This window comes from Schistocerca cancellata, chromosome 6 (genome assembly GCF_023864275.1).
Source record: "Schistocerca cancellata isolate TAMUIC-IGC-003103 chromosome 6, iqSchCanc2.1, whole genome shotgun sequence".
Taxonomy (NCBI): Eukaryota; Metazoa; Arthropoda; class Insecta; order Orthoptera; family Acrididae; genus Schistocerca; species Schistocerca cancellata.
The window spans coordinates 21,268,505-21,412,683 of NC_064631.1; the positions used below are offsets into that span (position 1 = coordinate 21,268,505).

The following is a 144,179-nucleotide window of genomic DNA, read 5'->3' on the forward strand; positions in this document are numbered from 1 at the left end:
ATCCCCTACACTTCTCCGTACTCTTACGGATTTATGGACTGCCCTACAGGATTAATGGTGTCAATTCCCTCCAGCAGTACTTCAGACATCAGTCGAGTCCATGCCACGTCTTGTTGCGGCACTTCTGCACCCTCGTGGGGGCCATACAAGGTATTAGGCATTTGTACCAGGTTCTTTTGCTCTTCAGTGTAGTAAGTCAGTCATCGCTTACGCAAAAGGGTCGATATGCGGTAATGCCGAATAAGTATGAAACACACCTAACGTTCAGGCAAGCCGGGTACGACGTAGAAAACGACCGTAGTCTACGCTTAATTGTGACAGTATACGGTAGCCTGCGGTAGTCTTACAACTCCAATAATCAGTAATAGTGCAACTAAAGCAATGTGGACAGGGGAAGGATTACAGTGACGTTGTGAAGCTGCAGGCGGTGTTGGGCTGGTTGCAGCTCGGTGCCCGCCGTGCAGCCTGCCGAGGGCGAGGCGTTTGGGCCCTCGCAGCTAACGAGCGACGCAAAGCCGACCGGCTCACGGAGCGGCGGCACTCCACAGGCCTTTTGTTCTGCGGCTGTCGCCTCGCGACGACAGAGCGGGCAGCACAGTAACAGCCTAGCACAGGGCCGCGCCTCTGCCAGAGACGGCTTCTGGAGGACAGCTGTTGCACAAACCGTCTTCAGCTGAACAAGCGTTACAGGCACTCTGTAGTTCTTAATCTGTATGTGTGATCTTGGAGACTATCACAGCAGCGTTCTTAAATAGTTTGCAAATGATGCTCCCTTTTACCATCTATTACAGTCACGTACAGACAGGAGGTATGTTGACGACTCCATTTTATTATACAAAGGAGATAAAAATGATATCGAAAACTTAGCACAAAAAATGAGCTCTCAACACCCGAAAATTAGATTCACCATGGAATTTGAAGAAAACAACCGTATAGATTACTTAGGTTTAACACTAATAAAGAAAGATGGGAAGCATGAATTTAGCATATTCAGAAAACCTACGTGTACAGATCTAGTTATCAATGAGCGCTCTTGTCACCCACCGCGATACAAATGGGCATATTTCACTTCGATGGTATACAGGCTACAAAGATTGCCACTAAGCCAACACGAAGTAGAAAAGAAGTTAAATATTTTAAAACAAGTGGCCGTAGCGAACGGATATACGGTTAAGCAGGTGATGAATATTTATAGGAAGATAAAGAAGAGGCAAATGGAACAAACAGAAGGAAGTCAAGTAGCAGTTAAGAGGAACAACAAGAAAAAATATGTAGCTCTCATTTACAACGGAAGAATTGCAGACAAAATTGAAAGATGCTTTCGTAAATCCGACGTTAAAATAGGGTTCCGAACAAATAACACGTTAAAATTGAAGCTCCGGCATAGAATTGTAATAGTAGGAATAAATTTCAGGATTAAGGTGTATATAAGATCAAATGTAATGACCGCTGTAAACAATATATAGGGCAGACTGGTAGGAACTTCGAAACCAGATTCAGGGAGCACACCTACTCTCAAAACAAAACAGCTTTTGGGGCGCATATGGCTGCGACAAAGCACTCAGTCACGAATATTGAAAACAATATAAACATGCTGCATAGAGCTCATAAGGGACGGTTTCTTAACATTTTGGAAGAGATCGAAATATACACCCACAAAAATAAAGATCCGGATTTAATCCTCAACGAACAAAGTGAATTCAATCATAACGCCTATTTTAGCATTTATGACGACCTACTAAGATGACAACTGTTGCGTGTGGAGATCCAGGCCGAGGGATGAGAGATGGTACGCGGTGGAGAAGCCGAAAGACGCGTGCAACGACTGGCGTCGTTGACGGGGCCCTCCTGTGCGGCCCTCTTGCCCGCGGCGATGGACATCAGCCGACTGAGCAGACCGCGGCACAACACCAAACTGGCGGGAACCACGGAAGCAGACCGTAGAAGAAAACAAGTTCACACCAGCACCATAGATATATAAATCGCCCTATGCTTTTTAGATCGTATAAAAAGGATAATTTTACTGTTTTTTAATCCTGACAAGTACAGATTTTATCTTTGACATCTACATATTTTAATTAAATATTTTTAATATAAAAAAGATCTACTGAATACAGCATGTGCAAATGGAATGTAACAAATGTACCAGACGCCACCTGTCGGTAATAGTGTTTTAATTAATATAAATGACGTGCACTCTGCCAACCAATTTTATGTGACGTAACATGTGAAAGTTGCTGGATTTGGACGGGTTACTCCTGTAACTGAAATATCAGGTACGTTCTGGTACATTTGATGTTGATTAGATAGGATGAAAAAGATTTGCTTCCGTGAAATAGTAAATTAGTATAATTATTTTAACATATCTGAAGATGGTTCTGAATGAAACGAAACCGGTCATATGAATAATAAAAAAAAAAATTGCAATCAAGACGGATCTTAAGTAAAATTATAAAATCACTGATTGCTGTTATCCCATAAGACATTATGTCTGTTTTTGCAAGACATCGAAAGGTCAAAATGAATTACAAAACGTTGTAGACAAGATACTGCATTGTGCAGGAAGAGGTAATTAACTCTCAACACAAACAGTGACGCTTTCCACATTCTGTCGACTGCACATACAGACCATTGGTGCCCTTAACATGCGGTATTTGAGGATGCCATTCAGGCCAGAGATGGGTCCCATTATTTTGGGGGCATTTCTTTTTCCGTAACTTGGGATCAGACATCCGGATTACTGTGGTCATGAAACAATATTTATTCTATCATTCTCAGAGATCTGCGTTGTCCATTCCTCTGCGTGTTCATAATAAATGTGTGCTTTGGGCACTCGGAACTTCCAAGCCGACAAGAGTCGCTTGTTAAACACGTACGTGTCTGGTTCTGGATCACTACAGAATCTTGACAGGCTGATAAACCACCAGACTTTACTACCATTGAAAATGTCTGGGACTGCACTGCCTGACAAACAAAATGAAGCACCCAGGAGGGGAGGAGGAACGAAATTAAACGTCACGGGTTGTGATACTATTTCATTCATTACAAAATCGAGCAAAATTTACAAAGAACTAGGCAGTAAGAGTTTACTAATCAGTATGCACCACATTTGGGGTGGATACATGATGGTTGGAACTTTAATAGTGGCAACTTTTTATTTACGGCTTGTGCAAAATAGAGAGGTCTTTCAACGTTTTACTGATCTTCAAAGTACTCACCAGCATTGTGTATAACCCGTTGCCAGCGATGTGGATGTCGTAGAATACTCTTAGCAGTGCCAGTTGTGTTGACAGTTCGAGCGGCGCGGTCTACTGCCCGACGAATTAGTAGCAGTTCTGGAGAGAATGTCGTGAAGTGTTGCCTTCAGTTTATAAATCGAATTGATCTCACGAGGGCTTAAGTCAGAGGAGTGCAGTAGGTGGTATAGCACATAGCAGTCCCATCAGTCAAACAAATCAGTAACAGCTGGCATTGTACGTGCTTGAGCATTGTCCTGCAAAATGATGTTCAGGTACTGCAGAAAGTGGCATCACTTCTGTCTCTAAGCTGGTCGTAGATTGTGTTCCAAAAATGAACAGCACTTCTACATGGCTGGCAACGGGTTATACACAATGGTGGTGACTACTTTGAAAGTCACTAAAACATTGAAACGCGTATCTGTTTTGTACGAGCTGTAAATAAATAGTTGCCACTATTAAAGTTCCAACTGTCGTACGTACTGATTCGGTTGAGAGGTTTCATAGAGCCGTTGTATCCTTTCCAGGGGCAAGGTGGTCCACAACTATTGTAACTAGTCCTTGATATCCTGGATTGGAGATAAAGTCCGAGCTAGTCCCACATGTGTTCTTTCGGGGACAGATCTGGAAATCTTGCTGGCCAGCTAGTACATCAACATCAGGCAAGCAATTCATAGAGACACATGCCATGTGCTGATGAGCATTGTCTTGCTGAAAAAGGCGTCACTTTAAGGTCGCGTGGGAGATGACACATGAGGACGCAGGATGTACGTGACATATTGCTGCGCTGTCTCATTTCCTTCAATGATTACCAGCCGTGCCGTAAAATCATACATCATGGCTCCCCATACCATGACGCCTGAGTAACACCGTTGTGTCTCTCTAAATCATTGGAAGATCAGGAACCGCTCCCAGGTGACCACCATTTTGCCGACCCTTGTACCTTCCGCCGTGGAAGTCGAACACGCGGCAGAACAAATGGACGTGGTCAGCCCATAGAGGGCTCTGCTCCGCGGCGGCTATTCCGCTCGGGTGGTCGCCTAGAGGGCTACGGCCCATGCTCCACTCTCCCCTTCGCCTTCATCGTCTTCACCATCGCCTTCGCCATCGCCCTCACCATCTCCGGCGCCGACTCCCGCACCAGGACCTGCAACTCCCCGCCACATTCCAGTCGCTCCCATCCCCCACACCTCCTCCATCGCCGTCAAGCGCCCCAGTGGCACCCCTGCCTCCTCCACTCACAAAAAGGCTCCGCCTCGTCCCCCTTCCCCCACCCATGATGCCATGGATGTCTCCCCACCTGTCTCTGCCCCCTCCTCCTCCTTCTCTACCCCCTCCTCCTACCGCTACCTCCTCTCCTGTCCTGATCCCTCCCTTCTTGAAGCCCGGAACCTCACCCTCTTCCTTCGCCAGAATTTTCCTGGTGCCCCATCTCCCTCCTCACTCCTCGCCGTGATTCGGTGCTCATCTCCTCCCCCAGCCCTACCCTCCACACAGACCTCCTTTCCCGCGTCCCTGTCACCCGCTTTGGCCCTAATGCCTCCCTCACCCCTGCTCCTTCCCCGCCTCTCTGCCGCCAACCCCAACCCAAGCGTCGCCCGCCGACCCTCACCGCCGTGATCATTCGGCTTAGTCTGACGATCACAGAGGAGGAGGTGTTGGCGGAGCTTCAGGCACATTCCCATCTGGTGGTGCGTGCGGTTCGTCGCATACACAACGCTGCTGGCCCCACCCACCTTATGCGCATCTTTTCCGAGCACGCCCCCTCCATAGACTGTCATCTGAAGTAGGGTGCCCTCCTTTTTAACCAATGTTGACCCCTCCCATTCCCCTCCTCAATCCCTCCGCTGCCAAAGGTGCTTGCAGTATAATGCACACCCGACATCTGAGTGCCACGAGGCACCCACCTGCCCGCACTGTAGGCAAGCCCACTTCTTACGGCAGTGCCCCAATCTCCAGTCCCCCCCTTCCTGTAATACCTGTAACCTCCCTCATCCTACATACTCCCAGAAATGTAAGGCCCGATCCCCTCCTACCACTCCTGAACTCACCGTTCCTGTCCACACTTTGGACGCCCCCACCCCTCCCGGCAATTCCTTTCGCCCACCCTCTACCGCTGAGGACATCATCAGATTCCTCACCATCATCCTTCAGAATGTTCATCCTTTTCAGCACCCGCACACCCTCCAACAGATCTCCCTCGCCGCCCGTTCCATTTTCCAACTCAAAATGTACGCCACCGACTCCAACCACCAGGTCCATTTCACCTTCTCCCACCTTGACACCGTCATTTAAATCCCTGTCATGGCGCGACAGCACTGTATCCTTTTCAACAACATCCGCTCCCTTCCTGCCAACAAGAACCTCTTCCTGCACACCCTTGCCACCCACTGCGTGGATGCCTTCCTCCACAATGAAACCTTCCTCCAACCCCACCACACCATCCACACTTCGCCCCACCTCCTCCACCACTCCGAAAATCCCCTCCCGATTGCGCGTGGCGGAGTTGCCATTGGTCACCACCGCCAGATCCCCGTTCGGCTCCAACCTCTCCTTCCCGACCGCACCGAACACCTGATCCTTAGTCTCTTCTTCCCCGGCCTTACCCTTACCTGCGCCACCATCTATGTCCGCCCTAACGCCATATTCCCTTCGACTTCCTCTCCCACAATGACCGTACCTTCTCCTCCTACATGATCGCCACCGACCTCAACATCCATAGTCGATCCGCCGCCGAGTTACGGCGGTGGCATCGGTTCCTCTCGTCCCTTCAAGGCGATCTCCTCCCCATCCCACAGCACACCCGTCCGGAATCCAACTCCACTCCCGATGTTATCCTTTCCTCCCCCAACCTCCTTGGCTGCATAACGGTGGATGTCCTGGAGCCTATTGGTAGCGACCATCTCCCTGTCCTCCTAACTGTTTCAGACGGTCGTCGCCCCCACCCTGACCCTCGTAATGACCCTCCCCCTAAGTACATCTATGACTATTCCCATGCCTACTGGAATGCCTACCGAGATACCCTTTCCACCCAGGTCGATAGCCACCCCTTCACCTACCACCACCCTGATGATGTAACCCATGCTGCCTCCTTTCTCCAGCAGACCTTGTCTGAGGCCGTGGAGGCCCACGTCCCTACTGTCGCCGTCCACCCCCATCGTCCTACCTTACCCCCACAGGCCGTCCTTCTCATCCGTGAATACCGCCGTCTCTACCGTGCCTTCGTCCGCACGCGTGACCTGGACACACTACAACGCCACCGGAAACTCCAGCGACACATTCGTAATTTGCTCGCGACTAAGAAACGCCGACACTGGCGACAGACATGCACCCGTTTAAATGCCACCCTACCTATCAACTCATCCAAGTTCTGGTCAGCCTTCCGTCGCCTTACCGGAACTAAACCCTCCAGTTTGCCGATGACACCGCTTTCCTTGCCCTTGCCCCCACCCTGCAGCGCTCCCAACACCTTCTCCAATCCCATCTTGACTGGTTCACTGCTTGGTGCAACCAGTGCTTGCTCAAGGTCAATCCCTTCAAAACCCAGGCGATCATTGTAGGCAAAACCACCCCTTCCTTCCGCCTCCTTGATTTCTATCTCACTGTCTATGGCCGTCCTATCGCCTGTGGTGTCACCGCCAGACACCACACTTGCTAGGTGGTAGCTTTTAAATCGGCCGCGGTCCGCTAGTATACGACGGACCCGCGTGTCGCCACTGTCAGTGATTGCAGACCGGGCGCCGCCACACGGCAGGTCTAGAGAGACTTCCTAGCACTCGCCCCAGTTGTACAGCCGACTTTGCTAGCGAAGCTACACTGACAAATACGCTCTCATTTGCCGAGACGATAGTTAGCATAGCCTTCAGCTACGTCATTTGCTACGACCTAGCAAGGCGCCATTACCAGTTTATATTGAGATTCTTATTAATGTACAGTCAGACCGATGTACACCAATTAGGGATTAAAGTTAAGTATTCCAGCTGCAACGTACCTTATTGGCTATATTAATTACATTGTCATTTTCCAGACCTCACGCCAGCGTGCGTGAGCTTAAAAGCGTGCATTTCGGCCTCCTCTAGCAACACGGTGTTGGCTCTTCTGCCAACACAATATCGCCCTCACTCCCACCCTTAAGTACCTTGGCGTCACCCTCGACCGTCGCCTCTCCTGGACTCCTCATCTCCGGACAATCCAAGCCAAGGCACACTCCCGACTCCGTCTCCTCAAGCTCCTTTCCGGCCGTACGTGGGGTCTGGACCCGTCCACCATCCTCCACACCTATAAATCCCTCATTCGCCTTATCCTTCGCTACGCCCATCTGGCCTGGATCTCTGCCCCCCCCCCTACCTTTTATAAATCCCTCCAAATCCTTGAACGCCATGCTCTCTGCCTCGCCTATCGCATCCGTCTCCCCTCCCCCACGCGGATCCTGTATGATCTCATCCCCTTCCGCCACCTCCTCCTCTTCCTTTAAAGGATACGGATCCTGTACACCTCCCGCAAACTCGATCCTCCTCATCCGTTTGTCTCACCAATCCTCTCCCACCCCCACCTGCTGCTGCGCCTGTATTCCCACGTCCCACCCGGTCTCCATCTCTCCACCCTCCTTATCCTCTCCCAGGGTGGCTTCCGCCAGCTCCCCCTCCCTGATGATGTCCTCCTCCTCTCCATCTACCCCTCCTATCAACTTTGATCCTCCCCCCCACTTCCTGTGTCCTTTCCTTTAGGCACCCTTCCTCCCTTCTCTACCCTTCCCTACTCTTTCGTTTTCCCCCGTCCCCTCCCTCCTCCCCTCTTCCCCCGGGGTTCCCCTCCCCCTTCCTCCCTTCCCCCTATCTCCTCTACCCTTGGCATCTGCTCTCCCTTCTCCCTCTCCCACCCCCCGTCCTCCTCTCTTGGGAGGTCCCCAGACTCGCACACGGTTAGTGAAGATTCGCGCGCCGGAGATCAACGCCTCGTTTCCTGTGTGTGTCGTCGTTTTGTGCTTCAGTGGTTCAGTGTTATTCGTTTTTGTGCACCTACGTTCACGTGTGACAGTATTCGTCTCTGTCCAAGTGTCTGAACAAATTTTATCGTGGACTCTACGCCCGTGAACGGCTCCATGTATTTTAAAAAGTGTTTGTCTCTGTTTCTATGTCCACCATGTTTTTTTTCTCTCTCGATGTCTTCATTTGTATCTTGTGTGTTCTCTGAGGCCAAAGAGCGGCGTAGCATTCTGCTGCTGGCCTGCCTGTTAACAGGTTTGGAAATAACAATAAAGAAAAAATAACCGTAGTCCAGCCAGTCTGGTACTCGCTCTGGATTTCGTTTCTATCTCGGTGGTACTGCGTTCTGGTCGTTGCTCGTTGTTCACATTTGCCTGGCTCTGGTTCCGAGTGGATTTACGTTTGGTGTTTGGTGTTGTGGTTTCTACAAGCCTCCGTTGTTTATCTCTTCCTTGTTGTGTCGCTCATAGTCGGTCGTGGTCGGTTGTTGTCAGTTGTCGTTGGTCTGTCGTCCGACTCGTCCTGTGTTTACCCGGTGGTGCGTGCTCCACCACCGGCGGCTTCCCCGCCTGGCGGCTCCGATCCGCAGCCCAAGGCGTTCCCGCTGTTGGTTGTGTTTACAACACCGACAATGATCACCCGTGAGTAATGCAGAAGTGCAGAAGCGCGATTCGCCAGTGATCACAGTGCAATACCAATCGTCAGCAGCCCACTCGTCTCGGTCACGGCACCATGCTACAACACGCCGTTCTTTATGTGGTGTTAACAGCACTCTACAAATGGTACCTTAATTACCTAGTCAATTTGATGCTAGTCTCCGTCGAGTGATGCACAATGACACAAAATGTTTCAGGAAATCCATTACTTGTTATCGAATGGTAGGCGCGGTTGTGAAGAGGTTGAAATGTTCCAAAAATGCCTGTTCGTCCTTTGCCAGGAGAGCTTCTGTGGAGTTTGGAAAGTAGGAGACGAGGTCCTGGAGGAAGTGAAGCTATGAGAACGGGTCGTGAGTCGTGCTTGGGTAGCTCATTTGGTAGAGCACTTGCCTGAGAAGGTAAAGGTCCCGAGTTCCTGTCACGGTCCGGCACACAGTTTTAATTTGCCAGGAAGATTCAGGTTGGAATATGTTGATGCACTATACGGCCATACTCCTCCAAGGGGATCAGGTGTGGACCACCTAGCCGGCCGGGGTGGCCAAGCGGTTCTAGGCTCTACAGTCTGGAACCACGCGACCGCTACGGTCGCAGGTTCGAATCTTGCCTCGGGCATGAATGTGTGTCATGTCCTTAGGTTAGTTAGGTTTAAGTAGTTCCACGTTCTAGGGGACTGATGACCTCAGAAGTTAAGTCCCATAGTGTTCAGAGCCATTTGAACCATTTTGTGGACCACCTAAATCTCGACGCTGAGTGTGCCAGCACTTAAGTTGGCACTCAAACCAAAATCAGCATACTGTTACATCCATATATCTAAAAAATTCACGATTCAACCAGTGAGCTAAATTCAAGCCCCACAATGATGCCACTCTCAAACTCTGTTGATTGCTTATAACGCTGTCTCACAGGACTACGTGGCATGTCTTTCACAGCGATCACTCAACATTTGACGCTTTTCACGCCCCTTTTACATCCTACCAGGCCTGGTAGCAACATTAGGCCTATATATAAACAACGCTAATGCTCTCTGGTAGCCCTTCTACCTGTTACGGGCAAATGCAACTCTAATCATTTACGTAGCGACTAATGGTGTGTAATTGTACGAGTTTACATTGATATACGAGAATGCCTTCTAGGTGCGTCACTTTTGTCAGGAAATGTATTTCTAACAGAAGGAGAAACGTTGAAATCGATACACACGCTGTTTGGTATCTCTACGGCATCTAATCCTGAATGATTCCAGCTGGGTATGCTATGAACTGATGCCGTTATGAAGGCCTGAGGTTGTGCCGCATGGAAACAAAATGGCTCTGAGCACTATGGGACTCAACATCTGTGATCATCAGTCCCCTAGACCTTAGAACTACTTAAACCTAACTAACCTAAGGACATCACACACATCCATGCCCGAGACACGATTCGAACCTGCGACCGTAGCAGCCACGCGGTTCCAGACTGAAGCGCCCATAACCGCACAGCCACACCGGCCGGCCACATGCTAACAGCTCGATGCTTCCTGGTGGTAATTAATATTTGACCGCTGTGCTTATCGATAGTGTCAACCCCCTATACCTCTGCCTCAGTGTCATAGGTAATTGTTCACAAGTGAGTACTCGTCTGAGGTCTCACTTTATGGGCCGGAGTGTTGGCCAACGAGAACGAAGGTTCTCCACGTAATAGAAATGCATATGCTCCGATGGTCCCTTCGGCTCACCCAATTGAGCATAGAACAAACGTCGACGTTCGACGGTGACTTGGAGTTGCACCTATCTCAGACAAACTACAGGAAAATAGGCAGAGATGGTACGGACACATCATGTGCAGCAAAGCAGACTCGTTGGCAAGATCAGCTGTGCACCTGGACATAAATGATCGATGACCTCGTGGCAGACCCAAGACACGATGGATGGATCGTATCAAGAAGGATATGGAATTCATCAGTGCTATGTATGAAGATGCCCTTGACAAACCGAAATGGAGGGAGATGTGTCAGCAAGCGGACCCTGTTGACTCGGGATAAACGCTAAGGTACTGGTCTGAGGTATGTGCTATTCCTGGCCGTTCCTGTATGTTGACTGATCTCCCTCCACTAATCAGATCCCGTTACATTCTTTCGTATGTTTCTCCCACCGGCGAGCAGTTTATCTGGGCTACTCGCGGCTGTTGTGTGGACTGATAAGAACTGCCGACGCAGTAATGCAGCCCGCCGCTTAAATTGACTGCGCCGCCAGCACCTGTTAGCCTAATCCAGGGCTCTAAACAACTCCCAGTCTTGTTTATGGCGCGCCTTAGTCGCCTCATTTGCATTTTTATCTCCGGCTCGTCGCACAGTTTGTCATGGCCGGCGTTCCGAGTCTCCCGGCCTCGCGATGTCTTCAGGCTAAGTCCCCGACGCCCATTTATTTACTCCATCTTATCTGGACGCTGTCTGGCCTAATGTTAGATTCACTGTCTGAAGGATTCGGATGAGTACAGCACATCATTTTACACATATGTCATTTAGACTACGAAAATGTGACATGCAACTAGTGCCTTCGGCATATAATTAAAAAGGATCTATATACCGGGTGATCAAAAAGTCAGTATAAATTTAAAACTTAATAAACCACGGAATAATGTAGATAGAGAGTAAAAAATTGACACACAGGCTTGGAATGACATGGGGTTTTGTTAGAACAAAAAAAACACCTTTATTGCTAGAGCCTGACAGATCTCTTGCGCGCGTCGTTTGGTGATGATCGTGTGCTCAGCCGCCACTTTCGTCATGCTTGGCCTCCCAGGGCTCCAGACCTCAGTCCGTGCGATTATTGGCTTTGGGGTTGCCTGAAGTCGCAAGTGTATCGTGTTCGACCGACATCTCTAGGGATGCTGAAAGACAGCATCCGACGCCAATGCCTCACCATAACTTCGGACATGCTTTACAGTGCTGTTCACAACATTATTCCTCGACTACAGCTATTGTTGAGGAATGATGGTGGACATATTGAGCATTTTCTGTAAAGAACATCGTCTTTGCTTTGTCTTACTTTGTTATGCTAATTATTGCTACTCTGATTAGATGAAGCGCCATCTATCAGACATTTTTTGAACGTTTGTATTTTTTTGGTTCTAATAAAACCCCTTCTCATTCCAAGCATGTGTGTCAATTTGTACCTCTCTGTCTACATTATTCTGTGATTTATTCAGTTATCAAATTTATACTGACTTTTTGATCACCCGGTACATTTGTAGAACTAGAAAAAGCTGTTGACAATATTAACAGGAATACTATGTTTAAAATTGTCAGGTTATCACAAATGAAACACAATTAAGGGAAAGTTATATACAGATTGTGTGCGAAGAAGACTGAAGCTAAAAACAGTGGAATGACAGTACTTCAGAAGAGTGTGACACATGATTGTAGACAATCCCCGAAGTGGTTCAGTCTGAGCATAGAGCAAGTACAAAAGGAAACTAGGAATAAATTTTGGGAAAAAACGACCCGTATATGAATAAATAACTATTTCCAGCTTTTGATTACGCCATTGTAGCTCTGACAAATGGCTTGGATGGTCATGTGTGGAGAAATGATTATAAGATGGATACCAATAAATGTAAAGCAAAGGTCGTGGAATACAACTAAACTGAAGCAGGTGGTGATGAGGGAATTAAAGAAAGAAGTTAAACACTATAAATAGTGGATTAGTTTCCTTATTTCAGTAGCAAAATAATTCGAAACTCTGGAAATAGAGAGAATATGAAAAGTAGACTGATTGTAGACTGATGATAGAAATAAAAGCGTTTTGGAAAAAGAGAATTATGATAACACAGAACATAGATTTCAATCTACCAGGTGATTATATTTAAAGTGCAGCTCCTCGCCGAAGTCCACTGTTGGCTGCAATTATCATATGGCAACGATACGTGGTAGATATGCTAATGCATTAATGCGGAACCGAATTACCTTGGAAAAAAATTGTTCCAATTTCGGCCACCTAATGCCAATATGGCACTGTGGATGCAAGCAAGCCGGATAGAAATATTTCCGTATGTAATGGGTCATGGACGGGACGGGAGCAGAAAAGGTGAGACCAGTGGAAAAGCATAATGTTTATTTTATTATTAACTGCCGCTTACGTAATTTGTTCAGTATTAGCAACTGGAGACGTGGACGAGATGCCGCATCCATAAAACGACATGATCAACAGTCGCTCGCAGCATTTCCGGTGGAATCTGACCAACGTGTATACTGGCCTTCAGATCGGGTAGAAACCGAATGCATCCCTCGTAAACGCGTTCTTTTATATATCCCCAGAATCAAAAGTCACATGCATTCAGATCAAATAATATTGCAGGCCATGTGCCTAGAAAAATTCTGGAGATAACACGTTCGTGGAAGGTTTCACAAGCAGACCTGTGACTGGACGGGTGACATGAGGTGTTGCCCCGTCATGCATGGAAACAGTGGTTTCCAAAGCAGGAACCACAGCTGCGTCCTTCCAAAGCAGGGATCTCGTGCTGTACATGGAGGTCTCGATAACAAGCAGAGAGGGCCTCTGGTGTATTCTCTTCAAAGAAGAACGGACAGAGAAGAAAGGTGCTCTTGAAACCTCCTTGAAACCGTTTATTGACGTCGGGCCTCTCAGTGCAGTGCTGCGATTGCTGCTGTTCAGAAAAAAGTTACAATAACAGCGCACGGTTACTCTTCTCGATAACCATACTGCCCACTCACGTTGTGGCTTGCTAAACGACAGGTTGGATGTCATACCGCCATACGAACAGTGTACAGATCCGATACTGCAGCTGGTGGCGAAAACTGGATCTAATTTTTTCCAGCTTAAATCAATCCCACATTAAAACATTAGCATATCTACCAAGTTTCGCTGCCCTCCAATAATGACAGCCCACGATGGACCTTCTGGAACAGCTGTACTTTAACTATAACCACCTGGTATTTTGTTCGGGTTGCACCGACAGCTCGTAAACGATAAAATAAAAAAATCACAGCTCAACCCCAGGAGTCGGCACGTATGTTGTTGGAATCAAACTGTAATATAGAAGGAAGACTAACAGTGTCTGGTACATTTTATTGTTGATGACGTAATATGTTTTAGTACTTGACAACAGTGACGTGTTATCGATTTTATGCTATTTAACCCAACAGGTTTTATATTGTCATGCGAGTTGTTTCAAATGTCTTAAAATACCTGATCATGCTCTGAGGCCTGAAACAAGTTGTAATAAAAAATTGTTGATCATATGTTGGCGGTGAGCTATGACGTTTTTGAATGTAAATTAAGTGACACGAAGTGTATTCTGAAAGTATTTGTCTGAAATGTAGCTCTACACGGAAGTGATACATCGTCGACAAAAAATAAGACAGGAAGACATTTTTTAATTGTAGAGGAATGCTGATGGTTGTGTTGGTAAATCGGGGAAATAATGAAGATATACTGAATTAAATTTCGGAGAAAAGTGCTGTATGGCAGTACGCGACTAAAAGAGCGTGTATTTGGATAGGACACATTCTGCGGCACCCAGGAATAGTTAATAATGGAGGGAATTGTAATGAGTAACATTTATAGAGGTAGACTAAGGCTTGACTACCCTGAGTAAGTTCTAAAGGATGTAAGTTGCTGCAGGTACGCAAAATGTGCAAAATAACACAGGACAGGTTACACGTTTAGAAAGAATGATAGTGCAAAACTATTTATGGTTCAGTCGTAGTGCAGCCACGACCGAAGAAAGGCGCTGCCAAATGACAACAGTGAGCAACGTTCTGATCCCCAGCACCTGCCACTAGGACTCTCGTGTTTTGAGGTGCTTCAGATGTAGCAACCAGGTGAACGTGTTACCAGGATCATCATTGATTCCTTAAAGCTAAAAAGAGTGTTCCCTAATTGCATTATTAAAAATGGCCGGACATGGTGGCCGAGTGGTTCTAGGTGCTTTAGTGTGGAACCGCGTGACTGCTACGGTCGCGGGTTCGAATTCTGCCTCGGGCATGGATGTGTGTGATGTCCTTAGGTTAGTTGGGTTTAATTAGTTCTAAGTTCTAGGGGACGGATGACCTCAGATGTTAAGTCCCATAGTGCTTAGAGCCATTTGAACCAATTGATTAAAAATGACGTACAGATTTTGTCCGGGAAAAATTAGAAGCCGATGATTTTATACCTTGATTGTAGCCTTCAAATATTAATCAAAGTTTTCGAGTAGTCGTCCAGGCTATAAGACGAGTCAGTGCTAAAAACAATCATCCACGAAAGAGGAGCATCGGACACGACTCCTGTATTGTTTACGGCCATAGCGGAAAGGGCAACGCTGAAGACTATCGCATGAGGAACACCGTTGTCCTGAACTCGCAGTTCACAATACATCTTTAGCTCTGAACGTAAAATGCTGTCCAGAATGCAAAGTCGCACTACACTGCCAGAAAACGATCCGTACAGTTTTTGGATGATATTGCATGTCGTGTGCTAGATCTTTTGAATACAAGTGCTGCCTAACCAAAAAAACCTCTTTTAGCGCTGGTTCTAGGTGTATTAGAGTGTCTAGTGTAGGATTACACTTACTGAAGCCACACTTAATGCCACTAGAAACGGTTCTGCTTCAGAAAGTCCATATTAATCGGCTGTTGATCATTCGTTCCAATGTCTTTTCTAGCCAAATGGTTAGTACTACATTTGCGATAACTACTTGCGGTGGTGCGATCCTTACCAGGTTTCAGGAAAAGTTGCATCATTGCTTCCCTCTAAGAATCAGTTAATGTCTCTCTCACACCAGATTCTAGGAGAAAAGAGTGAGTAGGCTACCCTTTTTCTGTCCATTATGTTTTACTGCGACCCAGAAACAACGTGTGCTGTAGCTCCTCTATACAAGAGACACGGTTGAACTCTTTGTGGTTTCTGGAGCTTAAGTCCAACTTTATCCTCTCTGCTAATTCCAGTCGGCGTTGGAATGTGGAACCTGAAGTGGCACTACATGTTATTTGTTGCTAGTATTTCGTCACTATCTGTACTCCGGCTTTCGGTATAATGCTCAGACCATCACAGCGCACGCGTTGCCGGTGCCCTCGGCCCTTCTCATCGGCTACCACAGCTCTGCTGATGGTGTTCAAAAATTTACGGATTATTAGAATTCTTGCCATGACTGTTTTTCGATCTCTGATAATGAGCCCAACTTTCTAGCGAACAACGCTATAGACCTCAACATTGTCAGGAAAAGCACTGTGATGGAAATTTCGCAGTGCCTTACAGCTATCGCTGGTAGTTACTTTCCTAGCGTCATTATGGGACTGACCCTCTGTCAGGTCTCACGGATGACGTTTACGACTGTAGTGAGATATTCTACCACGTCCCGCATTCTGGACTGGAGTCCGAATACAGCTAGGTTGCTGTAAAGGTGGCTGTAGAGATGGCTCTGTGCAACAATCATTTACAATCTGTTTAGTAAGCCCGTGGTCGGATTAATCAGTAGAAAAATGTGTTTCACAACAAACTAAAGCACATAAATATATCATATAGGAACAAAAGAAAAATGCTATTATAATTAATAATACTTCCCGTCACTCGCAGCGTCGATAATTGCATGGTATCTCCGAGGCATGCTTGAAACCAGGTTTACCGCGTATTCAAATGGAAGAGACATTCAAGCGCGTCGAATCTGCATTGACAGCTGTCACAGAGTGAAGATCTTTTTTCCTTGGAACTTTTTCTTATGCAACACATATTCAATATTCAATATGATTAGCGTCAGGCGACGGTGAGGTCCAAGCCAGTACGTCCTGCGTACATTTCTCCTTTTTCCAGTCGCTGCAAAGCCTGCTGTGGTGCGTCGGATCATTCTCCTCCTTCTTCGTACTCGTATATCAACCAATGTTTGGCAATCAGCGTCAAATATCTGTGATGAGCGCGACGCGTGAACTGCGCTCATATCTCTTCTTGCGTATATCAGCCAAGTATTCAAAGTAAACTAACACTTTGTGGACATTGCGGGAAGGCCAAAGATAAACTCTGCTGCGCTGTGAAAGGACTAAGACGATGTCTTTTAGCATCGGTGTGTTATGCCGACCACGCTCACCAGGATGTATGTAGAGAGGGCTTACTTATATGACAGGTGAATCCAAATGGGGAAGTTACCACAACAGTTCAAGGTATCTGATACTTCTCAGAGTAGTGTGTCAGCTAACGTAGGAGATCAAAGTGACAGGTCAGTAGCTGAGAATGCTCCGTTTGCAATACTGAAGAGCGTAGCTTTCCTTGTATTGTCCTGACGGGTTCGTAATGGATTTATTTGTATTTTTATTGAAAATTAAATTCCTCCAGCTGGACTTAAGATTTTTTATTAAAAAAAAGATTTTTTGCTAAAAAAAATCGTAAGTACAGTTGGAGGAACCAACTGTGTCCCACCTTCATCCAGTTTAAATATGGATGTACGGAGATTATTTGTATTTAGTCGGTTTTTAAACCCCGATTGGGCCCTTTATTATAATGTAAGTAATTTAGAATGATTATCAGTCCTTTTAGTTACTGAAAATTAAAAAAAATGTCGCTAAGACGAAGCAAAATAAATATTTGTTGTTTTCAGTTCCAGGAGACCAGTTGTTGTGGTAGCTATGTTGAAAGAGGTCCAGTGTGTCTTGATTGATAAATTGAATGGGTGGTTTTCAGTTGTGTTGTGATAGTAGCAAAGTGGTGGAGTAAGGGGATTGGGGGAGGGGGAAGCAGTGGCGAGGGTTGGGGGGGGGGGGGGGGTAGGGGGACAGGGGCGAGGCCTATCTAGTGGTTGCTCTGGACTGAAACTACGCGGAGGGGATTCACCCTCCATGCCCATACTCTACACCAGCATAAAAACAGAGGGTCTTTCAGTTTATTATAATAATCGTATCTTCTAAAAAAAATTCATTGTTCATTTGACGGATCTTTGTCGTCTGCGAGGGGATCTAGGTAAGTGTCGAATTTCAGTACTCTCTTCACGTTTGGCAGGAAGGTACGTTCCACAAGTGTTTGGCACACTGTAAGTGGTGTACAATGAGGGACAATCAAAAGAAAACCGAACATCCGCCACAATGTGATCATGGAATGGCTCCATCAAAAAGTAATCACCAGCATTCCGACAGTTCGACGGACGGCAAATCCAACAGTGGGAACGTCCCACATCTTTCTCACCAAAGAAACCCGAGGCTGCTGCCACTAGTTCCGGAAAGGTCGAGCAGTGGTTCTCTGCTCGCTGAATACCACAATCAGTGTGCAGCGACGCGCCATAAAATCGTAACGCCGAGGAATATTGTCTGTCGGCCGGAACAATCCTGTCGCACGATAATGCCGGCCTCCACACTGCCAATCGGACGATGGCTACCGCTCGTTGGGTACCACTGACACGTCCTCCGTAAGGACCACATCTTTCAGCGAGCGATTTACACATCTTTGGTGACCTGAAGAAAGATATGCGTGGGCGTTGGTTTCAAGCGACTGGAAAAAAGCCCAGGTGACTCCTGTATACAAGAAGGGTAAAGGAATGGACCTGCAAAATAACAGGCCAATATCGTTAACGTCGGTTTGCTGTGGCTCAAATGCAGCAAATTTCCTGGACAGCGAAAAGCTCATATCCACGAATAGCTTCGCTCATGCCAACTTCAGCTTAGCCCTTTCCTCACACGACGAACTGCGAACTACGGTTGAAGGACAACATAAAGATTCCATATTCCAAGATTTCTGAAAAGCATTTGACACGGTGTTTCACTACAGACATTTAACGACGGTACGAGCATATGGAATAGGTTCGCAATATGCGAGTGGCTCTAAGACTTCTTAACTAATCGAACCCAGTACGTTGTCCTCGACGGCTAGTGCTTGTCAGAGGCAATGATGTCCTGACCAGTGTCCCAGGTATGTGTGATGAGACGACTATTATTCTCTACACACACAAATGATTTGACGGACAGGGTGGTCAGCTATCTGCCGTTGTTTGCTGATGATGGTGTGGTGTAGGGTAGGGTGTCGAAGCCGAGTAGCTGTAGGAGGATACAAGAAGACCTGGACAAAATTTCTAGTTGATGTGATGAAGGGAAGCTAGCTGTAAATGTAGAAAAATGTAAGGAAAAAAAACCTGTAATGTTTAAAAACGGCATTATTTGTGTGCTGCTTGGCAGAGTCACATCGGTTAAGTGACTTGTCGTAGCGTTGCACAGCGATATGAAATGTAACAAGCGCCTAAAGACTGTGGTAGGGAAGGCAAATGGTAGACCTCGTTGTATTAGGAGTTTTAGGAAAGAGTGGTTCATCTGTAAAGAGACTACATACAGGACATCAGTGCAACCGTTTCTCGAGTACTGCTCGAGTGTTTGGGTCCCGCACCAGGTCGGATTCAAGTAAGACTTTGAAGCATTCCACAGGCGGACTGTTAGGTTTCTTACAGGTGGGTTCGAACAACACACAAGTAGTACCCTGATGCTTCGGGGCACTAAATGAGAATCCTTGGAGGGAAGGTGACATTCTCTTAGAGTAGAACTACTGAGAAAATTCAGAGAATCGGCATTTGAAGCTGGCTGCTGAACAATTATATTTCCGCCAACGTAAATTTCGCGTAAGGAACACAAAGAAAAGATACGAAAAATTAGGCCTCATACGGATGCATATAGATAATCATTTTCCTCTCGCTCTATTTGCAATTGGAACAGGAAGAGAAATGACCATTAGTGTTGAAAGTACCCTCTCCTACATAACCACGGTGGGTTGCAGAGTATGTATGTAGATATAGGTGTAGACAGTATACTGTTAGATTTTTATTTTGTTATATTTTTAGTGATTTTTGTTATTGTGAGTTTTTAACCCTTCACTGCGGTTAAGCTAGTCAACTGTAAACGTAATTTGCATGCAAACAGAATCGACAATGTCTGAGGGACACTTACTATCATTTGGATGCACTGGATTATCTCTTAACTGCGCATAAATTTAGCTTAAATTACAAGAGACTTAATTTGAATCCTAAGACATGTAATTCTAACAGGGCTTGTTTGGCACGTCCCCAGGCATTATGTGAGGTGTCAGCATATGCCTAAGATACTACAAGTCGAGTTCCAGTTGCCTGCAGGGACGAGAAGCTACCCATATGATCATGCATATTTTAGAGAAACAATTTCGCATTGCTGATAACATCTTATTAATCTTGAGAGTATAGGTACCACATGAATATATTCATGTAAGGACTCATCAAACGACAAAAGGAAAATAGTGAGCACTATAACAATTGCCGTAAGAAATCAAACAAAATAATTTATCCACTGAATCAAGCAAATATACTTTCAATGACTGGTTATGAGATTTAAAATATAGAACACTGCCTTGCCAACAGCGGGTGGACACATGAAAGCACAATATAAAACTGAATGGTGTATATGGCCAAAGTACGGTACATCTCTGTATGCGGCTGCCTAAAATGAAGAGCGTTCTTGACGTCATCCATGAAGCAAGTGTACTCTTTAAACTGCGTGCAGCAAGGGTGTTTTCATTTCACTCTACGAAACTTAGCTGGTTCTGCCAGTGCACAAATCTCGCCAGTCAGTTGCTGCAGACCTTGTGAATTCCAGTCAATAATAATCTTATAAACAAGTTTAATAATTTCTTACTCTCATGGATGTAGCCATGGTTAACTAGTAATGGTATGCTGTGTGAGGCAGAAAAGGCAGAAAATCTCTCCCACATCCAAGCCCAGCAAATCGAAAGCCTTGCACTTAGCCACACTTGAGGATATCGAGCGTTCTTGTGCAATAATTACTGTGAGCCAATCACTGATCCCCTTACACCGACTTAAACAAAATTCCTGCGCTGCAAGAGAATGGTCTCACGGTCTGAATCTCTGTGTTTTCCATCTAGCCTTCAGATCTTATCTAGCCAAAAGGATTCCTTTTAGCATCTTGCACGATGGAGTTCTTATGGAATGCAGTTCCCCCTCTCCTACGCTCATGGTGTGCAGACACGGGAGGCAGTTATTTCCCTTTCTTAATCTGTGCAAAGATGGCGTTTAGCGCCATACAGATTTATGACACATCGATCCTTCTAGGTGAACTTCCCTGCCAAGAGCCCGATGAAGGCTGCAGAAAATAAAAAGCCTCCATCACCTTATGAAAAAGAAAAGAGAAGAAGAATCAGTTGCCTGTGAAATCATTGGCAGCAGCGAATACTGTCTTTAGTTTTCATACGGCGTTAAAGAGTTGACTATACATCTTACTGCGACGTGCATATTAGATTATAAAAATGGACTACGTGACTGATTGGACATAAACTTACATGCAAGTACTAGCATAAACCAGCAGCGGCAGTTGAGTGTGGGCTGTTTTGTGGGATGTCGTGGGCAGCGCCTTGACTCGATATCGACTTGCACGGCAAGCGAACGATGTCCCAGATACAGTTGTTCAAGTTTTCAAGATGGCCTCGTGTTGCTTTCTGCTATTGCGAAGCTGGCAACGCTGGTGCAGTTCAGAACGTAGTACTCAGAGTAGCTGTGCTCAACAGTAACAAACTTTGTTCGAAATTTCTGCTTGCTGTGCAAAAAGTTAAAAACCATCTCAATCGTAACATACTGTGGACGCGTAACACTAGGCAACTAACAATCACAGCAAAAGTTTATCCCCCGGAGTCACGGATTTAGGGTTCTGTGGTGGCTCACGTTAATGCTATTTCAGGTAAACGTACAGGATGTTTTACACCGTTAAGGACCGAGCGGGGTGGCGCAGTGGTTGGACACTGGACTCGCATTCGGGAGGACGACGGTTCAATCCCGCGTCCGGCCATCCTGATTTAGGTTTTCCGTGACTTCCCTAAATCACTCCAGGCAAATGCCGGGATGGTTCCTCTGAAAGGGCACGGCCGACTTCCTTCCCCATCCTTCCCTAATCTGATGATACCGATGACCACGCTGACTGGTCTCCTTCCCCAAACCAACCAACCACCGTTAAGGATATTCTCAGTACCGAAATTTACACCTAATTTAATCTAATCTAATCACTGAAAGTCTGTCGCTCAAAGAACTTGGCACCCAGTTCGGTATGGAACCCTTACAAAACATCAACTGTCAACAAATGCGAAGCCATCAGTTCTTTTACCGATTAAGGTATTACAGTATCTATACTATCAGATAAAACGAATCCAAACAGCCCTACGTAATGGACAGTTGAACACCAGACGTCTCGAGAGGCGAGCCCGCCAGTGTAAATGAAGGGGAGGAAGCAGTTAGCACCAGAACGAATCGGCGAGGAAAGCTCTGAATGTGGCCTAGTCATTGGACGACACCTGACTATCAAATTCATCACGGACATTTCAATCCTAAATTTGTACAAGTCGACTTCGTGTGTGTAGACGGTGAGGAACAATCGGAGCTAAACAAAGACGAAGGAGATGTCAAGTCCTGACAGGCGGGGACCAACGAGCATTGCATTGGTTGTAAGAAATCGCGTGAGATCAACTGAGGGTATCACTCATGAGTTCATGAGTTCAAAAGTGCTACCGCCAGCGTAGCTAAGATAATGACTAAGTGCAGGAAGTTAGAATGGGGTAAAATGGCAGAGTAACTCTCACAAGCGACACGTTTCTGTCATCAGTGTTAAGCGTGCCTGAGGTGATGTAAAGGACGGTGGAGGACTGGAAACGAGTCGTGGGGCATGATGAATGACGCTACACCCTCTGGCAATCCAGTGGAAGGGTTTGGGTTTGGTGAATACTTGGAGAACGTTGACTGCTGTCGCGTGTAGTGCCAAACAGTGTTACGGTATTGGAGGTATCAATTAAACAACGCCTTCAGTCACAACATTTTCGTGTTTTATTAACAACACGATGCATTTCGGATCCTGTGCGTCCATCATTAGGTGTAATTTGTCTTAATACATGTTTTATTTACTCTCCTGAATGAGATGAAATGCATATTCCTGTCTCGAAAAGGTTTAATGTTAGGTTATGTATTTTTCACGGTAATGAATTTCACAAGTCGAACGAGGAAAATATGTGCAAAATAGTGGAAAATGAACAGTATAATCTTACCACATAATCCAAGGAAATCATGTTTAACGTTTTAGTACCGGAAACCGTTCTTTTCTCCGTCGTTTTAGTACATGTCACTTCATTCAGGATGTACATTTGCGCAGGCATGTTTATAAACACTTCACAGATGTTTTTGTACATGGTGTTGTCGAATATGAATTTATTTGTAGTGCTAAGGATACAGCTATTAAACAATTCACATATGCAACAAATAACTTTAGAATAGGTCTTTAAAAGTACTGAAATAACTATGGCTTGCGAAATCTGTTTGTTCATTTAACATATATTCTGTTTTTTTTTTTTTTATTTTGTGGAGGTATATCTCCAGTTGTTCTAACAGACATAGGGTCTTACCATTGGGTTCGTTATGTAGTATTACCAAATTGTTTTCTAGACTGTTGATGACATGGTTCGTTTCCAACATGTACTGTGCAGTGACTGATTTTTCGAAATTCACGAGCCTGAAAACATTTACATGCTCTTGAAAACGGGTCTTGAAGTTTCTGCCTGTTTTCCCTACATAGCAGACAGGACAACTGGGTCATGATATTTTGAACACTCCGCTGTTGTTGTATGTGTATTTGAGTTTACATTATGGATGAGTAGGTCTCTTAACTTATTATTGGTTGAGAATGCAACTGTTACATTTGTTTTTCGGAAAAGGTTGGCGATTTATTGTGATATGGGGCAGAGGTATCGGATACTGGCGAAGATTTTCTCTTCTTTCATAGTGTGTACATTCGTTGTCTTGCTTTTGTGTATTTGCCTGTTTAAATTGTCAATTGTTTTGGCTTTGTAGCCATTGCTTATTGTAATGCTCTTTATTACATCTGTCTCATCCTTGACAGTGTTTTCTTCTAAATCAAGCGAGTGTACTCTGTGCAGCATGGACCTAAATGCAATCTGTTTCTGTGTGGTGGGATGGCATGATGAGTTGTCCAGTGTTATGTCTGTGTTTGTGCGTTTTCTGTGTATGCTGAACTCATTCAGGAGAAGAAATAAAACGTGTATTAAAACAAAATACACCTGAGGATGGACCCACAGGGTCCGAAATGAAACGTGTAGTTAATAAAACACGAAAAAGCTGTGACTGAAGGCGTTGTTTAATTCGTATATCCAATGTTTACAATACAGTCACGTTTTAAGCCGCAAAATATGGATAAAATTAAACTGTTACGATATTTGCTTGTTTTTCGTGGTTGCGACGTGACGCCTTACTGCACTTTAGAAACGAATGCGGAAGGTCATGAACACATTACTATGTACAGTAGAGGGACCGTTCGGAGGTGATGACTGAATCAGCACTACGAATGCACACTGTCATCAACCTTTGTCTTTCAGGCAATGGTTTGCGGACAATAGTATTCTTGAAATTGACTGGATTGCTCAGAGTCCCCACCTATTGCACGAGTCAAAAAGTTGACGCCGCTCCAGACGCCTGTGTCCAACACCAGTACCTTCTCCGGTTTAGACTCTTGAGCAAGAGTGGGCTGCTGCACATACATTCAGACACCTCATGCAAAGTGTCACCAGCTGACGACCAATACGCTATGAAGTCGAAGGGCGACGGAAACTGTGGTGTCACAGCTAGACACCACACTTCCTATGTGGTAGCCTTTAAATCGGCCGCGGTCCGCTAGTATACGTCGGACCCGCTGTCGCCACTATCAGTGATTGCAGACCGAGCGCCGCCACACGGCAGGTCTAGAGAGACGTCCTAGCACTCGCCCCAGTTGTACAGCCGACTTTGCTAGCGATGGTTCACTGACAAAATACGCTCTCATTTGCCGAGACGATAGTTAGCATAGCCTTCAGCTACGTCATTTGCTACGACCTAGCAAGGCGCCATTATCATTTGCTATTTATCTTGTGATGCATGTACCGTTAGACCGATGTTCACCAATTATGGATTAAAGTTAAGTATTCCAGAAGCTACGTACTTATATTTACTAGACTCAATTCCCTTAACTGTTCCAGACATCACGCCAGCCTGCGTGAGCTTAACGCGTGCCTTTCGGCTACCAATCATAGTGGCTTGGCTGTCTTGCCAAGTCACAACAGAAACGTCCACTTCTTGTTGTCTGGATACTTATCAGAAACTGCAGCGTATCTGAGCATTTTACTTGTATTCAGTTTTCATATGATGCTTGTCAATGGGAACATTGCAAGGTGTAGTATCAGAAGATAAAGCATGCGAATTACTGAGCCGTGTATCGACTCGCGCTACACCTTGCATTGGTTTTCCTTTTCGTCCCCTGACTTGTTTGTTTGATATGTTGTCTGTCATTAAGTGGCTGCTTGGTTGTCTTTTCCCTCTGCTATCGATGTCTGCGTTTTGCTTCCGGGAAACTGCTACGGAGGAAGTGAGATCTTTGACCGGTTGTAACCTCGTGTGGTGGCGCGGAAGTAGGGGCGTTGCGCGCAGAGAGAGTGTGGTGGACACGGGAGGGCAGTGTGGCTCGCCAGCGCGAAGCAGGCGTGGTCGGTTGTACCGAGTCGCCACGTGATGAATGTCGGTTGTGTGTAACGAGCGGGTCGAGTTGACGGAAGAGCTCCCCGCGTGTTTGTTGTATACAGAATCACCCCACGAGTAGTTGCTGTTCATTTCGCCTTGGTAGGACGTTAACAAGTTTCTTTAAATCCTCCGTTTCCTCACTGGAGTTTAAAAGGAGACACCTAACATGAAGGAGCGGTCACTACCCGTCAACGTTGCAGAGAAGACGTGAACTCCGGTGACAGAGCGTGTTGTCGCGTGACCGTGGCGTGTTGGGTACGCTGGCGACGCGTGCGCGGTCGGATGTGTGGATCCTTGCCATCGGAGGTTGTGTACTGCCTGTTCGAGGATAATTGCAAGCTAAGTTCGTGGAAGATTTAATCATTAAGTAATAATTTTGTGTAACCAGCGTCTCTTCTGCCTTGTCGCCTCCGGCGATCGGGTTTCCTGTCCCTGGCATCGGTGTAACCTTTGCTCCTCCTCTCGTTACTGGCCGATGGCAGGTGTAGTTTGGCAGTTTAATTTTTTCGCTATTCTGTCGTGGGTTATGAGTAAATTTATGCTTCTTCTTGGCTGATCATGTGATCGCTCATTCAGGACTGTGTGGTGTAATGTTTCCTTGCACGAGGTTAGCTCTAATTCTGTCAGCAAGTTAAGCCATCGTATAACAAGTTTTCGCTGGCTAAAAGTCGGTGCAGTCACCAGCCTGAGAGTGGCAATTGTGTTTACGGGTGTATTTACATTGGTCAGTATTCTGTCTAGCCTGAGCATCCCGGAGTGGGTGATTTGTGGCTGCCTTACACGGGTCAGTCATATCTGTTATGTTCTAATGATATTCCAGGACTCTTTTGTTTAAAAATTTTTTTAAATTCCTCCAAGTTTGTAAATTCCTTTTATTGCCATTAATCGTGTGTTTGCTGAGACCTGTTTACTTTTTTAATGGCAGTGTTGGTAGCTTCACTGCCTCACCGTACTTTATTAACAAAGTTCTGTATTTACTTTAGTAGCCTGTTTACTAATGTTCTTTAAATATTTTTAAATTGTTGTATTGCTATAAATTACTTGATTCGCGTTAGCGGCGTGTTTAAAAGGCTGTTTATTGCCGTACTGCTAGTTTCTGTAAGATACGAATAAAACATTTGTGAAAATCTCACTCGACAGTAAACTACTAGAAATTTGGCCCCGTTTCCCAACTGTGGTGTGGCTTGTAGTAACCGTAACCACTGTGTGTGTCAATTGCGTTGCGAGCTGTCATACCATTGTTTATTCTCGGGAAACAGCACAGTTATCGACCGTAGGCAGTTGACGGTCCGTCCCAGTTGCGCCAAACACGCGTCTCTGGCGGTGGTGTTGCTCCGAGGCCATTCGTCATATTCGACAAGTTTGCGACCCGACGTCCCGTTCGAGAGAGAGAGAGAGAAAAAAAAAAAGCTGCAGCCCTCCGCTCCGGGAACAACGCGCCATTGTCTTGGCAGCTGGACGTTCGCACAATAACACCAAGTTAGGCGCCATTGTGCGACGAGCTGTAGCCCGAAGTCGGAAAATGAATGAATGAATGAAGCGTGCCGGGCCATATCGTTTGTGATTTCATTTCATTAACTTTGCCCTGAAAGCGCGAACTCTGCGCGGAATGGGAGCTTTTCACTTTGTTGCTCTCCACTGGTGATGCAACGCGGGCGCCAGATCTCTACGTCAGCGATTCAGGATGTGGAATTGTTACGTTTGGGCGTCCAGGAATAGCCACTGCATAACAGATCTTATTCTCTATCTATTCCAGAAACGTGCTACATTATTTTTGCCAGGAAACTGCCTTAATTACTAAATTAATCGTTACATTGTTTGTAACAGACGAGGGGTGGAGCAGAGGTATACATAAGCTCTGATCTATTACCTATCGAGGTACACACGTCCGAAAATAATGAAGATAAAGTAGTGGACTACGTCTTCACAGAGATCAACTGGATTAAGAGAAAATACCTAATCTGGATTCTCTACAAAACCTCCGAAAGATTGTAGGAGACAACTCAGTTTTCGAATCGACATATGAGCACATAATTATTGCCGGTGACACTAATAGAAATGTTCTCTACAACAATTCCTTCGCTTTTGAAATTCCAGCATATTGTTTCTTGAGTGAGGAACTGTTTCTTCTTCAAATGTAACTCTACTTCAGCTTGCGCCTTTCCATCATACCTAGTTAGTCTCGGCCCGGCACACAGTTTTAATCTGCCAGGAAGTTTCATATCAGCGCACACTCCGCTGCAGAGTGAAAATCTCATTCTGGCTTTCAATAAATAGTTTACAATATTACTTCTAGTGTTTTCCCGGGCATAAAGTACGAACTTCACGGTATATTTAATAAATTTACGTTCTCGAATGCATGATAAATATACTCCCTTAGAGGTCATTATAGAGAGAAACAACCCGCGCCTTAACTGACTGATGTAAAACAGCTCATAATTCTCAGAGACGCTGCGGTATGTCCTACCTCTGCAAATCATATTGCTTAGAAGCTGAGGTCAAGTCCCATAGAGCTGAGAGCCACTTGAACCATTTTGGAAGAGGGCATTGTGATAACATCCTTTATGGTCAATGGCTTGACTAGTCCCTGTCTCAAGGCTTCAGGTTACACTTGTGACCATATCAAGCAAGGTGGCAGTTTCCCCTTGAGCATCGAGCGACAGGTTGTTCTTAGTTCCGCTTGCATAGCAGCGCTGAGTGTGTCGAACTTGTGTGTACTCAGTTTTGTGTGCGCATCGGCCGGAGTCAAATCGTTCCTGCCTAGCGGAGGTTGTAGTTCGTTAGTTCCCTGACGGCGGCGTTCTCTGCCCGTGCCGTGTTGTCTGTCGAGTCTCCCAAGAATGTTCTTCTTGGGAATATCTTTGTTTTTTTTTTTTTTTTTTTTTTGAGAGTGCGAGTTCCAGGATCTCTCGCAAGTAGATCGTTTTCTTTCCCTAGTTGATTCTCGGGTGATGTTTACACATCGTGATGCTTCCGTTAGTCCAGCCCTTCTTGCAAATGCAGAGATGGAGTATAAGCCGGTCGGAGTTTATCGACCCGAAGTGGATTCATTTCTTAAGGCGGCGTCGCTTCCTTGAGGAGTTTCCGGCATAACCTGCGGGAACGCAGGTCTGCACAACATCGCTTTCAATGTTACAGTGGCATCCGAACCGTAGAAGTGTGTGTTGAAAAGAATAGTCCTTCACGTGTGAATCTTTGTGGTGACCCGATTCACGTTACGTATGCAGGACAACAAGGACCTGCGTCCTCTGTAATGAGAGTAACTACCTCTGAAATAATTACCTGCGCCATGTTACGGTTTTAAGGTCGTCGTATGACAAAAGCGGTCCGTTAACATTATCTGAATTAGTGTCATCACAAAATGCTGTCAGCACTTCTGCACTTTCAGCGCACGTTGTGAGACACTGTCCCCCCACTCCGCGCCACTTCTCGCCGTTACCAGCACGTTCAGATGCGGCCCCTGACTACGTTAAAGCGCCGGCACCTACAGCGCTATTTAAACGCCGGCGGAATCACGTTGATTGCGGTTCTTGTTTCGCACGGATTGGCGAGGTTGGTTCTGTTGACAATGAAATCAATGATGTCTCCGTCCTCTCCTTCATCCGTAAGGACGTCTGTTCGGTGGGTTCCGATGATTTAACGGAGACGTCGTTTGTTGTTCTGCATTTCCAGTGTTCCGGTGAGATGCAATCTCTTCCATCCACGGAGCAACAGGCTGCTATGGATTCTCTTCCGGGTAGTCATGTGATGCAGTCAGCTTCAGTCTCTGCATAGCTTGTCTGTTTTTATCTGATGGCGACGTTCATGGTTCCTTGTTTTCTTCGCATTCCGTTGACTGGGGTGGGGACGCCTCCCTCCAAGCAGCGGACCTCAATGAGCCTCCTACAACTACGCGCCAAGACGTTATGTTGTCGTGGAGTGGTGCGAAGCAACGTTTTCAACCAGACCGTACAGAGCTGCGCCGAGAAAGACAAAGCATGGCTCTGCACCTTCCTGTGTGGAGCACTTAAACCCTGTACCTTCGTCTCCGCCGCCTGCCGGTGTTGTGGAGAGTGGGACGTGATGCCTAAATTCTTTTCTAGTTCTACTTTCATGTATTAAATAATACAGGCGTATACATTCCTTACCCTAAATGTTAATGGAGTTATCGGTTTGTGTGTTACGACAGTTTATTTATGATTCCCAAGCTGTGTTTGCAGGAAGTATTATTTGATGTGTTTTGTCTCCCTGGGTGTCCTATGTTTTTTAATGTAGCGCCAGAAAGTTCCACTGATATGGCCGTACTTTATAGGGACGGTACTACGTTGACGGTCTTCGAAATGCTCTTCGTTTCTACGACCTCTCCTTAACTTTTCTTTACGCTCCAGCTGGATCTGGTCGTACATATGACCGCTGACGCTTTCGTAAGGGAGATGCCATTTATTTACTTCGTCAAAATCCGCGAAAAATTTTGATGGAGAGGACATACCAAATGTGTCTTACGTCCTGTGGTACTCCCAGTTATGACTATTATCTTGAACGTAATGATGAGGTGGAATCATTGAGTCTATAGAATGTTTGAATCTGCAAATAACCCACAGTAGTGTCTTTTAAACATTTTACAGCTACTTCTAGTAGTCGACTCGAGCGTTTTTGTCTGTTCACCATGTAGCCAACTTTTGTCAGCTGATGTAATTCTTGTCACCTTGACTGACCACTGGGCTGTTTCAATGACTCTTAACTATATCCCGCTATTTGGAAGCTAAATATTTTATATCTGGCGGACTCCTCTCTGGATGATACAACAGCTGCCGTGTGAGGGCAGGCAAGTTGTTCGCGTGCGTTGCCCGTCATCTATAACGTGGTGGGTTACCACTGCCAAACGCCCTGCACTCGTGCAATTTAAGCGCTGGTAAAGACGCTGAAATGAGGACCTGGGAATTTTATTATGCTGTCCTTCGTGGTCAATATGATAGTGCTCGTGACGTCCTTTCAAGAGTTTGAGAGTTCATAGCGTGAAGGCGAAACTCCTACAACATAAAGACTACAGTTAGATTGCCTTCATTTGCGTTCAAAGCCACGTTCGATGCTCTGGGACGAGTTGGTGGCTCTGAATCACCTAATTCGGCTTCGATCGCGATCTCGATGGACGTGCACCACTACTGTTGGTTTTGTAGGTGGACGTGAGTGGTCATCCCGAATGCGTGAACATTCCATGTACTTTTCCAATCCTCACATGGGAATCAACGGTATACCGTCTGCTGATTTTACTTCCTTCCTCGACACTGTTGTTGCGTCAACTCTCCATGATGGCTTTTTGTAGCTTTTCACCGTGTTGCGGTATTTGACGTTGCAGTTCGCTCCCTTTCCCGCAGATCGCCGGGTCTGGATGGGCTTCCCAGAGAATTTTCCGTTCGGGTTTGGTCTCTGTTAAGAGATACGATTGAGAGGTGGCATGTCATTCCAATGCACACAGTGGCCTGCCCCCTCTCATGTTTACAGTAATCATCTTATTGTTAGTAATTCGATTTGGGGATGTATAGCTGAGAAAGGGCATTAAAATGCTAGTATTGAGAACTCGGAATATATAAATGTTTTACTCTCTAATTCCATGTGGTGAAGATTTGCTATTCCTTCCCACGTGGCGTCTCTCGTCGTCTGGGTGGTCTGGAAAGACAGGAGGGTTCTGCTGGTCAAGAAAGGGTTATGCCGGCTGCTGTGAGGGACCGGCTGAATGGGGTGGATGCTGCCCAGACGCCGACATTGTCAAAAGAGCGGGACGACACGCCCACGGTGGGTTGTGAGGGAGCGCCTGGGGTGAGATATTCCGTTTCTTCGCGGAAATTTGGTAAACATATCTTCTGGCGAGCTACGAGCGAGGCATGGGAACGACATTAGTTCCCAGACAGTTTTCGCGGGCAAATTCCCGCGTTTTCTGTAAAAGATTGCCTATGACTGGCTTGCTCAGGGAAAAGCTCCGTGACGTACCAAAATCGGCGCAGAAATTGGCGCCAAGTATCTCCATTTGAGTATTAGAAGTTCTTCAGCAACACAGTGGAATTTTCCGCCGGTTATCAAGTTGCTGACTGGCACGTTTAACCATGGACAATATCGTGGGGGTGGTAATGTACTGGGCCCGGCTTGCCCGGCTTGCCCGGCTTGCCCGGCTTGCCCGGCTTGCCCGGCTTGCCCGGCTTGCCCGGCTTGCCCGGCTTGCCCGGCTTGCCCGGCTTGCCCGGCTTGCCCGGCTTGCCCGGCTTGCCCGGCTTGCCCGGCTTGCCCGGCTTGCCCGGCTTGCCCGGCTTGCCCGGCTTGCCCGGCTTGCCCGGCTTGCCCGGCTTGCCCGGCTGCTCTGTGAGGCAGTCTAGTCTCGCATTTCGGTCTGAGTGGGTTACAAGACTGAGCACACGCTGCTCTTTACAGTCTGCCCTCCGTTGGCTGTCTAATATACTTTTGTTTAATAGTAGCTGTTTTACGAAGTTGCTGAAGTTTTGGCTTCAACATAACTTTCCAAGTACAGTTGGCAATTGAGCTATCAGCATACAAACGGCCTATGTTGGCCGTCTTGAGCAGTTTTGGCTAAAGTTGACTGTATCGGAGTTACTGTGTGACTTCGATTGATAAACTCACTCTACCGTCTGTGTAGTGAGCTTTCTCCATCTCCCTCAAGGGCGCATTTGAACTGCTAGGAAGTCTTTAGTCTGGAACAACCAGGCCAGGATAATTAGTATCGGGCTATACTCGGGACATTATCATCACCACGACAGGATGTCGAAGCCACAAGCCATCGCCTCCGGTATGCCAGGTCGTGTTCTTGCAGTAAAGAAGACAGCCTGGTAATGTATGTATGCAGCACCGGCAGGTTAGGGGATTTTGCTGCGTGATAATCAGAGCACAGCAGAGCGCGCCTGTTTCCATTCCTTCTACCTTGGTTCTGTCTTGGATTTTCACTGTCTGAATTCTCACTATTGTTGCAGCCCAACTAATGTCGGGTTCGCAGGGTGTTTTTGTTAAGATTTGAGTTGCAAGTAATTGGCTCCACATGCCACTTCCTCATAAATGTCACAAGCTAGTTTATGATCAGTTGTCTGTGTATCAACTATACATATTGTAAATGTTTCATGTGGTTCCATTTTGAATTTAGAATAAATCCAATTGTTATCTGGAACAGAACTTTCATTCTGTCGTTAGGTAGAGCAACCCTTTCATCTGTCATGACATTAATTAAACCTTCCACTGTCAAATTAACTTTTATCAAATTAGACAATTGCAGGTGCCAAACTCTTCTCTTTTCCACTTGGAGGGTCGATTACGATCAGATAACAACGGTTAGCATGCAAGACTCCCGTTCCGGAGAACGACGGTTCAAATCACTGTCTGGCTACTCTGATTTTTTCTGTCATTTCTCAATGTCGTTTAAAGCAAATGATGTGATGATTTTTTTGAAAGAAGCATAGTCGATTTTCTTCCCTATTCTTGCTTAATCAGAGCCTGCTCTCCGTCTCTAATGATCTCGATGTCGACGGGACATTAAACACTAATCTTAACTTTTTACTTGTGGTCAAGCAGTATTTGAAGATATCATCTATTGTGGGCTATAGCCGGTCAAAAATAAGTTTCATTTTTTAGGCTGCGATACTATTGTGTACTGTATATACTGTTACGATATGCATACTGGGTTTATTGACGGCATTGCCAGTAATATTCTGCAGACAGAATTTTTCGTGCCTACCGTCATTTATGTGCATGCTGTAATCCATAACCCTATGTTTCGTTTGCGATTCAGCTGTGATTGTATTTAAATTGAGTATCAGTGTAGTTCCTCGGTTGACAAGGAACCCTCGAGTGCGAGGTCACAAAAGGCCACTGATGTTTATGCAGTCGACGCCACACATATCGTCTACTATGCAACTACAGTATTGATTGCTAATGTCAACAGGGGGAGCGTTGGAGGTATTCAATGGTGAGAACAGTATTAGGCTACTGTGTGTAGTTGTACTGCTTACTCAGAGAGTAGCTCACAACAGTGCTTCACTGTTAGTGGCTAGCAATGGTAACAATAATCAAAGCAAACGTTGCGTTATATACAGGGTTATTACAAATGATTGAAGCGATTTCACAGCTCTACAATAACTCTATTATTTGAGATATTTTCACAATGCTTTGCACACACATACAAAAACTCAAAGTTTTTTTAGGCATTCACAAATGTTCGACATGTGCCCCTTTAGTGATTCGACAGACATCAAGCCTATAATCAAGTTCCTCCCACACTCGGCGCAGCATGTCCCCATCAATGAGTTCGAAAGCATCGTTGATGCGAGCTCGCAGTTGAGGCACGTTTCTTGGTAGAGGTGGTTTAAACACTGAATCTTTCACATAACCCCACAGAAGGAAATCGCATGGGGTTAAGTCGGGAGAGCGTGGAGGCCATGACATGAATTGCTGATCATGATCTCCACCACGACCGGTCCATCGGTTTTCCAATCTCCTGTTCAAGAAAATCCGAACATCATGATGGAAGTGCGGTGGAGCACCATCCTGTTGAAAGATGAAGTCGGCGCTGTCGGTCTCCAGTTGTGGCATGAGCCAATTTTCCAGCATGTCCAGATACACGTGTCCTGTAACCTTTTTTTCGCAGAAGAAAAAGGGGCTATAAACTTTAAACCGTGAGATTGCACAAAACACGTTAACTTTTGGTGAATTGCGAATTTTCTGCATGAATGCGTGAGGATTCTCTACCACCCAGATTCGCACATTGTGTCTGTTCACTTCACCATTAAGAAAAAATGTTGCTTCATCACTGAAAACAAGTTTCGCACTGAACGCATCCTCTTCCATGAGCTGTTGCAACCGCGCCGAAAATTCAAAGCGTTTGACTTTGTCATCGGGTGTCAGGGCTTGTAGCAATTGTAAACGGTAAGATTTCTGCTTTAGCCTTTTCCGTAAGATTTTCCAAACCGTCGGCTGTGGTACGTTTAGCTCCCTGCTTGCTTTATTCGTCGACTTCCGCGGGCTACGCGTGAAACTTGCCCGCACGCGTTCAACCGTTTCTTCGCTCACTGCAGGCCGACCCGTTGATTTCCCCTTACAGAGGCATCCAGAAGTTTTAAACTGAGCATACCATCGCCGAATGGAGTTAGCAGCTGGTGGATATTTGTTGAACTTCGTCCTGAACTGTCGTTGCACTGTTATGACTGACTGATGTGAGTGCATTTCAGGCACGACATACGCTTTCTCGGCTCCTGTCGCCATTTTGTCTCACTGTGCTCTCGAGGGCTCTGGCGGCAGAATCCTGAAGTGCGGCTTCAGCCGAACAAAACTTTGAGTTTTTCTACGTATCTGTAGTGTGTCGTGACCTTATGTCAACGAATGGAGCTACAGTGAATTTATGAAATCGCTTCAATCATTTGCAATAGCCCTGTATGTAATAGTTGCCGAAGTTGATATTGCGTCAGAAAAAAAATCCAAGGAATTTCGCAGAGTGAGAAAGCAGTGGCAGATGAAATATTGGCGTTTCTTCAGGCTGAATCCGTGGAAAGTTTGGTGTCGTATACGCACGTGAAATTAGACGTAGTAACAGACAATCGTTGTCGAAGAAGAGGGTAATAAACATAATTACGTACATGGATCATCTGCAACATATTAAAAAACAATTATGAACATATTTCGAATAAGTCCACAGCAGTATGGCCGTGTAGTGCATAACAAAAACTATCGATGTTCAAGTGAAGACAAGGTGGACTTGCTACAAAAACTGGTGTTCGCTCGTTTCAAGGATACTCGATGGAATTTACATAATTTCCATAACAGTTAATTACTGCGTTATGCATATCAAATTACACTCGACATAAATTACAATAATTTCAGGGGAAGCAGTGGTTTAGAATTAGAAGACGTAAGACAATGACATTTCAAACAAAGCGCCGAGTTGACGATGCACAGCAAAATGCGTAATCAGCTAGAAAATTTGTAGATCAGTTAAACAAACGTAGCCCATATTTCAGTAAGGAATTTGTTTTCAGCTCCGTTGAATCTGGATTTGAAGAAGAGATTCATATGAAAGGAGCCCTGCAAATTACAGGCACCAAGAGAGTTGTATCAAGATCGACTGACATCAGTGCCTTAACGCATTCGCATACGAATATGCCGACTGTTAATCTGGATGGCAAATTGGATGGAAACTTACTTACTGTGCGGCAAGAAGTTGGAGGTGCAATGCTCCCTTCGATTCTTTCTCGTGTGCTTGATCTTACAAAGACAGTAGGGAATATTTACGTCACAGCACGCAAGAGGGGGAAAATGGGCGGTAGGAGGACTACAACTTTGGTGTGAGCACTGCATTTGGCCAATAGCTGGTCAAAATAACTTGCTTTTGCTTGATTCCTGCTCTGTGCACGAATATCATACTCCTTTACAGGAAATTATCCTTCACGAAAAGTTTGTGATATTGCAGCTCATACCAAATGGAAACACTGGAAAATTCAGTCTTTCGATGTAAAATGTATTTTCGCACTATCTGCAGCTATGCTTTAATGGATAGCCAGTTTCACGATAAGCTCCGTGACAGATTATTTTGCTTTCAATAGCATGCCATCACATTCCATCAGTTCCCATCACCCCGTTGCACTAAAATGATTATATATGCATTCTTCGAATCCATATGTGGCATACAGCAAATCAGTGCTTAACAGTATTGGTTAAAAACAGTCTTGGTTGCAATTTGCCTACTACCCGAGCCCCCAGTTTATTCTGTTACTCGCTCCTGTGATCGCGAACGCGTTATGCGAATCTTGGTGTCTCTCGGGTCCATCTTGAAAAGATAACCTGAAGATGCCTAAGTAAGTCAAAACGCTTCGTTGAAAAATATAAAAAAACTAAAAAAAACTGAAATTGCAACCAAGACTGTTTTTAACCAATACGATTATATATGCATTCCTTAATACCTAGCTGAGCGTTTTGCACGGTTTTTAACTCCCAAGGAGTTAGCCCTCGATCTTGGTGGTGTGAAACTTTGAGATCACTGTGGCACGCCATTTTCCATTAAGTGTTCATAGTGCAAGTTAATGGTTTGTTTTGGACAATTCTTGAATGTCGACGATATCCATGTTGTGGGTGTAATACATACATCCCATAGAAGGTTGCACCTCCAGGGTACTTATTTTCTGCCATCCTCCTCATGTACATGGGAGACATTAGAAGCAAATATTTTTCCTCTCATAATTGTTAACATAACACTTTCAAATGAGCCTTACTAAAGGTTGAACTTGCGGCCTCTCACTCAAGGGGTTCTCGTGAGAGATTCGGATCAGCTGCAGCTTTTTACTTTGCCTATACCAAAATTAAGCAAGTATTTCCATAGGGAAGCTGGTCCGTGACTGTTCACGGTTGATGTTTAGGTGCGCCTGTATTTAGGTGGTCTGACTTTTTTCGCTTCTGCTTCTAAGGAATATGATTTTCAGAGATAGGACATATTTTGTATGTCTGATGCGCAGCGTCTCTGAGATTTAAGCTGTTTTACATCAGTCAGTTAAGGCGCGGTTTGTTTCTCTCTATAATGACCTCTAAGGGAGTATATTTATCATGCATTCGAGAACGCAAATTTATTAAATATACCGTGAAGTTCGTACTTTATGCCTGGGAAAACACTAGAAGTAATTTTGTGAACTATTGATTGCAAGGCAGGATGAGACTTTCACTCTGCAGCGGAGTGTGCGCTGATATGAAACTTCCTGGCAGATTAAAACTGTGTGCCGAGCCGAGACTCGAACTCGGGACCTTTGCCTGTCGCTGGCAAGTGCTCTACCAACTTTTTTTTTTGTTTTCTTTTTTTCTTTTTCAAGACTCGAACTCGAGACCTTTGCCCTTCGCGGGCAAGTGCTCTACCGACTTTTTTTTTTTCTTTAATTTTTTTTCCTTTCGCGGGCAAGTGCTCTACCAACTTTTTTTATTTTTTTTATTTTTTTATATATGTTTTTTTTTATTTTTTTTATTTTTTTTACGCACGCTACCGCTTTTTTTTTTACCTATTAATTGATATATGGAAAAATACAAACGAAAAGAACAACATCCGCTAGGTTTCTTGGAGATTCGAACCCGGGTTCTCCAAGTCGTAGCCAGTTACCTTGGCCGTTTTTTATTTATTTTTTTTATTTATTTTATTTTATTGTTTTTAAATTGTAAATGATGGAAAAGGCGTCTTTCAGTTACGACAAACAAAATTAGAATGGACATCCATATCAACAACAGAACAAGAGTTCCTTCTAAACTATGAAATAGAATTTGAAACCAATAGTGTGATGATAGATAATAAAGAAAGAAAAATGTAACCAAATCCCGCACGCCATTCCATGTGCATGGCCCATCTGCATACAGATTCCATGTTCCAAATTGGTACAACATTTCTCAGCTTGTGGAGCCCCATGAAGGCGATCATCCTCTGCCCGGTACTCCCCAACTGTGAGGGGGGTTATCGAAGACACTGCGCAAATAGTTCGCAAATAGTTGTCGGTATCGGGGTGTACACTCAAGTGTGCTATGACTGTTCTGGAGAAATTGCCAGTAATCAAGCACCATCTTCTCATCATCTTGAAAGAGGTAGTATATGGACATGCCTTTAAACCATGTGAGAGCATGAGTCTTCGCAGGTGGGAAATAAGTATCCTCTGGACAAAGGAGGAGCCGTGGCTCAATTGTGCGAGGCGCGATACGTAGGTAGCAGGCGAGGATCTTCTGCACTAGCAGCCATACCTCTAACGCCGATCCACATGTTAAACGGTGTTCGTCAGTATCCACGAGGTGGCAATGTGGACAAAGGGGGGAATCCGCCATCCCAATAGCGTGCAGCCTTTGTCGTGTTACAACCTTCCCGTTCACCACCTGGTACCACGCGGCTCGTACCCGCGTGGGGAGGAACGACTTCTGGACCGCTCTCCACACTGCAGGCCATAGGGTCGTAGGGCTCTTCCTCTCAATCACGTTGCGAGGGATGGACCTTAGCAGCAGTCTGTAAAAGTCTCTCGCCTTGGGAGTGCGAGTGTTGGGAAGATCTGGGTGCACGTAACTATACTCAAGAATAAATGCCGAGAGGTGCGAGAGTGAGGGTATAATGTGTGCAACCGTGACAGGTGGCATAAGAGACGCCGGCAGCAATTCCTCTAACAGACGACCCGTAAGGGAAGCATCTTGGTGGGTCCACAATTTCATCATTGTGCACAAGTATAATGCTGTAGCCCTCGCTCGTACATTTATAAGTCCCAGTCCGCCATCAAGCGGAGGGAGGGTGAGTGTTTCGTAGCGGACTTTGAATAGGTGTCCGGCGGTAAGGTAATATCCAAACGCTGCTTGCAGTCTGTGTGCCATCGCTGTCGATATCGGTAGGACCTGGGCCATGTGGATCATCTTAGTCGCCACGTGAAGGTTGAGGTATTCCACACGCTGTAGGAGGTCCATCCGTCGAAGTAAGTTCCGGCGAACTTCTGTGCGTATTGCCTGTAGTAATCGTGCATAGTTCATGGCAGCCGTGCGGCGCACATCCTGTGTAAATGTTATGCCCAAGAACCGGATCTTGTTAACTAGTGGGAGTGGGGCTAAAGCGTCCTCCTGTAGACCTCTCCCAATGGGCATCGCTGCCGACTTGGCCACATTCATGCGGCTGCCCGCTGCCAAACCATAGCGATTGACCCATTGTATCACCGAGCGTACCTCGTCATCAGATCGGACAAGTAATAGAAGGTCATCAGCATATATTCTGCACTGAAAGGTATGATCCCTCAATGAAATGCCCGAGAGCCTGTTTTTCAACCCTCCGACAAGTGGTTCGAGTGCGATCGCGTAAAGAATCATGGAGAGTGGGCATCCTTGGCGAACTGACCGTCGGATCGGAAAGGGACCCGCAATCCGTCCATTCACCAGTACACGGGATGCAGCTCCACGGAAAAGGCGCTGAAATATGTCGATAAAGTCAGGCGGGAAGCCCATGCGGGCCATTACGGACAGAAGGAACTTGTGGTGAACTCTGTCGAAGGCGTGGTCGAAATCAATGGAGATCAGAGCAGCTCGAAGGCGACAGGATGTGGCGATGGCTATTAAATCCCTGCATTCACTGGTTGCCGTTTGCATGTTGGTCACTCCGCCCTGTGTCGTTTGCTCCATTGAGAGGAGCAGGGGCAGAACCGTCTTTATGCGGCTGGCGAGTAATCGGGCGAAGATTTTATAGTCCGAGTTAAGCATTGTAATGGGCCTGTAGTCCTCGACCGTCCGACCTCTGGAAGGCTTGTGTATCGGTATAAGGAGACCTTCCACGAATGCAGGTGGCACGTGGGAACCAGGGGTCATCAGTTCTTGGTACATGATGATCCATCGGGGCATCATGAGATCGCGGAAAGTACGATAAAACTCGAGCGGCAGTCCGTCTGGCCCGGGAGATTTGTTGAGTGCTCCCTTGTTAAGCGCGTCCTCGATGTCGTCTCGTGTAATTCCACCTAAAAGCGTCGCCGCTGCTGCATTGTCGAGGGTGTGCGACACATGCTGCAGTATGTCGTGATCGTCCGCTTCCTCGTCCTCTGTATTCACCTCGTCGTAAAACCGGCGATAGTGATCTGCGAAGGCTTCTGTAACCGTCGCCTGAGTCGTTACGACCCTACCACCTGGCAATACGAGGTCCGTGATCAGCTGCTGTCGGCGTCGGCGGCTGTCGAGCACGATGTGATGCATAGACGGGTTTTCTCCTTCCACTCGGTCTTGACGTCGCGATCGCACTACGACCCCCTCCAAACGTTTCCTCGTAAGAGACAATATTTTACCTTTAATTCGGCGGCTTTCCATTTGTCGGTTTGGAGATGGTGGTTGGCTGTCGAGTTCGCGAAGCATCGTGTAATAAAAGTCCAATGTGTGACGATGCCAAGCTGCGGTATCTTTTCCGAATTGAGTTAGCACACGCCGAAAAGCTGGTTTTGCACAGTCCACCCACCATGCTAGAGTCGATGGGTATCGGGGAAGACGACGTTCGCAATCCAGCCATGTGTTGGCGATAATCTGACGGCATTCCGGGGCTTGAAGATGTGCCACATTCAGCTTCCAGGGTCCTCGGCTGCGCCATATCCGCTGCTGTTGTAGAGTGAGTGTGCATATGAAAGCGCTATGATCGGAGAAGGCAAGCGGCCAACGTTCGGCGTCCAATACTCCCGGTGCTAGAGCTCGTGAGACATAAATGCGGTCTAGGCGACTGGCTGAGTGACTAGTAAGGTATGTCGGACCGGGACGGTCACCGTGCACTGTCTCCCACGTGTCGGTGAGAAGCAGGTCTCGAACCAGGAGCCGAAGTTCTTGACAAGTCGAGAAATGTGGGACTTGGTCTTTGGGGTGGAGCACACAGTTAAAATCGCCGCCGAAGATATATTGCTCGAAGCTGCTGATAAAGAGGGGGGCGATATCCTCCGAGTAGAACAGCGATCGTTCGCGGCGTTGGTCAGTTCCTGATGGAGCGTAAATGTTAATGATGCGCGTGCCCAGTGCTGTGATCGCCAGCCCCCTTCCTGACGGAAGGTAAGTCACTTCTTCGATGGCAATTCCGTCGCGCACTAGTATTGCCGTACCGCTGCCATTCCGGTCCGCCGGTGACACATATGTCACATAACCGTAGAAAACGGGGAGGGCCGCTATATATACTTCTTGCAACAGGGCAATGTCAACATCCGAAGAACGAAGCATCTCACGCAGCAACTGGATCTTCACTGCCGTTCGTATCGTGTTGATGTTAAGCGTGGCGATACGATAAGCTTGTTGACGAACAGCAGGTGTTAAGTTATTCATTAAGACTGGAATTACCTATGACGCTGCTGACTGTATCGACACCTCCGCATCCCCCCAAACCTCACCTGCAGGCCGTTCTAGAGAGCCGGCGCCAATGCCGTGGGCCCTGTTGGCGTAACTTGCATGGTTCCGTCGTCGTCGTGGTCATCCGCCCACGTCGGGGAACTGAAAGCAAGATCGGCTTCCCTAGCGTCCTTAGGACACGGCGTTGGTGCTTGCACTCCAGAAGGTGGTGGGCAGCATCTGTCCTGCATCTCGGCATCCGATTGTGCCACTGTAGATATATGTGGTTGGTCCTCATTATCGTTCGATGGTGCCACACTGCAGCAAATGGCGGCTGCCTCTGTGGTAGCGTCGTCATTGAAGGTGGAATCGTCATCTTCTGGAGGCGGTGTCGCATCCCGTTCGGAAGTTGCTCTACGCCTCCGCTTCCGTCGCTTCGGAGAGCGTTGCTTCCTGGTGTGTTCTTCTGCGTCAGACGATGGCAAAGATTCACGACGTTCCGGCACAAAGGCAGCCGTAGGCACAATAAGCGAATCGACGGCCATGCTATCTTCCTGTATGTTGTTATCCGTCGACGGAGGCGGCGGCATCGGAGTTGAATCCGTAGCTTGTGGAACGGGTGTGGCATCATCGCCCTGTATTGGAGCATGGAGCCGCGACACAGCAGTGGATGTCGGCTGTCGTGGTGAAGTGGTAGCTGTCGTGAGGGCTGCTGCATAAGTCACAGGAAGCAGCGTCGGCTGCGATGGCGGGTCCGCTTCAGCCGGCGGCAGTTGCGTGATTCGACGTTGCATACATTCTGATCTGAGGTGTCCCTCCTTCCCACAACCAGAGCAGGTCTTCGGTTGCCCATCGTAGATGACGATGGCACGGCAGCCACCGATAGTCAGATATGAAGGTACATGTCGTTTAAGTTCGATTCGGACCTGGCGGACGCCGTTCAGCACAGGATATGTCTGGAATTGCGTCCATTTTTCCGCAATATGATCATGGACCGTGCCGTAGGGGCGCAGCGCTGTCACGACGTCCTCCGCCGGTAGCTCGAAAGGAAGTTCGAAAATTCTGATCGTGCGAAGTCCCATGCCAGAATAATCGACGTGCACAGTCCCCACATTGCCATCAGCATGGCAGAAACGGAGGCCCTGTTTCGTGTCCCGAAGGATCCGTTCACATGTTGCGTCGTTGATGATCTTGACATATACGATACTACTCACAATGGACAAGTGAATGCCGAGAATGTCGCTCGCCGGGATTTTAACTTCTTCTCGTAGAAATCGTTCGACTTCGAGTGCTTTAGGCCGTGCAAATTCGTTGCGGAACGTAAATTTGAGCGTCGATTTTCTGTATTGGTGCGCCATGGTGATCTATATGCTGAGTACGGCACGCGCGAAACGGCCGAATACTATGTAAACAACACGAGCGCTCGCTCCGCGGCAGGAACACAAACAGCGCGTCCTCACCGCAGCACAGCCAAAGGCCAACTACCAACTGAGCTACCGAAGCATGACTCACGCCCCGTCCTCACAGCTTTACTCCTGCCAGTACCTCGTCTCATACCTTCCAAACTTAACAGAAACAAGTTCAGAAACACAAATGCCTAAAGGTCGTGTATGTAGTGATTTACTGTTTCTTTCTTGGTCATTCAAGTCAGTACATCACGAAATTCATATCGTGGGCAGACATACGAGGTGCAATTATTTGGCGGCTTCGTTACAAACATATATGTGAGAGTCCATCCACTGTCGGTATCAGTCCCCTAGAACTCAGAACTACTTAAGCCTAACTGACCTGAGGACATCACACGAATCCATGCCCGAGGCAGGATTCGAACCTGCGACCGTAGCGGTCGCGTGGTTCCAGACTGAAGCGCCTATAACTGCTCGGCCACATCGGCCGGCTCAACGCCCTCTGATCATCGACCTACTTTGATTGTTCCGGTACAGTGGTCCATAACCACCTAACCAACTTTTTCCCTAGAAACAACCTATTAGACGAATTCCAATAAAGTTCTCACAAATATCGCAGCACAACATCTACTTTAATGAAAATAACAGACGATCTGAAACTAGCCGGAGATAGACTAGTGGTTCGTAGATCTTACAGCGGTAACTGCCCATCACAGCCCCTTCAGATTTAGTTGTTGGATGACCCAGTGCATAGCCGGTTAAAAACTGAATATAGATCAAGCGTAAAAACCGGAAGGTGTACCAAACTGTGAAAAAAAAGCAAAATAGAAACGGTGAAAGGTCCATGAACAAGAAGTGCAATAAAGAGGAAGCTGACATAGCAATGGCGTCGTGGGGAAATGATCTTGGTGGTGCCAACCGCGCGAGCCTAGTTCAAAACTCCCCCGTTCCATACCTTTTTTTTTTTTTTTTGTTTTTCATAACATTATGAACTGTCCATGCGGTCTTTGAATTGTTTTCTCTCTTTCTGTAGCCAGCTTTCATTCTGTACATTGATTATAGAGTATAAGTCATGTGGTAAGAATAGGTTACCGTCACAAGTAAATGTGATGAGTAGTGAAAGCAGCCGAAATGCCATATAGACGTCTCACAGAAATGAAAACAACAAATGAACGGGTGTGAACTATGTAACAAAAAAAGAATTCAAGAGTTAAGACTTCCAAAACGGAACGCAACTTCAAAACGTTAAAAACATATGTTTTTACAGAGTACAGAGGAACTGTGAAACTCTTGCGTTCATTTGTTGTAGATTTTGTGGGAAACTGTTACGTTTTCATCATTTCCTTGGGAATGATCACATTTCCATTCATGTGAACACCTATACTGAAGAGTCAAAGACACTGGTACAACTGCCTAATATCATGTAGAGCGCCCATGAGCACGCAGAAGTGCCGCAAAACGACGTGGCATGAACTAATGTCTGAAGTAGTACTGGAGAGAACTGACACCACGAATCCTGCAGGGATAAATCCATAAGAATACGAGGAGGTGGAGATCTCTATTGAACAGCACGCTTCAGGGAACCCGAGATATTCTCATAATGTTCATGTCTGGGGAGTTTGGTGGCCATCGGAAGTGTTTAAACTCAGAAGAGGGTTCCTGGAGCCACTCTGTAGCAATTATGGACGTGTGGGATATCTCATTGTCCTGCTGGAATTACACAAGTCCGTCAGAATTCATAATGGACATTAAATGATGCAGGTGATCAGACAGGAACGCGTCACCAGTGACGAGTCGTATCTGGACGTATCAGCGGTCCTGTATCACTCCCACTGCACACGCCCCACATCATTACAGAGCCCCCATCAGCTTGAACAGTCCCCTGCTGACATGCAAGGTAGATGGATTCATGAGGTTGTCTCCATACTCATACACATGCATCCACTCGACAAAATTTTCGGCCGGCCGCGGTGGTCTAGCGGTTCTAGGCGCGCAGTCCGGAACCGCACGACTGCTACGGTCGCAGGTTCGAATCCTGCCTCGGGCATGGATGTGTGTGATGTCCTTAGGTTAGTTAGGTTTAAGTAGTTCTAAGTTCTAGGGGACTGATGACCACAGATTTTAAGTCCCATAGTGCTCAGAGCCATTTGAACCCTCGACAAAATTTGAAACGAGACTGGTCCGACCAGGTGAGGTGTAAAGTTTTGTGTCGTGCAGTCATCAACGGTAGACGAGTGTGCCTCCATCTCCGAAAGCCCATAGCGATTACGTTTCGTTGAATGGTTCGCACGCTGACTCTTGTTGATGTCCCAGCATTGATATCTGCAGCAATTTGAGCAATGGCTGCACGTTAAACGATTCTCTTCAGTGGTCGTTGTTCCCGTTCTCGCAGGATAATTTTCCGGCCTCAGCCTCCGCGATGTCGGAGATTTGATGATTCGTCATGTCCACGGAACACTCGTGAAATGGTCGTTCGGGAAAATCCCCATTTCATCGCTACCTCGGAGATGCTGTGTCCCATCGTTCGTACGCCGATTACAACCTCACGTTCAAACTCACTTAAATTTTGATAATCTGCCGTTTTAGCAGAAGTAGCGATCTAAGAACTGCGCCAGACACTTGTTGTCCTATAAAGGCGTTGCCGACCGCAGCGCCGTATTCTGCCTGTTTACGTATCTCTGTATTTGAACACGCATGCGTATACCGGTTTCTTTGGTGCTTGAGCGTACATGGGACAAGGAGGCATACCTCATTTACTTGCGAGTAGTACAAATTAGGTGCGTCGGTAAGAGATTCCTATTATATGACACACGTACTGTTACTAACGCCGTGTATGGTACATCAGACGTGTTTTCCGGTGGAGGATTCAATTGACGTGTCGTTTTGTCATCAAACGTTTGCGGTTCCCATTCAAAAGCCACTTCCTTTGCCCACTAATGGAGTAGCTGTTCAGAATCAAATGTGTGTGAAATCTCATGGGACTTAACTGCTAAGGTCATCGGTCCCTAAGCTTACACACTACTTAACCTAAATTATCCTAAGGACAAACACACGCACGCATGCCCGAGGGAGGACTCGAACCTCCGCCGGGACCAGCCACGCAGTCCATGACTGCAATTCCATAGACCTCTGCAAGCAGACGTTACACCACGACACAGACACAAATTTGAATAAAGCAAACAGGAAAAAAATAAATGAACAAATAATTAATAAGCACCAGGGAGAGTTGAAGACGGCTCCCCCGTTTAGCAGGCCACCACTTCTATTTTTAAATCTCATTTTGTTCGATACTGTTCTTTGCGTTTGTTCGGGGGCGGACGTCGAATGTCACCAGTTTAAGTTCATCGATGATCCATACATTCAATTTTTTTTATTACAGAAGACAGCTAACCCACCACCGAACACGCTGTGCTACCGTGCCGGCATCCACTTAACCATCAAGCTAGCTGTCTTTCAGCCTTCTCTATATCGACTATTCACTATTTTGCTCTTTTTCAGTCCAATACACCTTCTTCCTGTTTTCATGCTTCATATTTGTTCAGCTTTGCCGGTCGAAGTGGCCGTGCTGTTCTAGGCGCTGCAGTCTGGAACCGCGAGACCGCTACGGTCGCAGGTTCGAATCCTGCCTCGGGCATGGATGTGTGTGATGTCCTTAGGTTAGTTAGGTTTAACTAGTTATAAGTTCTAGAGGACTGATGACCTCAGAAGTTGAGTCCCATAGTGCTCAGAGCCGTTTTTTGTTCAGCTTTTGACCGGCAGTCCAAAGGGTCCTCTTACCATTACGTCATTACGTCTGAGAGGGGTGCGATTGGGTATTTCCCTCGTTACCACAACCTTTGTCACTGTCGACTTCCACATTTTCCTTTCCAAACATAGTGCTGTGCAACTGTTTCTCTCGTGCCTGACAACTCGCCAACAATACGTCGTCTCCGGACCACAAAGTCACAGAGGAGACAGTGAAAGACGGTTGCATTCATAAATCACGCTCCCTGCACCACATGTAAGTCACTTGTTAACTCTCGTCACTGGTTGATTCTGTTCGCTAGAGTAGTACATCTTTCCAACATGAACGGGTATATATCTCCGGGGGAGGCGCTAAAGACTTGGCTGGTGCGAGGCAATCAGAGATCTGGGCGTGAATTTTTCGGTTGGACGCCTTATGAAGTTTTAAGTGCAAGGCGTTGTCTTCCTGGTCAGCATATCGAGCATTAGTGAAACACTCCCCATACCAGCACCAATTCATGTAGCTGCCACATAACGCACTCACAACTACGCGGAACACTGATGTGGCCATGACTGACACTTCCAAAGCACTGGGGACATCGCACGGGTTCCGTTCGTTGTCAAATACGACAACACCACCAGCATGCTTGGCTAGCATCGGCACTTATGTCCAAGCACGCATTTCTCGCGATTTTTTCATATAATTTTTTCATATAATTATCTAACACGTCTACTTCTTTCTGCCCTATTATAAATACATGTATGCTAGTGACACCTAGTTGTATCTAGGTGCGAAACGAAAATACTTTAAGACATCTGTCAAGAATTTCAATCCTTACCGGTGTTCATTATCAAAACTGTCATTAAGCGGTCTTAGTTTATCATTCTAGGGATCCATCGGGAAACCCTGTCATCTTTAATCCTAAGTGCGACAAACATCAGTTTCTCTCCTTCAGGAAAGAGTCTAGGAGTACTGATAGATAAAATTTCAAACTGGTCTGACCACATAGTTGCGATGTTCAAGAAAGCACGTAAGTATAAAAATCTCCTTCCTTTTTGTCTAAAAGCAAAATGGTCCAGACGCTTTTAGTTTCAGGTGGTGGTCACGTTGACATCATGACATCATCCTGTAAAGTCTTTCTGAAGAACACTCACGGCGCAAGGAACTGGTGATAGACACTCGCGTAGGATATGTCTTTGACATTCGATTGTTTGACCATATTTCACCATCATATTCACAGCTATCCAGGCTGTGTGCAAACAGGAACAAATACTTCCACATACTCTTTGTGCTCTACCGTCTTAACAAAGTATACATTCTCTTTACCACAACGCTCTTTTCTTAACAACATAGCAGGAACATCCTTTCCCATCAGAGCAAAATCCTTCCTGTCTCACCCCATTATTCATTCCCCCTCTCGAAGTCCTTTTCATTAGCAGGAACTGGAATGACCCAATACATTTTATCAGAGAAGTAAACAGCAGCTCAAGCTCCTAAATACAATCAATGAGATATCTATTAAAGCAACAATTAGTCTGCCTCGTTCCTGTGCACACTAGTTACCTAATTATAACTAAATGTCCTTTCTAGTAATATCTTCAATTGCCAAAGCAGTCTACATTAATTTCAGCCCACAGAAACCGCTGTCTGAGCACCTTTGCACATTTATAAAAATATGTTCTACTGTTTATTATTATTATTATTATTATTATTATTATTATTGTTACTATTAGCAGCAACAGCAGCAGCAGCAGTGTCGCAAATATTCACTTTACTAGTCCTTACTTAAGATCGTTATTCACACTTTTAATTCTATAGATACCATTTCGTTACTTTAAGTCATATTAAAATTATCGTCAATCAGAAGCAACTGTGGCGTAAGAACTAGTGTATGTGTAAAAGCCTACTGTGACACAAGAGAGGGCCTGAAGATCCTAATCTTATCAGGTTAGATAAATAATATACTTAATTCTACTTGCACATATTATATCTTAGTGAGCACTTTAATGAAAGCGTAAAACAGTAGTTATCGAAGCATCCATCTCACAGTAGGAGAGTTTGCAACTCTGTTTCCTGTGTGTTCTTTGTAAGTGAATCTAACCTTTCCTGTGCCATTGTTGTTCTTCACTAAGAAATCAAATAAAGGAAACAGTCATCACTTTACCGAGCTAATTTTAGCAATAAGCCACCTCTGCACTACTTTCTTCATTCTGTATGACTTGCGTAAAAAAGCTAAAGATATCCTACTCGATTTTCCCAGTCGGATATGGTTACAGAACTACATTCAGGGGGAGCAGCACCTCTACATGAAGCTACCGTAGCGTGTGTCCCACTAACTGATAAATAAGGTGCCTGAGCAGTTGGAGAAGCGCCACTAAATGCGGGTGCTAAAGATAAGAAGAAGAAATCCATGAGTCGCTGTCCATGTTAGTTCAGTGAGTATCCTATCCTGGACGACCTGATCCCACTGGAGCCGCCTCAACAAGAAGTTTTCCTAGACAGACAGCACCTCATACTGTTTAACACTGCGAAACCTTATAACATTACGTCGAGGAACTAGTCAGCTCCCCAACGTTGTCTTCTGCAGGTTGCCAGTTTTATTGAAATCCTTTCTTGCAGAACGGTCATTCTGCTACGATGTAACAGAAACCAACTCAAAGCAACTGAGTATAAAGGATCATGTGCTCCAACGGAGAATTCTGAGTGCTGCGCTCTACGCTATTGTAAAAGTGACAGAATGAAAAGTCCAGTGGAGACGCATTTCTCTGTACACGACTGTGTGTTGTATTGCTACTCCGACAACCTCGCATCCATGACTAGCCCACTACAGTTCGCGTTACACAGCCTAAAGGAGCGAACACACACAAAAAAATGTTTTCAGCCGATAAAACACTACATGTCTAATTTAAAGCATCCATCGTAATTTTAATGAATCAGAACTACGTTTTTGGCACCACTCTAAATTCAAATTACTCAGTCAGATTTTCAGATATCATATTTGGTGACAGGCATACATGGATTGCACTCTCACAAATCCTTAATTATAAAGAATTTAATCCATACGGATTATAAAAATGGATATCTGTGTGTGTGTGTGTGTGTGTGTGTGTGTGTGTGTTCCACATCTCCTCCTAAACCACTCGACCGATTTCAACCAAACTTGGTACACTCATCCTTTACTGTCAGACAACAATCGTAGGAGGAAGAACGACCTACCTATCGAAATTCAGGAGATATGACGTCATAAATAATGAGATACGTGAAAAATTGCCACATGATACATGACGTTTAAATTTATCACTTCTCTGCTACTTTCTCTATTAGTAATAAATTTTGCAGACAGTATCCACATATGCCGCTAAAGGCTCCTGCAAAATTCTATCACCGTACCACAAATATTTCAGGAGATATGACATCATAAGTACGGAGCTGGGTAAAAAACGGCCGCAGTGTGCATGATGTTTAAATTTATACTTCTTTGGCACTAACTCTGCTGGCAACACGTTTTATATAAAGTATGCGGATATGTACCTAAACAAATATATCACTGTACGACAATTTGTTCAATAGATACGAAGTCACAAACACTGAGATGCGTGGAAAAATGCCGCAGCATACACGAGGTATTAATACTAATTTTCTTTACTACTTAGACACTCCCACAGTCGAGTCATGTTAAGGAAATCACTAACACCTGGGAGCGCTTTTGACAGCTTTCAACTGCTAAACGCAAACAGCTGTAGGCAAAAACAATCGCCGTCTATAGAGTTGTCAAGAGGAGTTGCCACGGAGAAGTTTATGTAATCGGTTTGCAGACATGAGAGGCAGCTACTCCAGCGTACAGAAACTTTCCTGGCTATTGTACTACAGATATAGTTCAGTATTGGTTTGTTTCTAATAGAAAATTGGAAAAATGAAAACTTGTCAATGCCATGATTGTCAGCTAATTACTTTAAAGTTTTCAGCGGAAAGGTTCTGGGTGTAGAGTTGTCCTGTCCTCAGTAATTCTGTAAACATCTTTATAGTCCCAGTTAGGTTAAGTTTGCATCATTTTTGAGCAGCGCGAAATTATCACAAGATGCTGGACACGTTCATAAGAACTTGGACGTCTGAGTCTCTGAGGCGTTACTTTAGCTGAGATTTTTAGAAGAGTTACTGTAAAGGGTAAGGCAACATATAGGGAATCCTTCGCAACACCTCCGTTTCCTGGCTCCACTCTTTGTGACAAACTCATCCATATTTGCTCCACACTTTTTGATCGACTGAGTTAGTTACTCATTGTGGTGGATGTGTATACAATTACACAATAATTCACCATTGTGGTCTTTGATCCATATGTACTACGCATATAACTTGACAATTACGAGGAACAGTTATATGCATTGTGAAAAACAGGTTGTACCTTCGATGCATACGAAGACAGCTGCGACGTTCCCTATTTATTGGGCCTGTTTTCCGTTCAAACACTGACCACCATTTTTCTAACCACCCCTGTCATACTTGCCACTCTACTAACGTAACTGCCACTATTTGTTAAAAAGCCCTTTGTAAGTCAAATCCTTTCCAAATCCAGGACAACTGGTCAACTCGTTCCAGAAATTTCTCAGTACTCAGTGTGCATGCGTGTACAGGTGTGATTAGTTACGTAAGCCCATCCATCACGGCAAGGTCATATCATATCGGATTGGAAAAAATCGGTTTTTAATTGTACTGAGGCCAAAAACTGAGAAAAAGCATCACTCACATCTGTTTTTGATTGTCCTGAAGCCAAAACCGCAAAAAAATTCAATCAAAATCAAATCGGATTACTAATTTCCGTGTGACTGCCTTAAAACATGTTAAATATGTTGTCGACCGTTTTCTGCAACAAGTTGAAATCGAGAAACATGTTCTACTGATTTTTTCAAGAGTTGACAGTTTACAAAAAAGAATTACGAACTAAATAAAATGCAATACGAAAACATCTTCTGAAAAGTCTAAGTTAGTGAGATTTTAACGAAAACTAACAAGTAGTTAGTGAAAAAAGCAATTCAACAGATAAAATATTTGCATTTGGATTTAAGATATCACATAAAGACGAGGGTATAGTGCAGAATAAGTTGAATAGATTTGGAAATAATTGTGGAAAAATTAGTAGAACTTATGACGCATAAAATACTAAAACAAGCATGACTGAAAATTTGTAAAACAGTTGCCGTCGCAGCCCTGTTGTGTGAAATTGAATAGTGGGAGGTGAATAAAGGACAAGGAATTGAAAGAAGAGAAATGAGATTTCTTAGAACATTGAAAGGAATGTAAAAGAATAAATAACACACGAAATGAAATTATTAGAGAGATACTGAAAAAGTGAAGTATGAAAGAAAAGCTGGATGAAAATAAAAAGCAAGGAAACGAACAACACAGAATGGAAATAGAGACCCCAATGTCAGATAAAGAACCTTAAACCAAAACGGACAAGAGTTTTTGACGGACCGACAGAAAGGTTGGGACCGTAAGAAGCCACAATTGATCAAATAAAGTTCAGAAGAAGAACAAGAGTGCACCATTGTTAGATTCCTGGCATATCAGCGCCAACTTCTTGTCCTGAATGACGGAAAGTTTCACAGTCTCTAACGTCTATCAGTTGTAGAATTTTGGAACACGTATTATGTTGGAGTATAATGACTTTTCTGGAGACTATAAATCTACTCTGTAAGAATCAGCATGGGTTTCGAAAAAGCCGATCGTGTGAAACCCAGCTCGCGCTATTCATCCACAAGACTCAAAGGGCCATAGACAAGGGTTCCCAGGTAGATGCCGTGTTTCTTGACTTCCGCAAGGCGTTTGATGCAGTTCCCCACAGTCGTTTAATGAACAAAGTAAGAGCATATGGACTATAAGACCAATTGTGTGATTAGATTGAAGAGTTCGTAGATAACAGAACGCAGCATGTCATTCTCAATGGAGAGAAGTCTTCCGAAGTAAGAGTGATTTCAGGTGTGCCGCAGGGGAGTGTCGTAGGACCGTTGCTATTCACAATATACATAAATGACCTTGTGGATGACATCGGAAGTTCATTGAGGCTTTTTGCGGATGATACTGTGGTATATCGAGAGGTTGTAACAATGGAAAATTGTACTGAAATGCGGGAGGATCTGCAGTGAATTGACGCATGGTGCAGGTACTGGCAAATGAATCTCAATGTAAACAAGTGTAATGTGCTGCGAATACATAGAAAGATAGACCCCTTATCATTTAGCTACAATATAGCAGGTCAGCAACTGGAAGCAGTTAATTCCATAAATTATCTAGGAGTACGCATTAGGAGTGATTTAAAATGGAATGATCATATAAAGTTGATCGTCGGGAAAGCAGATGCCAGACTAGGATTCTTGGAAGAATCCTAAGGAAATGCAATCCGAAAACAAAGGAAGTAGGTTAGAGTACGCTTGTTCGCCCACTGCTTGAATATTGCTCAGCAGTGTGGGATCCGTACCAAATAGGGTTGATAGAAGAGATAGAGAAGATCCAACGGAAAGCAGCGCGCTTCGTTACAGGATCATTTAGTAATAGCGAAAGCGTTACGGAGATGATAGATAAACTCCAGTGGAAGACTCTGCAGGAGAGACGCTCAGTAGCTCGGTACGGACTTTTGTTGAAGTTTCGAGAACATACCTTCACCGAGGAGTAAGCAGTATATTGCTCCCTCCTACGTATATCCCGCGAAGAGACTATGAGGATAAAATCAGAGAGATTAGAGCCCACACAGAGGCATACCGGCAATCCTTCTTTCCACGAACAACACGAGACCGGAATAGAAGGGAGAACGGATAGAGGTACTCAAGGTACCCTCCGCCACACATCGTCATGTGGCTTGCGGAGTATGAATGAAGATGTAGATGTAGATGTAGAGTCAGGTCGAACACGGATCACTGAAGTATGCATAGATCACTGGTCGTGCTGGTCAGGCGCCAGCTAGGGAACCATGGGTTCCCAGGTCCCACAATTTAGCTGCGGAAGACTCTTTCCCGTGCTCGCTGTTTGGCACCGCCCAGGTGGCAGGTGTGCCTTTCAGAAAAAAACACACGTTGCGAGAGATTCCACTTGATCACTTGGCAGTTGGCTGTCATGGTGGCCGGTCGTATGTGCAGTGAGGATACGTTACAGTGCTTTTACATCATTTTCGGATAGTTTCTGTTTAATACTGTGCTAAAAATGTCTTAAAGTTTTACCTTTCATTCCTATCGTGTCTTCTGCGAGCTAAAACTTACGTTCAGTGAACATTCATGTGATGTAAATATTCTCGCGTCTATGTCCGTCCGCCTCCTGAAAATTAGCTGTGCAACACATTAGAAGGTAAGTTTTCACTAAATACTCGTATCACATTTTAGCTAACAGTAAGAGACGTATGACACGTGACGAATGTGGATATTGCCGTAAGTTGGTTAGTATGGTAGACTGTTTTTGAGCAAAGAAAAGTGCAGCAGACTCGTGAGAAAACATTCAACGTTAGGTGAATAGAAAAAGTCAAGTAGAACGGAAAGAGTCCTTCGGCTATGTAGCACTCATGGGAGGTCTGTAGATGAATTGCTAAAGGAAAACCTAGGTGTAGGATACTAGGTCACAAGCATCGCGAAATCTAATGCCAAGCGTAGCCAGATGACATAAGAAAATGGCTTTGTGCACAGATTTTGATGAGGAAGATGAGGTATTTAGAGTTGGAGGTGCAGGAAACAGCCTGGCTAGCAACTTATTAAAGTGGACTTGGAGGAAATACGATACGCAACTGTACACGGTCGTTTGGGAGTGAGAGGTAATCGCAGATTATGCGAAGGAACTTGCTCCCCTTCTATCAGTAATTTGTCATGGATCGCTGGAGCAACTAAGGATACCTAGCGACTGGAAAAAGCACAGGTTTTATAGAAGGGCCGCAGGACAGTTGCACACGATTATAGACCTATATCGTTGACGTCAATCTGGTGTGGAATTACGGAACATATTTTGTGCTCAATAATTATAGTTTCTTGGAGAACGAAAAACATCTCTATAAAAATCAACATGGATTCTGCAAACATCTTGCGAAATAGTTCGCTGTGTTCCTCCACGAGATACATAGAGCTGTAGACAACGACGTTCAGGAAGGCATCTGACACCGTCCCGCGCTTCCGCTTATTGAAAAAATTACGAGGTTATCGAGTACTTGACCAGATTTTCGAGGAATTTCAAGACTACCTCGCAGACAGAACTAAGCACGTCGCTCTCAAATAGACAAAATCTACAGGTGTAAAGGTAATTTCCGGAGTACACCAAGGAAGTGTGGTAGGACCGTTATTGTTTGCAATGTACAGGGTTATTACAAATGATTGAAGCGATTTCACAGCTCTACAATAACTTTATTATTTGAGATATTTTCACAATGCTTTGCACACACATACAAAAACTCAAAAAGTTTTTTTAGGCATTCACAATTGTTCGATATGTGCCCCTTTAGTGATTCGGCAGACATCAAGCCGATAATCAAGTTCCTCCCACACTCGACGCAGCATGTCCCCATCAATGAGTTCGAAAGCATCGTTGATGCGAGCTCGCAGTTCTGGCACGTTTCTTGGTAGGAGGAGGTTTAAACACTGAATCTTTCACATAACACCACAGAAAGAAATCGCATGGGGTTAAGTCGGGAGAGCGTGGAGGCCATGACATGAATTGCTGATCATGATCTCCACCACGACCGATCCATCAGTTTTCCAATCTCCTGTTTAAGAAATGCCGAACATGATGATGGAAGTGCGGTGGAGCACCATTCTGTAGTACGTTTAGCTCCCTGCTTGCTTTATTCGTCGACTTCCGCGAGCTACGTGTGAAACTTGCCCGCACGCGTACAACCGTTTCTTCGCTCACTGCAGGCCGACCCGTTGATTTCCCCTTACAGAGGCATCCAGAAGCTTTAAACTGCGCATACCATCGCCGAATGGAGTTAGCAGTTGGTGGATCTTTGTTGAACTTCGTCCTGAACTGTCGTTGCACAGTTATGACTGACTGTTGTGAGTGCATTTCAAGCACGACATACGCTTTCCCGGCTCCTGTCGCCATTTTGTCTCACTGCGCTCTCGAGCGCTCTGGCGGCAGAAACCTGAAGTGCGGCTTCAGCCGAACAAAACTTTGAGTTTTTCTACGTATCTGTAGTGTGTCGTGACCATATGTCAATGAATGGAGCTACAGTGAATTTGTGAAATCGCTTCAATCATTTGTAATAGCCCTGTATATAAAGGACTTAGTAAAAGGCGTCGGATGCTCTTTAAGACTTGTTCGCAAATGATGGGGTTGTCTATAACAAAGTAGCAACAGTGGAAGACAATACAGATTTGCAGAATGACTTGCAGAGGACTGATGAATGGTGCAGGCTCTGGTATGTGACCCTGAACGTAAATAAATGTAACGTATTGCACACACATAGGAAAAGAAAGCCACTACTACACAACTATTCTATTTATTAGAAACAGCTGAAAAGCAAACTGAGATTCATAGGATGAAGTCATCCACGAAATAAGTGGCTTATAAAGCTCTTATGCGATCGATTCTTGAGTACTGTTCATTAATATTGGCTCCTTACCAGATAGGGCTGTTAGAAGGGGTAAAGAACATCCAACGAAGAGAGGCGCGTTTCGTCATGGGATCGTTTAATCAGTGCGTGAGCGTCACAGGAGTCCTCAACGAACTCCAGTGCCCGGCGCTACAAAGGTGGCATTGTGCATCACAAGGAAGTTTACTATAGAAATTTCGAGGAAGCACTTCGCGGGAACAGTCGGACAAAGTGCTGGCGGGTGGCATCTTCGGGAACACAACTCCGAAGCGGCCACGATGCAGGAGGGACAGGATACTGTGCTGCAAGACGGATGGGATCCCGACGCGGTATTATGTGACTTTTTTTTCTAATGCTGTCTCGGAACGTGTTTAAAAATCCAATATGCAGATCCAACTAATAAATCAAATCACTATTGCAGCACAAAAACTGCAAGCAATAACGATAAACGCCAATGATTGCAAATTGTAACTAAGTCTTTCACATTTCCTTTTCTTACGGTGAAGGAGTCTTGTAATGTGTGGCAGACTGGGGTTTAGTTGGCTAGTAAGAGACGAGAGTCACTCGAGACCCATCAAGTGTCATAATACGTTTCCTGTTGAAAACCGAACTCTGACAGGTAAATGCGGGGAAGCGCGGTTGCCAACCCAGTGTAGCAGATGTGATTAGCGAGGCTCTCCAGACCATTATAAAGCTACACTGGACAAAAAACAAAAATAACCCCTTTTCAGAGAGATAAATATGTGAAGAACAGGAGGAAACATGACGCTGCTGGTGTGGGAATATTTTGTGTCGCCAGTGTATGGGACGACAGTGCTCGAGAATTACCAGTTAACGAAGCTTTTTTTTTTTTTTTTTTTTTTTCAAAAGTGACTTCTGACTGAGAAAAGACTTATTATTATATTGTGAATTATTATTACATTGAGAAATAACAACAATATGACTTATTATTTTATAACCAGTTTCCTACCAAGTATAACCACATAAAAAAGGTAATACTACTAAAAGAGTGTATTGGCTTTGTATTGTCTGTGGAATTCTTCCTTCTTATGTTATTCTTCTCTATGTTGTATGAAGTAGATTAGATCGAAGATAATCTGAGATCTGTTCCTTTAAATATTGTAAAAGACAGTCATAAGTGGTCAAAGGAAAAACATAAAGTAAATTTACAAAATGGAATTCTAGTGTACGGGCTTTTATTTGTAACTAAATAACCAACTATGAATGTGTTAAGTTTTGTGTCCGCAGCAGCCCAGACTGTGCTTTGTTTGACGCCATTACGTGAGCGTATGGAGCAGCAATTTTAAACTGCGGAAATAATCAGACACTAATTCTTTCGATCGATATTACAATATTTGAACTCCGAGGACAAGAACCCACAAGAATTTATTATTTATCCATTGTAAAAATGAAAATAACATTCTTCAGAACAATCTTCATCAGTGACTTTAAATAGAAGTATTTACGATGCCAGTGTTGTTATGGGTAGAGGTCGGGGTGTGATATATTAGTTATTTGGTGCAATGATTTTAATGTTAAGTATGGAATTATTGAAACTCGTTATGTTCGAGCTCAGCAGCACATAAATAAGAATTATCAGAGTTTATTAATTTCTGCTAAATAATACTGTTATTCTTGCTGCTACATTTTCATATGTTTTACAATAACACTTACACACCACAACGCACGCCGGAGTAGCCGAGCGGTTCTAGGCGCTTCAGTCTGGAACCGCGCGACCGCTACGGTCGCAGGTTCCAATCCTGCCTCGGGCATGGATGTGTGAGATGTTCTTAGGTTAGTTAGGTTTAAGTAGTTCTACGTTCTAGGGGACTGATGACCTCAGATGTTAAGTCCCATAGTGCTCAGAGCCATTTGAACCATTTGAACACACCGCAACAACAAAATTAAATAGAACTCCAAATTCTCCAATTCAGGAACCAGCCTTTAGGTCCTAAGGAGGCCAGCTGGAATGTTTACTCAAAATTTTGTAAGACGATCTCATAGTAATTATTTTGGCACCGAGGGAGAATTCCCACGCATGTTTACATGGACAGTTTCTTATTTTCTGTAACTAGAAACCTGTTAAGTAGTGGTAGAAATTTTCTGCTTACTACCCTACTCCAGGATGGAAATATACTTCATTGGTTACATGTTTATTACATCATCATTGAACAGAACTCGCAAGGGCTGCTACAGTTGAGCGGAAAGATTCCGATGCTGGTAGAACCAACTATGTCTTGTAGAGGAGAATAAGAATGCATTTTCTGCGCAGACACTGAAAAAAACACTTCTTGCTACATGACAGGGGAGCAGAGCGAGATGAATTCCACTTAGAGCGGAATTCAGATAGTAGGGCTGAACTCACAATTCTCATCCATTACTGTAACCGCCGCCCGCTGTGGTCGAACGGTTCTAGGCGCTTCCGTCCGGAACCGCGCTGCTGCTACGGTCGCACATTCGAATCCTGCCTCGGGCATGGATGTGTGTGATGTACTTAGGTTAGTTAGGTTCCAGTAGTTCTAAGCCTAGGGGACTGATGACCTCAGATGTTAAGTCTTCCACAGTGCATAGAGCCATTTGAACCATTACTGTAGCCCTCTTCTACTCTATTACATTATTAAAGTGGTAAGCACAGGCACCTCCTGTATTCATTGAGGTGACGCGAGTGGAAAGTCATCTATTTCGCATCAAATTTTCGTTTGTCCTTGAAGTTTCATAGCTAGCTAGTAGCATACACTATGCGTTTAGATGAGGGTACTGGAAATTTTGTGCTTTTCTGGTACTTTTTCTTTACTTCATTAACTTATTCTGCAATCATTGTGCGTACCTACAAACAGTCTTATATCGTTTCTGTTATGTATCTTCCCAACTGTGCTTAGTTTACTATACTTATTTTCAGTCCCTCGTTTATTTGATAACTGATTATATTCCCCACACAGTTGGTAAAACATATTTGATGTATCTCACAAATAAATGAAATTGTTATACTGACCCTTAATTTATGAAACTACCTGACAGATTAAAACTGTGTACCGGACCGAGACTCGAACTCGGGACCTTTCCAGGAGAGCTTCTATAAAGTTTGGAAGGTAGGAGACGAGGTACTGTCAGAAGTAAAGCTGTGAGGACAAAGCGTGAGTCGCGCGTGGGTAGCTCAGTTGGTAGAGCACTAGCCCGCGAAAGGCAAAGGTCCTGAGTTCGAGTCTCGGTCCGGCACACAGTTTTAATCTATCAGGAAGTTTCACATCAGCGCACACTCCGCTGCAGAGTGAAAATCTCATTCTGGACCCTTAGTTTATTTTCGTATTTTGACAGATCCCATTAGCTTTATACCCAGATGATGTCGGGTACCAATACACTCCTGGAAATGGAAAAAAGAACACATTGACACCGGTGTCAGACCCACCATACTTGCTCCGGACACTGCGAGAGGGCTATACAAGCAATGATCACACACACGGCACAGCGGACACACCAGGAACCGCGGTGTTGGCCGTCGAATGGCGCTAGCTGCGCAGCATTTGTGCACCGCCGCCGTCAGTGTCAGCCAGTTTGCCGTGGCATACGGAGCTCCATCGCAGTCTTTAACACTGGTAGCATGCCGCGACAGCGTGGACGTGAACCGTATGTGCAGCTGACGGACTTTGAGCGAGGGCGTATAGTGGGCATGCGGGAGGCCGGGTGGATGTACCGCCGAATTGCTCAACACGTGGGGCGTGAGGTCTCCACAGTACATCGATGTTGTCGCCAGTGGTCGGCGGAAGGTGCACGTGCCCGTCGACCTGGGACCGGACCGCAGCGACGCACGGATGCACGCCAAGACCGTAGGATCCTACGCAGTGCCGTAGGGGACCGCACCGCCACTTCCCAGCAAATTAGGGACACTGTTGCTCCTGGGGTATCGGCGAGGACCATTCGCAACCGTCTCCATGAAGCTGGGCTACGGTCCCGCACACCGTTAGGCCGTCTTCCGCTCACGCCCCAACATCGTGCAGCCCGCCTCCAGTGGTGTCGCGACAGGCGTGAATGGAGGGACGAATGGAGACGTGTCGTCTTCAGCGATGAGAGTCGCTTCTGCCTTGGTGCCAATGATGGTCGTATGCGTGTTTGGCGCCGTGCAGGTGAGCGCCACAATCAGGACTGCATACGACCGAGGCACACAGGGCCAACACCCGGCATCATGGTGTGGGGAGCGATCTCCTACACTGGCCGTACACCACTGGTGATCGTCGAGGGGACACTGAATAGTGCACGGTACATCCAAACCGTCATCGAACCCATCATTCTACCATTCCTAGACCGGCAAGGGAACTTGCTGTTCCAACAGGACAATGCACGTCCACATGTATCCCGTGCCACCCAACGTGCTCTAGAAGGTGTAAGTCAACTACCCTGGCCAGCAAGACCTCCGGATCTGTCCCCCATTGAGCATGTTTGGGACTGGATGAAGCGTCGTCTCACGCGGTCTGCACGTCCAGCACGAACGCTGGTCCAACTGAGGCGCCAGGTGGAAATGGCATGGCAAGCCGTTCCACAGGACTACATCCAGCATCTCTACGATCGTCTCCATGGGAGAATAGCAGCCTGCATTGCTGCGAAAGGTGGATATACACTGTACTAGTGCCGACATTGTGCATGCTCTGTTGCCTGTGTGTATGTGCCTGTGGTTCTGTCAGTGTGATCATGTGATGTATCTGACCCCAGCAATGTGTCAATAAAGTTTCCCCTTCCTGGGACAATGAATTCACGGTGTTCTTATTTCAATTTCCAGGAGTGTATTTTCGTTCTTAATTTCGTCAGACCTGGTAATTTAATTAGATAGGCATTTACTTCTTGCACAGTCTCTTAATTTGTATGATATTATGGAGAATTATCTGTCACTGTACGTCAACAGGGATAGATTCTGTATCATCTCGCGTATGCTAAGTTGCTCAACTGATACCCCGCAATGGTTGTGACTGTTTTCTACCTGCAACAGGAGGACTCTGTTGAGGAGAGAACTCACGGCAACTGTGCCAGGGTGCTTCCAGATAATTCAACTATTTCCGAGACACTGGTCATCCTCATTGCATCAGATGGAGTATTTCCCAGATAACTCGGCCCTCCAAAGAATGACAGGTCTGAGCATTCAAGGGAAGGGTATTCACAGCTTCTTTCACTCTTCTTCCATTTCTGTGTGCATGTAGTAAAAGCCCTCTGGTTCTGATCGAACAGTATATCCTGCCTCAGTGGTAACTTGGAGAGAATTTCGGCACTGGCATGTTGAGCTGTCGGGCAATTTCTGATGAGGAGCTACATAAAAACGATGCCCACTTCTGGAGGTGAAGCACATATTTGATCGAAATATTGGAGTCTGCCTTAAATAATGGCAAAAGAGGTTTATGGTCAGTAAATAAAGTGGAACTTTGGCCTTATGCATAACTATGGAATTTTTTTAGTATTAAAACGATAGCCTGGACCTCGTTATCCATTTCCTGTCTCTTATCCGTTTCCTGTCTCTCTGTATCTCCTCCATGTCCGAACAACATCGCTTTGGTTCACTCCGAGACTCCTGGACACTTACTTTATTGAGAGCCCTTCCTGGCACGAAGTAACAATGCCGACGCGATCGAACCGTGGTATTGACCGTCTAGGCATGGTTGAACTACAGACAACACGATCCGTGGATCTCCTTCCTGGTGGAATGAATGGAACTGATGGGCTGCCGTAACCCCATCCGTCTAATAGGCGCTGCTCATGCGTGGTTATCTACATCGTTGGGCGGGTTTAGTGACATCTCTGAACAGTTAAAGGGACTCTGTCTGCGATATAATATCCAGAGTCAACGTCTATCCTCAAGAGTTCTGGAAACTGGGCTTATGCAAAACTTTTTTAGATGTGTGTATAAGAAAATAGGGTAGTGAAGGTCGACAGCCGATACCAAGCGGTTCTAGGCGCTGCAGTCTAGAACCGAGCGACCGCTACGGTCGCAGGTTCGAATCCTGCCTCGGGTATGGATGTGTGTGATGTCCTTAGGTTAGTTAGGTTTAATTAGTTATAATTGTGCTAGGCGACTGATGGCCTCAGAAGTTAACTCGCATAGTGCTCAGAGGCATTTGATACCAAGCCCTTGGTCGTCTCTGATGCAGAGACGAAGTTCCGGTTGGGTGAAGGCAGACACTGGTAGTTCGGTCGGCGTTGGTTTGTGGGGCAAAGCGTCGTGTGTAGTGAAGGTTCAAGTCAAGACTCTGAGTAACTGTGAATGAAGCCGGCGCCTGGTCCAGAGCTCGGAGGTAGATGCCTCAGAACGGCTTTGCGCCACCTTACATAATTACGCCACACATAAATGTTACAGGAATTATTATCGACCACAAGAGCAACCAGTCCGCAGATCCAGCAAGCTCTGGCAGCACCTGCACTGCTACCTGCTGGTCTAGGCAGCGTGCGCCTTTGAAAATCTGTCCTCTACCGATGTAAGCGCTTCAAAGGTTGCCTGCTGGTACACCACTGCAGTGAAAACGTTACCGGTCTGCCGGGAATACAGCACGCACAAAGCACTTTCTTCCGAAACTTATTACTAGTGATGAAAGCTGGGTATCTGGATGTGATCCTGAAACAAAGCAGCAGTCGTAACAATGGAACAGTCCATCAACACCATATCCCAAGAGCACCAGCCGAGTGAAGAGTAAAGGGAAATCAATGATCGTCTAATAGTTCGACAAGGAAGGAATTGTTCATAAAGAGTTCACTCGCCCTTGTCAGCCTGCCAATAGTATGATCTTCATTGTTGTCCTGAGGCAGCTGATGGAAGACGCAAGAAAAAAATGTTCGCAGAAGTGCCGCAGAGGCGATTGATTCTACCATCAAGACAATATGAGGTCACACGCTGCATTGATCATCGATGACTTCTTGGCGAAAATCGGTTGATACTGAGGGAATTAGATCAGAAAACGACACTTAAGGCAGTAGATGAGTTTTGGTACTTTGGGAGCAAAATAACTGATGATGGTCGAAATAGAGAGGATATAAAATGTAGACTGACAATGGCAAGGAAAGCGTTTTTGAAGAAGAGAAATTTGTTAACATTGAGTATAGATTTAAGTGTAACGAATTCTTTTTCGAAAGTATTTGTGTGGATTGTAGCCATGTATGGAAGTGAAACATGGACGATAAGTAGTTTGGACAAGAAGAGAATAGAAGCTTTCGAAATGTGGTGCCACAAAAGAATGCTGAAGATTATGAGGAGGTATTGAATATAATTGGGGAAAAGAGGAGCTTGTGGCACAACTTGACCAGAAGAAGGAATCGTTTGGTAGGACATGTTCTGAGGCATCAAGGGATCACCAATTTAGTATTGGAGGGCAGCCTGGAGGGTAAAAATCGTAGACGGAGACCAAGAGATGAACACACTAAGCAGATTCAAAGGGATGTAGGTTGCAGTAGGTATGTCCAGATGAAGAAGCTTGCACAGGATTGGGTAGCATGGAGAGCAGCATCAAACCAGTGACTTCACAACAACAGTTTTTCCTCATCAGACTGACTCACTTAACATGGCATCCAGTAACACTTACTTAGTTTCCCGAATGAAACTCCAGTTAAACGGCTGAAGACAACACACAGTTGAGGAGTTTCAGGCAGAACTGGAAGTAGTAATTAACTTTCTCACGTAAAAGGCATTCCAGGGAGCTTGGAATTTAGGTTAGGAAAAATTCGCTTGGAGCGATGTACGCACTGCCATGGGAACTACTTTGCAGGTGATTGTAGTTGATAAGGCAAAGGTCAAATGTAATTTAATTTATTAGTGCATTCCAGGAACTTTTGAGCAGCACATTATGGGCAATATGGCGGATACTGTCAGAAGCTATGGGAGGTACCTCATGGATGATGTATAAGATAAAGGTACAAACATAATTCACATACAATGTGATGGGAAAAGTCCTGGAATATCTCCTAATATCGTGTCGGATGTCCTCTCGCCTGGGACAGTGCAGCAGCTACATGAGGCATGAACTCCACAAGTCTGTGGAAGCCCTGTGCAGAAATATTGAGGCATGCTGCTTCTATAGCCGGCCATAATTTCGAAAAGTGTGCAACATTTTGTGCACGAACCGACCTCTCGATTACGTTCCACGAATGTTCGATGGGATATATGTCGGAAGATCTGGGAGGCCAAACGTTTCACTCGAAATGCTCAGAATGTTCTTCGATGCAATCGCAAACAAAAATGGCCTGGTGATATGGCGCATTGTCATCCCCAAAAATTCTATCGTTATTTGGGTACACGAAGCCAATGAATGGCAGCGAAGGGTCTCCAAGTAGCCGAACATAACTATTACCAGTCAACGATCGGTTCAGTTGGACCAAAGGACCCAGTCCGTTCCAGATAAACACAGACCATACTATTATGGCGCCAACATCGTCTTGCACAGTGCTTTGTTGTCAACTTTGGTCCATGGCTTCCTGGCATCTGCTCCACGCTCAAACCATACTATAACGGATACGTTAGCCGTGCATCCCACATTGATATCTGAGGCTGTTTCAAGCTATGCTGAGTGTCTGCTAGCACTGACAATTCTACGCAAACGCAGCTGTTGTCAAGAGACGGCGTTTTATAACGTGTGTATACGGTACTACAGCCACCTGTATATGTGCATATTGCTAGCCTCAGTGTAAGGAGGTGGGATCACCAGCAGACACTCTATAACTTTTTTGTCGTCGTCTTTTGACTCGTTTTATAAAATTTATCATCTTTTCTGTACTTTCCTAATATTTTATCGCTATGTAACTACAACATCCAACATCATCTATGATCTGCTTTGCACAATCTGGTCTTTGTCTGCCTATACCGCTTTTCCCTCTACTGCGCCTTCCAGTGCAACGTCAGCTAGTCCTGACTTACCACTAACCCACGCCTTCTTCCTTGTAGCGCTTCTTCACTTTTTAACTTATTGGTCCACTTCATTCTTAGCGCTCTAGACAGCATCACAGTCAATTACGACGTGATGATAAATCTGATTACAGTTGCATCATAAAGTGGAAGTAATGGTGGTTCACGGTTTTGATAGTCAACGTTGCTTCAGTTTCGGCGCCCATCTGCTTGTCTCTGAAAAGAATCGGAGACAGTTATTTCGCATTGCGCCTACCAAATGGCACCATCGCCTCGCATCTACATTGCCCATCCGAAGACGAGTCGTAGACAGCGAAGTTTTTCGTCGAGGCACACATTCTACATTTTAAGAAACCACATCTTACACACAAGAAGTTAATCTATTAAAAATTTCAAAGTTGGAGGTGGAATATATTAATCTTGGCGCACAAAAAAGGTGATGAGACTGTTTCAATTGCAACGAAAGCAGAATTCAAGATTTAAAAGACGCAAAGACTCTAAGTTTGGAAACGGTTCACATGTGCTCGAAACTTATCAGTGTGAAATACTTTCAATAGCTTCCACAACGAAACTCAGTCTCGAAACCAGGCATAAATCCAAAGAGGTTCTCGTCTTACGGAAGCTATGGCAGACAGGAGCAAGACGTAGTCAGTACCGACACTGCATGGCGTGTCGGCAAAGTTCTGTAAACAGTGGTTTTGCTGATCGCATTCCCACGAAACTGTTGCCTCACAGGACTTTTGGGAGATTGTGTGTACGCATAAAACACTGCATCAATACTTCAGTTGTCTTGGAAGACTTAGAAGACGCAGCACATACGCTGAAGAGGCAGCCTACACAGCGCTCGGCCGTTCTCATCTCGGGTATTGTGCGGTAAGGGGGTCCACACCAAATAGGATTGGTGGAGGACAACAAGAAAGTTCTAAGAAGGGCAGCTCGTTATGTACTATCGCGAAATAAATGATAGAGTGTCATGGATATGATAAACGAGTGTTTTTTTTTTCGTGGTTTTAGGGCCCAGACTACGTTAGGAATGCACCGCCAGGCACAAGTTTAAAACAGCAACTAAAAGGGAAAACACGATAAAAGACAGACTGACAGGCATAGGATTAAAAAAAAAAACAGCGTAATCAAATGTCCTTAGAGAGGTTGGTCAAGTTGATAGAATGAAGAACGCGAGCAGCTGCTCGTGGGTCATCCGCTAAAATGGCATCTAAAGTACATGGCAGGTTAAGATATAGACGCAGTGTGTAAAAATCCGGACAGGACATTAAAATGTGGCGGACCGTCAGTAATTGCCCACATGGGCAGAACGGCGCCGGCGCAGCCGTCAGCAGATGGCGATGGCTGAACCGGCAGTGTCCAATTCTTAACCGGGCCAAAACGACCTCCTCCCGCCGAGAAGGGCGTGAGGAGGACGTCCAAGCCACGGGAAGAGGTTTCAAGGCCCGAAGCTTGTTGTCTGTAAGTGCAGCCCAATCGGCATGCCACAGCGATAAAATGCGCCGACAAATGACCCTGCTACAATCTGACGAAGGGACACAACAAGAAGCTGTCCGAGGCTGGAGGACCGCAGCCTTGGCCGCTGCATCTGCAGCTTCGTTCCCAGGGATACCGACATGGCCAGGAACCCACATAAAGCTAACCGGAGAACCGACGTCCACCAGCTGCTGAAGAGAGCGTTGGATCCGGTGCACGAAAGGGTGAACCGGATACGGGTCACTGAGGCTCTGGATGGCGCTCAGGGAATCGGAGCAGATGACATAAGCAGAATGTCGGTGGCGGCAGATGTAAAGAACAGCCTGGTAGAGGGCAAAGAGCTCAGCTGTGAAGACCGAACAATGGCCATGGAGCCGGTATTTGAAACTTTGTGCCCCGACAATAAAAGAACACCCGACCCCGTCATTGGTCTTAGAGCCATCTGTATAAATGAAGGTCATATTAATGAACTTCGTTCGAAGTTCAACAAAACGGGAGTGGTAGACCGAACCGGGGGTAACCTCCTTTGGGAGCGAGCTGAGGTCAAGGTGAACGCGAACCTGAGCCTGGAGCCAAGGTGGCGTGTAGCTCTCGCCCACTCGAAAGGTTGTAGGGAGTGAAAAATTAAGGTGTTGAAGGAGGCGACGAAAGCGAACTCCAGGGGGTAGCAGGGCAGAGACATACAACCCGTATTGACGGTCGAGCGAGTCGTCAAAAAAGGAACGATAAGACGGGTGGTCGGGCATTGACAGTAGCCGACAGGCATACCGACAAAGCAGTATATCGCGCCGGTAGGTGAGTGGCAATTCACCAGCGTCAGCATGAAGACTCTCGACGGGACTAGTATAAAACGCTCCGATCGCAAGACGTAAACCCCGATGTTGTATGGAGTTGAGGCGGCGTAAGATGGATGGCCGTGCAGGAGTATACGAAGCTCCCATAATCCAGCTTGGAGCGGACGATCGACCGAAGTAGGACGGTTCGATCCGCTCCCCACGACACACCACTGAGAACACGGAGGATTGAAACTATATGTTGTTCGTTCCGGAGGATTTTCACTAATTATCGATCGCCAACTATCTCCTTCGAATGTGAAAATCACATAGGAGGAGTGATCATAGTAATCAAATAAGTCAGAGCTCGCAAGGTAAGGTTTAAATGTTTGTTCTTCCAGCGTGCTCTTTCGAAGTGGAACTGTAAAGAAATAGTGGGAAGCTGGTTCAATGAACCCCCTGGCACCCACTTAAGTGAATGTTGCAGAATAGTCATGCAGATGTATATTTCGGTTGAACGTATCTTTCCACAATTACGTGCCTTATTCTCATCATGCATCGTTTCATCTACTTCAAACTTGTCTAGGGTACTTGAACTTGTTAACCATGAAGCTGGTGGTGTTCCAAACTCAACTCTCCAAGATTGTCGAACATCACACACATTCCCCGTTTTCTAGATCACACTTTAGTACCCACTTCCGTTCTTCAAACGTTAACGCCACCTTTATTTCGAAGTAAGGACCGACGTCAGTCGCAATCGGGCATCGAAATAATTCGACGGTGAATGTTTGAAATTTGTGGCGGATCGGGAATCGAACCTGGATCTGCTACTTAACGCTAGCGGTCACCTTAAGCCCCTCGTCCATCCGGAGAGGCTTCCCATACGACCTAAAATACCAACTTGCATAATTGCCCACGAATTTAACAGGAATTTACCGAGAATAAATCCCCATTGGTAAAACAAGCAAAGACATAATATTAAATAACAAAGTTTAAAACAGCAAATTCCCCAACGGGAACCTTAGACCAATACACATATCATAGAACAACGGGAATTCCACTGTTAAATGCAGAGGAGAGAGCAGATAGGTGAAAGAATACATTGAAAGCCTGTATGAGGGTGAAGATTTGTCTGATGTGATAGAAGAAGAAACAGGAGTCTATTTAGAAGAGATAGGGGATCCAGTATTAGAATCGGAATTTAAAAGAGCTTTGGAGGACTTACGGTCAAATAAGGCAGAAGGGATGGATAACACTCCATCAGAATTTCTAAAATCATTGGGGGAAGTGGCAACAAAACGACTATTCACGTTGGTGTGTAGAATATATGAGTCTGGCGATATACCATCTGACTTTCGGAAAAGCATCATCCACACAATTCCGAAGACGGCAAGAGCTGACAAGTGCGAGAATTATCGCACAAGCAGCTTAACAGCTCATGCATCGAAGCTGCTTACAACAATAATATACAGAAGAATGGAAAAGAAAATTGAGAATGCGCTAGGTGACGATCAGTTTGGCTTTAGGAAAAGTAAAGGGACGAGAGAGGCAATTCTGACGTTACGGCTAATAATGGAAGCAAGGCTAAAGAAAAATCAAGACACTTTCATAGGATTTGTCGACCTGGAAAAAGCGTTCGACAATATAAAATGGTGCCAGCTGTTCGAGATTCTGAAAAAAAGTAGGGGTAAGCTATAGGGAGAGACGGGTCATGTACTGTACAATACGTACGACAACCAAGAGGGAATAATAAGAGTGGACGATCAAGAACCAAGTGCTCGTATTAAGAAGGGTGTAAGACAAGGCTGTAGCCTTTCGCCCCTACTCTTCAATCTGTACATCGAGGAAGCAATGATGGAAGTAAAAGAAAGGTACAGGAGTGGAATTAAAATACAAGGTGAAAGGATATCAATGATACGATTCGCTGATGACATTGCTATCCTGGGTGAAAGTGAAGAAGAATTAAATGATCTGCTGAACGGAATGAACAGTCTAATGAGTACACAGTATGGTTTGAGAATAAATCGGAGAAAGACGAAGGTAATGAGAAGTAGTAGAAATGAGAGCAGCGAGAAACTTAACATCAGGATTGATGGTCACGAAGTCAATGAAGTTAAGGAATTCTGCTACCTAGGCAGTAAAATAACCAATGACGGACGGAGCAAGGAGGACATCAAAAGCAGACTCGCTATGGCAAAAAAGGCATTTCTGGCCAAGAGAAGTCTACTAATATCAAATACCGGTCTTAATTTGAGGAAGAAATTTCTGAGGATGTACGTCTGGAGTACAACATTGTATGGTAGTGAAACATGGACTGTGGGAAAAGTGGGAAAACCGGAACAGAAGAGAATCGAAGCATTTGAGATGTGGTGCTATAGAAAAATGTTGAAAATTAGGTGGACTGATAAGGTAAGGAATGAGGAGGTTCTACTCAGAATCGGAGAGGAAAGGAATATGTGGAAAACACTGATAAGGAGAAGGGACAGGATGATAGAACATCTGCTAAGACATGAGGGAGCGGTAGAGGGCAAAAACTGTAGAGGAAGACAGAGATTGGAATACGTCAAGCAAATAATTGAGGACGTAGGCTGCAAGTGCTACTCTGAGATGAAGAGGTTAGCACAGGAAAGGAATTCGTGGCGGGCCGCATCAAACCGGTCAGTAGACTGATGAGAAAAAAAAAAAAAAAAAGAAAAAGAAAAAGAACAACGGAATTCCACCAATTATATAGTGACTTATTCCACTGAACTCACTCGTGAAATCCCTTTCACGTGTAACAACAATATTTAGACGGAAAAGGAAAAGACATCTTAACAGTCAGTTTCAGGCAACAGCGGGCACACCCCAACGGATGACCCCCCCCCCCCCCCCCCTAATATAAGAGTGACCAAACTTCTAGGAACAGAGGACGCACCTTGGCGCAGCTCGAACGCATTAACAAGAGGATTCTCCAAATAACTACAAGAGAGAATACTCAACTTCTGTCAACCACTGTGGCGAGCAGCGACTCTGACAGGATACAGCCAATTAGTGCAGGGCGTCACCAAAACGTAGCTGGCCGAGTTAACGGTGTCCGGACATATTTCTATCAAGGCGCTGCCCCCTGTATTTGTCAATCCGGAACTGACTGCGCCCGCTGCTCGTGCCGGCCGGGGTGGCCGAGCGGTTCCAGGCGCTACAGTCTGGAACCGCGCGACCGCTACGGTCGCAGGATCGAATCCTGCCTCGGGCGTAGATGTGTGTGATGTACTACGAGGACCGGTTCAAAAATAGTTCAAATGGCTCTGAGCACTATGGGTCTTAACTTCTGAGGTCATCAGTCCCCTGGACTTGAAAGTTTTGTTGATAGAGACATTATTGCCTATCGGACCTACCACGTGGCCGAACTTGCAAATAAAGACTTTGGTAAATCGGCATATATGTCGCCATCTGCATTGTCTTTGTATACTCGTAGTAAGAGAAAGATATCTGTAAATGAGTCTGTGTTCATTTGGATTAAAGGTAAAGGTGTTTGTGAATATGTTAAGTTTGTTGGTGACTGTACTGTTTATTTTCATAAATAAAGAGTTATTTAAATTGATCTGTAGCGTTAGCCATTATTTCCAAAGAGTACATCGAGAACCGGGGGCTCAAGGATGCAACAGTTTGTTTTTATCTCTTATTTGTTGACCCTTGTTGACTACTTAAACAAGTAGTTCTAAGTTCTTGAGGACTGATGACCTCAGAAGTTAAGACCCATAGTGCTCAGAGCCATTTGAACTATTTTTGAACCGGTGCTCGTAGTACTGTAACATTAAAAAAAGTGAAGGACAGACAACCAAATCAAAGGACCCAACACAAACTCTCTTGTTTCAGAGTTACGCTCCCCTTTAAATTTAATGCCCTTAACCGGCGCAAGACCTCAAGCAAAGAGCTTGAAAAATCATTCACTTCTTATAGCTCATAATTCTTTAGTCTTACAGGCAGACCCCAATAACAATCATAAAGTCTGAGGAAGTTAACGGGCTGCCGAACCAGGAGCATAAAAACCCATAATACAAGACACCAAAGTCACGGCCCCTTCAAATAGAGACCACAGAATAAATCATAAGATACTCAAGTAACGTTACAAGCACACTGTCTTAACACTAAACGTGGCCTACGCACTATCCTAGAATGACTCATGCAGCCTTCACACTATTCACAGTCAGTGCTCCACTCAGTGAGCAGTGCTTTACACTCTTAACACCGTTACTCAGCATATACCGGAAACAAGAGTGAATTCCTTATTCCCGCCACAGTTAGTAGCAGCAAACGACGAGAATCCACATAGCATACATAGGCACCCGGCATCGGGTAGTACAGTACACACACTTGCTAGTGCGTTGGAGGCCGTCCCCACCAGCCCGCCGCCGACACACTCCTTAAATCATAACAAGGCGCCGCGAGCAGCCAATGCTCCTCCGTGACGGTCACTCCAAGACTCGCCAACACAACATATGGCCAAGCAACGGGCAGGCACGACCACCAGGGCCCCGGAGCGGAAAACCAAGAGACCCATAGCCGGAAGCGCCGTTCTTAAATAGCGATCAGAAGAGGAAAACCAAAGAGAAAACACGCATACCAAAACGAGCGGGATTACTGCCCCTACTAGTTAAGAGAATCACTGACGTCAGCAACTTCCCCACGACTCACCACATTTAGAGATAGCTGCCATTCGTCAGTCCAACTAGAAATTTTGTCTAACTCGTCACTTTACCGTACACCACTTCATTATCAAGAAGAATAGCAGATTGCTGCCCACCCTGTGTGCCAAACCATTTATGTGCACAGAGTACAACAGCGGTCCTATCACACGTCCCTGGGGCACTCCTGATGATACACTTGTCTCTGATCAACACTCGCCGTCGAGGACAACATACTGGGTTCTATTACTTAAGAAGTCTTCGAGCCGCCCGCCCATCTGTGAACTTATTCCATATGCTCGTATCTTCTTTAACAGCCCGCAGTGGGGCACCATGTCAAACGCCTTCCGAAAATGTCGAAGTATGGCATCTGCTTGTTGCCCTTCATCTATAGATATCATGTGAGGAACGGGCAAGCTGAGTTTCGCACGAGCGTGGCTTTCTAAAACTATGCTGATTCGTGGACATGAGCTTCTCTGTCTCACGAAAGTTTATTATATTCGAACTGAGACTGTTGTTGTTGTTGTTGTTGTTGTTGTTGTTGTTGTTGTGGTCTTCAGTCCTGCGACTAGTTTGATGCAGCTCTCCATGCTACTCTATCCTGCGCAAGCTTCTTCATCTCCCAGTACCTACTGCAACCTACATTCTTCTTAATCTGCTTGGTGTATTCATCTCTTGGTCTCCCTCTACGATTTTTATCCTCCACGCTGTCCTCCATTACTAAATTGGTGATCCCTTGATGTCTCAGAACACGTCCTACCAACCGATCCCTTCTTCTAGTCAAGTTGTGCCACAAACTTCTCTGCTCCCCAATCCTGTTCAATAACTCCTCATTAGTTATGTGATCTACCCGTCTAATCTTCAGCATTCTTCTGTGGCACAACATTTCTAAAGCTTCTATTCTCTTCTTCTCCAAAATATTTATCGCCCAAGTTTCACTTCCATACATGGCTACACTCCATACAAATACTTCCAGTTCCGACTTCCTGACACTTAAATCTATACTCGATGTTAACAAATTTCTCTTCTTCAGAACCGCTTTCCCTGCCATTGCCAGTCTACATTTTATATCCTCTCTACTTCGACCGTCATCAGTTATTTTGCTCCCCAAATAGCAAAACTCCTTTACTACTTTCAGTGTCTCATTTCCTAATCTAATTCCCTCGTATCACCCGACTTAATTCGGCTACATTCCATTATCCTCGTTTTGCTTTTGTTGATGTTCACCTTATATCCTCCTTTCAAGACACTATCCATTCCGTTCATCTGCTCTTCCAAGTCCTTTGCTGTCTCTCACAGAATTACAATGTCATCGGCGAACCTCAAAGTTTTTATTTCTTCTCCGTGGATTTTAATTCCTACTCAAAATTTTTCTTTTGTTTCCTTCACTGCTTGCTGAATATACAGATTGAATAACATCGCGGAGAGGCCACAACCCTGTCTCACTCCCTTCCCAGCCACTGCTTCCCTTTCATGCCCTTCGACTCTTATAACTGCCATCTGGTTTCTGTACAAATTGTAAATATCTTTTCGCTCCCTGTATTTTACCCTGCCACCTTTAGAATTTGAAAGAGAGTATTCCAGTCAACATTGACAAAAGCTTTCTCTAAGTCTACAAATGCTAGAAACGTAGATTTGCCTTTCCTTAATCTATTTTCTAAGATAAGTCATAGGGTCAGTATTGCCTCACGTGTTCCAACATTTCTACGGAATCCTAACTGATCTTCCCCGAGGTCGGCTTCTACTAGTTTTTCCATTCGTCTGTAAAGAATTCGTGTTAGTATTTTGCAGCTGTGGCTTATTAAACTGATTGTTCGGTAATTTTCACATCTGTCAACACCTGCTTTCTTTGGGATTGGAATTATTATATTCTTCTTGAAGTCTGAGGGTATTTCGCCTGTTTCATACATCTTGCTCACCAGATGGTTTGTCAGAACTGGCTCTCCCAAGGCCGTCAGTAGTTCCAATGGAATGTTGTCTACTCCCGGGGCCTGTTTCGACTCAGGTCTTTCAGTGCTCTGTCAAACTCTTCACGCAGTATCATATCTCCCATTTCATCTTCATCTATATCCCATTTCCATAATATTGTCCTCAAGTACATCGCCCTTGTATAGACCCTCTATATACTCCTTCCACCTTTCTGCTTTCCCTTCTTTGCTTAGAACTGGGTTTCCATCTGAGCTCTTGATATTCATGCAAGTGGTTCTCTTTTCTCCAAAGGTCTCTTTAATTTTCCTGTAGGCAGTATCTATCTTACCCCTAGTGAGATAGGCCTCTCCATCCTTACATTTGTCCTCTAAACATCCATGCTTAGAGAATATGTTCAAGATTCTGCAGCAGATCGAAGTTAGGGATATTGTGGTCTATAATTTTTCGGGTCCGTTCTTTTGCCCTCCTTATACACTGGAATCACTTGCGCTTTTTTCCTGTCGCTAGGGACGTTGTGCCGGACGGGAGAATCACGATAAATGCGGCAACAAATGCAAGCGTTGCTACGTTCTCACATCCTACTGAATTATTTTCCAGAATAAGTATTTGTCTGCTTAAATTTAAGAGAGATACAGTTTATAATAGTGGATACACTGTTTGGAACACCCTGTGTATTAAACAAATGATCGAGGGGACTGCGCGTAAGTGCTGCTTTGAGGCTAACAGTTTGGCACGGGAGAGGTAATCGTGGTGAGTCGCGTCAGACTGTTCAGAAAGCTGAGGACCAAAGGAGGAAAAAGTCCCCGACAGCGACGGTGGATACACGAAGGGCGAAAGATGGGTCCCACTGGCGCCATCTCGGCGCCGAGCCTCCCGCCGCAGGTGACACCTCCTCACCCCTGGCGGAGGCCCTCGACTGCGCACTGAGGCGCTTCCCGCCGCCGCCGCCTCCACCGGCGACCGTGGCCGAGTGGTGAACCGTGTCGCCGAGCTGAGGGCACGGCTGCCCGGGAGGCGCCGTCACGTGCGGCTGCGGCTCTGCTGCCTCTCTGGTGGCGCCGGCCACAGCCGGGGCAGCGCCACCGACGGCACTTCGGCAATTTCACTCGCGGGGGTCCGTTTACGAAGAAGTGCCAGGACGCAGCAGGAGTCAAGCGAGCAGGAACGGAGTCTCCGCGATTAAGGGGCTCCGGAACGCCCTATACTTGCAATGTTAAAATAACGCTTATAAATTACATCTTTCCTCACAAAGTATTTGAGGTAGGAAGTTCAACTCTTTACTGATTATTTATTGTAATATGGGCTACAACTTAACACAGGGATTTTACAAAATTTTAGTTCAGGTATTAAAGATGATTTTTTTTTCAATTGTAATGAAAATTCACAACATTTTTTTGCAATTTTTTATTTATATATTCAGAAATGTACAGTTTTTTGGAAAAAGGCTGTGTTAAATTATGCAGAAGGTACTGTGTAACATTTACTGAAAGTTTGAAACAAATATGTTTGGAAGATCCTTAGAAAACATGTAATTAGTATGAGAAAATAAAAGTTTTGGGAATCTAGCGACAAAGATTGGATTAACTTTTTAGTGCATCCCAGGTCCATAGGATGGATTATCTTCATCCTCTGCAAACTCCTCCTCCAGCTTCCTCTTGTTCCTCCTCCTGTTTACTCTTGCTTGTATTTCTAGACTCTTTACAATCCTGTCTGCAGCCCGAAGGTGTTTCTTCTCTAAAGCAAGCATCGCTCGTACCATGTCAGAATGTTACTATTTACAGTAATAACACATACCTTTGGATTTCCAACATTTCTCCTTTTCTTAAAAGCCTTCAGAGGATTTCTAATAACTTTACTTTTACTCATTATTATACTTCAACAAAACAGAGACTCAAGAAACAGAATTAATTACGAATATTTTCGAGATAACGACAGAGTAAATAAACATGAAACAATCGACAATCACACCAGCGATATATATTGAACCATCACAGGTTAGCCACAACACATGCTTTATCTCACATCACTAAAATGTACCTGATGAACACGGACGTTAATAATAACAAAATTTGACAGCAATTTAACAGCGCCACAGTGGGTCACGCCCATGTAGAACACATTTCAAAAAAAATTTAAAAATAGTTGTAGTCTTCGGAATTGAATAAATTATATATCTATTAAAAGGTAATAGTCTGCAGATTCAGAAAACGCAAAAAAGTAAAAATTGAACTTTTCATGATTTTCAGCCTTTCCGGAGCCCCTTAACGCAACACATATCATCGGGTTTTATGACACCCCCAAACTGACTCACGTCCACCATAGCCTCCTAATAAAACTCCACATCCCAAAATCAAAAGAGAGAGAGGGAGGAAGAAATCTGTAATTAAAGTGGACAGAATTCCCATTCACTGCATAAAATTAGCAGATGATATTACCTTAATATCCGATTGTATATTTCCTAAATTTCCAGTAATTATAAATAAACTGTTGGAATTCCTGGATATATGTACTTATCATATACAACCGTTCGCTCGACGAAAGATCTGTACCCAAAGACTGGAAAGTTGCACAGCTTGGAAGGGGTTTCTTTCAATAAAATGATGATGATTTGGGACCCTAGGCGGGTCAGCCAAATGTCGTGGGGGTTTTAACAAGGATGCTTTTACTTGTTCACTTTGCCTACTGGATCGGGTCGTTGGCTCTGGCTGAAGGCCTGCTATGAGACCCAACCTGTTAATTAAAACTGCCCCTTCACTAATTTTGATTAATATTTAATAACTAAATAATGTTCAGGGAACTGATCACTACTAAACAAACAAGGATAGCACTGAACACATTTATTGAACAACAACCTAACATCAAACTGAACAATGACATACATTTATAAGTGATAAAATTAAGCTAGTAATGGCAATGGCCCTTAAATTCCAAAACCTACTCTTAAGATCAGATAACGCATCTGTACTTGTTACTTTCTACTCCCTCCCCTTGTCAGACGGCATAAAATACGTCAGACAAACATACTGCAATTACCAAATTCTCAATGAGCGTGGCAGGAAAACTGAGCTCTGGTAATCACAGGCGTGCTTATATCGGAATAAATGCCGAAGCTGAGAGCATCACGTTACCAAATGCAGCGTCGTGGACAGGTCAGCAAGCTGCCGATGCCGTCTGCGTCGTCGAGGAGCCTCAACTGTAACAAAAATGAACTTATTTTCGCGAACAGGCTTCCTGTTCGTAAACTCCTATTCAAAAGCTAATTCTGCTTTCTTTCCAATCGTCTCGCACTCGTTAAGACGGGACTAGCCAGCCCAAAGGCGGAATCCAGTAACGTCTTTAATAAAGTGTGGCTCAAGAAAATTGCTCTGCTACTGTCTGCTTCCTGTGAGACAGTATTCCCAGCTGTAATTAGCAGAATCAGCCTGTCTCTAACAGTAAAACATGACAGTACCCCTAACTGAATACTAGTTTCAGTTGCAGCTGGCAGACTTATTCAAAGGTCTGCACAGCACACAGAAAAGAATTTACTCTCCTACAGCAGAGCCGAAAGCACGACGTCCGCTCGCTACAGGAGCTAAGACGCTTCTCCTCGATAACAGCTTCAAAAGCTTCCCTCTACCAAAATCAGCACCCCCACGCTATTTTTCGAGCTCGCCAACCCCGATGCTCTAGACCAGCACAGTTCGCTCCCACTATTATTTCCTGGCTTCCTCCAGCCAATTAAAACATTCTGCGCCTTACTGCGGCTAGAATGTTCTGGAACAAACTGAAACTCCGTTCAAAATTGAACCCACCAATCGTGTCTCTCTGTTCACCCTCGCGCGGGAAAAGGTCATTGCACTAGCTTAACCGCGTTTCTTAGAAAGCCCCAGAAAGCGTTAGGATTCGCGGGAAGGCTCCCTTAGGCGCCAGCTCATCTCGACATAGTGGCGTCGGCGTAACGTCCAGCGCAGTGGGTGCCTACCTGCTCCGGCGGCGCGTCTCCCCCAGTGGGACGCTTTCGCGTGCCGACTCGTAATGCTCGGTTGTAAACTTCCGCACCCCTCTCCCCTCCCTTTGAGCAGTGCCTTTCGTCCACTCCAGCCAAACTCCGTGAAAATATCACCCGAACCCCGACTTCATGCAACATGCGAATTTCTTAAAGTTAATACGCGTCTTATGCTGTCTGATACTCCCTATGTTAATTTCAATAGGCTGATTGCCTGATAACTAACATAATAACCGATATCTAACTCGTCTTTGCAACAATTATTATATTACAGTAAGGTGCAAAATACTGCTACAAGGTCACACCAATATTCAAGAAAGTTTGTAGGAGTAATCCACTAAATTACAGGCCCATACCGTTAACGTAGATATGCAGCAGGATTCTGGAACATATATTGTGTTCGAACATTATGAATTACCTCGGAGAAAACGGTCTATTGACACACAGTCAACATGGGTTTAGAAAACATCGTTCCTGTGAATCACAACTAGCTCTTTATTCACATGAAGGGCCGAGTGCTATTGACAAGGGATTTCCCGTATTTCTGGATTTCCGGAAGGCTTTTGATACTGTACCACACAATAGACTACTAGTGAAATTGCGTGCTTATGGAATATCGCCTCAGTTATATGACTGGATTTGTGATTTCCTGTCAGAGAGATCACAGTTCGTAGTAATTCACGGAAAGTCATCGAGTAAAACAGAAGTGATTTCTGGCGTTCCCCAAAGTAGTGTTATAGGCCCTTTGCTGTTCCTTATCTATAAAAACGATTTGGGAGACAATCTGAGCGGCAGTCTTAGGTTGTTTGCAGATGACGCTATCGTTTATCGACTAGTGAAGTCAACAGAAGATCAAAACAAACTGCAAAATGATTTAGAAAAGATATCTGAATGGTGCGAAAAGTGGTAGTTGACCTTAAATAACGAAAAGTTCGAAAATTTTCAAATGTGTGTGAAATCCTATGGGACTTAACTGCCAAGGTCATCAGTCCCTAATCTTACACATTACTGAACCTAAATTATCCTAAGGACAAACACACACATCACACACTCAAACCTCCGCCGGGATCAGCCGCACAGTCCATGACTGCAGCTCCTGAGACCGCTCGGCTAATCCCGCGCGGGCAACGAAAAGTGTGAGGTCATCCACATGAGTGCTAATAGTAACTCGTTAAACTTCGGCTACACAATAAATCAGTCTAATCTAAAAGCCGTAAATTCAACTAAATACATAGTTATTACAATTACGAGCAACTTAAATTGGAAGGAACACACAGAAAATGTTGCGGGGAAGGCTAACCAAAGACTGCGTTTTATTGGCAGGACACTTAGAAAATGTAACATACCTACTAAGGAGACTGCCTACACTACGCTTGTCCGTCCTCTTTTAGAATACTGCTGCGCGGTATGGGATCCTTGCCAGATAGGACTGACGGAGTACATCGAAAAATTAAAAAAAAAAAGGCAGCACGTTTTGTATTATCGCGAAATATGCAAGAGAGTGTCACAGAAATGATAAAGATTTTTGTTGGACATCATTAAAGGAAAGGCGTTTTTCGTTGCGACGGAATCTTCTCAAGAAATTCCAATCACCAACTTTGTCCTCGGAATGCGAAAGTATTTTGTTGACACCGACCTACATAGGGAGGAACGATCACCACGATAAAATAAGGGACATCGGAGCTCGTACGGAAAGATATAGATGTTCATTCTTTCCGCACACTATACGAGATTGGAATAACAGAGAAGTGTGAAGATGGTTCGATGAACCCTCTGCCAGGCACTTAAATGTGATTTGCAGATTATCCATGTAGATGTAGATGTAGATGTAGATGTAGATGTAGATGTATACAGGGTGATTCGGCTACCCCTACCGAAGGGTTCCATACAACCCACAAAATCTTCCAAATCGACGTGCGATATTTCATATTCTTTCACTCCCTACTTGCCAACTTTTAGTCCTACAGAAAAAGTAACTTGAAATTTTTGTAGAAAATTTAATGTAGCCAATTTTGCACTGGGATATATTTTCGCTGGAGGGGACAGTTTTCAAGTTATTCAAAAAATACGCGTTTGACTGTCACTCTTGTACCTTTTTCTTGAATAATTCGAAAATTCCAGCCTCTAGCGAGAAGGTATCCCAGTGCAAAATTTAACTACATTAAATTTCCTACAAATAGATAGCGTTCACTTTTTCTGTAGGACTAATCGTTTGAGCGTAGCGAAGGACAGAATACGAAGTTTGTAGTATTTGAAGGTGCTGTGGGTTGCATAAACTCATCAGTGGAGGCCACTGAATCATCCAGTCCAAGGGTCTGAACCACGTCCTGATATAACATTAAATGGTCAAACACAACTCGATAGTTCCCGTATTCCAAACTTCACTTTATCCTTACATTTCTCCAGTTCTTTCTACTGTGTGTATACCTCTTACTTCCACCATTTTTCTGTATTTATTTATTTTACTGTAGTTGTCTATCCACTCCAGCCGTTACGTTGTTTTATAGTATGCACATCTTCCCTACAGTAAGAGAAGTTCTTCATATTATTCGTATATAATTTATCTTATATACACTGCTGTGTGAAACTTAAAAACGAACGTTTTTCTGGCGTGATGTTTCACTGCCAAGTGACTTACCTCGATGAAACTCGGACCATCCATAAAAATAACTACTGCAGTATGGTACAGAACGTAACTGAAAGAGCGCAATGAGACAAAGAATGACACTTTTAAAAGACAATAATTACACTAAGGCCACCGCGTTTTATCATGGTCGCTGGACATTGGAATAGATGGGGCATGATTTTTGCCGGGATCTGTGATCCCCACAGACGGCAATTCGTTCTATACAAGGTGATATTGCTAAGGAATCATTTTTGTGAGAGTGCAGAACAGTAGCAGGGTGATCATGTGCCCCTGGCAAAATTGCGGAAGCTGCACCTTCTCCCCCTCCCCCCACACCCCCACCCTCTCTAACGACCTCCTTTCCACACAGATTTAGGAAATTCTGAGGTAAATTCAATAAGAATGAAGTATTACTGAATAATACCACGTCAAAGAACAATCCAGATGAAAAATATTGGCACAGGACTAAGTAAATGTATAATTACAGTAAACAAATTTAAAAAAACTGTATAAACTTCATTAAAAAACTGAAAACAAAGCAAAATGAGTGTGTTATTGTTTGTGACAGCTACTGTACATCGATTTTTGTATGATGTGTGACAAAGAATATACACTCCTGGAAATTGAAATAAGAACACCGTGAATTCATTGTCCCAGGAAGGGGAAACTTTATTGCCACATTCCTGGGGTCAGATACATCACATGATCACACTGACAGAACCACAGGCACATAGACACAGGCAACAGAGCATGCACAATGTCGGCACTAGTACAGTGTATATCTACCTTTCGCAGCAATGCAGGCTGCTATTCTCCCATGGAGACGATCGTAGAGATGCTGGATGTAGTCCTGTGGAACGGCTTGCCATGCCATTTCCACCTGGCGCCTCAGTTGGACCAGCGTTCGTGCTGGACGTGCAGACCGCGTAACGCGACGCTTCATCCAGTCCCAAACATGCTCAATGGGGGACAGATCCTGAGATCTTGCTGGCCAGGGTAAGAGCACGTTGGGTGGCACGGGATACATGCGGACGTGCATTGTCCTGTTGGAACAGCAAGTTCCCTTGCCGGTCTAGGAATGGTAGAACGATGGGTTCGATGACGGTTTGGATGTACCGTGCACTATTCAGTGTCCGCTCGACGATCACCAGTGGTGTACGGCCAGTGTAGGAGATCGCTCCCCACACCATGATGCCGGGTGTTGGCCCTGTGTGCCTCGGTCGTATGCAGTCCTGATTGTGGCGCTCACCTGCACGGCGCCAAACACGCATACGACCATCATTGGCACCAAGGCAGAAGCGACTCTCATCGCTGAAGACGACACGTCTCCATTCGTCCCTCCATTCACGCCTGTCGCGACACCACTGGAGGCGAGCTGCACGATGTTGGGGCGTGAGCGGAAGACGGCGTAACGGTGTGCGGGACCGTAGCCCAGCTTCATGGAGACGGTTGCGAATGGTCCTCGCCGATACCCCAGGAGCAACAGTGTTCCTAATTTGCTGGGAAGTGGCGGTGCGGTCCCCTACGGCACTGCGTAGGATCCTACGGTCTTGGCGTGCATCCGTGCGTCGCTGCGGTCCGGTCCCAGGTCGACGGTCACGTGCACCTTCCGCCGACCGCTGGCGACAACATCGACGTACTGTGGAGACCTCACGCCCCACGTGTTGAGCAATTCGGCGGTACGTCCACCCGGCCTCCCGCATGCCCACTATACGCCCTCGCTCAAAGTCCGTCAACTGCACATACGGTTCACGTCCACGCTGTCGCGGCATGCTACCAGTGTTAAAGACTGCGATGGAGCTCCGTATGCCACGGCAAACTGGCTGACACTGACGGCGGCGGTGCACAAATGCTGCGCAGCTAGCGCCATTCGACGGCCAACACCGCGGTTCCTGGTGTGTCCGCTGTGCCGTGCGTGTGATCATTGCTTGTACAGCCCTCTCGCAGTGTCCGGAGCAAGTATGGTGGGTCTGACACACCGGTGTCAATGTGTTCTTTTTTCCATTTCCAGGAGTGTATTATTATATCTTCATATATTATTAATAGCAATAAAAATGGCTGTAGTTAAATTCTGAAAGCACTTTACTTTACTGTAACTGTGTTTTTATTATAATTTTACTTTCCATTTTCTTGCTTTGAGAGAAACAACCTCATAGACCATGTCATTAAAGTCAAATTTTCCAGCTGTGTCGTATTCTCTTGACAAGACAACTGAATCTGACAGTCTGCTTCACGTAGACTCGACCTAAGGTAATTTTTTACCATCTGTAGTTGGTTGCAGTTGCGTTGGCCAGTGAAATTGTCAAGACTATCCAATTTTGACACTTCAATAAGCAGCTCGTTATTCATACTTCGAAAAAAAATCTACATTCCGCAGTGGGAAGATGCTGCTTCAATAAGTATAGATATTTCTGCTAGTTTTGACATCAAAATCTGCTGCTTAATTTAGGCGCTCCTGACAGAAAATGAGAGTTATATGGAATGGTATGTTATGTGTGAGACGTGGTTTGCATTCGCTTCTTATTCTATCAAACAGTTTCAAGCTATCTAGCTTTAACAGTTTCATTTCAGTCGTCAGTTGGCAGAAATCGGCAAAAATGGGATATTTTGAATGAAATAGCATACTTATGCAGCAACCCATCGGCAACCTTTGAAATCCTGCAACATCGCAGAAAATTATCGGGAAAAACACCATCGATGAACGTGAGCTAAAAGTGCAGGCAGCTGCTTTATGAACCAACCGTACTGTTGACACATAACACACGTAATATCTGTTTGTTAGTAGTCATTTCTTTACGATGGTACTTGGAAGAAGTGACGCACAGTGACAACAACGTGAATTTGCAATCTCCTCTCTCTTTCTTTTAGGTCAGTCTTTGCTCCTTTTCTGTGCCTTAACCACTGCCGGAGGCCTGTCTCGCCATGGGCTCGGTACGCTACTGACAGGGCGTTGCAACCCTCCAGCAGCGCAGCTGAGAATTGCCGGATGGTCGTTGGTGCGTATGGACGTGCTGCAATGCGACTCCCACACGCACCCCGTACGTGCTCGGTTGGATTTATAACAGGGAGGCCAGCGAGAGCTGCTCCAGTTGCGTTGTTCGACAAGGTGGCGAATTGTCGGCCATAAAAACTGGCCAGGCGCGAGTATACAGACAAGCAATTCATTCCATGAATCGAGGATCTAAGCGATTTTTGCTTGTTATTATCATTGGGGCAACGGCCTTGGCGCAGTGGATACACCGGTTCCCGTCAGATCACCGCAGTTAAGCGCTGTCGGGCGTGGCCAGCACTTGGACGGGTGACCATCCGAGCCACCATGTGCTGTTGACATTTTTTAGGGTGCGCCCAGCCTCGTGATTCCAATTGAGGAGCTACTCGACCGAATACTAGCGGCTCCTGTCACGGAAAACCATCATAACGACCAGGAGAGCGGTGTCCTCAGCTGAGGATGACACGGCTGTCGGATGGTCCCTATGGGCCACGTGTGGCCTGAAGACGGAGTGCTTTATTATAATTTGAACTGGCAAGATATCCGTCCCAGGCATTCCAAGACTTGCAAGAATATCTTAATTTCAAGTTTGAAGTCGGATAACAAATCACAAAATAAATGTTTCTCGTGAGATACAGTTACAATTTAACAATTTCCGGATATTTTTCCCTTACATGTGGTGTGAAACCTTTCTTCTTGGCAAAGTTCATGATTCCACGTCAACGGAAAGTACCCTATACGTTCTAATGAAACTATAGACCTCAGTACGCGACACAAATGTCAGTTTGATAGATCTTCCCATTCGTGAGATAAAAGGGGTGTGAACCGACAGACAGACAGCCAATAACAATTTATTTTTCGTGTGATATAATTACAAATCCACTATTTCCGGATTTTCGTCCTTAGTTGTTGTGTGAAACTTTGCTTTTTGCCAAATTTGGCTCTAGATCAACGAGAAGTATGCTATACATTTTGATGCATGAATTTGCGAGTATGAGAATATGTGACAAATCGCCGTAGCTTTTGATTATGTAGACTTAATAACTAAGTTTCATTACACCGCCGAGGGACCATATACCATAGTATTTGACAGATATTTCAAAGTGTTATGTCTACCCGTTACTGAGAAAGAAGGGTCTTAACAGACTAAAGGACAGTCAGACAGTCTGACATAATTAGAAATTAACAAATTTCTGATATATTCCTTTGGTGTAGTGTAAAACATTGGTTCTTACCAACTTTAATCATTCTAGGTCAACGGGAAGTATACTGTAGGTTTTGATGAGTGAGTTTTGCGACTATCGAAACATTTGGCATACAGGGCAGTATCTTTTGATTGCACCGACGTAGAATCTTCACGTTTTTACACCGGTAGTAGACCTTGATATGTGGCATAAATTTCAACCTGATATGTCTAACCGTAACTGTGAAAAAGGGTTTCCAACGGTCTGACAGACAGACGGACAGCAAAGTGATCTTGTAAGGATTCAGTTTTTACGGTCTGAGCTGTGGAAACCTAAAAATGAAGTCAGGGCGGAGTGCACCTATGGGAAGACGCAAATGCAGAAGGAGTACAGTGTCACAATAACGTTGACTGGCGGGTGTGACGTGTTCAGAGATATGTAGTTCATTCCGCCGATGAAACCTTATGCCTCCCCACTGTACCTGTACCTTACACAGACTACTAAAACAATCATGTTCGACAATTCTGGACGTATCCTCATACGGATAAACGTGGGAAAGCGTAAAGTATCCAGGAATTTTGTGGAATATGATCGTTTTGGTGGTGCAGGTGATACTGTGTGGGGATAACAAATTGCATACAAGGCATGGAAAGGAGAGTTGGAGGAGCAGCGATGCAAGAGACGCCGGAGGTACTTCAGGGTACAGCCTGCCCCTTCCGGAAGACGGAGCATTACGCCTTACGCAGTGAACGCGCAGTAGACAATACCTAAGGTCAAAGACAAGGATGACTTTTCATCACGAAAAATTCTCCATCCTTCCCCACCGAATAAACGTCAAATATCTGACAACTTGTTGGTCCCACTCAAAACCTGTAGATGATTGAAAACACCCACTACGGTCTTCTGAACGATATATGGTTAGCTAGTAACCTTGTGCTTGAGACTACGCTAAGTGAACCTCAAGTTCCCTGATAACATAGCCATCAGTCACAAAACTAGAATTTCAACAACTTACAGAATAGTCATTTGACATTTAGAGAGTATTCTGCTTCCGTCGATACAAGATGTCCGTAAAAGTATTTACAAATGTAGACATTAATAGTTTTCAGAACTCTCTAATACACTTAAACCAAGGAACCCATCTTTGCAACTCTCTAAAATATTATTGAGATTCCAATGATAATTTGTTCCTCTTTTATGTGACAGTAATTCGTTACAGGAAACTGCGTCATCTTAGAGAAGTATGAGATTATTATTAATATTTTTTCACGGCCATTAACATGCAACTTCAACAGGAAGGATCTCAACTCACTTGGCTAGCTTCTATGAGGGGCATTCAGTAAGTAATGCAACACACTCTTTCGTCGGCTAATTTCGGCTGAAAAAATGCGGAATTTCCTGTGGAACATCCTTGAGCCCCTCAAGTTTCATGAAGTTCTCATAGGTCGTGGCGCTGTACGTGGCCTTCAAAATGACGTCACTTACGGAGAGGCGTTCCAAACAGAAGGCTGTCGTGGATTTTTCTTCCTTTTTTTATTTTTTTTTATTTTTGGCGAAAAACCGCAGCATCGTACATATTCATAGTCACTTACTTACAGAACGTCTACGGATACCTGGCAGTGAACAAAAGCACGATGAGTCATTGTGCGAGGTGTCACACGTCCTCAGGAAATCAAAGAAACACTTCAGCGTGCAAACATGCAAACGAACTTCTGCCTCTCCATGAAAACAAACGATCTCACTCACGTCTGGTTACCCAAGCAGAGCTCGCAAAACTTCAGCGGACTGTTGAATCGAGCCCGGATCTCGCACCCTCTGGCTTCCGACACTTCGGCCCAATGAAGGATGCACTCCACGGCAAGTAGTACGTAGATAATGGGGTGTTATGAACGCAGCGAGGTGTTGGCTCAGACGTCGACCAATAGAGTAGTACCATGCGAGCACACAAGCGCTTCCAGTAAGGTGGCGTAAGGCCATCGCATTGATGGGAAATTATGTTGAAAATAGGATTTTGTTGCCAAAAAACTGAGGAATAACATAGTGTATTGGAAACGTGACTAAAACACCCTGCTTTCAGAAAAAAATTGTTGCATTACTTAGTGAATGCACTCGTATGTCTGTCGATGACACTGCATGCAAAATATCCGGCTGCATTTTCCCTGTCAAGAAATATTTAATGTAGTACAAGTTTCGTTCGACACGCTATATGATCGTGCTTTACGTGGTAAGCGTATGGTACCGTGTCAAATGGTTTTCGGAAATCAAGAAATACTGCATCTACGTGAATGCTTTGATCTATAACTTTCAGGATGTCATGTGAGGAAGGTCGAAGTGGGCTTTCACACGCTCGATGAGTGTGCAACTCGTACTGGTTGACATGAAAGAGGTCATTCTGTTCGAAATATCTCATTGGCTTTGAGCTGACAATATGGTGTTAGTATGAGTGAGAGAAGCAGTGAGGCTGCAGAGGAAAATACAGAAGCACGTGGCAAGGATGTTACATGTCTCCTGTCCTTTAATATGGATGACATGCTTTCCTACGAAGCCTTGAATAATAAGGAACCATATAAAAGTACGAGTGAAAGGGAGACAAAGTGTATGAGAGAGAGAGAGAGAGAGAATTTTAATGAATGACCAAGGGCTACTAGCACGAAAGAAAGAACATCTTCAAGAGTTATTTACGGCAATACGATAAACAATAGCAACTTGGGAATGTATGTAGATTTTTGCGAAATGAAAGTAACAAAAACATAAACGGGAGGCAGCCCTGTAAACTAGGGCTAGAGTATTTTCTCATTTACTTACTAAATGTTCTGATGGCAACAGGAATAATATAGTGACAAAATGGTATACAAAAAACTAACCCAAGTATCATCAATTATATTGACTTCAGTGTTCCATGTGATTAGAAGATTTCGAAATCCATTATTTGCTGTGTTGCTATATATAGATGAGGAACTTGTACAGGAAAGAAGAAAAGGGAAACACGTGTTTTTAAGGAGAACAGCGAAAGTAAAATAGGTTGTCAAAGCAGGGACTGATGAAGTGTTTGAAAGAGATATAGAAGAAATAAGAAAGCAAACAGATTGGACGAAGTCACTGTGTGCAGGAAAGTAAAAACAAAGGAGCAGAGACAAAAGATACAGCACACTGACAGATCTAAAAATTTGAAAATTTGTGGTAAGTTCCTGTGCCACCAAACTGCTGAAGTCGTCGGCCTCTAGGCTTACACACTACTTAATCTAACTTCAACTAACTTACGCTAAGGACAACACACATACCCATGCCCGAGGGAGGACTCGAAACTTCGACGGGAGGTGCCATGCGAACTAAGGCAAGGTGCCTTAGACCACGCGGCTAGAAGACATGAAAGAAGGATTGTCTTACCTAGAACTGTATGAAATAGCAATGAACAGAAAATTGTGGAGGAGATAATGAACCTGAAGTTTGCATTTGACAGGTTTGTATATTTGTCATGCTGTTGACTCTATATTTCATAATTATATAATGTACTCGCTTACAGATTATATTGGGTGGTTTCTGCTAGCTCATTTTCTGCCCCTGCGCTACACAATATTTAATTACGCTACCTACGACTTTAGATGTGCCGGTTGATAATATTGTACATATACTTACTTTAAGAACGAGTTTTCCTCACTTTCACCATTCGTACTACTTTCGCAGCCAATACAACATACATAATCGACTTCAAATTTAACACGATACTCAATGAGATTTTTTTGTAAAATTGATAATATTTATGCTAATGTCGAACACAAATTTATCTGCCACCATCGAATACTGGCAACAAGAAATGTCACATGATTTCAGACTTGTAACTGGGCTCCGTAAATAATACCGAACCCACTCAAATACATACAAAATATGGTCATCATCGAATGTGTGGTTATATATATGAAGACAGTAACTGTTCTCGAAAGAACAGAATACTGTTGATGACCGTGCAGCTTTTCCCTGGAATAAATGATGACTAACTGAAACCCTCAGCTGCCGACAGGTGTTGTTGATATACCTCGATGTGGACAGCTGAATGTGTGGTTGACTGTAATAATTCTAAGGAGATGAACTGTGGAAGCTGTTCTCTTCGTAGTGGCCATGTGATTTGTTACACCTTCCTGGCGAATAAACTGCAGGCTGAAAATTTCGGAAGTTATTTGTTTGGAGATTAAAGTGATTCCAGTTTTATTTTTTCTGGTCGGCAACAGTTTCTTAACTTCGCTTCATTTTCTGGCTCGGCAGAGGTCCATGTATTTCGGGAGACTATCGTTAATGGTGTGCAAAATTTCGGCACTAAAGCCCGTTTGACTTTCGTTCTTGTTGAGCCTTAGGACAATTACACAGCGGAATATTTCACAGAGCTGGGCCGCTTTGCATTAAACCCCTATTAATGCAAATCACGGATAAAGTCGCTGGTTAAGATTCCTCTTAAAGCAGGAGCTTCCAGTGCGGCCTCGTATCTTTAACCGTTCCTCCGAGAGCTTACCGTCTTTCGACCTATGTGGGAAAGTAAGAAAACAAGCGTCGTTCTCGCAGATACGAAGCACACTCGTTGTGTAAAGCACCGAAGACATAAGTCACATCTTGTGTCGTTATGAAAACTGGAAAGTAGGACATGAAGTCGATGTGTCAGCAGTTACGTGGAGAAGTCTATATGTAACACTTCCGATAATTGTATCACCTTAAGTACAGATACTTCGAAAAAGCAGTGGGTGCTGAGCACAGTTTAATGAATAAGAACATAATTATGTTCCAATACACGAAGATTCTGGCTCAGGCTTCGAAGTACTGGGACTGTGCGAGAAACAGTGAATATTAGATTATGCGACAGCCGCTTCAATAGAGGCACCGGCCACTGGGAATGGGCAAGACTGTGGGAACACCGGGAGAAATGCGCGCTCGAACATACAGTAAATGCAGATACTGGGCAAGCCTGCAGGTTGCGCTGTTGTATTTGATCATGAACCGTAACTGCGCAATGTTCTCAATAAACACTGCCTGTAGTGGTCAGAACAGTGCTGTTGTGAGTGAATTATGTCGAAACTAAGTGAATTTGGATGTCCGTTTGGTGGCTGCCTCTATAGCCAAGGGGGCCGCAGTGTTTGGTGCTTCAAGAAGCACAGTATCATACTTCTATACCGGATGCAGTGAGAGCGGAAAACGTCTTCCGTTAAGTCACATCGCGGACGAAAGTGTGTGTTGAGTGATAGTGACAGGCAGTCAGCTAAACGGATTGTGAGGAAAAGTAAGAGAGTGGCAGTTAAAACTCATTGCAAAACTGAACGTCGCACTCACGATGTCCAGCAGCATCAAGACAATACGAAGGGAGCTGCATGACCAGGGATTTGCAGGGCAGCTGGAATTCCAAAAACCGTTGATCAGTGACGCAAATGCCTATAATGGGAGAACATGGTGCCTGGGCTATCGAGCAATGTAGGGAAGTAATTGCTCGGGGTGTGGGGGGGGGGAGGGAGGGAATTTCGGTGGTGATCTGAGTAGCCACGTCGTGGTACTGGTTGGGCCCCGGTATTCTGCAAAAACGCATTAGAACCATTTTGGGTGATCAGGTCCATTGCCACGCCTTCCCTGTCCAACACAGTCACCAGTTCTGATGCATTGCCACGCTTTCCCTGTCCAACACAGTCACCAGTTCTGATGCATTACCACGCTTTCCCTGTCCAACAGAGTCACCAGTTCTGATGCATTGCCACGCTTTCCCTGTCCAACACAGTCACCAGTTCTGATGCATTGCCACGCTTTCCCTGTCCAACATAGTCACCAGTTCTGATGCATTGCCACGCTTTCCCTGTCCAACACAGTCACCAGTTCTGATGCATTGCCACGCTTTCCCTGTCCAACACAGTCGCCAGTTCTGATGCATTACCACGCTATCCCTGTCCAATACAGTCACCAGTTCTGATGCATTGCCACGCTTTCCCTGTCCAACACAGTCACCAGTTCTGATGCATTGCCACGCTTTCCCTGTCCAACACAGTCACCAGTTCTGATGCATTGCCACGCTTTCCCTGTCCAACACAGTCGCCAGTTCTGATGCATTACCACGCTATCCCTGTCCAATACAGTCACCAGTTCTGATGCATTGCCACGCTTTCCCTGTCCAACACAGTCACCAGTTCTGATGCATTACCACGCTTTCCCTGTCCATCACAGTCACCAGTTCTGATGCATTGCCACGCTTTCCCTGTCCAACACAGTCACCAGTTCTGATGCATTGCCACGCTTTCCCTGTCCAACACAGTCACCAGTTCTGATGCATTGCCACGCTTTCCCTGTCCAACACAGTCGCCAGTTCTGATGCATTACCACGCTTTCCCTGTCCAACACAGTCACCAGTTCTGATGCATTACCACGTTATCCCTGTCCAACACAGTCACCAGTTCTGATGCATTGCCACGCTTTCCCTGTCCAACACAGTCACCAGTTCTGATGCATTACCACGCTTTCCCTGTCCAACACAGTCACCAGTTGTGATGCATTGCCACGCTTTCCCTGTCCAACACAGTCACCAGTTCTGATCCATTACCACGCTTTCCCTGTCCAACACAGTCACCAGTTCTGATGCATTGCCACGCTTTCCCTGTCCAACACAGTCACCAGTTCTGATGCATTACCACGCTTTCCCTGTCCAACACAGTCACCAGTTCTGATGCATTGCCACGCTTTCCCTGTCCAACACAGTCACCAGTTCTGATGCATTGCCACGCTTTCCCAGTCCAACACAGTCACCAGTTCTGATGCGTTGCCACGCTTTCCCTGTCCAACACAGTCGCCAGTTCTGATGCATTACCACGCTTTCCCTGTCTAACACAGTCACCAGTTGTGATGCATTGCCACGCTTTCCCTGCCCAACACAGTCACCAGTTCTGATGCATTGCCACGCTTTCCCTGTCCAACACAGTCACCAGTTCTGATGCATTGCGACGCTTTCCCTGTCCAACACAGTCGCCAGTTTTGATGCATTACCACGCTATCCCTGTCCAACACAGCCACCAGTTCTGATGCAATACCACGCTTTCCCTGTCCAACACAGTCGCCAGTTCTGATGTATTACCACGCTTTCCCTGTCCAACACAGTCACCAGTTGTGATGCATTGCAACGCTTTTCCTGTCCACCACAGTCACCAGTTCGGATGCATTGCCACGCTTTCCCTGTCCAACACAGTCGCAAGTTCTGATGCATTACCACGCTTTCCCTGTCCAACACAGTCACCAGCTTTGATGCATTGCCACGCTTACCCTGTCCAACACAGTCACCAGTTCTGATGAATTGCCACGCTTTCCCTGTCCAACACAGTCGCCAGTTCTGATGCATTACCACGCTTTCCCTGTCCAACACAGTCACCAGTTCTGATGCATTGCAACGCTTCCCCTGTCCAACACAGTCACCAGTTCTGATGCATTGCCACGCTTTCCCTGTCCAACACAGTCGCCAGTTCTGATGCATTACCACGCTTTCCCTGTCCAACACAGTCACCAGATTTGATGCATTGCCACGCTTTCCCTGTCCAACACAGTCACCAGTTCTGATGCATTACCACGCTTTCCCTGTCCAACACAGCCGCCAGTTCTGATGCATTACCACGCTTTCCAACACAGTCACCAGTTCTGATGCATTGCCACGCTTTCCCAGTCCAACACAGTCACCAGTTCTGAGGAATGGCCACGCTTTCCCTGTCCAACACAGTCACCAGTTCTGATGCATTGCCAAGCTTTCCCTGTCCAACACAGTCGCCAGTTCTGATGCATTACCACGCTTTCCCTGTCCAACACAGTCACCAGTTCTGGTGCATTGCCACGCTTTCCCTGTCCAACACAGTCACCAGTTCTGATGCATTGCCACGCTTTCCCTGTCAACACAGCCGCCAGTTCTGAAGCATCACCACGCTTTCCCTGTCCAACACAGCCGCCAGTTCTGATGCATTACCACGCTTTCCCTGTCCAACACAGTCACCAGTTCTGATGCATTGCCACGCTATCCCTGTCCAACACAGTCACCAGTTCTGATGCATTGCCATGCTTTCCCTGTCCAACACAGTCACCAGTTCTGATGCATTGCCACGCTTTCCCTGTCCAACACAGTCGCCAGTTCTGATGCATTACCACGCTTTCCTTGTCCAACACAGTCACCAGTTCTGATGCATTGCCACGCTTTCCCTGTCCAACACAGTCACCAGTTCTGATGCATTGCCACGCTTTCCCTGTCCAACACAGTCACCAGTTCTGATGCATTATCACGCTTTCTATGTCCAACACAGTCACCAGTTCTGATGCATTGCCACGCTTTCCCTGTCCAACACAGACACCAGTTCTGATGCATTGCCACGCTTTCCCTGTCCAACACAGTCACCAGTTCTGATGCATTACCACGCTTTCCCTGTCCAACACAGTCGCGAGTTCTGATGCATTACCACGCTTTCCCTGTCCAACACAGTCACCAGTTCTGATGCATTGCCACGCTTTCCCTGTCGTACACAGTCACCAGTGCTGGTGCATTGCCACGCTTTCCCTGTCCAACAGAGTCGCCAGTTCTGATGCATTACCACGCTTTCCCTGTCCAACACAGTCGCCAGTTGTGATGCATTACCACGCTTTCCCTGTGCAACACAGTCACCAGTTCTGATGCATTGCCACGCCTTCCCTGTATAACACAGTCTCCAGTTCTGATGCATTACCACGCTTTCCCTGTCCAACACAGTCGCCAGTTGTGATGCATTACCACGCTTTCCCTGTCCAACACAGTCACCAGTTCTGATGCATTGCCACGCTTTCCCTGTCAAACACAGTCACCAGTTCTGATGCATTACCACGCTTTCCCTGTCCAACACAGTCACCAGTTCTGATGCATTGCCACGCTTTCCCTGTCCAACACAGTCACCAGTTCTGATGCATTCCCACGCTTTCCCTGTCCAACACAATCACCAGTTCTGATGCATTACCACGCTTTCCCTGTCCAACACAGTAACCAGTTCTGATGCATTGCCACGCTTTCCCTGTCCAACACAGTCACCAGTTCTGATGCATTGCCACGCTTTCTGTGTCCAACACAGTCACCAGTTCTGATGCATTGCACCGCTTTCCCTGTCCAACACAGTCGCCAGTTCTGATGCATTACCACGCTTTCCCTGACAACACAGTCACCAGTTCTGATGCATTGCCACGCTTTCCCTGTAAAACACAGTCACCAGTTCTGATGAATTGCCACGCTTTCCCTGACCAACACAGTCGCCAGTTCTGATGCATTACCACGCTTTCCCTGTCCAACACAGTCACCAGTTCTGATGCATTGCAACGCTTTCCCTGTCCAACACAGTCACCAGTTCTGATGCATTGCCACGCTTTCCCAGTCCAACACCGTCACCAGTTCTGATGAATTGCCACGCTTTCCCTGTCCAACACAGTCGCCAGTTCTGATGCATTACCACGCTTTCCCTGTCCAACACAGTCACCAGTTCTGATGCATTGCAACGCTTTCCGTGTCCAACACAGTCACCAGTTCTGATGCATTGCCACGCTTTCCCTGTCCAACACAGCCGCCAGTTCTGATGCATTACCACGCTCTCCCTGTCCAACACAGTAACCAGTTCTGATGCATTGCCACGCTTTCCCTGTCCAACACAGTCACCAGTTCAGATGCATTACCACGCTTTCCCTGTCCAACACAGTCGCCAGTTCTGATGCATTACTACGAAATCCCTGTCCAACACAGTCACCAGTACTGATGCATTGCCACGCTTTCCCTGTCCAACACAGTCACCAGTGCTGATGCATTGCCACGCTTTCCCTGTCCAACAGAGTCGCCAGTTCTGATGCATTACCACGCTTTCCCTGTCCAACACAGTCGCCACTTCCGATGCATTACCACGCTTTCCCTGTCCAACACAGTCGCCAGTTCTGATGCATTGCCATGCTTTCCCTGTCCAACACAGTCTCCAGTTCTGATGCATTACCACGCTTTCCTGTCCAACACAGTCGCCAGTTTTGATGCATTACCACGCTTTCCCTGTGCAACACAGTCACCAGTTTTGATGCATTGCCACGCTTTTCCTATCCAACACAGTCACCAGTTCTGATGCATTACCACGCTTTCCTTGTCCAACACAGTCACCAGTTCTGATGCATTGCCACGCTTTCCCTATCCAACACAGTCACCAGTTCTGATGCATTGCCACGCTTTCCCTGTCCAACACAGTCACCAGTTCTGATGCATTATCACGCTTTCCCTGTCCAACACAGTCACCAGTTCTGATGCATTGCCACGCTTTCCCTGTCCAACACAGTCACCAGTTCTGATGCATTGCCACGCTTTCCCTGTCCAACACAGTCACCAGTTCTGATGAATTACCACGCTTTCCCTGTCCAACACAGTCGCCAGTTCTGATGCATTACCACGCTTTCCCTGTCCAACACAGTCACCAGTTCTGATGCATTGCCACGCTTTCCCTGTCCAACACAGTTACCAGTGCTGGTGCATTGCCACGCTTTCCCTGTCCAACAGAGTCGCCAGTTCTGATGCATTACCACGCTTTCCCTGTCCAACACAGTCGCCAGTTGTGATGCATTACCACGCTTTCCCTGTGCAACACAGTCACCAGTTCTGATGCATTGCCACGCCTTCCCTGTCCAACACAGTCTCCAGTTCTGATGCATTACCACGCTTTCCCTGTCCAACACAGTCGCCAGTTGTGATGCATTACCACGCTTTCCCTGTCCAACACAGTCACCAGTTCTGATGCATTGCCACGCTTTCCCTGTCAAACACAGTCACCAGTTCTGATGCATTACCACGCTTTCCCTGTCCAACACAGTCACCAGTTCTGATGCATTGCCACGCTTTCCCTGTCCAACACAGTCGCCAGTTCTGATGCATTACCAAGCTTTCCCTGTCCAACACAATCACCAGTTCTGATGCATTACCACGCTTTCCCTGTCCAACACAGTCACCAGTTCTGATGCAGTGCCACGCTTTCCCTGTCCAACACAGTCACCAGTTCTGATGCATTGCCACGCTTTCCGTGTCCAACACAGTCACCATTTCTGATGCATTGCCACGCTTTCCCTAGCAACACAGTCGCCAGTTCTGATGCATTACCACGCTTTCCCTGACAACACAGTCACCAGTTCTGATGCATTGCCACGCTTTCCCTGTAAAACACAGTCACCAGTTCTGATGAATTGCCACGCTTTCCCTGACCATCACAGTCGCCAGTTCTGATGCATTACCACGCTTTCCCTGTCCAACACAGTCACCAGTTCTGATGCATTGCAACGCTTTCCCTGTCCAACACAGTCACCAGTTCTGATGCATTGCCACGCTTTCCCTGTCCAACACAGTCACCAGTTCTGATGAATTGCCACGCTTTCCCTGTCCTACACAGTCGCCAGTTCTGATGCATTACCACGCTTTCCCTGTCCAACACAGTCACCAGTTCTGATGCATTGCAAAGCTTTCCGTGTCCAACACAGTCACCAGTTCTGATGCATTGCCACGCTTTCCCTGTCCAACACAGTCGCCAGTTCTGATGCATTACCACGCTTTCCCTGTCCAACACAGTCACCAGCTTTGATGCATTGCCACGCTTTCCCTGTCCAACACAGTCACCAGTTCTGATGCATTACCACGCTTTCCCTGTCCAACACAGCCGCCAGTTCTGGTGCATTACCACGCTTTCCTGTCCAACACAGTCACCAGTTCTGATGCATTCCCACGCTTTCCCAGTCCAACACAGTCACCAGTTCTGATGAATTGCCACGCTTATCCCTGTCCAACACAGTCACCAGTTCTGATGCATTGCCACGCTTTCCCTGTCCAATACAGTCGCCAGTTCTGAGGCATTACCACGCGTTCCCTGTCCAACACAGTCACCAGTTCTGGTGCATTGCCACGCTTTCCCTGTCCAACACAGTCACCAGTTCTGATGCATTGCCACGCTTTCCCTGTCCAACACAACCACCAGTTCTGATGCATTACGACGCTTTCCCTGTCCAACACAGCCGCCAGTTCTGATGCATTACCACGCTCTCCCTGTCCAACACAGTAACCAGTTCTGATGCATTGCCACGCTTCCCTGTCCAACACAGTCACCAGTTCAGAAGCATTACCACGCTTTCCCTGTCCAACACAGTCGCCAGTTCTGATGCATTACCACGCTATCCCTGTCCAACACAGTCACCAGTACTGATGCATTGCCACGCTTTCCCTGTCCAACACAGTCACCAGTGCTGATGCATTGCCACGCTTTCCCTGTCCAACAGAGTCGCCAGTTCTGATGCATTACCACGCTTTCCCTGTCCAACACAGTCGCCACTTCTGATGCATTACCACGCTTTCCCTGTCCAACACAGTCGCCAGTTCTGATGCATTACCACGCTATCCCTGTCCAACACAGTCACCAGTTCTGATGAATTGCCACGCTTTCCCTGTCCAACACAGTCGCCAGTTCTGATGCATTACCTCGCTTTCCCTGTCCAACACAGTCACCAGTTCTGATGCATTGCAACGCTTCCCCTGTCCAACACAGTCACCAGTTCTGATGCATTGCCACACTTTCCCTGTCCAACACAGTCACCAGTTCTGATGCTTTGCCACGCTTTCCCTGTCAAACACAGTCACCAGTTCTGATGCATTACCACGCTTTCCCTGTCCAACACAGTCACCAGTTCTGATGCATTGCCACGCTTTCCCTGTCCAACACAGTCGCCAGTTCTGATGCATTACCAAGCTTTCCCTGTCCAACACAATCACCAGTTCTGATGCATTACCACGCTTTCCCTGTCCAACACAGTCACCAGTTCTGATGCAGTGCCACGCTTTCCCTGTCCAACACAGTCACCAGTTCTGATGCATTGCCACGCTTTCCGTGTCCAACACAGTCACCATTTCTGATGCATTTCCACGCTTTCCCTAGCAACACAGTCGCCAGTTCTGATGCATTACCACGCTTTCCCTGACAACACAGTCACCAGTTCTGATGCATTGCCACGCTTTCCCTGTAAAACACAGTCACCAGTTCTGATGAATTGCCACGCTTTCCCTGACCATCACAGTCGCCAGTTCTGATGCATTACCACGCTTTCCCTGTCCAACACAGTCACCAGTTCTGATGCATTGCAACGCTTTCCCTGTCCAACACAGTCACCAGTTCTGATGCATTGCCACGCTTTCCCTGTCCAACACAGTCACCAGTTCTGATGAATTGCCACGCTTTCCCTGTCCTACACAGTCGCCAGTTCTGATGCATTACCACGCTTTCCCTGTCCAACACAGTCACCAGTTCTGATGCATTGCAACGCTTTCCGTGTCCAACACAGTCACCAGTTCTGATGCATTGCCACGCTTTCCCTGTCCAACACAGTCGCCAGTTCTGATGCATTACCACGCTTTCCCTGTCCAACACAGTCACCAGCTTTGATGCATTGCCACGCTTTCCCTGTCCAACACAGTCACCAGTTCTGATGCATTACCACGCTTTCCCTGTCCAACACAGCCGCCAGTTCTGGTGCATTACCACGCTTTCCCTGTCCAACACAGTCACCAGTTCTGATGCATTCCCACGCTTTCCCAGTCCAACACAGTCACCAGTTCTGATGAATTGCCACGCTTATCCCTGTCCAACACAGTCACCAGTTCTGATGCATTACCACGCTTTCCCTGTCCAACACAGTCACCAGTTCTGATGCATTGCCACGCTTTCCCTGTCCAACACAGTTACCAGTGCTGGTGCATTGCCACGCTTTCCCTGTCCAACAGAGTCGCCAGTTCTGATGCATTACCACGCTTTCCCTGTCCAACACAGTCGCCAGTTGTGATGCATTACCACGCTTTCCCTGTGCAACACAGTCACCAGTTCTGATGCATTGCCACGCCTTCCCTGTCCAACACAGTCTCCAGTTCTGATGCATTACCACGCTTTCCCTGTCCAACACAGTCGCCAGTTGTGATGCATTACCACGCTTTCCCTGTCCAACACAGTCACCAGTTCTGATGCATTGCCACGCTTTCCCTGTCAAACACAGTCACCAGTTCTGATGCATTACCACGCTTTCCCTGTCCAACACAGTCACCAGTTCTGATGCATTGCCACGCTTTCCCTGTCCAACACAGTCGCCAGTTCTGATGCATTACCAAGCTTTCCCTGTCCAACACAATCACCAGTTCTGATGCATTACCACGCTTTCCCTGTCCAACACAGTCACCAGTTCTGATGCAGTGCCACGCTTTCCCTGTCCAACACAGTCACCAGTTCTGATGCATTGCCACGCTTTCCGTGTCCAACACAGTCACCATTTCTGATGCATTGCCACGCTTTCCCTAGCAACACAGTCGCCAGTTCTGATGCATTACCACGCTTTCCCTGACAACACAGTCACCAGTTCTGATGCATTGCCACGCTTTCCCTGTAAAACACAGTCACCAGTTCTGATGAATTGCCACGCTTTCCCTGACCATCACAGTCGCCAGTTCTGATGCATTACCACGCTTTCCCTGTCCAACACAGTCACCAGTTCTGATGCATTGCAACGCTTTCCCTGTCCAACACAGTCACCAGTTCTGATGCATTGCCACGCTTTCCCTGTCCAACACAGTCACCAGTTCTGATGAATTGCCACGCTTTCCCTGTCCTACACAGTCGCCAGTTCTGATGCATTACCACGCTTTCCCTGTCCAACACAGTCACCAGTTCTGATGCATTGCAACGCTTTCCGTGTCCAACACAGTCACCAGTTCTGATGCATTGCCACGCTTTCCCTGTCCAACACAGTCGCCAGTTCTGATGCATTACCACGCTTTCCCTGTCCAACACAGTCACCAGCTTTGATGCATTGCCACGCTTTCCCTGTCCAACACAGTCACCAGTTCTGATGCATTACCACGCTTTCCCTGTCCAACACAGCCGCCAGTTCTGGTGCATTACCACGCTTTCCCTGTCCAACACAGTCACCAGTTCTGATGCATTCCCACGCTTTCCCAGTCCAACACAGTCACCAGTTCTGATGAATTGCCACGCTTATCCCTGTCCAACACAGTCACCAGTTCTGATGCATTGCCACGCTTTCCCTGTCCAATACAGTCGCCAGTTCTGAGGCATTACCACGCGTTCCCTGTCCAACACAGTCACCAGTTCTGGTGCATTGCCACGCTTTCCCTGTCCAACACAGTCACCAGTTCTGATGCATTGCCACGCTTTCCCTGTCCAACACAACCACCAGTTCTGATGCATTACGACGCTTTCCCTGTCCAACACAGCCGCCAGTTCTGATGCATTACCACGCTCTCCCTGTCCAACACAGTAACCAGTTCTGATGCATTGCCACGCTTCCCTGTCCAACACAGTCACCAGTTCAGAAGCATTACCACGCTTTCCCTGTCCAACACAGTCGCCAGTTCTGATGCATTACCACGCTATCCCTGTCCAACACAGTCACCAGTACTGATGCATTGCCACGCTTTCCCTGTCCAACACAGTCACCAGTGCTGATGCATTGCCACGCTTTCCCTGTCCAACAGAGTCGCCAGTTCTGATGCATTACCACGCTTTCCCTGTCCAACACAGTCGCCACTTCTGATGCATTACCACGCTTTCCCTGTCCAACACAGTCGCCAGTTCTGATGCATTACCACGCTATCCCTGTCCAACACAGTCACCAGTTCTGATGAATTGCCACGCTTTCCCTGTCCAACACAGTCGCCAGTTCTGATGCATTACCTCGCTTTCCCTGTCCAACACAGTCACCAGTTCTGATGCATTGCAACGCTTCCCCTGTCCAACACAGTCACCAGTTCTGATGCATTGCCACACTTTCCCTGTCCAACACAGTCACCAGTTCTGATGCTTTGCCACGCTTTCCCTGTCAAACACAGTCACCAGTTCTGATGCATTACCACGCTTTCCCTGTCCAACACAGTCACCAGTTCTGATGCATTGCCACGCTTTCCCTGTCCAACACAGTCGCCAGTTCTGATGCATTACCAAGCTTTCCCTGTCCAACACAATCACCAGTTCTGATGCATTACCACGCTTTCCCTGTCCAACACAGTCACCAGTTCTGATGCAGTGCCACGCTTTCCCTGTCCAACACAGTCACCAGTTCTGATGCATTGCCACGCTTTCCGTGTCCAACACAGTCACCATTTCTGATGCATTTCCACGCTTTCCCTAGCAACACAGTCGCCAGTTCTGATGCATTACCACGCTTTCCCTGACAACACAGTCACCAGTTCTGATGCATTGCCACGCTTTCCCTGTAAAACACAGTCACCAGTTCTGATGAATTGCCACGCTTTCCCTGACCATCACAGTCGCCAGTTCTGATGCATTACCACGCTTTCCCTGTCCAACACAGTCACCAGTTCTGATGCATTGCAACGCTTTCCCTGTCCAACACAGTCACCAGTTCTGATGCATTGCCACGCTTTCCCTGTCCAACACAGTCACCAGTTCTGATGAATTGCCACGCTTTCCCTGTCCTACACAGTCGCCAGTTCTGATGCATTACCACGCTTTCCCTGTCCAACACAGTCACCAGTTCTGATGCATTGCAACGCTTTCCGTGTCCAACACAGTCACCAGTTCTGATGCATTGCCACGCTTTCCCTGTCCAACACAGTCGCCAGTTCTGATGCATTACCACGCTTTCCCTGTCCAACACAGTCACCAGCTTTGATGCATTGCCACGCATTCCCTGTCCAACACAGTCACCAGTTCTGATGCATTACCACGCTTTCCCTGTCCAACACAGCCGCCAGTTCTGGTGCATTACCACGCTTTCCCTGTCCAACACAGTCACCAGTTCTGATGCATTCCCACGCTTTCCCAGTCCAACACAGTCACCAGTTCTGATGAATTGCCACGCTTATCCCTGTCCAACACAGTCACCAGTTCTGATGCATTGCCACGCTTTCCCTGTCCAATACAGTCGCCAGTTCTGAGGCATTACCACGCGTTCCCTGTCCAACACAGTCACCAGTTCTGGTACATTGCCACGCTTTCCCTGTCCAACACAGTCACCAGTTCTGATGCATTGCCACGCTTTCCCTGTCCAACACAACCACCAGTTCTGATGCATTACGACGCTTTCCCTGTCCAACACAGCCGCCAGTTCTGATGCATTACCACGCTCTCCCTGTCCAACACAGTAACCAGTTCTGATGCATTGCCACGCTTCCCTGTCCAACACAGTCACCAGTTCAGAAGCATTACCACGCTTTCCCTGTCCAACACAGTCGCCAGTTCTGATGCATTACCACGCTATCCCTGTCCAACACAGTCACCAGTACTGATGCATTGCCACGCTTTCCCTGTCCAACACAGTCACCAGTGCTGATGCATTGCCACGCTTTCCCTGTCCAACAGAGTCGCCAGTTCTGATGCATTACCACGCTTTCCCTGTCCAACACAGTCGCCACTTCTGATGCATTACCACGCTTTCCCTGTCCAACACAGTCGCCAGTTCTGATGCATTACCACGCTATCCCTGTCCAACACAGTCACCAGTTCTGATGAATTGCCACGCTTTCCCTGTCCAACACAGTCGCCAGTTCTGATGCATTACCTCGCTTTCCCTGTCCAACACAGTCACCAGTTCTGATGCATTGCAACGCTTCCCCTGTCCAACACAGTCACCAGTTCTGATGCATTGCCACACTTTCCCTGTCCAACACAGTCGCCAGTTTTGATGCATTGCCACGCTTTCCCTGTCCAACACAGTCACCAGTTTTGATGCATTGCCACGCTTTCCCTGTCCAACACAGTCACCAGTTCTGATGCATTACCACGCTTTCCCTGTCCAACACAGCCAGCAGTTCTGATGCGTTACCACGCTTTCCAACACAGTCAACAGTTCTGATGCATTGCCACGCTTTCCCAGTCCAACACAGTCACCAGTTCTGAGGAATGGCCACGCTTTCCCTGTCCAACACAGTCACCAGTTCTGATGCATTGCCAAGCTTTCCCTGTCCAACACAGTCGCCAGTTCTGATGCATTACCACGCTTTCCCTGTCCAACACAGTCACCAGTTCTGGTGCATTGCCACGCTTTCCCTGTCCAACACAGTCGCCAGTTGTGATGCATTACCACGCTTTCCCTGTGCAACACAGTCACCAGTTCTGATGCATTGCCACGCCTTCCCTGTCCAACACAGTCTCCAGTTCTGATGCATTACCACGCTTTCCCTGTCCAACACAGTCGCCAGTTGTGATGCATTACCACGCTTTCCCTGTCCAACACAGTCACCAGATCTGATGCATTGCCACGCTTTCCCTGTCAAACACAGTCACCAGTTCTGATGCATTACCACGCTTTCCCTGTCCAACACAGTCACCAGTTCTGATGCATTGCCACGCTTTCCCTGTCCAACACAGTCGCCAGTTCTGATGCATTACCAAGCTTTCCCTGTCCAACACAATCACCAGTTCTGATGCATTACCACGCTTTCCCTGTCCAACACAGTCACCAGTTCTGATGCATTGCCACGCTTTCCCTGTCCAACACAGTCACCAGTTCTGATGCATTGCCACGCTTTCCGTGTCCAACACAGTCACCATTTCTGATGCATTGCCACGCTTTTCCTGTCAAACACAGTCGCCAGTTCTGATGCATTACCACGCTTTCCCTGACAACACAGTCACCAGTTCTGATGCATTGCCACGCTTTCCCTGTAAAACACAGTCACCAGTTCTGATGAATTGCCACGCTTTCCCTGACCAACACAGTCGCCAGTTCTGATGCATTACCACGCTTTCCCTGTCCAACACAGTCACCAGTTCTGATGCATTGCAACGCTTTCCCTGTCCAACACAGTCACCAGTTCTGATGCATTGCCACGCTTTCCCTGTCCAACACAGTCACCAGTTCTGATGAATTGCCACGCTTTCCCTGTCCTACACAGTCGCCAGTTCTGATGCATTACCACGCTTTCCCTGTCCAACACAGTCACCAGTTCTGATGCATTGCAACGCTTTCCGTGTCCATCACAGTCACCAGTTCTGATGCATTGCCACGCTTTCCCTGTCCAACACAGTCGCCAGTTCTGATGCATTACCACGCTTTCCCTGTCCAACACAGTCACCAGCTTTGATGCATTGCCACGCTTTCCCTGGCCAACACAGTCACCAGTTCTGATGTATTACCACGCTTTCCCTGTCCAACACAGCCGCCAGTTCTGGTGCATTACCACGCTTTCCCTGTCCAACACAGTCACCAGTTCTGATGCATTGCCGCGCTTTCCCAGTCCAACACAGTCACCAGTTCTGATGAATTGCCACGCTTTCCCTGTCCAACACAGTCACCAGTTCTGATGCATTGCCACGCTTTCCCTGTCCAATACAGTCGCCAGTTCTGAGGCATTACCACGCGTTCCCTGTCCAACACAGTCACCAGTTCTGGTGCATTGCCACGCTTTCCCTGTCCAACACAGTCACCAGTTCTGATGCATTGCCACGCTTTCCCTGTCCAACACAACCACCAGTTCTGATGCATTACGACGCTTTCCCTGTCCAACACAGCCGCCAGTTCTGATGCATTACCACGCTCTCCCTGTCCAACACAGTAACCAGTTCTGATGCATTGCCACGCTTTCCCTGTCCAACACAGTCACCAGTTCAGAAGCATTACCACGCTTTCCCTGTCCAACACAGTCGCCAGTTCTGATGCATTACCACGCTATCCCTGTCCAACACAGTCACCAGTACTGATGCATTGCCACGCTTTCCCTGTCCAACACAGTCACCAGTGCTGATGCATTGCCACGCTTTCCCTGTCCAACAGAGTCGCCAGTTCTGATGCATTACCACGCTTTCCCTGTCCAACACAGTCGCCACTTCTGATGCATTACCACGCTTTCCCTGTCCAACACAGTCACCAGTTGTGATGCATTGCCACGCTTTCCCTGTCCTACACAGTCACCAGTTCTGATGCATTACAACGCTTTCCCTGTCCAACACAGTCACCAGTTCTGATGCATTGGCACGCTTTCGCTGTCCAACACAGTCACCAGTTCTGATGCATTACCACGCTTTCCCTGTCCAACACAGTCACCAGTTCTGATGCATTGCCACGCTTTCCCTGTCCAACACAGTCACCACTTCTGATGCATTGCCACACTTTCCCTGTCCAACACAGTCACCAGTTCTGATGCATCGCCACGCTTACCCTGTCCAACACAGTCGCCAGTTGTGATGCATTACCACGCTTTCCCTGTCCAACACAGTCACCAGCTTTGATGCATTGCCACGCTTTCCCTGTCCAACACAGTCACCAGTTCTGATGCATTGCCACGCTTTCCCTGTCCAACACAGTCACCAGTTCTGAAGCATTACCACGCTTTCCCTGTCCAACACAGTCGCCAGTTCTGATGCATTACCACGCTTTCCCTGTCCAACACAGTCACCAGTTCTGATGCATTGCCACGCTTTCCCTGTCCAACACAGTCACCAGTGCTGGTGCATTGCCACGCTTTCCCTGTCCAACAGAGTCGCCAGTTCTGATGCATTACCACGCTTTCCCTGTCCAACACAGTCGCCAGTTGTGATGCATTACCACGCTTTCCCTGTCCAACACAGTCACCAGTTCTGATGCATTGCCACGCTTTCCCTGTCCAACACAGTCTCCAGTTCTGATGCATTACCACGCTTTCCCTGTCCAACAGAGTCGCCAGTTGTGATGCATTACCACGCTTTCCCTGTCCAACACAGTCACCAGTTCTGATGCATTGCTACGCTTTCCCTGTCAAACACAGTCACCAGTTCTGATGCATTACCACGCTTTCCCTGTCCAACACAGTCACCAGTTCTGATGCATTGCCACGCTTTCCCTGTCCAACACAGTCACCAGTTCTGATGCATTACCACCCTTTCCCTGTCCAACACAATCACCAGTTCTGATGCATTACCACGCTTTCCCTGTCCAACACAGTCACCAGTTCTGATGCATTGCCACGCTTTCCCTGTCCAACACAGTCACCAGTTCTGATGCATTGCCACGCTTTCCGTGTCCAACACAGTCACCAGTTCTGATGCATTGCCACGCTTTCCCTGTCCAACACAGTCGCCAGTTCTGATGCATTACCACACTTTCCCTGACAACACAGTCACCAGTTCTGGTGCATTGCCACGCTTTCCCTGTAAAACACAGTCACCAGTTCTGATGAATTGCCACGCTTTCCCTGACCAACACAGTCGCCAGTTCTGATGCATTACCACGCTTTCCCTGCCCAACACAGTCACCAGTTCTGATGCATTGCAATGCTTTCCCTGTCCAACACAGTCACCAGTTCTGATGCATTACCACGCTTTCCCTGTCCAACAGAGTCACCAGTTCGGATGCATTGCAACGCTTTCCGTGTCCAACACAGTCGCCAGTTCTGATGCATTACCACGCTTTCCCTGTCCAACACAGTCACCAGTTCTGATGCATTGCAACGCTTTCCGTGTCCAACACAGTCACCAGTTCTGATGCATTGCCACGCTTTCCCTGTCCAACACAGTCGCCAGTTCTGATGCATTACCACGCTTTCCCTGTCCAACACAGTCACCAGCTTTGATGCATTGCCACGCTTTCCCTGTCCAACACAGTCACCAGTTCTGATGCATTACCATGCTTTCCCTGTCCAACACAGCGCCAGTTCTGGTGCATTACCACGCTTTCCCTGTCCAACACAGTCACCAGTTCTGATGCATTGCCACGCTTTCCCAGTCCAACACAGTCACCAGTTCTGATGAATTGCCACGCTTTTTTCTGTCCAACACAGTCACCAGTTCTGATGCATTGCCACGCTTTCCCTGTCCAATACAGTCGCCAGTTCTGAGGCATTACCACGCGTTCCCTGTCCAACACAGTCACCAGTTCTGGTGCATTGCCACGCTTTCCCTGTCCAACACAGTCACCAGTTCTGATGCATTGCCACGCTTTCCCTGTCCAACACAGTCACCAGTTCTGATGCATTACGACGTTTTCCCTGTCCAACACAGCCGCCAGTTCTGATGCATTACCACGCTTTCCGTGTCCAACACAGTCACCAGTTCTGATGCATTGCCACGCTTTCCCTGTCCAACACAGTCGCCAGTTGTGATGCATTACCACGCTTTCCATGTCCAACACAGTCACCAGCTTTGATGCATTGCCACGCTTTCCCTGTCCAACACAGTCACCAGTTCTGATACATTACCACGCTTTCCCCGTCCAACACAGTCACCAGTTCTGATGCATTGCCACGCTTTCCCTGTCCAACACAGTTGCTAGTTCTGATGCATTACCACGCTATCCCTGTCCAACACAGTCACCAGTTCTGATGCATTTCCACGCTTTCCCTGTCCAACACAGTCGCCACTTCTGATGCATTATCACGCTTTCCCTGTCCAACACAGTCGCCAGTTCTGATGCATTGCCATGCTTTCCCTGTCCAACACAGTCTCCAGTTCTGATGCATTACCACGCTTTCCTGTCCAACACAGTCGCCAGTTGTGACGCATTACCACGCTTTCCCTGTCCAACACAGTCACCAGTTCTGATGTATTGCCACGCTTTCCCTGTCCAACACAGTCACCAGTTCTGATGCATTACCACGCTTTCCCTGTCCAACACATTCACCAGTTCTGATGCATTACCAAGCTTTCCCTGTCCAACACAGTCACCAGTTCTGATGCATTGCCACGCTTTCCCTGTCCAACACAGTCACCAGTTATGTTGCATTGCCACGCTTTCCCTGTCCAACACAGTCACCAGTTCTGATGCATTGCCACGCTATCCCTGTCCAACACAGTCGCCAGTTCTGATGCATTACCACGCTTTCCCTGTCCAACACAGTCACCAGTTCTGATGCATTACCACGCTTTCCCTGTCCAACACAGTCACCAGTTCTGATGCATTGCCACGCTTTCCCTGTCCAACACAGTCACCAGTTCTGATGCATTGCCACGCTTCCCCTGTCCAACACAGTCGCTAGTTGTGATGCATTACCACGCTTTCCCTGTCCAACACAGTCACCAGCTTTGATGCATTGCCACGCTTTCCCTGTCCAACACAGTCACCAGTTCTGATACATTACCACGCTTTCCCCGTCCAACACAGTCACCAGTTCTGATGCATTGCCACGCTTTCCCTGTCCAACACAGTTGCTAGTTCTGATGCATTACCACGCTATCCCTGTCCAACACAGTCACCAGTTCTGATGCATTTCCACGCTTTCCCTGTCCAACACAGACGCCAGTTCTGATGCATTACCACGCTTTCCCTGTCCAACACAGTCACCAGTTCTGATGCATTGCAACGCCTTCCCTGTCCAACACAGTCACCAGTTCTGATGCATTGCCACGCTTTCCCTGTCCAACACAGTCGCCAGTTGTGATGCATTACCACGCTTTCCCTGTCCAACACAGTCACCAGCTTTGATGCATTGCCACACTTTCCCTGTCCAACACAGTCTCCAGTTCTGATGCATTACCACGCTTTCCTGTCCAACACAGTCGCCAGTTGTGACGCATTACCACGCTTTCCCTGTCCAACACAGTCACCAGTTCTGATGCATTGCCACGCTTTCCCTGTCCAACACAGTCACCAGTTCTGATGCATTGCAACGCTTTCTGTGTCCAACACAGTCACCAGTTCTGATGCATTGCCACGCTTTCCCTGTCCAACACAGTTGCCAGTTCTGATGCATTACCACGCTTTCCCTGTCCAACACAGTCACCAGCTTTGATGCATTGCCACGCTTTCCCTGTCCAACACAGTCACCAGTTCTGATGCATTACCACGCTTTCCCTGTCCAACACAGCCGCCAGTTCTGGTGCATTACCACGCTTTCCCTGTCCAACACAGTCACCAGTTCTGATGCATTGCCACGCTTTCCCAGTCCAACACAGTCACCAGTTCTGATGAATTGCCACGCTTTTTTCTGTCCAACACAGTCACCAGTTCTGATGCATTGCCACGCTTTCCCTGTCCAATACAGTCGCCAGTTCTGAGGCATTACCACGCGTTCCCTGTCCAACACAGTCACCAGTTCTGGTGCATTGCCACGCTTTCCCTGTCCAACACAGTCACCAGTTCTGATGCATTGCCACGCTTTCCCCGTCCAACACAGTCACCAGTTCTGATGCATTACGACGTTTTCCCTGTCGAACACAGCTGCCAGTTCTGATGCATTACCACGCTTTCCCTGTCCAACACAGTCAACAGTTCTGATGCATTATCACGCTTTCCCTGTCCAACACAGTCACCAGTTCTGATGCATTGCCACGCTCTCCCTGTCCAACACAGTCACCAGTTCTGATGCATTGCCACGCTTTCCCTGTCCAACACAGTCACCAGTTCAGATGCATTACCACGCTTTCCCTGTCCAACACAGTCGCCAGTTCTGATGCATTACCACGCTTTCCCTGTCCAACACAGTCGCCACTTCTGATGCATTACCACGCTTTCCCTGTCCAACACAGTCGCCAGTTCTGATGCATTGCCATGCTTTCCCTGTCCAACACAGTCTCCAGTTCTGATGCATTACCACGTTTTCCTGTCCAACACAGTCGCCAGTTGTGACGCATTACCACGCTTTCCCTGTCCAACACAGTCACCAGTTCTGATGCATTGCCACGCTTTCCCTGTCTAACACAGTCACCAGTTCTGATGCATTACCACGCTTTCCCTGTCCAACACATTCACCAGATCTGATGCGTTACCAAGCTTTCCCTGTCCAACACAGTCACCAGTTCTGATGCATTGCCACGCTTTCCCTGTCCAACACAGTCACCAGTTATGTTGCATTGCCACGCTTTCCCTGTCCAACACAGTCACCAGTTCTGATGCATTGCCACGCTATCACTGTCCAACACAGTCGCCAGTTCTGATGCATTACCACGCTTTCCCTGTCCAACACAGTCACCAGTTCTGATGCATTACCACGCTTTCCCTGTCCAACACAGTCACCAGTTCTGATGCATTGCCACGCTTTCCCTGTCCAACACAGTCGCTAGTTCTGATGCATTACCACGCATTCCCTTTCCAACACAGTCACCAGTTGTGATGCATTGCCACGCTTTCCCTGTCCAACACAGTCACCAGTTCTGATGCATTACCACGCTTTCCCTGTCCAACACAGTCACCAGTTCTGATGCATTGCCACGCTTTCGCTGTCCAACACAGTCACCAGTTCTGATGCATTACCACGCTTTCCCTGTCCAACATAGTCACCAGTTCTGATGCATTGCCACGCTTTCCCTGTCCAACACAGTCACCAGTTCTGATGCATTGCCACACTTTCCCTGTCCAACACAGTCACCAGTTCTGATGCATTGCCACGCTTTCCCTGTCCAACACAGTCGCCAGTTGTGATGCATTACCACGCTTTCCCTGTCCAACACAGTCACCAGCTTTGATGCATTGCCACACTGTCCCTGTCCAACACAGTCACCAGTTCTGATACATTACCACGCTTTCCCCGTCCAACACAGTCACCAGTTCTGATGCATTGCCACGCTTTCCCTGTCCAACACAGTTGCTAGTTCTGATGCATTACCACGCTATCCCTGTCCAACACAGTCACCAGTTCTGATGCATTTCCACGCTTTCCCTGTCCAACACAGTCGCCAGTTCTGATGCATTACCACGCTTTCCCTGTCCAACACAGTCACCAGTTCTGATGCATTCCAACGCTTTCCCTGTCCAACACAGTCACCAGTTCTGATACATTACCACGCTTTCCCTGTCCAACACAGCCGCCAGTTCTGATGCATTACCACGCTTTCCCTGTCCAACACAGTCACCAGTTCTGATGCATTGCCACGCTTTCCCAGTCCAACACAGTCACCAGTTCTGATGAATTGCCACGCTTTCCCTGTCCAACACAGTCACCAGTTCTGATACATTGCCACGCTTTCCCTGTCCAACACAGTCGCCAGTTCTGATGCATTACCACGCTTTCCCTGTCCAACACAGTCACCAGTTCTGATGCATTGTCACGCTCTCCCTGTCCAACACAGTCACCAGTTCTGATGCATTGCCACGCTTTCCCTGTCCAACACAGTCACCAGTTCTGATGCATTGCCACGCTTTCCATGTCCAACACAGTCACCAGTTCTGATGCATTGCCATGCTTTCCCTGTCCAGCACAGTCACCAGTTCTGATGCATTGCCACGCTTTCCCTGTCCAACACAGTCGCCAGTTCTGATGCATTACCACGCCTTCCTTGTCGAACACAGTCACCAGTTCTGATGCATTGCCACGCTTTCCCTGTCCAACACAGTCACCAGTTCTGATGTATTGCCACACTTTCCCTGTCCAACACAGTCACCAGTTCTGATGCATTGCCACGCTTTCCCTGTCCAACACAGTCACCAGTTCTGATGCATTGCCACGCTTTCCCTGTCCAACACAGTCGCCAGTTCTGATGCATTACCACGCTATCCCTGTCCAACACCGTCACCAGTTCTGATGCATTGCCACGCTTTCCCTGTCCAACACAGTCGCCAGTTATGATGCATTACCACGCTTTCCCTGTCCAACACAGTCACCAGTTCTGATGCATTGCCACGCTTTCCCTGTCCAACACAGTCACCAGTTCTGAGGCATTACCACGCTTTCCCTGTCCAACACAGTCGCCAGTTCTGATGCATTACCACGCTATCCCTGTCCAACACAGTCAGCAGTTCTGATGCATTGCCACGCTTTCCCTGTCCAACACAGTCACTAGTTCTGATGCTTTGCCACGCTTTCCCTGTCCAACACAGTCACCAGTTCTGATGCATTACCACGCTTTCCCTGTCCAACACATCCACCAGTTCTGATGCATTACCACGCTTTCCCTGTCCAACACAGTCACCAGTTCTGATGCATTGCCACGCTTTCCCTGTCCAACACAGTCGCCAGTTCTGGTGCATTGCCACGCTATCCCTGTCCAACACAGTCACCAGTTCTGATGCATTTCCACGCTTTCCCTGTCCAACACAGTCGTCAGTTCTGATGCATTACCACGCTTTCCCTGTCCAACACAGTCACCAGTTCTGATGCATTGCAACGCTTTCCCTGTCCAACACAGTCACCAGTTCTGATGCATTGCCACGCTTTCCCTGTCCAACACAGTCGCCAGTTGTGATGCATTACCACGCTTTCCCTGTCCAACACAGTCACCAGCTTTGATGCATTGCCACGCTTTCCCTGTCCAACACAGTCACCAGTTCTGATACATTACCACGCTTTCCCTGTCCAACACAGCCGCCAGTTCTGATGCATTACCACGCTTTCCCTGTCCAACACAGTCACCAGTTCTGATGCATTGCCACGCTTTCCCTGTCCAACACAGTCACCAGTTCTGATGAATTGCCACGCTTTCCCTGTCCAACACAGTCACCAGTTCTGATGCATTGCCACGCTTTCCCTGTCCAACACAGTCGCCAGTTCTGATGCATTACCACGCTTTCCCTGTCCAACACAGTCACCAGTTCTGATGCATTGCCACGCTTTCCCTGTCCAACACAGTCACCAGTTCTGATGCATTGCCACGCTTTCCCTGTCCAACACAGTCACCAGTTCTGATGCATTACCACGCTTTCCCTGTCCAACACAGCCGCCAGTTCTGATGCATTACCACGCTTTCCCTGTCCAACACAGTCACCAGTTCTGATGCATTGCCACGCTTTCCATGTCCAACACAGTCACCAGTTCTGATGCATTGCCATGCTTTCCCTGTCCAACACAGTCACCAGTTCTGATGCATTGCCACGCTTTCCCTGTCCAACACAGTCGCCAGTTCTGATGCATTACCACGCTTTCCTTGTCCAACACAGTCACCAGTTCTGATGCATTGCCACGCTTTCCCTGTCCAACACAGTCACCAGTTCTGATGCATTGCCACACTTTCCCTGTCCAACACAGTCACCAGTTCTGATGCATTGCCACGCTTTCCCTGTCCAACACAGTCACCAGTTCTGATGCATTGCCACGCTTTCCCTGTCCAACACAGTCGCCAGTTCTGATGCATTACCACGCTATCCCTGTCCAACACAGTCATCAGTTCTGATGCATTGCCACGCTTTCCCTGTCCAACACAGTCGCCAGTTATGATGCATTACCACGCTTTCCCTGTCCAACACAGTCACCAGTTCTGATGCATTGCCAGGCTTTCCCTGTCCAACACATAGTCGCCAGTTCTGATGCATTACCACGCTTTCCCTGTCCAACACAGTCACCAGTTCTGATGCATTGCCACGCTTTCCCTGTAAAATACACAGTCACCAGATCTGATGCATTGCCACGCTTTCCCTGTCCAACACAGTCACTAGTTCTGATGCTTTGCCACGCTTTCCCTGTCCAACACAGTCACCAGTTCTGATGCATTACCACGTTTTCCCTGTCCAACACATCCACCAGTTCTGATGCATTACCACGCTTTCCCTGTCCAACACAGTCACCAGTTCTGATGCATTGCCACGCTTTCCCTGTCCAACACAGTCGCCAGCTCTGGTTCATTGCCACGCTATCCCTGTCCAACACAGTCACCAGTTCTGATGCATTTCCACGCTTTCCCTGTCCAACACAGTCGCCAGTTCTGATGCATTACCACGCTTTCCCTGTCCAACACAGTCACCAGTTCTGATGCATTGCAACGCGTTCCGTGTCCAACACAGTCACCAGTTCTGATGCATTGCCACGCTTTCCCTGTCCAACACAGTCGCCAGTTGTGATGCATTACCACGCTTTCCCTGTCCAACACAGTCACCAGCTTTGATGCATTGCCACGCTTTCCCTGTCCAACACAGTCACCAGTTCTGATACATTACCACGCTTTCCCTGTCCAACATAGCCGCCAGTTCTGATGCATTACCACGCTTTCCCTGTCCAACACAGTCACCAGTTCTGATGCATTGCCACGCTTTCCCAGTCCAACACAGTCACCAGTTCTGATGAATTGCCACGCTTTCCCTGTCCAACACAGTCACCAGTTCTGATGCATTGCCACGCTTTCCCTGTCCAACACAGTCGCCAGTTCTGATGCATTACCACGCTTTCCCTGTCCAACACAGTCACCAGTTCTGATGCATTGCCACGCTTTCCCTGTCCAACACAGTCACCAGTTCTGATGCATTGCCACGCTTTCCCTGTCCAACACAGTCACCAGTTCTGATGCATTACCACGCTTTCCCTGTCCAACACAGCCGCCAGTTCTGATGCATTACCACGCTTTCCCTGTCCAACACAGTCACCAGTTCTGATGCATTGCCACGCTTTCCATGTCCAACACAGTCACCAGTTCTGATGCATTGCCATGCTTTCCCTGTCCAACACAGTCACCAGTTCTGATGCATTGCCACGCTTTCCCTGTCCAACACAGTCGCCAGTTCTGATGCATTACCACGCTTTCCTTGTCCAACACAGTCACCAGTTCTGATGCATTGCCACGCTTTCCCTGTCCAACACAGTCACCAGTTCTGATGCATTGCCACACTTTCCCTGTCAAACACAGTCACCAGTTCTGATGCATTGCCACGCTTTCCCTGTCCAACACAGTCACCAGTTCTGATGCATTGCCACGCTTTCCCTGTCCAACACAGTCGCCAGTTCTGATGCATTACCACGCTATCCCTGTCCAACACAGTCACCAGTTCTGATGCATTGCCACGCTTTCCCTGTCCAACACAGTCGCCAGTTATGATGCATTACCACGCTTTCCCTGTCCAACACAGTCACCAGTTCTGATGCATTGCCAGGCTTTCCCTGTCCAACACAGTCGCCAGTTCTGATGCATTACCACGCTTTCCCTGTCCAACACAGTCACCAGTTCTGATGCATTGCCACGCTTTCCCTGTAAAATACACAGTCACCAGATCTGATGAATTGCCACGCTTTCCCTGACCAACACAGTCGCCAGTTCTGATGCATTACCACGCTTTCCCTGTCCAACACAGTCACCAGTTCTGATGCATTGCAACGCGTTCCCTGTCCAACACAGTCACCAGTTCTGATGCATTGCCACGCTTTCCCTCTCCAACACAGTCACCAGTTCTGATGAATTGCCACGCTTTCCCTGTCCAACACAGTCGCCAGTTCTGATGCATTACCACGCTTTCCCTGTCCAACACAGTCACCAGTTCTGATGCATTGCAATGCTTTCCCTGTCCAACACAGTCACCAGTTCTGATGCATTGCCACGCTTTCCCAGTCCAACACAGTCACCAGTTCTGATGAATTGCCACGCTTTCCCTGTCCAACACAGTCACCAGTTCTGATGCATTGCCACGCTTTCCCTGTCCAACACAGTCGCCAGTTCTGATGCATTACCACGCTATCCCTGTCCAACACACTCAACAGTTCTGATGCATTGCCACGCTTTCCCTGTCCAACACAGTCGCCAGTTATGATGCATTACCACGCTTTCCCTGTCCAACACAGTCACCAGTTCTGATGCATTGCCACGCTTTCCCTGTCCAACACAGTCGCCAGTTCTGATGCATTACCACGCTTTCCCTGTCCAACACAGTCACCAGTTCTGATGCATTGCCACGCTTTCCCTGTCCAACACAGTCACCAGCTTTGATGCATTGCCACGCTTTCCCTGTCCAACACAGTCACCAGTTCTGATACATTACCACGCTTTCCCTGTCCAACACAGCCGCCAGTTCTGATGCATTACCACGCTTTCCCTGTCCAACACAGTCGCCAGTTCTGATGCATTGCCACGCTTTCCCTGTCCAACACAGTCACCAGTTCTGATGCATTGCCACGCTTTCCCTGTCCAACACAGTCACCAGTTCTGATGCATTGCCACGCTTTCCCTGTCCAACACAGTCGCCAGTTCTGATGCATTACCACGCTTTCCCTGTCCAACACAGTCACCAGTTCTGATGCATTGCCACGCTTTCCCTGTCCAACACAGTCACCAGTTCTGATGCATTGCCACGCTTTCCATGTCCAACACAGTCACCAGTTCTGATGCATTGCCATGCTTTCCCTGTCCAACACAGTCACCAGTTCTGATGCATTGCCACGCTTTCCCTGTCCAACACAGTCGCCAGTTCTGATGCATTACCACGCTTTCCTTGTCCAACACAGTCACCAGTTCTGATGCATTGCCACGCTTTCCCTGTCCAACACAGTCACCAGTTCTGATGCATTGCCACACTTTCCCTGTCCAACACAGTCACCAGTTCTGATGCATTGCCACGCTTTCCCTGTCCAACACAGTCACCAGTTCTGATGCATTGCCACGCTTTCCCTGTCCAACACAGTCGCCAGTTCTGATGCATTACCACGCTATCCCTGTCCAACACAGTCACCAGTTCTGATGCATTGCCACGCTTTCCCTGTCCAACACAGTCGCCAGTTATGATGCATTACCACGCTTTCCCTGTCCAACACAGTCACCAGTTCTGATGCATTGCCAGGCTTTCCCTGTCCAACACAGTCGCCAGTTCTGATGCATTACCACGCTTTCCCTGTCCAACACAGTCACCAGTTCTGATGCATTGCCACGCTTTCCCTGTAAAATACACAGTCACCAGATCTGATGAATTGCCACGCTTTCCCTGACCAACACAGTCGCCAGTTCTGATGCATTACCACGCTTTCCCTGTCCAACACAGTCACCAGTTCTGATGCATTGCAACGCGTTCCCTGTCCAACACAGTCACCAGTTCTGATGCATTGCCACGCTTTCCCCCTCCAACACAGTCACCAGTTCTGATGAATTGCCACGCTTTCCCAGTCCAACACAGTCGCCAGTTCTGATGCATTACCACGCTTTCCCTGTCCAACACAGTCACCAGTTCTGATGCATTGCAATGCTTTCCCTGTCCAACACAGTCACCAGTTCTGATGCATTGCCACGCTTTCCCTGTCCAACACAGTCGCCAGTTCTGATGCATTACCACGCTTTCCCTGTCCAACACTGTCACCAGCTTTGATGCATTGCCACGCTTTCCCTGTCCAACACAGTCACCAGTTCTGATGCATTACCACGCTTTCCCTGTCCAACACAGCCGCCAGTTCTGGTGCATTACCACGCTTTCCCTGTCCAACACAGTCACCAGTTCTGATGCATTGCTACGCTTTCCCAGTCCAACACAGTCACCAGTTCTGATGAATTGCCACGCTTTCCCTGTCCAACACAGTCACCAGTTCTGATGCATTGCCACGCTTTCCCTGTCCAATACAGTCGCCAGTTCTGAGGCATTACCACGCGTTCCCTGTCCAACACAGTCACCAGTTCTGGTGCATTGCCACGCTTTCCCTGTCCAACACAGTCACCAGTTCAGATGCATTACCACGCTTTCCCTGTCCAACACAGTCGCCAGTTCTGATGCATTACCACGCTATCCCTGTCCAACACAGTCACCAGTTCTGATGCATTGCCACGCTTTTCCTGTCCAACACAGTCACCAGTGCTGATGCATTGCCATGCTTTCCCTGTCCAACACAGTCTCCAGTTCTGATGCATTACCACGCTTTCCCTGTCCAACACAGTCACCAGTTCTGATGCATTACCACGCTTTCCCTGTCCAACACATTCACCAGTTCTGATGCATTACCAAGCTTTCCCTGTCCAACACAGTCACCAGTTATGATGCATTGCCACGCTTTCCCTGTCCAACACAGTCACCGGTTCTGATGCATTGCCACGCTTTCCCTGTCCAACACAGTCACCAGTTCTGATGCATTGCCACGCATTCCCTGTCCAACACAGTCGCCAGTTCTGATGCATTGCCACGCTTTCCCTGTCCAACACAGTCGCCAGTTCTGATGCATTACCACGCTTTCCTTGTCCAACACAGTCACCAGTTCTGATGCATTGCCACGCTTTTCCTGTCCAACAGAGTCACCAGTTCTGATGCATTGCCACACTTTCCCTGTCCAACACAGTCACCAGTTCTGATGCATTGCCACGCTTTCCCTGTCCAACACAGTCGCCAGTTCTGATGCATTACCACGCTATCCCTGTCCAACACACTCACCAGCTCTGATGCATTGCCACGCTTTCCCTGTCCAACACAGTCGCCAGTTATGATGCATTACCACGCTTTCCCTGTCCAACACAGTCACCAGTTCTGATGCATTGCCACGCTATCACTGTCCAACACAGTCGCCAGTTCTGATGCATTACCACGCTTTCCCTGTCCAACACAGTCACCAGTTCTGATGCATTGCCACGCTTTCCCTGTAAAATACACAGTCACCAGTTCTGATGAATTGCCACGCTTTCCCTGACCAACACAGTCGCCAGTTCTGATGCATTACCACGCTTTCTATGTCCAACACAGTCACAAGTTCTGATGCATTGCAGCGCTTTCCCTGTCCAACACAGTCACCAGTTCTGATGCATTGCCACGCTTTCCCTCTCCAACACAGTCACCAGTTCTGTTGAATCGCCACGCTTTCCCTGTCCAACACAGTCGCCAGTTCAGATGCATTACCTAGCTTTCCCTGTCCAACACAGTCACCAGTTCTGATGCATTGCAACGCTTTCCCTGTCCAACACAGTCACCAGTTCTGATGCATTGCCACGCTTTCCCTGTCCAACACAGTCGCCAGTTCTGATGCATTACCACGCTTTCCCTGTCCAACACAGTCACCAGCTTTGATGCATTGCCACGCTTTCCCTGTCCAACACAGTCACCAGTTCTGATGCATTACCACGCTTTCCCTGTCCAACACAGCCGCCAGTTCTGGTGCATTACCACGCTTTCCCTGTCCAACACAGTCACCAGTTCTGATGCATTGCTACGCTTTCCCAGTCCAACACAGTCACCAGTTCGGATGAATTGCCACGCTTTCCCTGTCCAACACAGTCACCAGTTCTGATGCATTGCCACGCTTTCCCTGTCCAATACAGTCGCCAGTTCTGAGGCATTACCACGCGTTCCCTGTCCAACACAGTCACCAGTTCTGGTGCATTGCCTCGCTTTCCCTGTCCAACACAGTCACCAGTTCAGATGCATTACCACGCTTTCCCTGTCCAACACAGTCGCCAGTTCTGATGCATTACCACGCTATCCCTGTCCAACACAGTCACCAGTTCTGATGCATTGCCACGCTTTCCCTGTCCAACACAGTCACCAGTGCTGATGCATTGCCACGCTTTCCCTGTCCAACAGAGTCGCCAGTTCTGATGCATTACCACGCTTTCCCTGTCCAACACAGTCGCCACTTCTGATGCATTACCACGGTTACCCTGTCCAACACAGTCGCCAGTTCTGATGCATTGCCATGCTTTCCCTGTCCAACACAGTCTCCAGTTCTGATGCATTACCACGCTTTCCCTGTCCAACACAGTCGCCAGTTGTGACGCATTACCACGCTTTCCCAGTCCAACACAGTCACCAGTTCTGATGAATTGCCACGCTTTCCCTGTCCAACACAGTCACCAGTTCTGATGCATTGCCACGCTTTCCCTGTCCAACACAGTCGCCAGTTCTGATGCATTACGACGCTTTCCCTGTCCAAGACAGTCACCAGTTCTGATGCATTGCCACGCTTTCCGTGTCCAACACAGTCACCAGTTCTGATGCATTGCCACACTTTCCCTGTCAAACACAGTCACCAGTTCTGATGCATTGCCACGCTTTCCCTGTCCAACACAGTCGCCAGTTCTGATGCATTACCACGCTTTCCCTGTCCAACACAGTCACCAGTTCTGATGCATTACCACGCTTTCCCTGTCCAACACAGTCACCAGTTCTGATGCATTGCCACGCTTTCCCTGTCCAACACAGTCGCTAGTTCTGATGCATTACCACGCTTTCCCTGTCCAACACAGTCACCAGTTGTGATGCATTGCCACGCTTTCCCTGTCCAACACAGTCACCAGTTCTGATGCATTACCACGCTTTCCCTGTCCAACACAGTCACCAGTTCTGAAGCATTGCCACGCTTTCGCTGTCCAACACAGTCACCAGTTCTGATGCATTACCACGCTATCCCTGTCCAACACAGTCTCCAGTTCTGATGCCTTGCCACGCTTTCCCTGTCCAACACAGTCACCAGTTCTGATGCATTGCCACACTTTCCCTGTCCAACACAGTCACCAGTTCTGATGCATTGCCACGCTTTCCCTGTCCAACACAGTCGCCAGTTGTGATGCATTACCACGCTTTCCCTGTCCAACACAGTCACCGGCTTTGATGCATTGCCACGCTTTCCCTTTCCAACACAGTCACCAGTTCTGATACATTACCACGCTTTCCCTGTCCAACACAGTCACCAGTTCTGATGCATTGCCACGCTTTCCCTGTCGAACACAGTTGCTAGTTCTGATACATTACCACGGTATCCCTGTCCAACACAGTCACCAGTTCTGATGCATTTCCACGCTTTCCCTGTCCAACACAGTCACCAGTTCTGATGCATTACCACGCTTTCCCTGTCCAACACAGTCACCAGTTCTGATGCATTGCAACGCTTTCCCTGTCCAACACAGTCACCAGTTCTGATGCATTGCCACGCTTTCCCTGTCCAACACAGTCACCAGTTCTGATGCATTGCCACGCTTTCCCTGTCCAACACAGTCACCAGTTCTGATGCATTGCCACGCTTTCCCTGTCCAACACAGTCACCAGTTCTGATGCATTACCACGCTTTCCCTGTCCAACACAGCCGCCAGTTCTGATGCATTACCACGCTTTCCCTGTCCAACACAGTCACCAGTTCTGATGCATTGCCACGCTTTCCATGTCCAACACAGTCGGCAGTTCTGATGCATTGCCATGCTTTCCCTGTCCAACACAGTCACCAGTTCTGATGCATTGTCACGCTTTCCCTGTCCAACACAGTCGCCAATTCTGATGCATTACCACGCTTTCCTTGTCCAACACAGTCACCAGTTCTGATGCATTGCCACGCTTTCCCTGTCCAACACAGTCACCACTTCTGATGCATTGCCACACTTTCCCTGTCCAACACAGTCACCAGTTCTGATGCATTGCCACGCTTTCCCTGTCCAACACAGGCACCAGTTCTGATGCATTGCCACGCTTTCCCTGTCCAACACAGTCGCCAGTTCTGATGCATTACCACGCTATCCCTGTCCAACACAGTCACCACTCCTGATGCATTGCCACGCTTTCCCTGTCCAACACAGACGCCAGTTATGATGCATTACCACGCTTTCCCTGTCCAACACAGTCACCAGTTCTGATGCATTGCCACGCTTTCCCTGTCCAACACAGTCACCAGTTATGATGGTTTACCACGCTTTCCCTGTCCAACACAGTCGCCAGTTCTGATGCATTACCACGCTATCCCTGTCCAACACAGTCAGCAGTTCTGATGCATTGCCACGCTTTCCCTGTCCAACACAGTCACTAGTTCTGATGCTTTGCCGCGCTTTCCCTGTCCAACACAGTCACCAGTTCTGATGCATTACCACGCTTTCCCTGTCCAACACATCCACCAGTTCTGATGCATTACCAAGCTTTCCCTGTCCAACACAGTCACCAGTTCTGATGCATTGCCACGCTTTCCCTGTCCAACACAGTCGCCAGTTGTGATGCATTACCACGCTTTCCCTGTCCAACACAGTCACCAGCTTTGATGCATTGCCACGCTTTCCCTGTCCAACACAGTCACCAGTTCTGATGCATTACCACGCTTTCCCTGTCCAACACAGTCACCAGTTCTGATGCATTGCCACGCTTTCCCTGTCCAACACAGTCACCAGTTCTGATGCATTGCCACGCTTTCCCTGTCCAACACAGTTGCTAGTTCTGATGCATTACCACGCTATCCCTGTCCAACACAGTCACCAGTTCTGATGCATTTCCACGCTTTCCCTGTCCAACACAGTTGCCAGTTCTGATGCATTACCACGCTTTCCCTGTCCAAAACAGTCACCAGTTCTGATGCATTGCAACGCTTTCCCTGTCCAACACAGTCACTAGTTCTGATGCATTGCCACGCTTTCCCTGTCCAACACAGTCGCCAGTTGTGATGCATTACCACGCTTTCCCTGTCCAACACAGTCACCAGCTTTGATGCATTGCCACGCTTTCCCTGTCCAACACAGTCACCAGTTCTGATACATTACCACGCTTTCCCTGTCCAACACAGCCGCCAGTACTGATGCATTACCACGCTTTCCCTGTCCAACACAGTCACCAGTTCTGATGCATTGCCACGCTTTCCCAGTCCAACACAGTCACCAGTTCTGATGAATTGCCACGCTTTCCCTGTCCAACACAGTCACCAGTTCTGATGCATTGCCACGCTTTCCCTGTCCATCACAGTCGCCAGTTCTGATGCATTACGACGCTTTCCCTGTCCAAGACAGTCACCAGTTCTGATGCATTGCCACGCTTTCCGTGTCCAACACAGTTACCAGTTCTGATGCATTGCCTCGCTTTCCCTGTCCAACACAGTCACCAGTTCTGATGCATTACCACGCTTTCCCTGTCCAACACAGCCGCCAGTTCTGATGCATTACCACGCTTTCCCTGTCCAACACAGTCACCAGTTCTGATGCATTGCCACGCTTTCCATGTCCAACACAGTCACCAGTTCTGATGCATTGCCATGCTTTCCCTGTCCAACACAGTCACCAGTTCTGATGCATTGCCACGCTTTCCCTGTCCAACACAGTCGCCAGTTCTGATGCATTACCACGCTTTCCTTGTCCAACACAGTCACCAGTTCTGATGCATTGCCACGCTTTCCCTGTCCAACACAGTCACCAGTTCTGATGCATTGCCACACTTTTCCTGTCCAACACAGTCACCAGTTCTGATGCATTGCCACGCTTTCCCTGTCCAACACAGTCACCAGTTCTGATGCATTGCCACGCTTTCCCTGTCCAACACAGTCGCCAGTTCTGATGCATTACCACGCTATCCCTGTCCAACACAGTCACCAGTTCTGATGCATTGCCACGCTTTCCCTGTCCAACACAGTCGCCAGTTAAGATGCATTACCACGCTTTCCCTGTCCAACACAGTCACCAGTTCTGATGCATTGAAACGCCTTCCCTGTCTAACACAGTCACCAGTTCTGATGCTTTACCACGCTTTCCCTGTCCAACACAGTCGCCAGTTCTGATGCATTACCACGCTATCCCTGTCCATCACAGTCACCAGTTCTGATGCATTGCAACGCTTTCCCTGTCCAACACAGTCACTAGTTCTGATGCTTTGCAACGCTTTCCCTGTCCAACACAGTCACCAGTTCTGATGCATTACCACGCTTTCCCTGTCCAACACATCCACCACTTCTGATGCATTACCAAGCTTTCTCTGTCCAACACAGTCACCAGTTCTGATGCATTGCCACGCTTTCCCTGTCCAACACAATCACCAGTTCTGATGCATTGCCACGCTTTCCCTGTCCAACACAGACACCAGTTCTGATGCATTGCCACGCTTTCCCTGTCCAACACAGTCGCCAGTTCTGATGCATTACCACGCTTTCCCTGTCCAACACAGTCACCAGTTCTGATGCATTACCACGCTTTGCCTGTCTAACACAGTCACCACTTCTGATGCATTGGCACGCTTTCCCTGTCCAACACAGTCGCCAGTTCTGATGCATTACCACGCTTTCCCTGTCCAACACAGTCACCAGTTGTGATGCATTGCCACGCTTTCCCTGTCCAACACAGTCACCAGTTCTGATGCATTACCACGCTTTCCCTGTCCAACACAGGCACCGGTTCCGATGCATTGCCACGCTTTCCCAGTCCAACACAGTCGCCAGTTATGATGCATTACCACGCTTTCCCTGTCCAACACAGTCACCAGCTTTGATGCATTGCCACGCTTTCCCTGTCCAACACAGTCACCAGTTCTGATACATTACCACGCTTTCCCTGTCCAACACAGTCACCAGTTCTGATGCATTGCCACGTTTTCCCTGTCCAACACAGTTGCCAGTTCTGATGCATTACCACGCTATCCCTGTCCAACACAGTCACCAGTTCTGATGCATTGCCACGCTTTCCCTGTCCAACGCAGTCGCCAGTTCTGATGCATTACCACGCTTTCCCTGTCCAACACAGTCACCAGTTCTGATGCATTGCAACGCTTTCCCTGTCCAACACAGTCACCAGTTCTGATGCATTGCCACGCTTTCCCTGTCCAACACAGTCGCCAGTTCTGATGCATTACCACGCTTTCCCTGTCCAACACAGTCACCAGCTTTGATGCATTGCCACGCTTTCCCTGTCCAACACAGTCACCAGTTCTGATACATTACCACGCTTTCCCTGTCCAACACAGCCGCCAGTTCTCATGCATTACCACGCTTTCCCTGTCCAACACAGTCACCAGTTCTCATGAATTGCCACGCTTTCCCTGTCCAACACAGTCAACAGTTCTGATGCATTGCCACGCTTTCCCTGTCCAACACAGTCGCCAGTTCTGATGCATTACCACGCTCTCCCTGTCCAACACAGTCACCAGTTCAGATGCATTGCCACGCTTTCCCTGTCCAACACAGTCACCAGTTCTGATGCATTGCCACGCTTTCCCTGTCCAACACTGTCACCAGTTCTGATGCATTACCACGCTTTCCCTGTCCATCACAGCCGCCAGTTCTGATGCATTACCACGCTTTCCCTGTCCAACACAGTCACCAGTTCTGATGCATTGCCACGCTTTCCATGTCCAACACAGTCACCAGTTCTGATGCATTGACATGCTTTCCCTGTCCAACACAGTCACCAGTTCTGATGCATTGCCACGCTTTCCCTGTCCAACACAGTCGCCAGTTCTGATGCATTACCACGCTTTCCTTGTCCAACACAGTCACCAGTTCTGATGCATTGCCACGCTTTCCCTGTCCAACACAGTCACCAGTTCTGATGCATTGCCACACTTTCCCTGTCCAACACAGTCGCCAGTTCTGACGCATTACCACGCTTTCCAGTTCTGATGCATTGCCACGCTTTCCCTGTCCAACACAGTCACCAGTTCTGATGCATTGCCACGCTTTCCCAGTCCAACACAGTCACCAGTTCTGATGCATTACCACGCTTTCCCTGTCCAACACAACCGCCAGTTCTGATGCATTACCACGCTTTCCCTGTCCAACACAGTCACCAGTTCTGATCCATTGCCACGCTTTCCATGTCCAACACAGCCACCAGATCTGATGCATTGCCATGCTTTCCCTGTCCAACACAGTCACCAGTTCTGATGCATTGCCACGCTTTCCCTGTCCAACACAGTCGCCAGTTCTGATGCATTACCACGCTTTCCTTGTCCAACACAGTCACCAGTTCTGATGCATTGCCGCGCTTTCCCTGTCCAACACAGTCACCAGTTCTGATGCATTGCCACACTTTCCCTGTCCAACACAGTCACCAGTTCTGATGCATTGCCACGCTTTCCCTGTCCAACACAGTCACCAGTTCTGATGCATTGCCACGCTTTCCCTGTCCAACACAGTCGCCAGTTCTGATGCATTACCACGCTATCCCTGTCCAACACAGTCACCAGTTCTGATGCATTGCCACGCTTTCCCTGTCCAACACAGTCGCCAGTTAAGATGCATTACCACGCTTTCCCTGTCCAACACAGTCACCAGTTCTGATGCATTGCCACGCTTTCCCTGTCCAACACAGTCACCACTTCTGATGCATTGCCACGCTTTCCCTGTCCAACACAGTCGCCAGTTCTGATGCATTACCACGCTTTCCCTGTCCAACACAGTCACCAGTTGTCATGCATTGCCACGCTTTCCCTGTCCAACACAGTCACCAGTTCTGATGCATTACCACGCTTTCCCTGTCCAACACAGTCACCGGTTCTGATGCATTGCCACGCTTTCCCTGTCCAACACAGTCACCAGTTCTGAGGCATTACCACGCTTTCCCTGTCAAACACAGTCACCAGGTCTGATGCATTGCCACGCTTTCCCTGTCCAACACAGCCAACAGTTCTGATGCATTGCCACTCTTTCCCTGTGCAACACAGTCACCAGTTCTGATGCATTGCCACGCTTTCCCTGTCCAACACAGTCGCCAGTTATGATGCATTACCACGCTTTCCCTGTCCAACACAGTCACCAGCTTTGATGCATTGCCACGCTTTCCCTGTCCAACACAGTCACCAGTTCTGATACGTTACCACGCTTTCCCTGTCCAACACAGTCACCAGTTCTGATGCATTGCCACGTTTTCCCTGTCCCACACAGTTGCCAGTTCTGATGCATTACCACGCTATCCCTGTCCAACACAGTCACCAGTTCTGATGCATTGCCACGCTTTCCCTGTCCAACACAGTCACCAGTTCTGATGCATTACCACGCTTTCCCTGTCCAACACATTCACCAGTTCTGATGCATTACCAAGCTTTCCCTGTCCAACACAGTCACCAGTTCTGATGCATTGCCACGCTTTCCCTGTCCAACACAGTCACCAGTTCTGATGCATTACCACGCTTTCCCTGTCCAACACAGTCACCAGTTCTGATGCATTGCCACGCTTTCCCTGTCCAACACAGTCACCAGTTCCGATGCTTTACCACGCTTTCCCTGTCCAACACAGTCGCCAGTTCTGATGCATTACCACGCTATCCCTGTCCAACACAGTCAGCTGTTCTGATGCATTGCCACGCTTTCCCTGTCCAACACAGTCACTAGTTCTGATGCTTTGCCACGCTTTCCCTGTCCAATACAGTCACCAGTTCTGATGCATTACCACGCTTTCCCTGTCCAACACATCCACCAGTTCTGATGCATTACCAAGCTTTCCCTGTCCAACACAGTCACCAGTTCTGATGCATTGCCACGCTTTCCCTGTCCAACACAATCACCAGTTCTGATGCATTGCCACGCTTTCCCTGTCCAACACAGTCACCAGTTCTGATGCATTGCCACGCTTTCCCTGTCCAACACAGTCGCCAGTTCTGATGCATTACCACGCTTTCCCTGTCCAACACAGTCACCAGTTCTAGTGCATTACCACGCTTTGCCTGTCCAACACAGTCACCACTTCTGATGCGTTGCCACGCTTTCCCTGTCCAACACAGTCGCCAGTTCTGATGCATTACCACGCTTTCCCTGTCCAACACAGTCACCAGTTGTGATGCATTGCCACGCTTTCCCTGTCCAACACAGTCACCAGTTCTGATGCATTACCACGCTTTCCCTGTCCAACACAGTCACCGGTTCTCATGCATTGCCACGCTTTCCCTGTCCAACACAGTCACCAGTTCTGATGCATTACCACGCTTTCCCTGTCCAACACAGTCACCAGTTCTGATGCATTGCCACGCTTTCCCTGTCCAACACAGTCAACAGTTCTGATGCTTTGCCACTCTTTCCCTGTCCAACACAGTCACCAGTTCTGATGCATTGCCACGCTTTCCCTGTCCAACACAGTCGCCAGTTATGATGCATTACCACGCTTTCCCTGTCCAACACAGTCACCAGCTTTGATGCATTGCCACGCTTTCCCTGTCCAACACAGTTGCCAGTTCTGATGCATTACCACGCTATCCCTGTCCAACACAGTCACCAGTTCTGATGCATTGCCACGCTTTCCCTGTCCAACACAGTCGCCAGTTCTGATGCATTACCACGCTTTCCCTGTCCAACACAGTCACCAGTTCTGATGCATTGCAACGCTTTCCCTGTCCAACACAGTCACCAGTTCTGATGCATTGCCACGCTTTCCCTGTCCAACACAGTCGCCAGTTGTGATGCATTACCACGCTTTCCCTGTCCAACACAGTCACCAGCTTTGATGCATTGCCACGCTTTCCCTGTCCAACACAGTCACCAGTTCTGATACATTACCACGCTTTCCCTGTCCAACACAGCCGCCAGTTCTGATGCATTACCACGCTTTCCCTGTCCAACACCGTCACCAGTTCTGATGCATTGCCACGCTTTCCCAGTCCAACACAGTCACCAGTTCTGATGAATTGCCACGCTTTCCCTGTCCAACACAGTCAACAGTTCTGATGCATTGCCACGCTTTCCCTGTCCAACACAGTCGCCAGTTCTGATGCATTACCACGCTTTCCCTGTCCAACACAGTCACCAGTTCTGATGCATTGCCACGCTTTCCCTGTCCAACACAGTCACCAGTTCTGATGCATTGCCACGCTTTCCCTTTCCAACACTGTCACCAGTTCTGATGCATTACCACGCTTTCCCTGTCCATCACAGCCGCCAGTTCTGATGCATTACCACGCTTTCCCTGTCCAACACAGTCACCAGTTCTGATGCATTGCCACGCTTTCCATGTCCAACACAGTCACCAGTTCTGATGCTTTGCCATGCTTTCCCTGTCCAACACAGTCACCAGTTCTGATGCATTGCCACGCTTTCCCTGTCAAACACAGTCGCCAGTTCTGATGCATTACCACGCTTTCCTTGTCCAACACAGTCACCAGTTCTGATGCATTGCCACGCTTTCCCTGTCCAACACAGTCACCAGTTCTGATGCATTGCCACACTTTCCCTGTCCAACACAGTCGCCAGTTCTGACGCATTACCACGCTTTCCCTGTCCAACACAGTCACCAGTTCTGATGCATTGCCACGCTTTCCCTGTCCAACACAGTCACCAGTTCTGATGCATTGCCATGCTTTCCCTGTCCAACACAGTCACCAGTTCTGATGCATTACCACGCTATCCCTGTCCAACACAGTCGCCAGTTGTGACGCATTACCACGCTTTCCCTGTCCAACACAGTCACCAGTTCTGATGCATTGCCACGCTTTCCCTGTCCAACACAGTCACCAGTTCTGATGCATTACCACGCTTTCCCTGTCCAACACATTCACCAGTTCTGATGCATTACCAAGCTTTCCCTGTCCAACACAGTCACCAGTTCTGATGCATTGCCACGCTTTCCCTGTCCAACACAGTCACCAGTTCTGATGCATTACCACGCTTTCCCTGTCCAACACAGTCACCAGTTCTGATGCATTGCCACGCTTTCCCTGTCCAACACAGTCGCCAGTTCTGATGCATTACCACGCTTTCCCTGTCTAACACAGTCACCAGTTCTGATGCATTGCCACGCTTTCCCTGTCCAACACAGTCACCAGTTCTGATGCATTACCACGCTTTCCCTGTCCAACACAGTCACCAGTTCTGATGCATTGCCACGCTTTCCCTGTCCAACACAGTCACCAGTTCTGATGCATTACCACGCTTTCCCTGTCCAACCGAGTCACCAGTTCTGATGCATTGCCACGCTTTCCCTGTCCAACACAGTCACCACTTCTGATGCATTGCCACGCTTTCCCTGTCCAACACAGTCACCAGTTCTGATGCATTGCCACGCTTTCCCTGTCCAACACAGTCGCCAGTTCTGATGCATTACCACGCTTTCCCTGTCCAACACAGTCACCAGCTTTGATGAATTGCCACGCTTTCCCTGTCCAACACAGTCACCAGTTCTGATACACTACCACGCTTTCCCTGTCCAACACAGTCACCAGTTCTGATGCATTGCCACGCTATCCCTGTCCAACACAGTTGCCAGTTCTGAAGCATTACCACGGTTTCCCTGTCCAACACAGTCACCAGTTCTGATGCATTGCAGCGCTTTCCCTGTCCAACACAGTCACCAGTTCTGATGCATTGCCACGCTTTCCCTGTACAACACAGTCGCCAGTTGTGATGCATTACCACGCCCTCCCTGTCCAACATAGTCACCAGCTTTGATGCATTGCCACGATTTCCCTGTCCAACACAGTCACCAGTTCTGATACATTACCACGCTTTCCCTATCCAACACAGCCGCCAGTTCTGATGCATTACCACGCTTTCCCTGTCCAACACAGTCACCAGTTCTGATGCATTGCCACGCTTTCCCAGTCCAACACAGTCACCAGTTCTGATGAATTGCCACGCTTTCCCTGTCCAACACAGTCACCAGTTCTGACGCATTGCCACGCTTTCCCTGTCCAACACAGTCGCCAGTTCTGATGCATTACCACGCTATCCCTGTCCAACATAGTCACCAGTTCTGATGCATTGCCACGCTTTCCCTGTCCAACACAGTCGCCAGTTATGATGCATTACCACGCTTTCCCTGTCCAACACAGTCACCAGTTCTGATGCATTGCCACGCTTTCCCTGTCCAACACAGTCACCAGTTCTGATGCATTGCCATGCTTTCCCTGTCCAACACAGTCACCAGTTCTGATGCATTACCACGCTTTCCCTGTCCAACACAGCCGCCAGTTGTGACGCATTACCACGCTTTCCCTGTCCAACACAGTCACCAGTTCTGATGCATTGCCACGCTTTCCCTGTCCAACACAGTCACCAGTTCTGATGCATTACCACGCCTTCCCTGTCCAACACATTCACCAGTTCTGATGCATTACCAAGCTTTCCCTGTCCAACACAGTCACCAGTTCTGATGCATTGCCACGCTTTCCCTGTCCAACACAGTCACCAGTTCTTATGCATTGCCACGCTTTCCCTGTCCAACACAGTCACCAGTTCTAATACATTACCACGCTTTCCCTGTCCAACACAGTCACCAGTTCTGATGCATTGCCACGCTTTCCCTGTTCAACACAGTTGCCAGTTCTGAAGCATTACCACGCTTTCCCTGTCCAACACAGTCACCAGTTCTGATGCATTGCAACGCTTTCCCTGTCCAACACAGTCACCAGTTCTGATGCATTGCCACGCTTTCCCTGTCCAACACAGTCGCCAGTTGTGATGCATTACCACGCTTTCCCTGTCCAACACAGTCACCTTCTTTGATGCATTGCCACGCTTTCCCTGTCCAACACAGTCACCAGTTCTGATACATTACCACGCTTTCCCTGTCCAACACAGCCGCCAGTTCTGATGCATTACCACGCTTTCCCTGTCCAACACAGTCACCAGTTCTGATGCATTGCCACGCTTTCCCAGTCCAACACAGTCACCAGTTCTGATGAATTGCCACGCTTTCCCTGTCCAACACAGTCACCAGTTCTGACGCATTGCCACGCTTTCCCTGTCCAACACAGTCGCCAGTTCTGATGCATTACCACGCTTTCCCTGTCCAACACAGTCACCAGTTCTGATGCATTGCCACGCTTTCCCTGTCCAACACAGTCACCAGTTCTGATGCATTGCCACGCTTTCCCTGTCCAACACAGTCACCAGCTCTGATGCATTACCACGCTTTCCCTGTCCAACACAGCCGCCAGTTCTGATGCATTACCTCGTTTTCCCTGTCCAACACAGTCACCAGTTCTGATGCATTGCCACGCTTTCCATGTCCAACACAGTCACCAGTTCTGATGCATTACCACGCTTTCCCTGTCCAACACATTCGCCAGTTCTGATGCATTACCACGCTTTCCCTGTCCAACACAGTCACCAGTTCTGATCCATTGCCACGCTTTCCATGTCCAACACAGTCACCAGTTCTGATGCATTGCCACGCTTTCCCTGTCCAACACAGTCACCAGTTCTGATGCATTGCCACGCTTTCCCTGTCCAACACAGTCACCAGTTCTGATGCATTGCCACGCTTTCCCTGTCCAACACAGTCGCCAGTTCTGATGCATTACCACGCTTTCCCTGTCCAACACAGTCACCAGTTCTGATGCATTGCCACGTTTTCCCTGTCCCACACAGTTGCCAGTTCTGATGCATTACCACGCTATCCCTGTCCAACACAGTCACCAGTTCTGATGCATTGCCACGCTTTCCCTGTCCAACACAGTCACCAGTTCGGATGCATTACCACGCTTTCCCTGTCCAACACGTTCACCAGTTCTGATGCATTACCAAGCTTTCCCAGTCCAACACAGTCACCAGTTCTGATGCATTGCCACGCTTTCCCTGTCCAACACAATCACCAGTTCTGATGCATTGCCACGCTTTCCCTGTCCAACACAGTCACCAGTTCTGATGCATTGCCACGCTTTCCCTGTCCAACACAGTCGCCAGTTCTGATGCATTACCACGCTTTCCCTGTCCAACACAGTCACCAGTTCTGATGCATTACCACGCTTTGCCTGTCCAACACAGTCACCACTTCTGATGCATTGCCACGCTTTCCCTGTCCAACACAGTCGCCAGTTCTGATGCATTACCACGCTTTCCCTGTCCAACACAGTCACCAGTTGTGATGCATTGCCACGCTTTCCCTGTCCAACACAGTCACCAGTTCTGATGCATTACCACGCTTTCCCTGTCCAACACAGTCACCGGTTCTGATGCATTGCCACGCTTTCCCTGTCCAACACAGTCACCAGTTCTGATGCATTACCACGCTTTCCCTGTCCAACACAGTCACCAGTTCTGATGCATTGCCACGCTTTCCCTGTCCAACACAGTCAACAGTTCTGATGCATTGCCACTCTTTCCCTGTCCAACACAGTCACCAGTTCTGATGCATTGCCACGCTTTCCCTGTCCAACACAGTCGCCAGTTATGATGCATTACCACGCTTTCCCTGTCCAACACAGTCACCAGCTTTGATGCATTGCCACGCTTTCCCTGTCCAACACAGTCACCAGTTCTGATACGTTACCACGCTTTCCCTGTCCAACACAGTCACCAGTTCTGATGCATTGCCACGTTTTCCCTGTCCAACACAGTTGCCAGTTCTGATGCATTACCACGCCATCCCTGTCCAACACAGTCACCAGTTCTGATGCATTGCCACGCTTTCCCTGTCCAACACAGTCGCCAGTTCTGATGCATTACCACGCTTTCCCTGTCCAACACAGTCACCAGTTCTGATGCATTGCAACGCTTTCCCTGTCCAACACAGTCACCAGTTCTGATGCATTGCCACGCTTTCCCTGTCCAACACAGTCGCCAGTTGTGATGCATTACCACGCTTTCCCTGTCCAACACAGTCACCAGCTTTGATGCATTGCCACGCTTTCCCTGTCCAACACAGTCACCAGTTCTGATACATTACCACGCTTTCCCTGTCCAACACAGCCGCCAGTTCTGATGCATTACCACGCTTTCCCTGTCCAACACAGTCACCAGTTCTGATGCATTGCCACGCTTTCCCAGTCCAACACAGTCACCAGTTCTGATGAATTGCCACGCTTTCCCTGTCCAACACAGTCACCAGTTGTGATGCATTGCCACGCTTTCCCTGTCCAACACAGTCACCAGTTCTGATGCATTACCACGCTTTCCCTGTCCAACACAGTCACCGGTTCTCATGCATTGCCACGCTTTCCCTGTCCAACACAGTCACCAGTTCTGATGCATTACCACGCTTTCCCTGTCCAACACAGTCACCAGTTCTGATGCATTGCCACGCTTTCCCTGTCCAACACAGTCAACAGTTCTGATGCTTTGCCACTCTTTCCCTGTCCAACACAGTCACCAGTTCTGATGCATTGCCACGCTTTCCCTGTCCAACACAGTCGCCAGTTATGATGCATTACCACGCTTTCCCTGTCCAACACAGTCACCAGCTTTGATGCATTGCCACGCTTTCCCTGTCCAACACAGTTGCCAGTTCTGATGCATTACCACGCTATCCCTGTCCAACACAGTCACCAGTTCTGATGCATTGCCACGCTTTCCCTGTCCAACACAGTCGCCAGTTCTGATGCATTACCACGCTTTCCCTGTCCAACACAGTCACCAGTTCTGATGCATTGCAACGCTTTCCCTGTCCAACACAGTCACCAGTTCTGATGCATTGCCACGCTTTCCCTGTCCAACACAGTCGCCAGTTGTGATGCATTACCACGCTTTCCCTGTCCAACACAGTCACCAGCTTTGATGCATTGCCACGCTTTCCCTGTCCAACACAGTCACCAGTTCTGATACATTACCACGCTTTCCCTGTCCAACACAGCCGCCAGTTCTGATGCATTACCACGCTTTCCCTGTCCAACACCGTCACCAGTTCTGATGCATTGCCACGCTTTCCCAGTCCAACACAGTCACCAGTTCTGATGAATTGCCACGCTTTCCCTGTCCAACACAGTCAACAGTTCTGATGCATTGCCACGCTTTCCCTGTCCAACACAGTCGCCAGTTCTGATGCATTACCACGCTTTCCCTGTCCAACACAGTCACCAGTTCTGATGCATTGCCACGCTTTCCCTGTCCAACACAGTCACCAGTTCTGATGCATTGCCACGCTTTCCCTTTCCAACACTGTCACCAGTTCTGATGCATTACCACGCTTTCCCTGTCCATCACAGCCGCCAGTTCTGATGCATTACCACGCTTTCCCTGTCCAACACAGTCACCAGTTCTGATGCATTGCCACGCTTTCCATGTCCAACACAGTCACCAGTTCTGATGCTTTGCCATGCTTTCCCTGTCCAACACAGTCACCAGTTCTGATGCATTGCCACGCTTTCCCTGTCAAACACAGTCGCCAGTTCTGATGCATTACCACGCTTTCCTTGTCCAACACAGTCACCAGTTCTGATGCATTGCCACGCTTTCCCTGTCCAACACAGTCACCAGTTCTGATGCATTGCCACACTTTCCCTGTCCAACACAGTCGCCAGTTCTGACGCATTACCACGCTTTCCCTGTCCAACACAGTCACCAGTTCTGATGCATTGCCACGCTTTCCCTGTCCAACACAGTCACCAGTTCTGATGCATTGCCATGCTTTCCCTGTCCAACACAGTCACCAGTTCTGATGCATTACCACGCTATCCCTGTCCAACACAGTCGCCAGTTGTGACGCATTACCACGCTTTCCCTGTCCAACACAGTCACCAGTTCTGATGCATTGCCACGCTTTCCCTGTCCAACACAGTCACCAGTTCTGATGCATTACCACGCTTTCCCTGTCCAACACATTCACCAGTTCTGATGCATTACCAAGCTTTCCCTGTCCAACACAGTCACCAGTTCTGATGCATTGCCACGCTTTCCCTGTCCAACACAGTCACCAGTTCTGATGCATTACCACGCTTTCCCTGTCCAACACAGTCACCAGTTCTGATGCATTGCCACGCTTTCCCTGTCCAACACAGTCGCCAGTTCTGATGCATTACCACGCTTTCCCTGTCTAACACAGTCACCAGTTCTGATGCATTGCCACGCTTTCCCTGTCCAACACAGTCACCAGTTCTGATGCATTACCACGCTTTCCCTGTCCAACACAGTCACCAGTTCTGATGCATTGCCACGCTTTCCCTGTCCAACACAGTCACCAGTTCTGATGCATTACCACGCTTTCCCTGTCCAACCGAGTCACCAGTTCTGATGCATTGCCACGCTTTCCCTGTCCAACACAGTCACCACTTCTGATGCATTGCCACGCTTTCCCTGTCCAACACAGTCACCAGTTCTGATGCATTGCCACGCTTTCCCTGTCCAACACAGTCGCCAGTTCTGATGCATTACCACGCTTTCCCTGTCCAACACAGTCACCAGCTTTGATGAATTGCCACGCTTTCCCTGTCCAACACAGTCACCAGTTCTGATACACTACCACGCTTTCCCTGTCCAACACAGTCACCAGTTCTGATGCATTGCCACGCTATCCCTGTCCAACACAGTTGCCAGTTCTGAAGCATTACCACGGTTTCCCTGTCCAACACAGTCACCAGTTCTGATGCATTGCAGCGCTTTCCCTGTCCAACACAGTCACCAGTTCTGATGCATTGCCACGCTTTCCCTGTACAACACAGTCGCCAGTTGTGATGCATTACCACGCCCTCCCTGTCCAACATAGTCACCAGCTTTGATGCATTGCCACGATTTCCCTGTCCAACACAGTCACCAGTTCTGATACATTACCACGCTTTCCCTATCCAACACAGCCGCCAGTTCTGATGCATTACCACGCTTTCCCTGTCCAACACAGTCACCAGTTCTGATGCATTGCCACGCTTTCCCAGTCCAACACAGTCACCAGTTCTGATGAATTGCCACGCTTTCCCTGTCCAACACAGTCACCAGTTCTGACGCATTGCCACGCTTTCCCTGTCCAACACAGTCGCCAGTTCTGATGCATTACCACGCTATCCCTGTCCAACATAGTCACCAGTTCTGATGCATTGCCACGCTTTCCCTGTCCAACACAGTCGCCAGTTATGATGCATTACCACGCTTTCCCTGTCCAACACAGTCACCAGTTCTGATGCATTGCCACGCTTTCCCTGTCCAACACAGTCACCAGTTCTGATGCATTGCCATGCTTTCCCTGTCCAACACAGTCACCAGTTCTGATGCATTACCACGCTTTCCCTGTCCAACACAGCCGCCAGTTGTGACGCATTACCACGCTTTCCCTGTCCAACACAGTCACCAGTTCTGATGCATTGCCACGCTTTCCCTGTCCAACACAGTCACCAGTTCTGATGCATTACCACGCCTTCCCTGTCCAACACATTCACCAGTTCTGATGCATTACCAAGCTTTCCCTGTCCAACACAGTCACCAGTTCTGATGCATTGCCACGCTTTCCCTGTCCAACACAGTCACCAGTTCTTATGCATTGCCACGCTTTCCCTGTCCAACACAGTCACCAGTTCTAATACATTACCACGCTTTCCCTGTCCAACACAGTCACCAGTTCTGATGCATTGCCACGCTTTCCCTGTTCAACACAGTTGCCAGTTCTGAAGCATTACCACGCTTTCCCTGTCCAACACAGTCACCAGTTCTGATGCATTGCAACGCTTTCCCTGTCCAACACAGTCACCAGTTCTGATGCATTGCCACGCTTTCCCTGTCCAACACAGTCGCCAGTTGTGATGCATTACCACGCTTTCCCTGTCCAACACAGTCACCTTCTTTGATGCATTGCCACGCTTTCCCTGTCCAACACAGTCACCAGTTCTGATACATTACCACGCTTTCCCTGTCCAACACAGCCGCCAGTTCTGATGCATTACCACGCTTTCCCTGTCCAACACAGTCACCAGTTCTGATGCATTGCCACGCTTTCCCAGTCCAACACAGTCACCAGTTCTGATGAATTGCCACGCTTTCCCTGTCCAACACAGTCACCAGTTCTGACGCATTGCCACGCTTTCCCTGTCCAACACAGTCGCCAGTTCTGATGCATTACCACGCTTTCCCTGTCCAACACAGTCACCAGTTCTGATGCATTGCCACGCTTTCCCTGTCCAACACAGTCACCAGTTCTGATGCATTGCCACGCTTTCCCTGTCCAACACAGTCACCAGCTCTGATGCATTACCACGCTTTCCCTGTCCAACACAGCCGCCAGTTCTGATGCATTACCTCGTTTTCCCTGTCCAACACAGTCACCAGTTCTGATGCATTGCCACGCTTTCCATGTCCAACACAGTCACCAGTTCTGATGCATTACCACGCTTTCCCTGTCCAACACATTCGCCAGTTCTGATGCATTACCACGCTTTCCCTGTCCAACACAGTCACCAGTTCTGATCCATTGCCACGCTTTCCATGTCCAACACAGTCACCAGTTCTGATGCATTGCCACGCTTTCCCTGTCCAACACAGTCACCAGTTCTGATGCATTGCCACGCTTTCCCTGTCCAACACAGTCACCAGTTCTGATGCATTGCCACGCTTTCCCTGTCCAACACAGTCGCCAGTTCTGATGCATTACCACGCTTTCCCTGTCCAACACAGTCACCAGTTCTGATGCATTGCCACGTTTTCCCTGTCCCACACAGTTGCCAGTTCTGATGCATTACCACGCTATCCCTGTCCAACACAGTCACCAGTTCTGATGCATTGCCACGCTTTCCCTGTCCAACACAGTCACCAGTTCGGATGCATTACCACGCTTTCCCTGTCCAACACGTTCACCAGTTCTGATGCATTACCAAGCTTTCCCAGTCCAACACAGTCACCAGTTCTGATGCATTGCCACGCTTTCCCTGTCCAACACAATCACCAGTTCTGATGCATTGCCACGCTTTCCCTGTCCAACACAGTCACCAGTTCTGATGCATTGCCACGCTTTCCCTGTCCAACACAGTCGCCAGTTCTGATGCATTACCACGCTTTCCCTGTCCAACACAGTCACCAGTTCTGATGCATTACCACGCTTTGCCTGTCCAACACAGTCACCACTTCTGATGCATTGCCACGCTTTCCCTGTCCAACACAGTCGCCAGTTCTGATGCATTACCACGCTTTCCCTGTCCAACACAGTCACCAGTTGTGATGCATTGCCACGCTTTCCCTGTCCAACACAGTCACCAGTTCTGATGCATTACCACGCTTTCCCTGTCCAACACAGTCACCGGTTCTGATGCATTGCCACGCTTTCCCTGTCCAACACAGTCACCAGTTCTGATGCATTACCACGCTTTCCCTGTCCAACACAGTCACCAGTTCTGATGCATTGCCACGCTTTCCCTGTCCAACACAGTCAACAGTTCTGATGCATTGCCACTCTTTCCCTGTCCAACACAGTCACCAGTTCTGATGCATTGCCACGCTTTCCCTGTCCAACACAGTCGCCAGTTATGATGCATTACCACGCTTTCCCTGTCCAACACAGTCACCAGCTTTGATGCATTGCCACGCTTTCCCTGTCCAACACAGTCACCAGTTCTGATACGTTACCACGCTTTCCCTGTCCAACACAGTCACCAGTTCTGATGCATTGCCACGTTTTCCCTGTCCAACACAGTTGCCAGTTCTGATGCATTACCACGCCATCCCTGTCCAACACAGTCACCAGTTCTGATGCATTGCCACGCTTTCCCTGTCCAACACAGTCGCCAGTTCTGATGCATTACCACGCTTTCCCTGTCCAACACAGTCACCAGTTCTGATGCATTGCAACGCTTTCCCTGTCCAACACAGTCACCAGTTCTGATGCATTGCCACGCTTTCCCTGTCCAACACAGTCGCCAGTTGTGATGCATTACCACGCTTTCCCTGTCCAACACAGTCACCAGCTTTGATGCATTGCCACGCTTTCCCTGTCCAACACAGTCACCAGTTCTGATACATTACCACGCTTTCCCTGTCCAACACAGCCGCCAGTTCTGATGCATTACCACGCTTTCCCTGTCCAACACAGTCACCAGTTCTGATGCATTGCCACGCTTTCCCAGTCCAACACAGTCACCAGTTCTGATGAATTGCCACGCTTTCCCTGTCCAACACAGTCAACAGTTCTGATGCATTGCCACGCTTTCCCTGTCCAACACAGTCGCCAGTTCTGATGCATTACCACGCTTTCCCTGTCCAACACAGTCACCAGTTCTGATGCATTGCCACGCTTTCCCTGTCCAACACAGTCACCAGTTCTGATGCATTGCCACGCTTTCCCTGTCCAACACTGTCACCAGTTCTGATGCATTACCACGCTTTCCCTGTCCATCACAGCCGCCAGTTCTGATGCATTACCACGCTTTCCCTGTCCAACACAGTCACCAGTTCTGATGCATTGCCACGCTTTCCATGTCCAACACAGTCACCAGTTCTGATGCTTTGCCATGCTTTCCCTGTCCAACACAGTCACCAGTTCTGATGCATTGCCACGCTTTCCCTGTCAAACACAGTCGCCAGTTCTGATGCATTACCACGCTTTCCTTGTCCAACACAGTCACCAGTTCTGATGCATTGCCACGCTTTCCCTGTCCAACACAGTCACCAGTTCTGATGCATTGCCACGCTTTCCCTGTCCAACACAGTCGCCAGTTCTGATGCATTACCACGCTATCCCTGTCCAACACAGTCACCAGTTCTGATGCATTGCCACGCTTTCCCTGTCCAACACAGTCGCCAGTTATGATGCATTACCACGCTTTCCCTGTCCAACACAGTCACCAGTTCTGATGCATTGCCAGGCTTTCCCTGTCCAACACAGTCGCCAGTTCTGATGCATTACCACGCTTTCCCTGTCCAACACAGTCACCAGTTCTGATGCATTGCCACGCTTTCCCTGTAAAATACACAGTCACCAGATCTGATGAATTGCCACGCTTTCCCTGACCAACACAGTCGCCAGTTCTGATGCATTACCACGCTTTCCCTGTCCAACACAGTCACCAGTTCTGATGCATTGCAACGCGTTCCCTGTCCAACACAGTCACCAGTTCTGATGCATTGCCACGCTTTCCCTCTCCAACACAGTCACCAGTTCTGATGAATTGCCACGCTTTCCCTGTCCAACACAGTCGCCAGTTCTGATGCATTACCACGCTTTCCCTGTCCAACACAGTCACCAGTTCTGATGCATTGCAATGCTTTCCCTGTCCAACACAGTCACCAGTTCTGATGCATTGCCACGCTTTCCCAGTCCAACACAGTCACCAGTTCTGATGAATTGCCACGCTTTCCCTGTCCAACACAGTCACCAGTTCTGATGCATTGCCACGCTTTCCCTGTCCAACACAGTCGCCAGTTCTGATGCATTACCACGCTATCCCTGTCCAACACACTCAACAGTTCTGATGCATTGCCACGCTTTCCCTGTCCAACACAGTCGCCAGTTATGATGCATTACCACGCTTTCCCTGTCCAACACAGTCACCAGTTCTGATGCATTGCCACGCTTTCCCTGTCCAACACAGTCGCCAGTTCTGATGCATTACCACGCTTTCCCTGTCCAACACAGTCACCAGTTCTGATGCATTGCCACGCTTTCCCTGTCCAACACAGTCACCAGCTTTGATGCATTGCCACGCTTTCCCTGTCCAACACAGTCACCAGTTCTGATACATTACCACGCTTTCCCTGTCCAACACAGCCGCCAGTTCTGATGCATTACCACGCTTTCCCTGTCCAACACAGTCGCCAGTTCTGATGCATTGCCACGCTTTCCCTGTCCAACACAGTCACCAGTTCTGATGCATTGCCACGCTTTCCCTGTCCAACACAGTCACCAGTTCTGATGCATTGCCACGCTTTCCCTGTCCAACACAGTCGCCAGTTCTGATGCATTACCACGCTTTCCCTGTCCAACACAGTCACCAGTTCTGATGCATTGCCACGCTTTCCCTGTCCAACACAGTCACCAGTTCTGATGCATTGCCACGCTTTCCATGTCCAACACAGTCACCAGTTCTGATGCATTGCCATGCTTTCCCTGTCCAACACAGTCACCAGTTCTGATGCATTGCCACGCTTTCCCTGTCCAACACAGTCGCCAGTTCTGATGCATTACCACGCTTTCCTTGTCCAACACAGTCACCAGTTCTGATGCATTGCCACGCTTTCCCTGTCCAACACAGTCACCAGTTCTGATGCATTGCCACACTTTCCCTGTCCAACACAGTCACCAGTTCTGATGCATTGCCACGCTTTCCCTGTCCAACACAGTCACCAGTTCTGATGCATTGCCACGCTTTCCCTGTCCAACACAGTCGCCAGTTCTGATGCATTACCACGCTATCCCTGTCCAACACAGTCACCAGTTCTGATGCATTGCCACGCTTTCCCTGTCCAACACAGTCGCCAGTTATGATGCATTACCACGCTTTCCCTGTCCAACACAGTCACCAGTTCTGATGCATTGCCAGGCTTTCCCTGTCCAACACAGTCGCCAGTTCTGATGCATTACCACGCTTTCCCTGTCCAACACAGTCACCAGTTCTGATGCATTGCCACGCTTTCCCTGTAAAATACACAGTCACCAGATCTGATGAATTGCCACGCTTTCCCTGACCAACACAGTCGCCAGTTCTGATGCATTACCACGCTTTCCCTGTCCAACACAGTCACCAGTTCTGATGCATTGCAACGCGTTCCCTGTCCAACACAGTCACCAGGTCTGATGCATTGCCACGCTTTCCCCCTCCAACACAGTCACCAGTTCTGATGAATTGCCACGCTTTCCCAGTCCAACACAGTCGCCAGTTCTGATGCATTACCACGCTTTCCCTGTCCAACACAGTCACCAGTTCTGATGCATTGCAATGCTTTCCCTGTCCAACACAGTCACCAGTTCTGATGCATTGCCACGCTTTCCCTGTCCAACACAGTCGCCAGTTCTGATGCATTACCACGCTTTCCCTGTCCAACACTGTCACCAGCTTTGATGCATTGCCACGCTTTCCCTGTCCAACACAGTCACCAGTTCTGATGCATTACCACGCTTTCCCTGTCCAACACAGCCGCCAGTTCTGGTGCATTACCACGCTTTCCCTGTCCAACACAGTCACCAGTTCTGATGCATTGCTACGCTTTCCCAGTCCAACACAGTCACCAGTTCTGATGAATTGCCACGCTTTCCCTGTCCAACACAGTCACCAGTTCTGATGCATTGCCACGCTTTCCCTGTCCAATACAGTCGCCAGTTCTGAGGCATTACCACGCGTTCCCTGTCCAACACAGTCACCAGTTCTGGTGCATTGCCACGCTTTCCCTGTCCAACACAGTCACCAGTTCAGATGCATTACCACGCTTTCCCTGTCCAACACAGTCGCCAGTTCTGATGCATTACCACGCTATCCCTGTCCAACACAGTCACCAGTTCTGATGCATTGCCACGCTTTTCCTGTCCAACACAGTCACCAGTGCTGATGCATTGCCATGCTTTCCCTGTCCAACACAGTCTCCAGTTCTGATGCATTACCACGCTTTCCCTGTCCAACACAGTCACCAGTTCTGATGCATTACCACGCTTTCCCTGTCCAACACATTCACCAGTTCTGATGCATTACCAAGCTTTCCCTGTCCAACACAGTCACCAGTTATGATGCATTGCCACGCTTTCCCTGTCCAACACAGTCACCGGTTCTGATGCATTGCCACGCTTTCCCTGTCCAACACAGTCACCAGTTCTGATGCATTGCCACGCATTCCCTGTCCAACACAGTCGCCAGTTCTGATGCATTGCCACGCTTTCCCTGTCCAACACAGTCGCCAGTTCTGATGCATTACCACGCTTTCCTTGTCCAACACAGTCACCAGTTCTGATGCATTGCCACGCTTTTCCTGTCCAACAGAGTCACCAGTTCTGATGCATTGCCACACTTTCCCTGTCCAACACAGTCACCAGTTCTGATGCATTGCCACGCTTTCCCTGTCCAACACAGTCGCCAGTTCTGATGCATTACCACGCTATCCCTGTCCAACACACTCACCAGCTCTGATGCATTGCCACGCTTTCCCTGTCCAACACAGTCGCCAGTTATGATGCATTACCACGCTTTCCCTGTCCAACACAGTCACCAGTTCTGATGCATTGCCACGCTATCACTGTCCAACACAGTCGCCAGTTCTGATGCATTACCACGCTTTCCCTGTCCAACACAGTCACCAGTTCTGATGCATTGCCACGCTTTCCCTGTAAAATACACAGTCACCAGTTCTGATGAATTGCCACGCTTTCCCTGACCAACACAGTCGCCAGTTCTGATGCATTACCACGCTTTCTATGTCCAACACAGTCACCAGTTCTGATGCATTGCAGCGCTTTCCCTGTCCAACACAGTCACCAGTTCTGATGCATTGCCACGCTTTCCCTCTCCAACACAGTCACCAGTTCTGTTGAATCGCCACGCTTTCCCTGTCCAACACAGTCGCCAGTTCAGATGCATTACCTAGCTTTCCCTGTCCAACACAGTCACCAGTTCTGATGCATTGCAACGCTTTCCCTGTCCAACACAGTCACCAGTTCTGATGCATTGCCACGCTTTCCCTGTCCAACACAGTCGCCAGTTCTGATGCATTACCACGCTTTCCCTGTCCAACACAGTCACCAGCTTTGATGCATTGCCACGCTTTCCCTGTCCAACACAGTCACCAGTTCTGATGCATTACCACGCTTTCCCTGTCCAACACAGCCGCCAGTTCTGGTGCATTACCACGCTTTCCCTGTCCAACACAGTCACCAGTTCTGATGCATTGCTACGCTTTCCCAGTCCAACACAGTCACCAGTTCGGATGAATTGCCACGCTTTCCCTGTCCAACACAGTCACCAGTTCTGATGCATTGCCACGCTTTCCCTGTCCAATACAGTCGCCAGTTCTGAGGCATTACCACGCGTTCCCTGTCCAACACAGTCACCAGTTCTGGTGCATTGCCTCGCTTTCCCTGTCCAACACAGTCACCAGTTCAGATGCATTACCACGCTTTCCCTGTCCAACACAGTCGCCAGTTCTGATGCATTACCACGCTATCCCTGTCCAACACAGTCACCAGTTCTGATGCATTGCCACGCTTTCCCTGTCCAACACAGTCACCAGTGCTGATGCATTGCCACGCTTTCCCTGTCCAACAGAGTCGCCAGTTCTGATGCATTACCACGCTTTCCCTGTCCAACACAGTCGCCACTTCTGATGCATTACCACGGTTTCCCTGTCCAACACAGTCGCCAGTTCTGATGCATTGCCATGCTTTCCCTGTCCAACACAGTCTCCAGTTCTGATGCATTACCACGCTTTCCCTGTCCAACACAGTCGCCAGTTGTGACGCATTACCACGCTTTCCCAGTCCAACACAGTCACCAGTTCTGATGAATTGCCACGCTTTCCCTGTCCAACACAGTCACCAGTTCTGATGCATTGCCACGCTTTCCCTGTCCAACACAGTCGCCAGTTCTGATGCATTACGACGCTTTCCCTGTCCAAGACAGTCACCAGTTCTGATGCATTGCCACGCTTTCCGTGTCCAACACAGTCACCAGTTCTGATGCATTGCCACACTTTCCCTGTCCAACACAGTCACCAGTTCTGATGCATTGCCACGCTTTCCCTGTCCAACACAGTCGCCAGTTCTGATGCATTACCACGCTTTCCCTGTCCAACACAGTCACCAGTTCTGATGCATTACCACGCTTTCCCTGTCCAACACAGTCACCAGTTCTGATGCATTGCCACGCTTTCCCTCTCCAACACAGTCGCTAGTTCTGATGCATTACCACGCTTTCCCTGTCCAACACAGTCACCAGTTGTGATGCATTGCCACGCTTTCCCTGTCCAACACAGTCACCAGTTCTGATGCATTACCACGCTTTCCCTGTCCAACACAG

The 144,179-nt window shown here is 47.4% G+C and overlaps 1 pseudogene; it reads left to right on the plus strand.

Annotated features, from left to right (window-relative positions):
- Positions 1-83,422: 83,422 nt before the first annotated feature.
- LOC126089655 (5S ribosomal RNA) lies at positions 83,423-83,540 on the plus strand (annotated as a pseudogene).
- The last annotated feature ends 60,639 nt before the right edge of the window (positions 83,541-144,179 follow it).